Source organism: Diadema antillarum, unplaced genomic scaffold (genome assembly GCF_040938485.1).
Source record: "Diadema antillarum isolate AM-2024a unplaced genomic scaffold, OU_Dant_1.0 seq00001265_RagTag, whole genome shotgun sequence".
In the NCBI taxonomy this organism is placed as follows: Eukaryota; Metazoa; Echinodermata; class Echinoidea; order Diadematoida; family Diadematidae; genus Diadema; species Diadema antillarum.
Genome location: NW_027272047.1, coordinates 1529548 through 1673726, shown reverse-complemented (window position 1 = coordinate 1673726; position 144179 = coordinate 1529548). Strand labels below are relative to the sequence as shown.

Genomic DNA, 144179 nt, shown 5'->3' with positions numbered 1-144179 from the left:
CTTTAAAATGTGTGAAGACCAAGAAGCCGTACACCCTCTGTACTTCCTAGGAAGAAAATCATGCGAGTGAGTGGATGAAACAACCGTCCGCTCACAAGACACAAATTCAAAGAAAAAACAAACACACTAAAACAAAGTGCTGTAGAGCGATTGGTGTGCTATACTATCACCAAACATTTGCCGAACCTGCGAAGTTATACGCAGAACGCACACCACCAAGGTCCCGCCGGATGTTTGGAACAGCCAGGAACGGATGGCCGAATTCTATTTCATATTATATTACACTTGTTCCGTCCTCTATTTGCAAGAACCTAATTAAATGCATTGCGAAACTTTATTGACGTCATAAAAGTGTTAAGTGGATTGGATGATTGATAGTTGTCGCCAAAACACACACCGCTCATATTACAGAAAGTGGTAGGTATCTCAAGCATGAATAAATTTTTTCATACTAAAACATAATATGCAACTCGTTAAAAATTGGTGGTGTGAAAAGACAATGGCTAAATAGAAAATTGATGGAATAATATTCTTCATTGAAGAATCCATAATTCGCTGCATGGGCAAATGAAAATTACTCTAATGACAAAAATTTATTTAGAGTTTTCAACCTTCGAAGATGAAGCTGTCGTATAGAAGAACAGAAGAAAAACAACTTGCTGTGAAAAGAGATCAAAATTCGTAATGAGGAAATACTTTGAATGAATTTTTAGAGGGAGATGAATTGAAGAAACTCACACCTGAAGGAGATGTTTTGTTTGAAGGCAAGAAAATGTCAGAAGTGATGCAATATAATTCACAAATGGGTATCCAAACACTTGAATCCCATATCAATTCTCAACATTGATATGTTTTGTAATTGCATATAGACGTTTGATTTGAATAAGTAATTCTCTAACAGTTACAACATCAGCAGGGGTGCAACCACATCCCACTGTTGCGAGTGCATTTACTATAATTTGAGACAATGTATTATAAAAGTTTCCGTGATTGGCAACCTCTTGTCCCCCTTTTAAGGCCACTTCGATGAGTGATCATTTGGTAAGTAAAAGTCACATTGCCAAATACACTGAAGGAAGATAACTCCAAAGAGAAATAACTTTTCAATGAATATGAGAGGAGAAACAGGGAACAAATAAAGATAAGAAGTTACACCTCTTCGAATGATGGCTTATCGGAACATCGTATAATGCCCATTTAAATTGTTGTAAATGTCATGTTGTGTACTGGGTAAACACCGTCTTGTAACTTTTCCCTGTTTATAAAACAAATAGCTCTCATGATGCTGCATATGAGAAGCTGACCACCCCTACCCTTCCTATTATTATCTAGCAATTACAAGATGCGCTATATGAATCTTCATCTTGAAGAACCCACGGAAGAGTAGTTACGTGACCATTCATAGCGATGCGTGACGCGAATAGCTTGGACATAGTCAACATTCTTAAATCATGTTTATTTCAAATCTGCACAAAAACAAAAAGGGCAAACAATTTTGCACTATATCGCATAAATGATAAACAGGATGAAAAAAAAAACCAGGGATTTCTGAAATAAAGCCTGATTTCAACGGCGTCCTTGACAAGATGAAGCAAGAAGAAAATAATAATAATAACTCCAAAGAGAAATAACTTTTCAATGAATGTGAGAGGAGAAACAGGGAACAAATAAAGATAAGAAGTTACACCTCTTCGAATGATGGCTTATCGGAACATCGTATAATGCCCATTTAAATTGTTGTAAATGTCATGTTGTGTACTGGGTAAACACCGTCTTGTAACTTTTCCCTGTTTATAAAACAAATAGCTCTCATGATGCTGCATATGAGAAGCTGACCACCCCTACCCTTCCTATTATTATCTAGCAATTACAAGATGCGCTATATGAATCTTCATCTTGAAGAACCCACGGAAGAGTAGTTACGTGACCATTCATAGCGATGCGTGACGCGAATAGCTTGGACATAGTCAACATTCTTAAATCATGTTTATTTCAAATCTGCACAAAAACAAAAAGGGCAAACAATTTTGCACTATATCGCATAAATGATAAACAGGATGAAAAAAAAAAACAGGGATTTCTGAAATAAAGCCTGATTTCAACGGCGTCCTTGACAAGATGAAGCAAGAAGAAAATAATAATGCTATATAATTTGTCACAAGAATATAGATTTAAACTTGAGAAAATTGTAGAGGATTCAATTTGACAGTCTGCTGAACTTTGAGACTAAAACGGGTTTATTGTGAGACATGTTATGGAATAACGTATGAAGGTGGTTGCACGAATGATTATGATGTATGCTGTGGATTCATTACATTTATTTATCGGTGGAATTAAATAGAGGTACCTTAAAAATTGCAATTCATGGTAAAACTATCACTATGCACTTTACTGATAAAAGTAAAATTTGTAAAAGATGTAGGAAGTCTTTCAAATCTAAACTTAAAATCTGAAATTGGATAAAAAAACTACAACCACGTTTTTGATTTATAAATGCGCGTTCAGGCTGAAATGAGTTGATCGATGTATAAGAAATGTTAAAATCTTAAAGAACCCCTTTCGATAAGAACGGGTACCTTAATAATATTGATACCATCTTTTTTGTCTCTCTTCGTTTCGCGGCCTTTTGAATTTAATTGATATTCTATTCAGAATAAAGCTGAAGTTGAAATTACGCTGTCTGTGTTGAACACAAAGTAGTTTCGGCTTTTACCGAAATGACAGTAGGGGCGCTGTGGCATAGTGGATAAGACTCCCGACTCTCGATCGAAGGACCCGAGCTCATTTCCCGCCCTGTGCTTACGTCCTTGGACAAGATGTTGTACTCACCATGTCCCTGTCGACCCAGGTGTATAAATGGGTACCTGGCAACGCTGGGGTAATAATAATGGCAGGTCCCTCTGGTAGAGCAGTGGCAACGCTGAAGAGGCTACCCTGGGTAAATGAGACATTATTATTATCATTACTGTCTCTATCTTCACAAGATATCTCTTGGAGATCAATATCACGTCAAGTTCCATCCTTGAACCTTAGACTTCTATAGTACTTTTCTCAGGATTCGCGCCGTCCCCAGCAATGCTGCTTTTTGGAGCGTGTTGCACTCGATCGGGCACACCCACATCGTCCAAGTGCCGTCGCAGCTGCTTTTGCGTTGTTCCGAATGTTCCAATGACAATAGGGATCACCGTCGTTTTTATATTCCACAGGCGGCGAAATTCTTTGGCAAGGTCCTGGTACTTTTATCTTTTCCTTCCCCTTCTCGGCTACTCTGCTGTCTTCCGGTACCGCGACATCGACGATCGAACACATCTGTCGAGTCCTTTCTACGACGATGATATCCGGACGCCTATGCTGGATGATATTGCCAGTTGGAACATCGAAATCCCACAGGATTTTAACTTGGTGATTTTCAGAAACTTTCTGTGGTACGTGCATATACCATTAATTTGCTCTCACATGGTATTTTATGTTTTCTGCAAAGCTCCCAGTGAACGACTTGTGCCAGTTTGTCATGTCGTCTTTTGTACTCTTTTTTTTTTTCGCCAGTTTACTACAGCCACATACAATATGTTGCACTGTCTCGTCCCTTTCTCGGCATATCCAGCATGCGGCATCCACATCTCTCTTCTGTACCTCGGCTTTAAGAGCATTCGTTGACAGTGCTTGCTCTTGGGCAGCGATGATCAGTCCTTCTGTCTCCTTCTTCAGTTCTCCTTTCTTCAGCCATAACCATGTGTCATTACTGCTGATGTTCTCCGTCTCTCTGTAAAACTGCCCGTATAGCTGCTTTTCTCTCCGTTTTGCGGATCTTTCTGTTCGTTTCTGGCTTTTGAAAGTAAGTGGATCAATGACGTTTTCATTATTTCCACCTTTAACCGGAATGGCTCGAAGGAGTTTTTCCTCACTGCTGTTGATGTAATTGTTGAGGCTGATTTGCTCCATTTCGACGCAATCTGATGCACTCACGAGCCCTCGGCCTCCTTCTTTCCTTGGCAGGTACAACCTGTCGACATCGGCACTCATCTGGTGGGTTGTGTAGATCGAGAACATCTTTCTTGTCTTCCAATCCATAGCAGCCAGTTCCGCCTTCGTCCATTCCACCTCTCCTGTGTATCTCAAAACTGCTACCGCCCAGGTGTTTAGAGCTGTGATCATTATGTCCACCATTTAAGTGTGATTTTAATATACTTTTTTCTCGTGAGAAGTACTCCTTTGTCACAGACACTTTAATAGCATTGTTCGAGACAGCATCAGACTCCAACACACTGAGGTATTTGTAATTCTCTCCTTCCTCCAAACTCTGTAGCATTCTTCCATCAGAAAGTGATATTCCTGCACTCTTCGTTCGTCTCCCTCTCTTCATAACCAGGGTAGCGCACTTGTTGATACCGAAGTCCATGCCGATGTCTTTGCTGACCAGACGAACCGTTTGAACTAGCTTGTCGCACTGCTTCTCGTCTTTGCAGAAGAGCTTAAGGGCGTCCATGAACAGCAGATGATTGAGAGAGCCATGATTTTCTCCGAGGTCACAACCGGCTGGATGCATTTCGCAAAACACGTGTAAGTGGGATGAGTGATTATTATTATCATTATTATTATTATTATTATCATCACTGTTATTATTATTACTACTTCTACTACTTTTATTATTATTATTATCATTGTTATCATTATTATCATCATCATTATTATCATTATACTGCTCGTCCATTGTCGAGCAAAACAATTAAGCGAAGCCATTACCTCTTTCCTAATGTGATTACAAAACTTCACCTGATGATATTCAAATTAAAGCCACCAGATGGGGCGAGAAATACGTAGAGCCACTTACTGTGAGTGCGTAGTACATTTATCGAATTGTCGCAGTGTCGCTTTTCAATGAACGGCGACTATGACGGCCAGTCTTTTTTCTTTTCTCGTTTTAACTTATAGACAAAATGATAGAGTTATTAGATGATCATAGGGTATAGGGGCATGCGTGTATAAAACTAATGAATTACCTGTGTCATTGAAAATATCAATATCATTAACTTTATTAAGGTTATTAATCTATTTTGTTTCCCGACGTAAGCACGGAGCGCAAGAAAGCATGAAGCTTTTTTGTAGATTAATTTGGAACTTTCGCCTGAGTGTGATCAAGAAGTGTTCGTTTTTAATGCCTCCATCCCCAAAGGTGCCTGAGGCGTTACATCTTGTATATCATCGGGTTATTGGTCCGTCCGTCCTTCAGTCTCACTTCTCGTTTAGCTTTATATGTATGTATGTATATATATATGAAGAGTTTGTTTGCAAAAACCGATAAGTCCATATTTGCCAAATGGAGATATTTACGATTAAAGGTCAAGAAAAATAAGGAGAATAATAAGAACATTTTTGCTTCTTTTGACCATAACTTCAAAAATATACCTTTATATGTAGTGACCAATATATCATTTAAAAGGTATTATTTTATACTTTATGACAGAGGCCGTACTTCAAAATCTTCAAAAATGGACTTATCGGTTTTTGCAAACAAACTCTTCATATATTATACATGTATATATATATATATATATATATATACATGTATATATATATATATATATACATATATATATATATATATATATATATATGTTAATATATATATACCTGGTTCAGGTATGCTACATGAAGGGTAGGAGCGCCGAGTAAACTTTAGGGGAAATCCCTATACCGTCAGTGAACTATAGCTTAAGAAAATTGCATACTCAGCTATAACTTTATCGAGTAATAACCTGTGGTGACATGAATGGAAGGAGGAGTAGAAAGACATAATAATTATACAATCGTTAAATTCAACGAAATGATAGTGGAAATAGATTATGATTATCTCACTTCAGTGACCCGTCATTTATATGCTTTAGCACTGTTAAGACTTTGATCAACGGGATAGTAACTATGTGTGTTACTATAAATGGATGCAGTCAGCGCTATGAAACACCCAATCTTCATCTCTTGCTGCCGGTATTTTAATGTGTAGTACCGTTTTATTTGATTGTGTGTGTGTGTTTTTTAATGTTTCATAGATGGGGAAACATTTGAGAACGTGAAAAAATGGCGAACTCCGATATCACTCATTTTGATAAGGACTTATTAGTCGAATTAATAAGATGTACAATTACTTGGATTAAGCCTACTTTCCTTGAAGATAACGTTTTGGTACCTCAAAAGTTTCTTTGAGTTCCTTTCGTATAACTAACACTGTGAGACTTACTCGCCCCAAAGTGCTCTCATGTCTTAGTAATCATGCAATAATTCAATGGTTTCGTATAATACGTGTATATTGATTGTCGCGGTACCGCGTCGAGTCAAACTAACGGCTCGTTCAAATTTTTCAGAGCCCGCTCTGCTCTGGTACGAAACCATTATTGTATGATTACTAAGACATGAGAGCTCTTTGGGGCGAGTAAGTCTCACAGTGTTAGTTATGATATGAAAGATAATTTAACTTGAAACACAAACTAAGACAAAGAAACTCAGGGAAACTTTTGAGGTACCAAAACTTTATAAATGGATCTTTAAAGAAGAAGAGAGATATCGGTAAAGCTCTATGGTACTATTTTACAGCCAAGTCTCAATTCACATTATTCTGTTAATGCACGTTAAGTAACGATCTAAATTCTATTTTGAAATTTCAAGTTGATAAGTGATAACAACAGCAACAAAATGCAAATCCCTCTTCACCTTCATGTTTTATCTAAAAAGTTACACGTACTCCCGCCGACCTGACAAAGGAAATGTTGACCTTACCAACTCCACGAACTGATGAAATGCTTATGAGAAGTAGCCTTGGATGGCGCCTAACAATCAGGCAGAAAATAACTGTCAATATGAATATTATGATGTGGTTGCTGTACCGGCACGCCAAGATACATTAGTAAAACGGACCCAAGCTTCCGGCGGGCAGCTAATGGCATCGTATGCCTTTAAGGTACTTAAACGATCAGTGCTGAAAGAAGAAGAAGAAAAAAAAAAAAACGTTGATGAGGGCACTCAAGTCGGCTCGATTTTTCACTTAATCTGTCCCACCCCACCCCCTCTCCCACAAAATATCCGTTAGATAATCACTACTAGTAGGCCTACTATTTTAGAATCTATATGCTTCAAAATGCGCAATGACTTGTGTTAACCAATGATACTTTCAACATCACTTATGGGGCGAAACGTCACGAGTTTCACCACGCATAACTTGTTTCCTTGTAACGTATATAATGGCTAACAAAAGACAATGCAGGGAAAAGTGTAAAGAAATAATTCACGCACCTGTTGTTGTCAGAAGCGTTACAATAACATTTTAAACAAATGTCTAAATGTGTTCCTGCTTTGATCTCACTATCACCGCAGCTATAGCTAGCTTGGATAAAATCATGGAACTTATATACAAGGACATTCATCGTACCGTTAATTAATCAATGCACCTATACATCTCAAAAGCACCACAAAGACATTTTAGCATGCTTCACTGCTTTGATCCCATCACTGTCGCCGCCAGCAAGCCGGAAACTCTCGACTTTCCAAGATCACGTGAAATACCGCTTTTTCGAGATCGGTGTGTTCAACGAAGCGTGGAAGAGCGCTGTGGCCGTTGCTTTGCGTTTAGTCCATGGGCCAAGACCCGAAAAATGGGTTGTTGGTACCACCTGAGGTGGCACAACCTTTTTGGTGTCAGTTTGTTTGTCGGGCATAGATATGCTTATCAAGCTATGATAGCATTTCCAACTGAGTAGCTTAGTCATAATAAATGACTTTTTTTAAACCAATTTGGTCTCGTTTTTATATCCCTACACTTCTGAATCGAAACTAACCGCTATACAAAGAAGAGCACTGTCTTCCGTATGTCCACAGGTGTTCTGTTGTAAACGCGGTGCGCTTAGTCTTTATTCAAGGCAGCGAAGGTAATATCCAAAGGGTTATGATGTCCACAGCTGTCACGCGGTGCGCTTAGTCTTTATCTAGACCAATGTACCGTTATCATATCTAAAGTTCCTCATAAAAGGGATTATCTATACTGTTTTTATACTACCCTATCAACAAATACATCAGTTTTAAACAAAAATCACTCTGTTCATTTACAATATTATTCATTATAATGTATCGTAGTGTACCAGTACATTGTTTGTGCATTATCTTATATTGTTGGATGGAAATAAAGCGACATTGGCGTGGTATTAGCGTTTTCACCGTAGCATTTTCGCCGGAAAATGATAAATAATTGAAAAATACGGTAAAATTCACGAGGAATTGCTTTTGTTGTTGTTGTTGTTTTTAAATAAAAGGATATACACTGTATCATACGCTTTGGATATTCCCTTCGCCGTCTAGAATAAAGACTAAGCGCTGTGGACGTCATAACCTTTGGATATTCCCTTCGCTGCCTTGACTAAAGACTAAGCGTACCGCGTTTACAACAGAACACCCGTGAACATACCACAGAGCTGCATTTTACAGCTCTATGGAGTATACAGAAGACAGTGCTCTTCTTTGTATAGCGGTTAGTTTCGATTCAGAAGTATAGGGATATAACAACGAGACCAAATTGGTTAAAAATTCATTTATTATGACTAAGCTACTCATTTGGACATGCTATCATAGCTTGATAAGCATATCTATGCCCGACAAACAAAATGACACCAAAATGGTTTTGCCACCTCAGATGGTACCAATATCTGGCCTGGCCCATGGACTAGTTCTCTTCTCAGCCGTTTTCGTTTTCAGAAATGCTCGTAAGCCAGTCCAAGTTGCAAGTAGTCCATGGGCCAAGACCCGAAAAATGGGTTGTTGGTACCATCTGATGTGGCACAACCTTTTTGGTGTCAGTTTGTTTGTCGGGCATCGATATGCTTATCAAGCTATGATAGCATTTCCAAATGAGTAGCTTAGTCATAATAAATGAATTTTAACTAATTTGGTCTCGTTTTTATATCCCTATACTTCTGAATTGAAACTAAACCGCTATACAAAGAAGAGCACTGCCTTCTGTATGTCCACAGGTGTTCTGTTGTAAACGCGGTGCGCTTAGTCTTTATTCAAGGCAGCGAAGGTAATATCCAAAGGGTTATGATGTCCACAGCTGTCACGCGGTGCGCTTAGTCTTTATCTAGACCAATGTACCGTTATCATATCTAAAGTTCCTCACAAAAGGGATTACGAAGTATCTATACTGTTTTTATACTACCCTATCAACAAATACATCAGTTTTAAACAAAAATCACTCTGTTCATTTACAATATTATTCATTATAATGTATCGTATGCGTACCGGTACATTGTTTTTGCATTATCTTATATTGTTGGAGGGAAATAAAGCGACATTGGCGTGGTATCAGCGTTTTCACTGTAGCGTTTTCGCCGGAAAATGATAAATAATTGAAAGATACGGTAAAATTCACGAGGAATTGCTTTTGTTGTTGTTGTTTTTAGATAAAAGGATATGCACTGTATCATACGCTTTGGATATTCCCTTCGCCGTCTAGAATAAAGACTAAGCGCTGTGGACGTCATAACCTTTGGATATTGTCACAAATGTACACACTAGTAGTTATGTACATGTATGATGTACTGTATGCATGGTTGTTTTAATGTGTATGTACACAGGTTGACCAGATTAATGGAGAACATTCTATGTGGTATAGATATAGTACATACAGGCTGACCAGATAAGTGGAGAATTTTCTAGGTGGTATACAATGTAGCTATAGAGTACATGCATGTAGCAGGAAATACATTATAGCTCACTCAATCTAGAATGATTTCACCCATTCCAGAAAGTTCTGGGAAGTGCTTACATGTTTGGCTGAGTGAGGCACTGTCCCTGTAGCCCAATGTGATTGGTAGTTATTCTTGGTAATGATGTTTTGTACATAGTTAGGCAGTGAGTCATCCAGGTTTCCTGGAACTTGGACTGGCTAGTAGGTTGGAGAGAGTTATAGAATGTGCTAGAAGGGGGTGAATGGATAGTATATAAGCCAGAGAAATTCTGCAGTAGGCAGAGTACCCAACACCTCTGCTCTGAGAGTTACGTCACTTCTGGCTCTGAAGCGACTTGTTATAGTCAGTCCTGTGTTACCTGCTGACCTGTTATGTTTGTGGAGATACTTGGCCTGGGAGACATTTTGCCTGCAGAGAATTAATGTGCCTTCATTGGACTCCATATTTTAATGTCAACGGACATTGCTACGGCAAAGCTGTGACGGGCTGGATTCCTAGGTGGACAATATTAAGTGAATCATCATTCAACGCATCAACTGGACGTGGTCGTCACAACATTTGGACTCTGCACGTTTCGCCGTGGACGTATATCGTGGATTTTACCCCGGATCTATACCGTGGACTATCGTAACCTGTGCCTCTGGAGTTACGTCAGAGGAATCATTCATCGGTGCATCGCGGATCATTCGTTTGTGCATCGAGCATCGTATTTGGACATTTCCAGGGATATTGCGTGTAATGCGTACGTAAGTGATTCCATTACTGACTTATATTTATTTCTATTGATCATTATTGTACTGATGTGAAACCGATTACCAGTCTGTACCTACAATATCACTGTTAATAAACCGCCTGAACATCAGTTGATTGTTTCTTTTGTGCGATCATTCTCGGAGTGATTTTGGTCGTAACAAAATTGGGGGCTTGTGTCCGAGAAGTGAATTTAAAGCCAAAAGTTAGAATTTGGAACGTTCCGGAATCCAGAATATTGGTACAGACAAAATACCAGTTGATTTGATTGTTCAATTGCATATTGTGTGTAATACATGAGACAATGTCAATCAGTACAATGGATGTTCAGGCATTTGTTCAGAGGACAGATTTGTCCCTCAAAGATTTGCAAAGGTTACGCAAATGTGATTTGACTGCTATTGCACAGCATTTGAACGTTGATGTTCCATAAGGTGCAAGAAAGGCATAGATTCTTGACTTAGTAGCTGGTCACATGGAGCTCAAAGAAGAAATTGACACTCCAGATCTAGCTCAAATTTCAAATCAAACACGGCTTGAGCTTGCTAAAGTGGAAATAAAGGAGAGAGAAAGAGCAAGGGAATTAGAACTGGAGAAAGAGAAGATGAGATTAGAAATGGAAATGAAGGAAAGGGAAAGGGCTAGAGAAGTGGAGAAAGAAATCGAAATGAAGAAACTTGAAGTGGAGCAACAATTGAAATTGCGTGAGATGGAATTGACTCATGCACAGACTGTTGGAAATCGTGAAAGGGCTCCCTCTGAATTTGATTTGGCCAAGAACATTCGATTGGTGCCAAAGTTTGAAGAAAACAGAGTTGATGCATATTTTGTGTCATTTGAGAAGGTGGCTGACAGTTTGAACTGGCCACAGGAATTTTGGCCCATGCTCCTTCAAAGTGTGTTTGTCGGCAAAGCAGCCGATGTGTACTCATCTCTCTCAAAAGAGCAATCACGTGACTATGCTACAGTCAAGAAAGCAGTGTTGAATGCTTATGAGTTGGTGCCAGAGGCGTACAGACACAAGTTCAGAAATTCGTACCGCAAACCAGGCCAGACACATGTTGAGTTTGCTCGTGAAAAAGAAATGATGTTTGATAGGTGGTACAGATCCCTGAAAGTGGATCAGGATTTTGATAACCTACGTGAGGTTGTTCTCTTGGAAGAATTCAAAAAGAGTGTTGCTTTCAGTGTGAGGTCACATTTGGATGATCACAAAGTGACAAGTTTGCATAAAGCAGCCTTGATGGCTGATGAGTATGAGCTGACCCACAGAAATGACAACAGACCACCTTTCAGGAATTTCTCTGGAAATAAGAGAGACAAAAATCAGTCGAGCAGTCCAAAGAATGCTGGTTCTGAAAAAGGCACGAGTTCTGAAACTTCATCGACACCAAAGCCTCAATCTGACAAAGGGTCCAGTACAAGTGCAAATGTCATCAAATGTTTTCACTGTAACAAGACAGGGCATGTAAAGTCACAGTGTTGGAAGTTGCAAAACAAAACAAAGAAGGACTTGGGATTTGTCATGTCAAAAAGTGTCCTACCCAAAAACAGTGTCCCGTTCAGTGAAACACAGGCCATTGAAAGTCAATCTCCCAAATTCAAAGATAGGATGAAGCAGGTGGATGAGAGCTATCGTAGCTTTTTGTTTGATGGTGAGGTGACCCCATGTACCTCTGGTGAGGCAGGTAAGCCAGTGGTCATCCTGCGGGATACGGGGGCCTTTCAGTCGTTGATGGTGGATGGTGGTATGACTTTTCCACCAGATAGTGCAGTGAATGCAAAAGTCTTGATTCAGACGGTTGATGGCAGTTATATGTCAGTGCCACTGTATAGAGTGGATTTGAAGTGTGACCTAGTTTCTGGTCCTGTTACTGTTGGAGTTGTTCCTGAGTTGCCCATGGCAGGCATTGACTTCCTGTTGGGGAATGACTTGGCTGGGGACAAGGTGGTTGCGTCTCCAGTTGTTTCGGATAAACCAGTGGTGGTTGCTGAAACTGAGCAGTTGCAGGAGGAGTTTCCTGGGATTTTCCCAGATTGTGTTGTGACTAGGTCTCAGGCTCGTAGAGCTGTTCAAGATGATGCGGATTCTATTGATGTGGAGGAGAATTCCGGTGTTTGGTTGGCAGAAACCTTTTTCAAGGATTTGAATGATGGGGTTGCTGTATTAGGCTCCAAGGCTAACAGTGATGGGCTGTTTAGCAAGTCTTCCTTGGTTGAAGCACAGCAGGCAGACTCTGTGTTGAAAGGCTTGTCTCAGACGGCGTGTTCTGAGGCTGAGGCTGAAAAGGTCCCTGAGTGCTATTATGTCAAAGATGGCATTTTGATGAGGAAGTGGAGACCTCCCCATAGGCCAGCTGATGAGGATTGGACGGTGGTCCGTCAAGTTGTTGTCCCTCCTAGTTACCGCGGTGAGATCTTGAGGATTGCTCACGAGTTACCTGTTGGCGGCCATTTAGGCGTCAGAAAGACAAAGGATCGGATCATGAGGCATTTCTATTGGCCAGGGTTGAATGTGGATGTGGCTGAGTTTTGCAAGACTTGTCACACATGTCAGGTGGCTGGTAAACCACAGCATTCAGTGAAGCCGGCGCCATTGATTCCGATACCTGCGTTTGAAGAACCATTCAGTCGGGTTCTAGTTGACTGTGTTGGACCTTTGCCTAGGACAAGGTCAGGTCACAAGTACCTCTTGACAATCATGGACATGTCTACACGGTTTCCAGAGGCTATCCCATTGCGAAATATCACTGCTAAGACTGTGGTAGATGCTCTAGTGCAGTTTTTCACTAGGTATGGGTTGCCCAAGGAAGTGCAGTCTGACCAAGGGTCAAATTTCATGTCAGGCATATTTCAAGAGGTGATGTATCGTTTGGGTGTGAAGCAGCTGAAGTCGTCAGCTTATCATCCCCAATCCCAAGGTGCGTTGGAGCGCTACCACCAGACCCTAAAGACAATGATTAGGGCATTTTGCGAGGAGTATCCCGAGGATTGGGATAAGGGCATCCCTTTCCTGCTGTTCGCAACGAGGGACTCCCCAAATGAGTCGACGGGTTTCAGCCCATTTGAGTTGGTGTATGGTCATGAAGTTAGGGGCCCACTGAAGCTCATCAAAGAGAAATTTATGACTGAGGATGATGAGGTCCACCTACTTGACTACGTGTCAAAGTTTCGTGAAAGGCTTTCAAAGGCTTGTGAGGTAGCTAGGGAACACTTGAAAGTGTCACAAGACTCCATGAAGAGAAAGGCAGACAAAAATGCCAAAGCCCGAACTTTCAACCCAGGTGACAAAGTTCTTGTACTGCTGCCCATACAAGGTGAACCACTGAAAGCCAAGTTCAGTGGCCCGTACTGTGTCAAAAAGAAACTTAATGATGTGAACTATGTGATCAGTACGCCAGACAGACGAAAAGATCAGAGGGTGTGTCATGTAAACATGCTGAAAGAGTACTATGAGAGAAAGGCTAGTCAGCCGGTAGGCGTAGCTCAGGTGGTAGAAGAGGAAGTAGAGGAAGAAGGGGAAGCTCAAGATGAGCATGGAAGTGAGCCCTCTAGTGCCAGGTTGTCTAACTCAGAGATGTTAGGGAAAGTAGATGAGGCACTGAACTACCTACCTGAAAATCAGAGGAAAGATATGACTAGTCTGTTACATGAGTACAAAGAACTGTGTAAAGACAAACCAGGCTGCACCCCTCTGGCTGTACATGATGTTGATGTAGGAGATGCTGACCCTATCAAGCAAAACCCTTACAGACTAAACCCAAGCAAACTGCAAAAAGTAAGGGAAGAGGTTCAATACATGCTAGACAATGACATAATAGAACCTAGTAAAAGCAGTTGGAGCTCCCCAATTGTCATGGTGCCCAAACCGGATGGGTCTCAGAGATTCTGCATAGATTACCGAAAGGTGAATGCCGTGACGAAAACAGATTCTTTCCCCATTCCCAGACTAGAAGACTGCATTGACAGGGTCGGAAATTCTGCATATGTCAGTAAAATAGACCTTCTAAAGGGATACTGGCAGGTGCCCTTGACCGACAAAGCCAGAGAGATTTCTGCCTTTGCTACACCAGATGGCTTGTTCCAATGCAAAGTAATGCCATTCGGCATGAAAAATGCTCCAGCCACCTTCCAACGGCTGACAAACCAAATCATTGCCGGACTTGACCACTGTGTAGTATACATTGATGACATCCTTGTGTATAGTGACACGTGGGAGGAGCACATTACACACTTGCGGCAACTTTTCGACAGACTCAAGGAGGCCGGATTGGTGATTAATCTGGCAAAGAGTGAATTTGCGAAGGCCAAAGTGGTGTATCTCGGGCATGTAGTCGGTCAGGGACAAGTATTACCAAGAGAAGCCAAGGTAGAGGCTATACTAGGTTTTCCCATCCCCCAATCCAAGAAGGAGTTGCTCAGATTTCTGGGCATGGCTGGTTTCTACAGGAAATTTGTACCGAATTTCAGCACTGCAGTCACCCCCCTAACAAACCTGCTGAAGGGCAAGGCAAAGTACACCTGGACTGATGAGTGTCAAAGAGCCTTCGAGAAACTAAAGGCAGTCCTTGCTAATGAGCCTGTTTTGGCAGCTCCTGACTTCGCAAAGCCATTCAAGGTGGCAATAGATGCTAGCGATGTAGGAGTGGGAGCGGTTTTGCTCCAAGAAGATGAAGAAGGCACTGAACGACCAGTTAGCTACTTCTCCAAAAAACTGAATACATACCAGAAGAAGTACTCCACAATCGAGAAGGAGGCTCTGAGTCTCATCCTTGCTCTCCAGCAATACGAAGTGTACTTGACAAATAGCAAAGGGGAGATCACGGTCTATACTGACCACAACCCCTTGGTCTTTTTAGACCGGTTCAAAATGAAGAACAACAGGTTGTTCAGATGGAGCATGATGACGCAGCCATATGCACTCAAAATCAAACATGTGGCAGGCAAAAACAATGTAATTGCCGACGCTCTGTCAAGAGTGTAACATGAAGAGAGTATCAAAGGTGAAAAGTTTTCACCGCATATCATTTCCAGTGTATGTGTTTAGCATATTCATTAATGTGTGCAAAACAGTTTGATATGATTGTATAAGCTCTGAGAATCCAAGCAATATCATTGTAAATGGTATCCATGAAAAGAGAACATGGAATGAATACAGCTATCCAAAAGACATGTGATAGTATGTGATTATTGTAGCTTGACTTGGATTTTACCTCACATTCACTATAAATAATAATGAGAAATTGTGAAGGTAAAAGAAACCCTTGCTATGGCAAGGCTTTCTTTTTCCCATGGGGGATGGTGTCACAAATGTACACACTAGTAGTTATGTACATGTATGATGTACTGTATGCATGGTTGTTTTAATGTGTATGTACACAGGTTGACCAGATTAATGGAGAACATTCTATGTGGTATAGATATAGTACATACAGGCTGACCAGATAAGTGGAGAATTTTCTAGGTGGTATACAATGTAGCTATAGAGTACATGCATGTAGCAGGAAATACATTATAGCTCACTCAATCTAGAATGATTTCACCCATTCCAGAAAGTTCTGGGAAGTGCTTACATGTTTGGCTGAGTGAGGCACTGTCCCTGTAGCCCAATGTGATTGGTAGTTATTCTTGGTAATGATGTTTTGTACATAGTTAGGCAGTGAGTCATCCAGGTTTCCTGGAACTTGGACTGGCTAGTAGGTTGGAGAGAGTTATAGAATGTGCTAGAAGGGGGTGAATGGATAGTATATAAGCCAGAGAAATTCTGCAGTAGGCAGAGTACCCAACACCTCTGCTCTGAGAGTTACGTCACTTCTGGCTCTGAAGCGACTTGTTATAGTCAGTCCTGTGTTACCTGCTGACCTGTTATGTTTGTGGAGATACTTGGCCTGGGAGACATTTTGCCTGCAGAGAATTAATGTGCCTTCATTGGACTCCATATTTTAATGTCAACGGACATTGCTACGGCAAAGCTGTGACGGGCTGGATTCCTAGGTGGACAATATTAAGTGAATCATCATTCAACGCATCAACTGGACGTGGTCGTCACAACATTTGGACTCTGCACGTTTCGCCGTGGACGTATATCGTGGATTTTACCCCGGATCTATACCGTGGACTATCGTAACCTGTGCCTCTGGAGTTACGTCAGAGGAATCATTCATCGGTGCATCGCGGATCATTCGTTTGTGCATCGAGCATCGTATTTGGACATTTCCAGGGATATTGCGTGTAATGCGTACGTAAGTGATTCCATTACTGACTTATATTTATTTCTATTGATCATTATTGTACTGATGTGAAACCGATTACCAGTCTGTACCTACAATATCACTGTTAATAAACCGCCTGAACATCAGTTGATTGTTTCTTTTGTGCGATCATTCTCGGAGTGATTTTGGTCGTAACAATATTCCCTTCGCTGCCTTGAATAAAGACTAAGCGCACCGCGTTTACAACAGAACACCTGTGAACATACCATAGAGCTGCATTTTACAGCTCTATGGAACATACAGAAGACAGTGCTCTTCTTTATAGCGGTTAGTTTCGATTCAGAAGTATAGGGATATAACAACGAGACCAAATTAGTTAAAAATTCATTTACTATGACTAAGCTACTCATTTGGAAATGCTATCATAGCTTGATAAGCATATCTATGCCCGACAAACAAAATGACATCAAAAAGGTTTTGCCACCTCAGATGGTACCAATATCTGGCCTGGCCCATGGACTAAAGTGCGAGTGTTTTTATGTGTGTATGCACCGTTTACAGTATACTTGCGCAATACACCTGTCAAATCAATCTTGATCCATTGATGAGTCGTATTGTAGATACTAATGTCATCACAATAATAAATTGATATCAATAGCAGTTACAATGTATGCGGGCTAACCTGGGGGGCATTTCATGAAGCATTTTTATCCGACAACTTGTCGGACAAATTTGCTCTCAGCCAATCAGATGCAAGGATTTCAGTAGCTTTTAACATTTTGTCAGACGAAATATCTGACAAAACGCTTCATGAAACACCCCCCTGAACATGATAGTTGTATAGGAAAGTACGCAAACAAAAACTAAACAAAACAAAACAAAACAAAACAAAACAAAACAAAACAAAACAAAACCCCGATTGCTCCAAGAATTCCGAGTGGCTGAATACAAATATCTAATGGGAAAAAATGACGGACCAAATTGCAACTAGCTTGTAAAGTTTAGTATAGTACGAAATAGCTATGTGCATGGATAAAGGGATAGCAATTAAATTCAGATCTCAGGATAAAAAAACCCCATAAAAACATGATTAATTTGGGGAAATAAAGGAAGGAAACTGGGATTCCAGTAAAATGTCTTGAAACAATGTCGAAAAGAAAACAAGTCAGACATGGCCACTTTATCTTAATAAATCTTTTTTTTTAAAGGACCATAATACATTATTCAAGTTGACTGCCACAATTACGTGTGAAGAATCGTCTTTCCGATATGCCAATCGGATATGCAATAGCGTTATTTCTGAATCACATAATTTACTAGGCAGAGTACCAAAACAGGAAGAAAAAAAAGTGTTTCTGTGTAAACGACTTTTGACGTCTATGAATTTAGGTTCACATCTTTTTTCTTTGTTTTTTTTTAATATGGTGCTGGTCTTGCCCACAAGATTACCATGGTTATACATATACATCGGTCTCGTTAACCAAAGCGTGGAATGCGACATTGAGAAACCTCGGCACTATCTGGTAGGCAAAACAACAAAAACAACAACAAAACAGAAACAAAAAACCGAACAAAACAAAAAACAGAAAAACAACGACAATTACAACAACAATATCAACAACAACAAAACAGAAACAAAAAAAAACGAACAAAACAAAAAACAGAAAAACAGCAATTACAACAACAATATCAACAACAAAAACATCAACATCGAGTCCTTTCGACTTAATGGTAAAGTAAGACGTATTTTCATATTGAAAAGAAAAACAAACTTTTAACCTCATCAACTTTACGCGCTCATACAAGAGAAATGAGAAGTGTCTGGCTTCTGTCAGGTCGAAGTAAACTTCAAATATTACGGCCAACAAAGAAATGGCTATCGCAACGGCACACACACATGCATTATTCAAAAGAAAAGAGAGAAGGAAAAAAATGCCAGGCTAAAATTTTCGGGGGCAGCTCATAGCATCATATGCATTTATATCCTTGCCTGGAGGTTTTGCCTTCAGTGTAAGGAGAAATCGTGGATGACCCCAAACAGCTCAAAGGTAAGTTTTCTTGCTGAAAACATCACCTCCCTGCTGAAAAGAAAGAAATAAGAATCAGCAAGGAAACTTTACGTTAGATTTCCAGTTCACCATTTGCTAGAAAATTGGCCTGAAGTATAGGGAAGGATAATTTATTTTTCTCATGATATTATTGCTCTAAAAACTGGTAAATGACTACAATGATTCCATATTGTGATATCTTTGAAATAAGACCTTGAAAGGCAATTATTTATATGTATACTTGTAAATTTGTAGATCACTTATCCCACGAAGCATGCATGTATTTAAAAGTTCAGGGCAACGATAGGAATAATGATGTTGATAATCATGATAATAGTAACAAAATACTGTAGTAGCAGTAGTAATTGTAAGAATGATACCAATAATAATAACAATATTAATAATGATAAATTTATTACGAGATTCAAGCGTACGCTATTTAAAGGATTCAATGACTTGCGTGACGTCTGAACAAGCTCAAGATGTTTTTTTTTTCTTTATCCAATCCCAAGATATACACGGCAAAGGATGATCCTGGAGGTACCATCAGCTAGATTCACACAAACTTGAGTTCACGTGATGTTGATGTTTATTTACTTAAACCAAAAGTTCCCTTAGATGCGTTTGACAAACGCCATTTTGAACTTCACTTATTTTTTTGAACAAAATTCATCCCATGTTAGCTTAACGAACTTTATGATATTTCGCTCTTTACCCGTTTACATTTGTCCCAAGAAAACAAGAGCTGTGCCTTAATGCCAGAGCTGTTATAAGGTTACACCAAATGCTAATAGATTCATTATGGGTTGATTTGGTCTTTGTGTTCTTAAAGTCTTTAGTCAAAAGATCGCAAAAAGTTTCCTATTCTACAGTAGCCTACGTAGTTTTTCGCAAAACTTTGCTTCTCAATTCAGAAATCGCCATAAATTGCAATAAAATGAGTAAACATCAAACTGGTAGTGAAATATCAAAAATTCAACATTTAATTAGATTTCATTGTTATCTTTGATTCAGTGCAATATTACCGCAAGTTTCATATAATTTACTCGCGCAATCGCGGTATGATTTCTGAAAAGTTTATCAATTTGTATTTACACAGTTTGCCTTGGAATCTTACGAGCAGTCTCAACATGAGAATCAAAATCTACCTTGCCATGTTCTGTATCGCAGGTGAGTTCCTAGCTCCCATCCCGGCCTCTCCTTACCCATTTCCTCTGAACCCAGTTGTTTAAAAGTTAGTCCTCCTTGAAACACAAACACACAGAGATGCCGCCACCTCCTCCCCCCCCCGAAAATGTCTGTATTTACGATTGCCTCGTAAGTACAAGAAAAATAACTTCTAGGCATTTGTACGAACTTGCTGGACGAGCTGTAAAGACAATAATTATATAGAGTAGAGAGAATTCGCCTGATAATGTGGTATTTTCGTCAAGTAGGTTACCCTTTACTATTATCATTGAATTGTTGGTTTATGCCTATATCATATTGTAATGCAAGTGTATCCTTACACACATATTGACAAAGGTTAGTGTCGAGATGCATAAAAATATCTGTACTAGTTATAATAAAGTGATAATTTCAATTCAGTTCAATTCAAATTTTATTTCATTTTTCGAAAAGAACATAGACTTTTCACTTTCTTTGGTACCAGAGAATAAGGTTGCATAATCAAAACAAAGTAAACTGAGAAATATATAATTGTTGAACCTTGGAGTAACAATACGTTGTCATGAGAATTGAAGTGATAAAGACGAAATAACAATACGCAAACTTCGAAAAATGGAGAGACCCACCAAAAAAACAAAGCTTGTAGAATGTGGGTCCCTCAGGAACAGAGTGTCAAATAGAAAAATAAACTGATGCACAAAGGAAAAATGGCTGGGGAAAAAAGGTCTGAAAAAAGTCTGGAAGCCCACTAAGAAGACAGAGTAACAAACAGACACACATACACACGCGAATAAACATTAAACGAGACTGGGACAGCGAAACTAATAAAGGGAGACTAAGAGACAAGACAGAATGAGACAAGACTAACATAACAGGAAGACAATACAACGGACAGAAAGGCATAACAGATCCAGCGATCCTCGACAGATGTGTATGGAAAAAATAATGGGATGCGTGAAAAGGACACGGAAATATAGAGAAGTAAATGCAGAAGTATAATATCATACCTTCGAAGAGCACTACGGGGTGACGTATCAAATTTAGATTTATCTTGAAGCTTGGGTGAGGTGAAAGCGTCCTGGCGGATTTCATTAATTGTTTGTTAAATTGATTGTTTGTTTGCTTTTCACCCCTAAATCAAACACAAATTTGGGCCCCTCAGTGGGTGCTGTGCGGTATCTCGTTGCGGATTCTGTCTCATGTCAACATTTAATCTGCGGGGACGGTTGTGAGTTTGAGCCCGTTGTACTTCGGACGAATCGCCTGCCTTTTCGTCGACTCGTCACTTGTCAGCCCAGACGGAAAAAGCCGGCAGGTATTAAAACAACATACTATAACATAATGATGGAAGACGGAACATGACTTTGAAGAACAGGATATAACTAAATTGAATTCACATTTATTTCGCTTAAAAAAACGAGGTAAAATATTACAGAGATTTTTTTTTTTTTTTTTTTTTTTTTTTGGGGGGGGGGGGGGTAACACTTATAAGAAGCGAACGCTTGTCGGGTAAGGTGCACCCTATTGCAATTGTACATTATAATAATAACAATTATAATTATGTACATGAATATGATTTTATTATGTTTATGATGTATTATTCTATAATATAATCTTTGTAATATATTGATTTATAATATTATTGTCTTTATGACATAATTATATATATATATATATATGTCATATAAAATCATAAAGTATGTACAAATTTAACACATAAACCTATGGACAGGGAATGAATATCGCACACAATTTTCAGCGCATTGTTATTAACAAACTCCTTTATTCCTGCTTATGTGCACGACGGTTTGACAGTACCAATCAAACACACTCTTCATTCGAAACCATCCGGTTATTCGAGACAAGTTTTAGTAGGAATGCCTACTTACCGTTTCTCGTTCCCGTTCTGGAAATAACACTATTTTACTCTATGAAGAATATACCATTATTTACAGCTGGGAACCTCAAAGGATTGGCCGAAACAATTCGGGATTTTCTGTAAAGTAGATGATTATAATCTGTTGAAGCTGATATAATGAGGTGAAAATTATTCCAAGAGCCACCGCGATAATAAAATACAATGAGTTATGGACCAGTTCAAGAAATGGAAGATGGATTTAAGAATCTGAGACGCTGTCAAAACAATTTATGTTACAAGATAAGACTCGAATAAAAGAACACTATTATATGAATTAACGTATCCCTATCTGTTAATCATGCTCTTTGAAGCGTAACAAAGTTTCAGAACAACAAGCTTCAGCAGTTTTGTCTGTCTTAATACAAATTAAAAAAAAGAGTCATATGCCGTTCCTTTCTCTGCCACACAGAGAGTGCATTTGACACTTTCTGATTCTTGTTCGCTACTTTAGCAAGAAATGAATATAACCTAATGTTTGCAACATGAATTTGTGATCTGAATGCTTTCTGACAAGATCTTTAGGGGAATGATTTTTTTTTTTCGGTCGGTCAAAATGTTTATTTGAATTGAATCAAAATCTACATAGTCCATTAAAATTGCTGAACATTACATTAGATAATTGCCCTTCCCAAACTGTCTCATCAAGATGAGTTGCAGGACTCTCAGTGAAACTGATAAACATTACTTGCCTCCTTCACTTATATTTCAACCACACCTTCTACGTTGCCCTGCATGTGCCTTCTTGTCTGTTTCGCTTTTAGAAGACACCATTTTATTGGCTGATGACCGGAACATTTATATGGCGAAAGGAACAAATGCAAAAGTAAATTTCACAATCTATCGTACAATTCCTGAGAGAGTGAAAGATTTCACGTACGATCGCCGGGATCAAGTAATCTATTGGACGACCTACGACGGAACCCGTATCCGCCGGGCTGGACTTTTCGATGGAAGTCCTGAAACTGTGTATCGTGAGTTCGACTTTCAATTCTTGTCACGTGGTCAATATTATTATTGAAACAGTCAAATGTTTTTTTAATGTCTAATAATATACATAACACGAGGGGGGGGGGGGTGGGGGGGGGACCGTCAAAAAACGTCGTGCACCAAAATACTCTCCCGGACAGAAGAGAAAAATAATTAATTGTCCTTATGAATGACCCGATGTCTTTTTGATCAGAGCTCAATTCAACATTTCATTTATGATTGATAATGATTTATGTTACTGTTTGGAGTCTGAATTAGCTGGGTTAAATCGAAAAACTGAACACTCTTGCATTTTATTCGAGTTTTTTTTTTTTAATCAACATGTAAATTGCCTATAAGAAGGGAATGACCTAAAAAGAATACCATCACTCTGAAGTGAATTACAAATCAATCATTTTTTCTGTCTGTCTGTCCGTCTGTTTCTCCCTCTCTCTCTCTCTCTCTCTCTCCGTGTGTCTCTTTTTTTTTTTCCAGAGGATGATAGCTGCTTCCATCTTGCTCTTTCTGACTCAAAGCGCGCCCTCTTCGTTTCTTCTCGCGCAAGTGAAAGTTTGGCCGCTGCTGATATCAATATCGTTTCTCTTCTGGACTTCACCCTAGTGGAACGATTTGTTGCGGGCCGTGGTATCATAGAGAGCATTGTAGTTGACGACGTTAATGGGTGAGATTTTAGCCTTCATGTCGTCACATGAAAATAGTGAATAATAATCTTATCAGTAAAGTTATTCTAGAAACATTTTTAATAAAAAAACAAACTTTTTTTTAACATATTAAAGCTACTATCAGCAAGTTAACTCTGTTGTTACTCTCTACTGCAAAAGAAAATTTCATACAATGTAAACATAAATTTGACTTTCCTAAAGTGAAACATATCTTTTAATGCAGAAACGTTTTGAGGTTTGTCCAATGATTTCATTATGTGCGATATCTGATTGTCTTTGCATATGAGTACAATATGCGCCGCTGTTAGCGCATACCAAGGTGTTTAATGTTAAAATTCTCTTCCTCATCACTTCACCTTTGAAACAATTAAACAACACACTTTTGTTTATTAAGTACATGTTTACCTTTCATTTGTTTGAGAAAGCATTCCTATAGAAAATGGGAAAACTAGTATGCAAAGCGTCTCAATCAAAGGATTCCGGACATCTTCCACTGATTTCATTATTTTAACCAGCTTTCGATATCATACATTATTTTGATACTAGTGCTGATACTTCTAAAAAAGCAGAAAAACTCCATACCATGCATGGCCATGACATTTAATTTCGGTAGTATTTCATATCTCCTTTCTGCTGTCCTAAAATACGTAATTGACCCTGAGAAAGAAGCACATGACCAATGATATCTCCGGCTGTAAATGTCATATTATTACTAAATTACGATCGCATTGAAGAAATCCACACTGTTCATACCATATGTCCCCCCCCCCCAAAAAAAAAAAAAAAAAAATTACAACGGGACCCTCCGCAATGATAACTTTAAAAACAGTGAATCGATCCCAATACAATTTCAGGGTATGAAACTATAACTTATTGCCCACATCTTAAAGAAAACCGCATCTGATTTGCTTCAGTGGTCAGAGAGATATGAGGAGTTTTGCAGAGCATGTCAGGAATCCCTTCCCTCCATTTAAGTTCTCTCCATTGTGTTCACAGTAACTGTTTATGCAGCTTCAATAGCATCCAGGTGCTAAACTTGGAAGAATGAGACCCATGAGCTGTACAAAGATTCACACTTCTCGGTGAATTGAATAGGGTTTTCTGCAAAATATAGGTAATATTTTATATTTCAAGACCCTGGAGTAGCATTTAGACGGCAATCATATTAGAAGTTATCAATGCAAAAATCCGATTGTATTTTTTTTTTGTCCCCGCCGAACGAGTTCGAGCAGGGGACTATGAAACGGGCTCCGTACGTGTGTGTGTCCGTGTGTCCGTCTGTCCGTCTGTCTGTCCGTCTGTCCGTCCGTCCGTCTGTGCGTCCGTGTGTGATCAAAATGTTCAATTTGCTACTTCTCTGTCATTTATGAGCCAATTTTGATTCTGTTTGCTTTATATGATAGCACTACATGGGAGCTTTGAAACTTCTACACAGAATTTCAGTTGTGACCTTTGACCTTGACCTTTGACCTATATTGTACATTTTGCTTCAAAATGCTACTCCTTCGCCATTTCTAACCCGATTTCGATTCCGTTTGTTTTGTGTGATGGCACTAGGTGAGGGCTTCAAAACTTCTACACAGAATTTTGACCTTTGACTTCTTTGACCTTTGACCTTGATTTTTGACCTATATTGTACATTGGCTACAAAATGCTACTCCTTCGCCATTTCTAACCCGATTTCGATTCCGTTTGCTTTACGTGATGGCACTAGGTGAGGGCTTCAAAACTTCTACACAGAATTTTGACCTTTGACTTCTTTGACCTTTGACCTTGATTTTTTTTTACCTATATTGTACATTTTGCTACAAAATGCTACTCCTTTGCCATTTCTAACCCGATTTTGATTCCATTTGCTTTATGTGATGGCACTAGGTGAGGGCTTCAAAACTTCTACACAGAATTTTGACCTTTGACTTCTTTGACCTTGTTGTACATTTTGCTACAAAATGCTACTCCTTCGCCATTTCTAACCCGATTTCGATTCTGTTTGCTTTATGTGATGGCACTAGGTGAGGGCTTCAAAACTTCTACACAGAATTTTGACCTTTGACTTCTTTGACCTTTGACCTTGATTTTTGACCTGTACTGTACATTTTGCTACAAAATGCTACTCCTTCGCCATTTCTAACCCAACTTCACTTCCGTTTGCTTTATGTGATGGCACTAGGTGAGGGCTTCAAAATTTCTACACAGAATTTTGACCTTTGACTTCTTTGACCTCTGACCTTGATTTGTGACCTATACTGTACATTGGCTACAAAATGCTACTCCTTCGCCATTTCTAACCCGATTTCGATTCTGTTTGCTTTATGTGATGGCACTAGGTGAGGGCTTCAAAACTTCTACACAGAATTTTGACCTTTGACCTTGATTGTTTACCTACTTCCGGCGGGGACATATATTACGCACCGCGTAATTTCTACCTTTCCTTGTTTTCTTTTTTTTTTTGGGGGGGGGGGGAGAGATATATACCTGTACAGGGAGTATGGTTCTGTAGTTTGTGTACCGCACGTGAAATCATTATTAGGGCTTTAGCCCTGGCACTGCACTTTGATTTTTCTTTGCAGATGAACGCACAGACATGCGTTGGTAGTTTGATCTTTTCGCAGTGTTGGATCCAGGGGGAGCGCACCGGGCGCGCGCCCCCTTTATTTCTATTTTTTGCTAAAACAAAAGAAATAAAGAGAACATATGGGATGGGGTGCTTGCGCCCCCCCCCCCCTTTAATTTAGGAAAGGCGCCCCCTCTTTACGGAATTCCTGGATCCGCCCCTGTTTTCGTGCTGTTGAACTATACTGGCGGAACGTCTGTTCTCCTTCACCATTTGTTTTTCTTACAGGTTTCTCTACTGGTCAATACATTATCAGGGCATTTTTCGTCAAGCTATCCACACAATCTCACCCAAGCGATTCGTAATACGTAATCCCAGGAAGAAGTTTCCATATACAAGCCTCGCCATTGACAGTACAGGTATGAAATACGCAGTGTTAATGTAAAAATCAAATATAATGCTCAATGCTACTTAGAATCCCACAACAAATTCCATAAGTGCTATTAGAAAGCATTTACGGAACACACAGTTCTACAGACGTTTATCAATCTGAATGTCAGGGGCATTGTCCGTCGAACACGATATCCATTGAGAATGGGAATAACTTTAAGAACGTAAAGATATCAAAATGTGTTTATAAACTTCTTTGATTTAAGAGAATTTCGAAAGATTCTGCTTTAATATGATTAACCTTTTCATTTGTAGAAGCGACACTACTAACAAAACCTACATACGAAAAGTTTCATTTCTTGATTATTTATTTGTGTTGCTAAAAACCCACACAAACAGTGATAAACGTATTTGATTTCATCTATGATCTTCTACATAATGATATTTCAGTGTGTGAGACTCTTTAGAAACTCAATACTTCAAATTCGATAATTTCTTCTGACATTTGCGGCTGTGAAGTTTTACCTTTGACCCTCGCTGTTAACCCTGTTTTGTTGATCTCCGAACGTTTTCCTCCAAAATGATTCTCCAGGTTTCCAGGTCACACAAGTCACTTGGTATCATAAAAATTTGCTTGTTGGAAGGCTAGTTAGAATACCACAACAAGTTTGCTTCTTTGAAGGCTTCCGTGGTGGTAGAACGTGGGGTCCCGGTAGAAGGCTTATAAACGGTGCGCCACTTTTTTTTTTTAAAGAATACGTGGCGCACCGTTATGCCTTCCACCCAACGTTCTACCGTCACGGCAACCTTCAAAGATTTCACACCCCTACGGGGAGCAGACGTTGGAGGACACAAGAAGACTACAGCGAGGCAAGATCAAGGAAGCCAGACTTGTCAGCAATCTCACCTTCCTCGAAAGGTGCGGATAATACGCAGTGGCGGATCCAGGGGGCGGGGGGTGGGGGCACCCCCTCTTTATTTGTTGTTAAAACAAAAGAAATATAAAGAAAAGAAAATTAGATGAAACTAGGAAGTAGCACCAGAAATATTGTTTGCGCCCCCCTTTTTTTACGGAATTCCTGGATCCGCCCATGATACGGGGGTCATCTCCCGTATATCTGGTGGTTCATGCACCTGCTTGGTCCAGACTGGCAGCAACTATACTTTCGAGAGAACCACATTCGCGAATGGATTGGATGGGATACACTCATTGCCAGCTCAGACAACTCAAGCTCGACATTCTGGCGACTCGAGACTCCCTCAAGTCTACACTCTCCGAGGAAGACTTGTGCAAGGTTGATCGTTTCAAGGAATCTTCCAGTGAATTTTTTCGGAACCTCAGCACTGGACAAAGTGAGGAAATTCAAGAAACTGATCCCTCGTTACCCCACTACGACCAAACCGACACGTAACGTGCAGCCCAGATCTAAGACTTGTTAATCTATAGGTCCTATAAAGCTGTAAGTCGACGTCCGTTGACTGAAGATGAGCATCAGGTTTTTTTTTTGCCCTTGGATTGAATTTTGCTTTGGCTCCCAAGCAAGGTAACCGGAAAGACTTCTTCCAGCCAGCGCATTGAGCCTGGTCTCAAACACCTCAGCCGATCGCAGGCGGATTCGGTTCGCATCCAAATCACCCAGGCAGTGATGATTTCGGTTAATCCAACTCGGCCTAACCTCAGTAAAGCCAAGAAGTCTGGCATCTCCAGTCTAGCAAAAGATAATTCCATCTATACATCCTCAAAGCAGACAAGGGGAATGCAACTGTGATGATGGATAAAGAGAATTCTGCTGGATACCAACACTTTAGTACCAGAAACTATACCCAGAGATCCCACACTAGCTCTCGAACGAAGGGAAAATGACAAGCTCCTTTCGCTACAGCGGAAAGACGCTTATTGTCCCAAACCCTGTACTGGAAACTACGCAGCTCATCGAGCATGTGCTCGATACTCTCTGGGCATGCAACCAAAGATCCACAACCCGGACATTCCACTCAGACATAATAGATTATCGTTTTCACCAGGGGCTCCCCCACGTACGCCCTGGCTCAACACCTGGCAGCTATCTTACAGCCTCTTGTTGGCCAGAATGTACATCACGTGAAGAACTTCAGACATTTCATATGACCCATCGGGTCCGTCAGATGACAGTCTCAAGTATAGCATCCTCCTCGTCAGTTTTGACGTTGAATCGCCAGTTATGGATACGTGCGCTATAACATCCTAGAGAGACCTAGATCTGACGTAACTCTATCGGACGGGACCAAACTTTCTCCGTCAGAAATCTATGATTTGCTTCGGATGTGCCTCAATTCCACCTCTTTCAGATGGACAGACACTTTCTACCAGCAATAGGCCATGGGCCAAGAGCCGAAAAATGGGTTGTTGGTACCACCCGAGGTGGCAAAACCTTTTTGGTGTCAGTTTGTTTGTCGGACATAGATATGCTTATCAATCTATGATAGCATTTCCAAATGAATAGCTTAGTCATAATAAATGAATTTTTAACCAATTTGGTCTCGTTTTTATATCCCTATACTTCTGAATCGAAACTAACCGCTGTACAAATACGAGCACTGCCTTCTGTATGTCCACAGGTGTTCTGTTGTAAACGCGTTGCGCTTAGTCTTCATTCAAGGCAGCGAAGGGAATATTCAAAGGGTTATGATGTCCACAGCTGTCACGCGGTGAACTTAGTCTTTATCTAGAACAATGTACCGTTATCATATCTAAAGTTCCTAATAAAAGAGATTATCTATACTGTTTTTATACCACCCTCTCAACAAATACATCAGTTTTAAACAAAAATCACTCTGTTCATTTACAACATTATTAATTATAATGTATTGTAGTGTACCGGTACATTGTTTTTGCATAATCTTTCATTGTTGGATGGAAATAAAGCGACATTGGCGTGGTATCAGCGTTTTCAACCCAGTGTTTTCACCGGAAAATGATAAATAATTGAAAAAGACGCTAAAATCCACGAGAAATTGCTTTGTTGTTGTTGTTGTTTTTAGATAAAGGGATATACTAGGTGTTTCAAAAAACATTTTCCACTTTTGATCATCAATAGACCAAAAACTATTCATCCGATAAAACTGTCATTGATATGAGTAATAGCTGAATAATGTACAATTTTGTTGGGCGTGATTTTAATGTGAAAGCATAAATTAGTTTTATCAAATTTAAGATTGATTTTGAAGTTAGGTTTCAGATTTTGGTCAAATTCAAAAATTGAACTTTGCACAGGAACCAATGATGTGTATGTGAGTGTGTGCTGGCAATGGCCCTGAACAATGGACATGCCTGAACCACCTGTCGACTAGGCGTCAGTCTCGCGCTCCCAGGCACATGAATGCTTAATCAATAATTCATATGGATTGCCCGGGGCACTGCTAGTCTGAATTCATGCACGGTAAAGGGTAAAATGCATGCACATGGAAAAAGGGAGCACACGTTTCCATGTGCCTGCAAACACCACAATCCATTCCAGCTGGCAATCATTTTCAATTTTTGCTTCACATATCACTACATTTGGGATATAAATAAGCATAAATGATCTAAAGTTCCTCATTTTAATTTAACTGTCTAATTAAATAGTCTGACAAATTTTTCGCTTTTTGATAAAAAGAAATCATGGTAAGAGTTCAGCAGCATTTAGGGGCGATATGTTTCACAGTAGATTTATTTAAGGCTCCATTTACACAAGTGTATACTCTAATTGATTTTCTTTGCTTCCTGTCACCATGTTTACGATAGAACAGAAGGTATTCATTGTAATTTCGTTTTTCAGAAGTATATAGGGAGAGCACTGTCGAGACCCAACGACAGTATCGGCAGGCGTTTGACTTTACACAGATACTGCCAGAGGCTGAATAAAGACTAGTTGGGATAGTGGAATTTCTCATTAATAAATAATGAAGCATTCAAACCCTGGCCATTGTTCAGGACCATTGTCAGGGTGTTAACCACACACTCCCATATACACAACCATTGACCCCTGTGCAAAATGAAAGTTTTGTACAGAGGGTTGAAAATAGAGCAAAATCTGGAACCTAAATGTGAAATTAATCATGGATTTCATGAAACTGATTTATGCTTTCATATTTAAACCACCTTCAACAAAATTGTACACTATTCAGCTATCACTCATATCAATGACAGTGTTATCTGATATATAGTTTTTGAATTATTAAGATTCAAAAGTGGGAAATGTTTTTTGAAACACCTAGTACAATGTATCATAAGCTTTGGATTTTCCCTTCGCCGTCTTGAATATCAGACTAAGCGCTGTGGATATCATAACCCTTGGATATTCCCTTCGCTGCCTTGAATAAAGACTAAGCGCACCGCGTTTACAAAGAGAACAAGAAGGTTTTCTAAAAGACTTATATAAGTCTTCTAGAGTTATACAGATAATTATCTTTTGAGTTTTATTTAATTTAGATTTGCACACTGCACAACCGGATGTTTGCTTATTACATAATGAAAAAAAAAATGAATTATTGTAAATTATATGTTTATTTAATGGAACGTATATATGAAATAATATTATAATTTTGATGTTTATATATCGCATTCGGGAGTCTGCTTGTGCACCATATATGCGTTGGGAAGAGGGTCTTGAGTGCGGCAAATGAGGGATCTAGGTCTGTGTGCGCGACCGAGAAGCCTGCTCAATGTAACGAGTCGGGCTGGTCAGAGTTTGCCATCAGCATGCACCAGAACTTATTTGTCCCAACCGTATAACAGTAGACACATAGCGCGCATAAAAATGATAGTAAAAAGTTGTAATTTTTTATTGATTTATTATATGTAAAATAATTATATTATAAAGATAAAGGGGTAAATATTCATATTTGAATGACGCGCCTCAAATACAAAAAAAAAACCAACAACAACAGAACACCTGTGAACATACAGAAGACAGTGCTCTTCTTTGTATAGCGGTTGGTCTCGATTCAGAAGTACAGGAATATAACAACGAAATCAAATTGGTTTAAAATTCATTTACTATGACTAAGCTACTCATTTGGAAATGCTATCATAGCTTGATAAGCATATCTATGCCCGACAAACAAAATGACACCAAAAAGGTATTGCCACCTCAGATGGTACCAATATCTGGCCTGGCCCATGGACTACAAGCAGAAGGACCAGCGATGGGGTCTCCATTGCCCCCTATTATCTCAAATCTGTTCATGGAAAACTGTGATTATGACTCATGGGGATTGGTCTCATGGGATGTCGCCGTTTTCCTAAGCACCACATTCTCCTATTGTTTTTGTTTGTGTTTTTGTTTTTGTTTTTGTTTATGATTTAAAGATATTACAGCAATAGGATTAAAAGAAAGAGGAGTGTGCCTTCCATTTTGTAATTCAGCGCCATCTGTTTATAGAAGAAAAAAAAAACCCCGAAGTGCTGAGATCGCGATCTCTCTCTCTCTCTACCTATGCACATTGTATATAATATGCTATTATATAATTAATAATGTATATGAGTAAACAAATACAAAAATGTACATGAAATCTAAATGTATTTGTGTGTGTGTATGTACATTATTGTATACATATCGTATTGTACGCATTGGCTGTGATAAGTCCATTGTTTGTTACGTGCACTTATTAACTGTGTTTTCATTTTCGTTCTGCTCATGATTTCCGAATATGACACCGTACAAAAGAGAGCGTCATCCTCTACTTGGAAGGCCACAACATGTGGAAGTGGCATATCAAACTGACCGAGGGAGCAGCACGTGGATCTTTCAACAATAACCGTACCGACCTGGCTGTGTCGTGCCACTCGCTTTTCGTGGTCAGTGTCCTGGAGAGTGGGCTGAAGGTGTACATTTATGACGGCTATACGACTCTAGGTCTATATGAAACGGACGATTTCGAGGGCGTCACTTTGTCCGTAGCAACTGGCGTCGCGACCACCTCTGCTCACATACTCGCCTCGTTAAATGATTGCTAAATGTACTGTCCTAAAAGTTAGGCTAGTATATAGATTCTGACTGGCGGGGGAGGGAACATACCGAATGTTCCACGCGAAGAGTTTGAATGCTATTGAGGGAGGTTATAAGTCTCGAGACGGAGTCAAGGGACTTATAACCTCCCGAAATAGAATTTCAAACCCTGATAGTGGAACATTTGGTACATGCTCCCGACAACAAATCTTCAATAAAACATAGATAAAAAAGTCATCATCTGTTATATGGGTGATTCAAATTTTACTTTCGTACGCATTACAATAATCGATCATCTGCTTTTTCACATTGTTTGGATGGAATCGGCAAATCTATCCTATCGATTGCGCGAAATTATGATCGTTCAATCGGTTGGCATCGTTTGCCATTTGTTACGGGGAATTTTTTTCCCTCGAGAGAACATTACAAAAAGGTTCTGCCCATGGACGAACATAACCAATGTGCCTCCATCACGTGACTGTGTTTAGCCAATCACTAACCGGTATTTGACAAACCCATTCGATATAATACATTGCAATACCCTCTGATTCATATCACATGGCAAAAAAAAAAAATATATAGATAAATCAGAGTGAATGAAAAGAATATAGATCTCTCTTTTTTTAAGCATTCAACCTGTAATTCAAGGATCATAATTATTTCACAGGCCAAGAACAGATAACTCATAAAATTTGGAATCACGTGGAGATCATCAAAGTTGTGTAATTTACATTATACCTAGATAACACCACGTAGTGTCTATTTACAATGGTCACATTGTTTTGTCATTATGAATTTGGAAAACAGAGGTTTGAGCGTGTCCATAAGATGAGTCATGCTAAATATTTGTGATATCAACGCTGTTCTAGGTATTCACTATAGAACTACCATGTCTATCATTGCCCTGGTTGATGTATTTAGATACCTTCTGACACATTTCCTTCGACAATTTACTTATTTTTGCCTCTGAACAATTGCCGGTCGCAGGAGGCCGGGGAGGGGGAGTGTTACGGCACATTTTGATAAATCGGCACATTTTGGTAAATTTAACAAAATGTGCCGATAGTACCTGACGGGATCAACTGTTACCAAAATGTGCAGTTAAAAGTGGATTTGCCCGCACAATGTACAATCTGCACATTTTGGTAACTGAACTGAAAACCAATGGATGGGCTTGAGAGTAACGACAGACAAGACACTTACCACCCGAGCCGAAGGCTCGAGTGAGTTATTGCGATTGCTTTTCGTCCGTCGTCCGTCGTCCGTCGTCCGTCGTGCATAAACTTTTTACATTTTCATCTTCTCTTACACAACTGGTGGGCAGATTTCAAACAAACTTGTTGGGAATCATCCTTCGTGGGTAAGGACCCATAGTCGTTCATGCATAGTATGTGGCACCCGGGGGCCCAGGGGGAAGGTTCCTAAGGAAAAGGGGATACATTTTAAAGATCTTCTTCTCCAAACCCAAAAGCAGTACAGTCTAGATAATATTTTATGTTGTATGTAGATACTTTTATGTTGGAAGAATGTAGTTTGTTTACGGCAAGACCCAAAATGCCCCCTTGAGTCCCAGAGGGGTGAAAATTTGAGGGGGGGGGGGGGGCAAGGGGGAAACATACATATTTATCTTTTCCTTCAGAACCAGACTTGGTGTGGCACCCAAAGTTGTTCATGTGTAAGGAGTAAACTTTAAAAATATTCTTTCCAGACCCAAGAGCAATACACGCTAGGTGTGTTGTAGGTAGATTGTGAAGAATACAGTTTGTTCATGGCAAGACCCAAGATGGCCCCCTTGGGCCGCTAGAGGGGGATGAACGTTTGAGGGGTGGGGGACAAGGGGGGGGGGGAGGATGCACATTTTCATCTTCTTCTTCAGAACCAGTGGGCGAATTTCAATCAAACTTGGTGGGGATCATCCTTAGGGGGTTGGGTCCTGAGGTTGTTCATGTAGGGCATGTGGCTCCCATGGTGATCCCCCCCCCCCCCCGGGGGGGGGGGGGGGAAGTAGATAGAAATTTGTGCTCCAGACCAAAAAAGCATCACACTCAAGTAATGTTGTACGTGGATATCTTAATAGCTGAAGACCATAAGTTGTTTATGGGAATACTTGGGGTATCTCCCTTGAAGAAGGGGGGGGGGGGAGGGGGAAAACACATTCTCATCTTCTTCAGAACCAGTTGGCGGATTTCAACCAAAATTGATATCGTCCTTTTAGTAGAAGGACCCAAAGTTCTTCGTATGTTGGGGGGGGGGGGGGGATGGGTCTCCTAGCGAAAGGGAGAATGGACTCTAATTTACAGGGAAATTGAGTCAAGTGTATTGACTGCGATACTCGGGTTAGCGGCCAGCCCCCGGGCCTTATATTATTACAGATATGATGATTAGTGTGTTGCCATGGTAACAATATATCGTCGCAACAAACTATGACAAAAACCTTGCAGATCAAATTGCTTCCTAAATTTTTGCCAAATGCTAACGATAGTTGTGTAGAATGAAGCCTCCACTGGCTTGTTAAAGGGACACTGCTAATGTATAATCGGCCAGTAAAAGGAAGGGGGGCGGGGTAACGAACCGTTCCTGAGATACAAACTCCGGATTTCTTTCTTTTTTATTTAGGATGCATTCGCAGGAGATTTAGCATTCCAGGAGTAAGAATTGAGGTGATCAATAATCATTCCTGGCAGGACTAGTGTTCAGGGCTAGTAATTTTGTGAAGGGGGGGGGGGGGCATTTTTCTGGCATAGATACAGTATGTCAATGTATTGAGTCCCTGTGCTGCCATGGCACTTTCATATGTCTGGGTCATGGGTGACCGCGGCCCCCTAAAATTTTTAGATCACCTGAACTGCGGCTTAAGTGAGCTCATACCAATTAAAAAAATAATAATTGTGAAATAGAAATAAAATGAAATTATAATAAATTTGCACAAATTGCATAATTAATGCATTTCTGAATTCTGTTTTGAACTCTGGTTGTCCCAATCAAGCCTTGTCAGATTAAACAAGCAGAATCGAAATGCACTGTTAAATGTAGAAGAAGTATTTTTGTTAAAAACTGAAAATTGCATACATTTGCATAAAGTTGCATAATAAATGATTTGCAGAATTCTGTGTTGAGGTTTGGTAGTCCCATCCAAGTCCTATCAGATAAAACAATCAGAATAAAAATTCACTGTAGAATGTAGAAGTAGCATTTTCGCCTATTTTTGAAAAAATGCAAAAATGTGCATACGTTTGCATAAACTTGCGTGATTTATAAATTTTAGAACTCTTTATTGAACTTTGGTAGTCCCAACCAAGCCCTATCAGATAAAACAAGAAGAATCAAAACCCATTTTTTAATGTAGGAGAAGTGGCATTTTCGTTAATTTCAATTCTGGAAAAAAACAACAACCAAGAAACCCGGGGGTAGCTTTGAGAGCTGGGGGAATTGTGTCATTTTGCCTATTTCATCACACAGGTGAAATACCTGCCAAGTACAACAAATTGAGATCTTAACCCCCTGGCGTGCTACCTGTCAAGTTTGGTGAATATTCATCAAGGGGTTTCAATGATTATGATTACATCACCATTTGGACCCATCCCAACCCACTCCCTTGGGTCCCAAAGGGGAGGGGACACCCCTGATTCTGCCATTAACAAACTTGAAACAACAGTCATTGATATACTGACTCATTGTCTGTTTGTTTGTTCGTTTGTTTGTTTGATTTATTTTTCTTCCAACACAATTTCATACATAAATCAAGATTCTTTTCAGTAATATCACATGGAATATCAGTAAGCAGATTACAAAGTTCATGACTCGAAGAAGGACAATCGATGTGTAAATTAATTTCATTAAGAAATTATAAATCGTATTACCAAGTTTCCAAATAATTATTTGTGAAATTATGCGGAAGGACTGCCACTATAAGCAAAAGCTTGAACACGTGGCAGCCCAGGGACCTATCTACATAATACACACACACACACACACACACACACACACAAAAAAAAAAATGATATTGTTTGCTCTGAAAAGTCGCCGCTACCGCTCCAGTGTGAACGGTTGTACATGGACAACACGTGAGTGATTTTTGCGGCACACCGCTACCGCTGCCGCTGCCGCAAAACCGCTCCAGTGTGAACGGCCCTTTAGGCTACCGAACTCATTCCGGGGGGCCAAAAACCATCTGCACTTTTATGATTTGTTCTTATGACGACTGCGCAGGCGCAGAAAGTTACCAAAATGTGCCGTAACATGTCACGGCACATTTTGGTAACTGCACGTTTTGGTAATTTACCAAAATGTGCAATTTACCAAAATGTGCCGTAACAGGGAGTCACGGACATTCCTTGAAACAAGAAAAAATAGTTTTGTAACGTGAGATTTTTTTTCCTCTAGTAAAGTCACTTCACGATCCACGTATTTGCACACTCTCAGCTAAAAAAGAAAAAAAATAACGAAAAAAAAAACAAAGCTTCTTAAAGGTCCCAAATTCTATAATTTTGAAATCGTTTTGAACTTGATGGTAGATATGCTCGTATACATGTGTACCTATGTGTAAGGCTTGTTTTTATAGTTATTGTGCCATTTCTTTTGTTTTTCTCCTTTCTCTTTCCCTTTCCTTTGACTTGAATTCCTATTATCCTGAGTTTCTTGCTATTTCTATCATGTACATAGTTATGTCATCAGTACTTTGTGTCCTGTCTCCATTGCAAAACGTATCACATTGGTTTGCATTGGGTTACAAGCTTTCGTCTTGTGGTTCCTTCCCATTCACATCGTATTGAGATTAGCCTTTTATGTAGATATCATACGATGACGCACTTCCTAGTCATGATCCACAAATGTAGGTTTTTTCATTCATTTTCAAACTTTTCTTCATCCAATTTCACAAATTTTTACTTCAATTTTGTCGCGGGATGTCGGGAATAGGCCACTCGTACTTTCAAATTCGTCTTTCGTCATTCATTTTCAAATAAAGTCCTTTCAATTTAGTCATTTGGCATACATTTTCGTCATTTACAGTTCAAATTCGTCAGTCTCACTCGCAGCATTCAAAACAGCAGGATTGATTTCGTCTGTTGTCAATCATTTTCGTTAAATTTTTATTCATATTCGTCTCAAATCTCTATCCGGTGTGGTTTCCCAGTCATTCATATATATATATTTTTTTTTTCTGTAACAGTTCACATTTTACATTCAGAAATTAACATACACACAAGTGCCCCCCCCCCACACACACTTGTATACACAGAACCACAGATACAGACACACACACAAGCAATCCGAGTACACACTGATACAAACAGACGTACCGTCTCGCATACGAAAACACTGACAAACGATTTCTAGGCAAACATGATTAAAGACAAAATTTTAAGTGTAGAATTGTAGCCTGTTTAATGTCAAAGAATGGGTAACATAATTTTGTTTGCTGCTTTCCAGGTTAGGGAATAATGTGTAACGATACAATTTACGAGAGAAAGTAGAAAATTGCAATTGTAATATGTCGGCTTAAAGTTAGTTCACCCTCAAAATAAAGAATCGACAACACCTGGCTAATATGAATGAAAAGTTAATGAAATTGTGTGAACAAAAACGAATTTGATCTTCACATTCTGCGATCCGTCAGCGGGAGGGATGAATTTGAATGACAATTGACGATTTTGAATGCTATGTCTTCGAAAATGTTTGACGAAAAACGCATTGCAATGACAATTGACGAAATTGAAGTTAGGATTTGCGTTCCACGTGCTTCTCGGGACTAAATTGAATAATAAGTCTTTGAAATTGAATGACAAAAGTGCGAAAATGGATGGGAAACCTATATATATGTTCATATTATATATGTATATATATATATATATATATATATATATATATATATATAGATATACATATAATATAAACCCTTCAAAAAAAGTTTGTAAATCTGAGTTTGATTAATCATTTCTCATCTTTCCTTAGAAATCATTTATTTGTGCTCAGTATCACACAAAGATTGTTCAATTCTCTTTAAAATGATATCATACTTGTTATGATTATCGTAGACATGGAGGTGCAGTGCTTACAAATATGAGGTAAAGTCAGAATTGAAAAGCTGCAAAATGGCCCAATTTTTGACGTCCGTAATGCAGTTTCCTCATGATGAGTGAGTTCCCCATTTTTTCTTTGGTGTTCATTTACTGTAACATCAGCATTTTTATGGAGTGAAACATGTATGCGTTCAACCGAACAGATAAACACACACACAGACACACACACACACACACACACAGACACACAGACACACAGACACATGCACAGCATTACACACACATACCACACACACACGCACACACACAAACGATCATGACTCAAACCATTTCATCTCACAGAACCTCGCCACATTAACCGCAATAAAGACATAAAGAGGTGAAACGGCATGGTCTTGATGTTATTGGAGTTTCATCTTTATTGTCTTCATTTTGTCATTATTATGTGTTTACTTTATGTTTACTTTGTCTTTATATTGTCAATGAACATGATCGAGGTTCAGCATCTGGTGGACGAGCCATGTGCTTGCACCACCGCCTGGCACCGTGTCCTCATGCTGTTGATTAGCGTCAATCAGTATCTGACGGAGTCCTGCCTATGTCGTTGCATTTGTGACCCTCTTCCCTACAGCTCAACCATGTTGATCCCAAAAATGTTCTATGGGGTTGAGGTCGGGGCTGCATGAAGGCCAGTCCATTTCTAATGATGCTCTCTCTCCCTCGAAAGTTGCCCACATGTCTCGCTTTATGTGGTTTTGCGTTGTCGTCTTTTTGAAGCATCTCAACTTCAATTTGCGCTATGGCGCGGGCTTTTTTGACATTGCTTACAAGTGGCATGATGCACAACCATAAAACTTGTTGAACTATCAAAATTGCCTGGCATGGCACCACTGAAAACTTGAATATGAAGTTAAGATGTCCATTGAAATTTGCCTTCATGGCTGACCAGTTGAGAACAAAAGACACAACACAAAAGAACATGTTCTTTACGTACTCTTCACGACCATTCTCATTCATAAGGACAGTTCTTGTTCATTTTGCAGCTTTTCTATGCAGACCTTATCAGACACTTTTGAGCACGGTTCTTTATTTGAAGAGTTTGTTCGCAAAAACCGATAAGTCCATTTTTGAATATTTTGAAGTACGGTCTCTGTCATAAAGTACAAAAATATAATACCTTTTAAATGATATATTGGTCACTACATATAAAGGTACATTTTTGAAGTTATGGTCAAAAGAAGCAAAAATTTTGTAATTATTCTTTTTATTTTTCTTGACCTTTAATCGCAAATATCTCCATTTGGCAAATATGGACTTATCGGTTTTTGCGAAGAAACTCTTCATTTGATAGCATAATCATAATGAGTGGGATATCATTTTAAAGACAATTGTACACTCTTTCCCTTGCTATCAAGCATGTATTGTATAGTGCTTACAAACTGGAGAAATTTACAACTGAAGTCAGATTTCCAAACTTTCTTTTGAAGGGTTTATATACATACGTATGTAATACATATACACAAATATATTTGTACCTTGCCTGTTTGTATTTTCTCTTTTTTTGGCTTAGTGTACAATGTACGGATATTTAATGTCACGTGAAATGTGAAAATAAACGTGTTGGAACTTTCATTGTGCCTCGAGTGTAGGCCTGGTGCTGTTTCAGTAATTCAATTCAATTAAAAAAAAATGTCTCGAAGAGGATGTGATGACTGTTTAGGGCACTTCATTTTCGAGTTGCAATGCAACTAAATTTCTCCACTTATTATTTTGGGGTCTTTTGGGAATAGATTTCTACTTTACATTATCCTCGTTAGATACATGGCGGATCATTTTGAAGTGTGCCCTTGCTTTTCCTCTTATTTCAGCATTCTCACATTTTGAATTCGTTTTGAACTTGATGGTAGATATGCTCGGCTTGTTTTATTAGTTATTGTGCCTTTTATTTGTTTTTCTTCTTTCTCTTTCCTTCGACTTGAATTTCTTATACCCTATAAGTACCTTGCTTTTTTGGCTTTGACATAGTTATTTCAGCGTACTTTGTTTGTAAACGTATTAACATTGGTACTTTTTCCTGGAACCTGGGGTTACAAGCTTTTGTTTTGTGGTTCCTTCGCATTCACATCGTATTGAGAATAGCCTTTTATGTAGATATCATAATTACGATAACGCACTTCGTAGTTATGATCCACTATTTATTATTTTTTATTGTTATTATCATCATTATATATATATATATATATATATATATATATATATATATGAAGAGTTTGTTTGCAAAAACCGATAAGTTCATATTTGCCAAATGGAGATATTTGCGATTAAAGGTCAAGAAAAATAAAGAGAATAATAAGAAATTGTTTGCTTCTTTAGACCATAACTTCAAAACTGTACTTTTCTATGTAGTGACCAATATATCATTTAAAAGGTATCATTTTGTACTTTATGACAAAGATCTTACTTCAAAATCTTCAAAAAATGGACTTATCGGTTTTTGCAAACAAACTCTTCATATATATATATTATATATATATATATATATATATATATATATATATTTGTATCTTGCTTGTTTGCATTTTTTTTTTTTTTGGCTTGGCTTACAATGTTCGGGTACACTAATGTCAAGTGAAATATGAAAATAATTGTGTGGGAACTTTTCAGTTTCAGCCTCAGTTTTTTCAGTAAGTTGTATTTCTCCACTCGTACATAACAGAATAAAAGTATAGCTATGTCAAACATATTTTTAACGAATCGTGAAAATAAAAACAAGATTTCTCATCACAAGTATATGATTATGTGAAATAATACATAAATTTCTTGAATTTCATTACAGATCTTTAAGTGTACAGGTAGGGGAGAAATAGAGTGATTCGATATCATTCACGTCCTTGATAGCTATTCGTTTTCATAGCAATTATTACCTATAAGAAACAAATTTTGATTCAGAAAGGAAAGAAGCAATACTGGCCTCTACGATCTTAATGAAAAGGACGCACATACACGTCCCTAAACTAAATGAATTCAGGACTTATTTCGTCGCCAGCTTGAGATGAATTTGAATGTTCTTTGCTGCAATGCGTGCTCCTCTCTTAAATTTAAATGCGCCGATATTGAATGTAAATGTTCCGATGGTGAATTTGAATGCTCCGCTAGTGAATTCGAATAAACAGATTTTGAATTTGATTGCTGATTGAATGACAAATGTATGAAGTTAACCAAGAAAGCCTATGCAAAAAATAGTCATTTAGGCTCCAAACTTCTGGAATATCCATTGCTATGTTAGAAGTGAGGTTTTACTGGAAAGGTTTTATTTTTCTCTTGATATCTGGTGATGGACATACCTTGAAAGGTTTAAAAATAGCACTTAGCTTATTTTGCAATGAAACTTTTCAAGTGCTCACCGCATTTCCTGTTCATGCTGTTGGAGCATTCGGTTTGCCGAGGCCGCTCGACTGTTTTGTATCCGGAGATAAGCCTTGACAAGATGGATCCGGAGTCCTCCATCAACCATCACCAACCACATCAAACCTACAATAACCATCTCCATTGAAGGCACTCATTTGAAGGCTGTTGATCAGTTCAAGTACCTTGGAAGCATCGTTTCCGCTGACGGTAGTCTGGACAAAGAGATATCCACGTGCATCAGCGAGTCAGTTACGTGACCGTCTTCGCTCACGAGTGCTGAGCGACAATAGTTACGTTCAGACTACAAGCCTTAATAACCTCGAGGTTAGGAAACCTCGAGGTTAAGCTCGTAGTTAGGGACCGTGTAGACGCACTCGTAGTTATCTATTACAAACCTCGAGGTTAGCTCAATGTTAAGAGCCACGAGATATATCAGGGTTAGCGCTCTAACCACGATCCGCTGGGGGTCCCCATTCGTAGTTAAGCACCGTGTGGACACAGAAATCAACGAACTCAAAGGGGCAGGAGTTTAACCTCGAGGTTAAGCTTCGTCGTTAGGGGGCAAGAGCTTAACCAGGAAACCTCGAGGTTAGGGCTTGTCGTCTGAACGTAACTATTATTATAAGCACCGCTGGCGCCACGTTTTCAAACGTGGGGGGGGCCTTCTGAGTTTCATGAGCTAACTAGCAAAAAAAAAAATGGGGCCTTCAGTGCAACTTCTGGTGCTACTTCCGGGTTTCCTCAGCTGACAAGCAAAAACAAAGAAAAGGTCTTCAGCTCATCTTTCTCATTCCACTTCCGGGTTTCTTCAGCTGACAAACAAAAGAAGAAGAAGAAGAAGAAGAAGAAGGAGAAGAAAGTATTCAGCGCAAAAACAAAATCTTACCGTGCTCACACTTCAAGGTCCTACCGCACTTCCGGGGTAAAAAAGTGGTGACACCCTATGTATTTCTTTGTATGGTGCCCTTCCCCCCTCCCCCGGTTCCGCCGGCCATGATAAGAACATGAAGCTGAAAACGAAGATCACGCTGTAGGCTGCCGGACACTTGTCCTATCAACCCTGCTATATGAATGTGAAACTTAGACCCCCTATACAAAAAGCAACTCAGACAGCTTGAACGTTTCCACACTAGAACACTGCGGTCAGTCTTTGGGGTAAAATGGCAGGACACCTATTAGAGGATCCTCAATAAAACACTGTCCTCTCTGCAGCTTTGAGTCCATTATGGTGAAGGCTCAACTTACCTGCAATGGACAGCACGTACGTACACGTGATCCGAATGGATTCTATAACCGCCTTCTCTATACATGGTGTATACTCTACAAAGGAGAACAGGACGACCAAAGAAGAGATACAAAGACTGCATGAAAGACATTCTCATTCCTCTAAAGGAGACACCCCTCCATAAAAGAAGAAAAAAAACCAACAACAACAACATCACCTTGAGGTAATCGCGAGCTGGATATAGGCAGCACAGGCAAGACGTGACTGAAGAGGCCTTGTCTACGTGGGAAGACAAACGCCAGAATCAAATCAACAGTGCGACGACACGGTCGTACGACCAGCATTATTCTATGGAGTGCCTACACTGCATGTGCGTCTAAAGAGTTGGACTTGTCAGCCACATCTGGGCCCAAGAGAGACGTCACGCTATCACAACCAAGAAGACATCATCGACTCGATTGTCTACCAATACAAGTACTGATGCCTCACGTAGCTGCCTTTTCAACTCTACGTTGGGAGGTTAAGAAATAGTGGGCAACTTGTGAGCACTATACCGTCATCATTCCGTCGCGGAATGTAATAATAATTATTATTGCATTGATGAGTGCGCAACAACTTTTAGGTATAGCGCCATCAACGATTCTTTTGAAAAAAATGTAGGGTTTGGCTTTTGGCAGGCTCTATCTGTTTATTGGTGCATGATTTGTCTGGGCAAACGACAGAACGCGACATCATTATAACAATTGTTTTCCCCAAAATGGAAACAACAGCAAAACAAAACACAGAACGATGTTAATGTCTCAAGTATTAAGCATATTGCGCTTTATGCCATGAGCAAAATATGACTTGAATATTACTTTCTACTTTAATAAATTCGTACTATTTGCAGACAGACTTTACTGGAATTTAAACGTCCCTATTTCGTATCCTTTCTTTAAAAGAAAATATCGTTCAGTGTACAAAATAGCTTCGATGAAGAAAATTTAGTACCGTGTCAGGCAAGTTTACGTTAAAGGTATTAGAGTTATTACTGTAATCATTTTGTAAGTGTATTCTTTTATTCAGTCATAGTTCATCGAGTATAAATGTAATGATTTTGCAAGTGTATTCTTTTATTTAGTCATAGTTCATCGAGTACAAAAAGTGTAAAATGCCTTACTTCTCTACTTTCTTTTATTTCAGTTGCTGTACGGAGTTTAGGTAGCCACGAAATGACATGTATAATTATTTTGGCAGTTCTGTCAATATCACCCAGTTCAATATCACCCAGAATAATCCACACACCGGTTTGAGTATTATTGAAACAACCGCTGCAAAGAAATTAACCACTTCAGGAACGTTGAGGGCAGCGTGCAGCTTATGACTTCTACCTTATTTTGATGATGATTGTGCAGTTGAGAAGAACTCAAGGATAAGATGACTAATCACTTACCTTCTACGAGCAGAAGACCTTTACGCGCCATTCGGGACGAAACGTGATGTAGGACAATGTTCTCCACCCCCACCCCCCCCCCCCCCTCCATTGCGTGCAAATTCTTTCTTTCCTTTTTTTTTCATTACAACAAATCAATTGAAAACCCATCTATGGGCTGTAATGTGTATGGGTGTGTGTGTGTGTGTGTGTGTGTGTGTGTGTGTTTCGTAATTAATATAGATACAGGTAAATAAATAAACATAATGTACATGAACACAGGTGTTAATGTTCTTTCGAAGGTAGTGTGAAAAAAAAAATTGCTGTCACTGTAGATGAACTATCTATGGATTATATGCGCAGCAAAATTAAAGGTCCTGCTTACCTTTGGGAGCAGTAATGCTCAAAATATCTTTTTTGATGCATATGTGTAGGTCTTTAGTATCACAAGGCATCCTACCATATAGGCATAATTTTCGCAATAAAGCCTAAAATTTAAGGCGGTATCTCAGTATTTTTCTCGATAAACCATAAATGTAATCGGTTCAGACTGGAAATATATATATTTTTAAATAACTAGTGTTCACACTTTGCACATTTAACAATTCTTAACATTGATTACACTGATTTAAATTTTCACAATGGTTGTTTCTATCCCTAACTCACATTTTAGAACTCTTTTAAAGCACTAATGCAGGGTTTTTGTTTCATCTGCAAATGGTAGATTATGCCTTATAATCTACAGGGTATAACGCAACAGAGGCTGAGTAATGTTTGAGTAAAATAAAATCATGGCACTTTTTCTTACAAATTATTTATCTCGTTTATTTATTTGTACATAAAACGACTGATTAGCAGTACCCAGTAAAGGAATGAAAGGATCAGTATACAAATGAGAATATGAGCAATAATCAAATACATGTACAGCGTATATAGAAGCAATAAGAATAATAACTTTGGAAGCAATATAATGCAATATTCCCTTGCAAGATTTATGGTGTATGCAGGATTCCCTCCCCTCCTTCTCTAGCCTGCATTGTACAGATATAGCATTTATACAGGTGGAATTTAACACTCGACATCCTCGCGGAAGCTATATCTCCCCCCCCCCCCTTCGTGTATGCAGGAATCAATCCCCCCCCCCCCCCCATAGTCTGCATTGCACAGATATATCTTCTTCTAGAGGTGGATTTTAACACTTGACATCCTCGCTGAAGTTATATCCCCCCCCCATGAGATTATTTTGGTGAAGCGCTGTGTTGAGAGAAAATAATTGTCTCGAGGAGATAACATAAATCCCAAGGGACCGTGAAATGTTGCATAACGTCAATAGACTAAGGCAATATTTGTTATATTTATGGTCCTCACCACCATTTCTTTCTAGCCTCGTCGACAGCCTTTCAAATTCTTGAATTATATCACCCGTCGAGGTGACATCATTATAGGCAATATCACTACAGTATAATATACAGAATATTGATCCTGGCTGCATTAGTCACGTGATTACACAATGACCAATCACTGACCAGTATATTTGTAGACCATAATACATTGTATAGGATAGGCCTAATATCATACACATACCTTGAGAAAGTGACAGTGTATTATATTATATATATATATATATATATATATATATATATATATATATATATATATAAACACATTTATCATTTCAATTTATTCAAATACACGGCTGCAAATATTCCTGTGCATTACATGCAAATCAAAAGGCAATTATGACACTAAACTCACAAGATAGGTTTCTATATTCCTATTGTCAGGACATATTGAGGGATTTGTTTCTAGGGGGCCTCCTACAGAGTAGATTAGACTGGGCAGTTTTCCATTATGTACATATTCACATCTATGTAAATGTGTGCTTAACGAGATGGTATAGTAGTGGTGGAGATAGGAGTGGCCTTTCAACTTTGTGCGAGATACCAAAAACCCATATGAAATAATATAGATAATATCACTCTAAGAGGAATTCTAAGATTATGAGATAAAAATCGGTTTTAGAGTGGCCAAGACATCCCCCCAAAACCAACAAAGTAAAGTAAAGCGATCCTAATAAAAGGTGGGTACCACCTTTTACAGCGAGGATTGCTCTGTTTTGGATATCTCAGCCATTTCGAAACCAATTTTCATCAAATAAACGTCGAATGTTGCTTGGAAATACATGCCCTTTCATATTTCGTAAGAGGTTTCTCATTATCTCACAAAAAAGTGTAAGAAACCTGACGTTAGGTCTCAACCAATACTATACGTCGTTATACGATCCCTTTAACATATCAGTGCACAAACTTTTGTAGTTGTAATTGACAGTTGACACATACACTTGTATATTTTGTCAATTTCTCAAAAAGGGAAAAAAAGCAATTTTTCTGTACCAAGGAAAATATGAATTTAAGATACGTTATAATCTTTGGGTCACCCTACTGACTATATTTTGGTTCCGACGACTAATCATCATGTATTGCTGTAAAAGTTCAAGATGAATTTTTTGTTAGGTAAAATATTTTTAGCCTATCGAAAAGTAATAAAAAAATGACCTCTTCGAATTACTTTTGCGGGTGAAAAGTGTGATAAACAAACGCAGTCTGTGAAGAAGCCCCTCTGTAGTAGACTGGGATCTCATACACATAAAATCGACATGTGAAGACTGAGAGGTGTAATGATCTTCAAAACTTTGTAATATTTTGTAGCAGCAGATGTTATGTTGTTATGATTATTCATTCGTTCTGGACCATGCAGAAAGATCTCGATCTATAATACCGAAAGAAATAAAAGTAAGGACTTTTAACAAAGAAACCCAAATCAACAGCAATTGAGGATTAAAATGATTTTTGAAACATATGCGAATTTTTGCAAAATAACCTTCAAACAGTCGATATGAATGTATAATACACACACACAAGTCATGCACACACACACATAAACAGTTATATACTGTATATATCTATACATATCTACATATCTATATCTACATATTATATCATATATTATATATATATATGTATATATATATATATATATATATGTGTGTGTGTGTGTGTGTGTGTGTGTGAGTGTATGTGTGTGTGTGTATGTGTGTAATGTTAAGTTGCCTTGGGCACATCTATGTGTGGGGTACTGCACTATTTAATATCATCATGAGCGATGTAAAGGAAGAGGCAATGGTGATATATTATATATATCATTATAAAATTATAAAAACAGCTACCAAAACAACAAAAGTTCGTATACATCATAAATGTGTTTATTGATATACATATACCAACAGCATAATATATAACTGTAATGTAGTATCCTTTTCACAGTAACCATATAACTGATGTTGATAATATATCTACTGTCTTTTTGTCATATAAATGATACATACTGACAGTGTGGTTAAGAAATATTTACAAAGGGGAATAACAAAACAATTTTCATCTACATATACTTTTTGATAACATTTTTCCATATATATAGTGAATAAATACGTGCCACAAAAACGGACTAGTTCTGTTAATACAGTCCAACACAATTCTCATTTAGAACACTTTTTGCATAGATTTGTATGACATGATCAATTCCTTTCTTTGAAATATTTTACCACTTTAGTCATTTTGTTACATTGAGTACATGTTCTTTGAAGTGACTGCTATACAATACCTATTCTATACAATAAATGTAAGTTACCACATTTTTGGCATTGCTAGCAAAGCTCTTGAAAGTAACAAAAGTCCTTAAAGAACGTAATTCGCAACTATGCCTTGAAATAATTTGGGTAGTTTACAGTTATCGCTTTGAAAAGTTTTATCTTTTTGTGTTTCATAAAGCAAAGCAGTCAGTTTCAATTACTTTTTCATTAAGTAATAAGCAAAGTAGCAAAAGGATTTAAATCACGATTCTTGCATTTTCAGCTGATATAAAACAAGGCAGAAAGCTTTTGTGTCCATGTTTGCAGTTCCCACTTCCTCATTTTTTTTCAAGCTTGGAATTTAAGGTTATTGCACTCTTCTGATTCTAGGCCACACATAGATATCTAACAATAACATCATCACAGCATGCCTTTAGAAGCTACATCTGATTCTTATGAGGCATTCAAAAATAGCCCTGTGTTTAAACCACTGCAGTTTGAATAACATGTACTTATAAACTTCAAATCTCAGTGATAGATGACAGTTGATGGCTGAAATCGAATGTTATGATCTTTATATGAATCAATTACAAACAAGTCATTTTTCTATAGTATAAAATCTCCCTTAGTAAGCCGAAGAGTTAATAAAGTTGCTTAGCAGTAAATGTGGGTCAAGGACAAAAAAAAGTAGTTATACTCCATGGTACAATGAGAGTACAGTGACATTGCTGTTCCCTAATTACCATGCACATCCCATGAAATTGTGAAACAGAAAACCATTCAAGATTACATGTGCTCAAATAAAGCAGCATGCTGTTCTTATGATTTACATCATAATGATATTCCTTTATGCAAAGTCAACGTTCAAATTGTGATAAAATTCTGTATCACTTTCAAGACAGTCAAGTGAACAATAGGGACTTTGCATACATTCCATGGAATGTTCACAACATTTGAATGAATATACAACATAAATATGCCCCTTTCCACATGTACAAGAGTAAAAAATAGATTCAAATGCTCATGGTGGATGATGGTGCATGATCATGGAACATCTTTCACGATTATTCTGGTTTAAACACAAAGAAATGCACATCTACGTACACAAAGTATACTCACAGTTTAACATAACTGGGATGATATACATGTAAGTCACTATAAGGTAGACAACGTTATATGCTGTGAAGAAAATGAAAACCTCAAGCTTTGTGAACAGGTGAAAGGTAATAGCAGTCACTACACCTGCAGATACTCAGCACGCTGATTGTGTAAAGTGGGATCCGACTGATGCAAGAAACATTACTAATAAAGCAATATTTCACAGAATGAAGGTTGCCCAAAAAAAAAAAGACTGATACATAATGATAAAAGAGGTGATACAGTTGAAGTGACTATATTAACATTGACAGTAACACATTTGTATCCTGGTTTTTCAATAATGTTAAGACAAAGAGAGTGATGAAATAATCAAAGTCACAAAACTTCCCACATCTCAAATAAAAGATTGCATGAAAATAAAACATCAGTCTTCTTCTAGAACTAATAGATAAAAGTATGCAAATGCTGCAACCAGAAAATGTGGCAATGCAACATTCAACAGTCAACCGCTGATAAATGCTAACTATAGATATATGATGCATGTATTACACTACTCAGCTGCTGACAAGACATATAATTGCATTGTCAAGTCACAACCATCTTGTGACAAGTCTGTCTCAACAAATCTTTGCATCTCTTCATAGCAAAAGACTCATAACTTGGCACTGATACTCTGCAAAGAAGCTAGAAAGGATTGCAGAAAATAAAAAGATTATAATTATACCCACTGCATTCTTTCCACAAGAAGAGATAGAAATCATTATCAGGCAATGGACCGGTCTACAAACACATTCAAGTTTTATGCATACCTCTATAACAAAGAGTTTCCCTGGCAACCAGCAAACTTGCCCAAGGCTTGACTGACCTAGCAAAAACTAATGTACACATGCAAAGTGCATTTTCAGTTGAGCATTGAAATGCATTGAAAATGTACAGAATAATGGTTAGAATAGCTTGTCACTAAGTCTGTGAAGAAAATTGTGGCTAATCTTTACTACATTTATTTCATTTCATCTTACAGTATCTCATTTCATTACAGAAAGATATTGTTATTTTTTCAAGACATCAGTAAACCAACCTATTTGAAACAGACAGACCAACTGATACAGAGTACAGCCTGAAAGAAATTGTGATTTCTGAAAATTGTGCATGGATATATAAAATGGTGCATATATCATATTGATGGAAATTCTGGCCATGAACATTGTTAAGCACTAACATATTGTGTGGCATTCTGCCTAGATGAAGATTTTTCCCCCTCTTCTTCTGTACTTTAGCCTGATATAGAAGCAATGCCACAAGTATTTGCTGCTATCACATATTTTAGACTAGTACCATATCAGTGAGGGGATGCAAGATATGATTACTCGAAGCATTTCAAGTATTAAGGCTGCCATCCTTTTACATGCACACTCTAGGTATTAGATGTGCAGTACCATTCCTTTAACATGTTGGACTGGGTAATTGCCCTGCACACTTATAGTACATAACATACAAGCACACAGCAAGACATCTACACAGTAATATTGTCTTTTTTTGACAGCCACATATATCAACAAGGAGTTAATATCTATTTGCTCACATGGTGATGTAGAAACTCCAAGGCCTATAGATATGCTGAAACCTTGAAGTCATTGTTAGATATGAACATGTTGTACATCTGACATGCATTTGCAATACTTTAGAATGACAAAAGGACCTGGAGACATTTTTAATGGTAACTGCTGCCATATAATTAAGGTCTGTCGTACCAACCTTGGTTTCATTTACCATTTTGATTTTCCTGTAGGCCTATGTTACATCATTGCTTTTAAGTACACCTCTATATTGTTATATATTTCTCTGTGGTAAAGTATAGTATTGTAACAACTTGACACAGATATGGGATATTGACTGCCTATTCCCTGTGTCACTATTTTGAAAAGTAATCTATGCACTTGCTGGAATATTTTTTGACAGCACAAGGTTTAATACACACAAAAGATGAAAATTAGGAGTTTAAATTCTTAGGAAAAGATGAATAATGTGCATACCTCACAGATAGGAAGGGGAAGAAGACAAACACAATGAAAAAAACTGTTGAATGTCCTGAACAAACATAAAAGAAACACAAATCCCCTTTTCTGCCAATTTACAGATGGTCAAGTTGTGAATTATGAGAGAAACAGAAAGAGAGAAATTCTAAGACTTATTACATTCTCCAAAGTCATCACCTCTATCTCAACATCGTTCATTGTGGAGTTCATAAATTGTATTTTAAAGAAACTAGGCTGTCATCCCCTTACAAGAGAAGTTATCTGTCCCCATCCTCCACCCTTCCCCCCCCCCCCCCCCCCCCCCCGAAAGTAGAAAACCGCTGCCAGGGAGCTTTGCCTCAAGGCATGCATTCATGGACGCCTGCCTCAAATTCAGCAACGTCCTATTGTCATCACAGTTTCCATGGCAACTCGGTACCTCAAATTCTTGACTGAGAATGGAGTGAGACTCGGAAGAACAGAGCCGCGAGATGGGGGAAAATGCCAACGAAAAATAGAACCCTGGAAAGATCCATGCACAGAGTGATCAAGTAGAAGGGGGGGGGGGGTGTGAGAGTGATAGTCAATTCTTCAGAAGAAAAATGCAGCTACGAAAATCCCTTTGCAAATACTCAATTAAAAAAAAAAATGAGACACTGGTTAACAAACCTGCCTGAAGTTGTAAATCAAATACTGCACAAATTGAGAAACAGGCAAAGAGAGAGTAAGAGAGAGAGAAAGATTTGCAGAGCAAAAGGGGGTGGGTGGTAAAACCAATAGCAAATGTAAAGAAGAGGATTATCATTTGAAGTAGCAGAATGTAAACAAGTAGGAATAATTACCACCAATAACACACTAGCCCAGATTTTTGGCCACTTAAACTTAACAATGTCAAACATGTAGCAATAGAAGGGGAGTAAGTGAAGGGGTGGGAAGGGTGACAAACGAAAAATGCTGAACGTGACTTCAAATTCATCACAAAAGGATATGGTGCTAGCTGATGAACTTAGTCCTATATTCAGCTATACTCAAAGCAGTTGGCCAGAATTCATTAGAATTCAAATTTCACAATGGCTAACTTGGATGTGGAGGTGACTGTGTGTACGACTAAGTCATAAAACTAGACAATATTAGTGTAAAAATTGACCCTCTATAGGCCCACAAATATTGCAATAGTTTTGTTTGGGGGAAATTTTAGATGTGAACAAACCATGACAGCCGATGTGCTGATCAGCTGCATTGTTTCAAATGTTTAGATTGAGAATATTGCAAAAACACATTACCATCACAGGCCCACTTTCTTACCCCAAAGAAGGTCCACCACAATTTTGTGTTTCTTCAAATCAGTACAATGCTCGGAGAATGACAGAGAATTTTATAATACTCTGCTGCTGCATTCAGCAAAACATGGACTGTTTGAGATCTAATATATTCAGCAATAAACCAATATCATATGTCTCCTGCTGATGTTGTATATGATTTCCACTTCATTTGTGTCTGTGTTTTATCTATAGCAGACAATGGCAAGGAAAACAAAATTAATATGGAATGCCTCTCTGTAATTGTGATTTATAACTAATGAATTATATGCATACATGCTTTATATATCTTTTACTTTTCTGGGAAGGAAATGCAATGGACTATTAACATTCTTGTGATCTTTAATCTATCCAGTGTTCAACAGACCCTCGAAGATGTCACAGTGGACTAACTGCAGGATCATTACGCCCCTGACTTTCTTGGTGGGCACATTTCACTCCATCGTCGTTGACACGAGGATGGTAAAGAGAGGAGCTGCGGGCATCAATCTCTCGACGGATGATGGTATAAGGCCCCTTGATGACCATGGTGCTGGCGCCTCGACATCTGAGATCCCAATTCTGCCAAGTGTGAAAGGGGCAAAGATTGGGGCAGGAGGCTGTTAGTAGAAGAGGATTTCAATATGATACAGACATTGTAATCGCTTCACAGTCACTCTATTTAGTTACTGTATGTTTCAAAGCTCAACTAAAAAAAAAACACACAAAAAGGCTTCTAGAAGCAACAGAGAAGTGCACAGCAGACAAGGGTGCTGTAAAGACTACTATGTAACACATGGAAGCATTTACAGTGTACATCCTCAAAATATGAATTTATAGTCTTTACACTTGTACTTAAAAATCCTCATCAAAATGCCCCTACCTATCTCAGCAAACTTATTAAGTCATATCAGCCAGATCATACTCTATGTTCAATTCAAAATATCTCCTGAAATATGTGCAAAATTCAAGACATTTGGTTATAGAGCTTGTGGAAAAATGGCACCAGCATTATCGCACATTCTACTCCTAAATATTAAATATATTACAGATTTTGAATCATAAATTTACATATATTTTAAATTTTATATTGTCATTATTTTGTTGATTATATTACTGTCATATACATGCTTACATTTCTATATCATTTTTCCTTTTATCGGGCACACATTTAATGGTATAACACATATCTAAGAACATCATCATTCACTATCATGTATCAATCATTAGAAAAAAAAAATGTATGTTTGAAGATAAAACTTATATTTGTTTGATGTAGGTGGACATGCTTGGGAACTTCAAACAAAAATAGACTATGAGTTTGTTTACTACGGGGTGGTTACAATTTGACAGTTACTGAAAAGATTTGATATCTAATTACAAATTCATCTTCTCTCTCTGTAATACTAGAAGATTAGCAGAGGAAACAGATTGAACATGAGTAACTTTCCGATATCAAAGTTGCCATTATCCTTTGCATCTGCAGCATTTAGGGAAATAGGTAGACATGGATATTTATGTTCTTAATCATTCAGGAATCAGATCAAACATTTGAAGACAAGTGCAGGTACACAAGGTTATCATCTCTCTATTCAAAGTAATAGCAACTTCATTAATGGAGTAATCGTATTATTAGTATATACATAGCTCATAGATACCTTCATATATTGTTAAGTGCAAGTATGTTTGCACACTTTTTGATACCTTGGAGTTAAAATTTGGTTTTATTTCCCTGAAATAAATCAATATCTAGATCTTTATAGATTAATGCATATTCTAAGTGCATATATGTTTGCACACTTATTTGATACCTTAGAGTTTTAATTTGGTTATATTTCCCTGAAATGAATCAATATCTAGATCTTTACAGATCAATGCATATTTCCTCAGGGTTGCATAATTTCAAATCATCAAAAACATTCACCGGTATGTTTATTTGTACAGCAACAAATGGTGAATAATTTCATATCAGTTGAGACAGAGACTTCAGACACAGGTGGTTAAAATGAATCTGCCCTCATTTGCTCCTAACTTGTACATCTTGTAATTACTGCAAATTGTAGTATGAGCACTTTTGTATTCTATAGTTACATTCTGGATTTACTAGCATGTGTCACTGTTAAAAGTCAAAGGAAATTTTATTGCCCAATGATATTGTAAAGTAACATGAATGCAGCTCATAAAAGATTCAAATAAAAAAGTAGCACATAGAGCAAGTAATTATTCAAAATCTCACTAAAAACTGTGCACTCAAAGCTAAAATCATGCATGCTGATATTTATCGATACATGCTGTAGGTATGCAGAGCAATTTTAATTTGGCTTTGATTTTGTAAGAAATCAGACTCATGATATCAATCCTTCCTCTGACAAAATTCTGAACTTATTTGCTTCTCTAGTAAATATAATTCTGTATCTGACACAGGCGCAATGGCATTTAATCATTGGGGGGGGGGGGGTATCCTACTGGTTATGCGTCCTTGAAAGTGTGGACAGCAAGCTTCATGAATATAGATTAGCTTATGAATTTATTGTAGATAATATCTGGAACAAAGGTAAAACCCTTGAATTTGCAAACTCTCGGGCTATCACTTCAGCCTTGTGTTTGGTCTTATCTTTCATTTCACTCTCCCAAAGTGGAAATATGAGTGAGATGGAGTGGTTCTCAAATGAGGAAAGAAAGTAAAGAGAAAACACCAATGAGTTCACAATATACTGGTATACAAGCCACTATTTGCACATCAAAGTGAGCCTGGCGCAAATCAGGTTTTCAGCAGATGGCTCATCGTAAACTAGAAAGTCAACTCATGAAGAAAAATGCTGCAGTGTACATTTACTGAATCATTCACAATCTGGCCAGAGACTTACTAACCTATTCTCCCCTTTGACACAAAAGCAACCCAGAAGGAAAAATGCCCAAAAACATCTGGGGAAAGGCAAAGGAAATGAAATTATGTCACAGAAAGATTCCAAAATCTGTATGCTTTATGAGATCTTGCCTAAATTTCACTCGTTTAAATCAAAGGGACTGTACAGTACGAGTTGAGAATGATTCAGGCTTATAACATTTTTTGTGTGAGATAATTAGAAGTCTCTTATGAAATATGAAAGAACTTGTAATTTCAAGGATTCAACGTTTGATTGATGAAAATTGGCCATGAAATTGCTGAGATATCCATAAAAGCGATCCTAATAAAATTGACAGGCCACAACTTTTATTAGGATCTCTTTGTTTTACCTTGTTTTTAGATATCTAAGTCATTTCAAAACTGATTTTCATGAAATAAACTTTTGATTCCCCCTAGAATTGTATGCTCCGTAACATTTCAGAGTGGTTTCTAAATATCGCGCAAAAAAGTTACAAGCTGAATCCTCACCTCAACCAGTACTGTACAGTCCCTGTAAAGGGATGGTACAGTCTTAGTTGAAATGGGGCTTCACATTTCCAACAATTTTTTTTTTTCAGATAATGAGAAACCTCTGACAAAATATGAAAGAGCATATAATTCTAAGATAATTCTAAGAGAAGTCAAAGCTTATTTGATAAAATTGGTTTCAAAACAGCTGATATATGCAGAATAAACTGATCTTGATAAAAGGTGGGACCCACCATTTATAAGGATTGCTTTGTTTGTCTCTTTTTTCTATATCTCAGCCACTTCTAAACAGATTTTCATCAAATAGACTTTGAATTCCTCTTAGAATAGTGTATGCTCATTAACATTTCTTGAAGTATCTTGCCAAAAAAGGGTAAAAGCTGAATCCTCACCTCAACCTATACTTTATCACCACTTTAAAGCCCAAATTCCACTACGTCCAAACTGACATAGGAGCAAAAATAGGAAGATGGGAAAGAAGAATACTTTTTCTAAAATGATAACATATGTGAGTGGTAAAGGGACATTTGATCCATGTTATCTGCAGAAACGATGCACACAATATTATTGATATCGAAGTTAGATTACCTTATCTGAAAAGCAAGGCAGGGATCACAATGTAATATACTTGTAGTTAGATTATTGCTTATTTATTGATTGGACACCATGATAACGCATTTGATTATATGCATATAGTATAGCATGCATTGAAAAGCTTGCATTTTCTTCCATCTAATGTCATCTAAGTGTTTGAGATTAAATCATCCCTTCAATATATATTTAAACTCTAGCATCATTATAGTATCATGGTGGAAGCATTAAAGGGATGATATAGTGTTGGCTGAGATGGGGATTCAGGTTTTAACTTTTTTAAAGATAATTAGAAACCACTTATATGAAATATGAAAGAGGGTACAATTCTAGGAGGAATTAAAAGTTTGTTAGGTGAAAATTGCATTTGAAATCACTGAGATTCTAGTAACAAGTAAAACAAAGTTGTCCTAATGAAAGGTGGTAACCATTATGTTCAATTCCTCTTAGAACAATGTATGCCTTTAATATTTCCTGTAAGTGGTTTCTCACTATTTTACATAAAGTTAAAATCTGAATCCCCGCATCTCAGCCAAAGATATAACATCAATTTAAGAGACATACATGGCAAAACAAAGCTATTAATGCAGCAACATTGATGGGTATCGAATTTCAAACAGTTCAGGCATGCAGAAGGTAAAGACGTATGATGGGATAATTTGTTTATGACTTGACGCAAGAAAACAGCTTTCACAAACAATAAAAAAAAAAACTGGACAGGGGCTGAAACCATTGTTGCATACATTTTTAATATTTGAATAAAATCATAATACTATCATATTTATGATATCATATGCATTAGCAGTAGAATATGATTAAGTAAAGAGAGGAAAACATCACAGCATATGAAAGTCTAGTATTACCTCTCCCATTCCCTGGCTGCGAAAATATGATAGGCAGTTTAACATAATTATGGCGTGCAATATCATTTTACATCTGCTCAGTTTCTTATTTCACTTTATGTTATCATTGCTTACGATGCAAAGATAATGTTGATTCAGGTAACAGCTATTATGTGATGAAAATAGTACAGATGATACAGAGAAAAGAAAAAGGAATGAAGTGAGTAAATTTGTAATGATAATTATATTTATGGGGAGCAACATCATACAGCGAGTTTGAAAGGGACAGACATATAAAAAGAGGCTGAGTGTATGAAGGGGCATTTTGTGAAAAGATTAAAATATCAAATTAATGCATGCATACAAAACCGATAGACCATATGACCGTCCAACAGCGTGCTTCCCAGCGACTGCATGTGCTTTCCTCTATACTGCGGTGTGTGAGTGTGTGTGTGTGTCTGTCCCTCGCTTTTCTATTGGGCTGCTGCTGTTGTCTGTGCAACACTGTGCGATGCTGTCTGATGAAGAAGATCCTCTCCGCCGTATCTACCCGCTGAGGACGTGTGTGGGCGGGGAAACCACATGCATCTTGTGTTGGTTCTCTCGCAGGAGGGAGACACTATCGCCTAGTCCTTTGCAGTGCTGTAACATGGCAGGAATCTGTGTGGCTGTGTAGGAAGAGAGATGTGTAATGAGCAATGGCACAGGGGAGACATGATCATTTTTCTCCCTATCTCTAATTGAGAGATACAGGTGTTTTGGAGCAATACCACATATTATATTCGTTCTATCTCTCCTTTCGAGTATATGACAATGATTTAAATATGCCTTCTCATGAAAATCATCTTCCAATCTGCCAGGAACATGATTCCTGTACATTAATGAAATACTAAGAGAGAAAAAAAAATGAAACAAAAAGATCTGAACTATCACAACTACGTTAATGTCAATGCATGCCTTCATGTAAGAATGATAATACTGTTACAAAAAGTTTCTAATGAGTATATTTGCATATATATGAGGACAACATTTTCACATAGACAATATACCAGCAGTTTGAGCATATTGTACAATTGAAGATGCAATATCCTTGAAGAAATTAAAAGGCAGTATAAAGAAGGTAAAAAATATTTCTGCAAAATATTTTGAGCTTTTACTCCTTATAGATACAGTAGGATGCTGCGTGTAATGCTGTTCTACATTCTTTGTAACTGAATATATGACTTCATGTTATAAAATGTCTGCTGCATGTCACTGTGTAGGAACAGTCATGAAGCTAAATTTGAAACAAATAATATATGACAAAGAGACTAAAAATTGCTGCTTACTAAAAGGCTCACCAGTTATAGTTTGGCAAAGGTAAAGTTTTCAAAGACATCTTAATTTGTTCTATATGTCTGCATGTTTAATGTTTAATATCATTCAGGAGGATGTTCCATGGGGCTCTTTTGTGGACCTTCACTTGTACATGTACTGCCATATACATGTACAGCAGCCTCTTTCAATGACCAACCACCTAGGGAGTAACAGGGAATTTTATGGAAGACATCTCCAAGAATGGTGTAGCTTATAATGGTCGTTGATAAATTAGATTCCTATACCAACTTCTTATGATTGAACAATTTTTTTCAAATTTAATCAAAGTAAAGTAAGGTATAGCAATCCTTAATGCAACACACTTTAATGATGTCTGGTTGATTTGGCATATGAATGTTTTTTTTTGACGCCAATTCACAGTCTATTCACACACTTTCAAGAACTACTAGAAACATGGCACAGAATTTACTGCATTATCAGGCACTTGATAATTGTGAACCCCAATAAAATTAAAGTTTTTGCTATTCCCTGCATATCATGATTATGTGGAGAGTACTGTACTTACAAGAAGGCATCTAGCACATTACTGTAAACGTGGAAATTTTCGCGGTACATTAATTTTCGCGGATTTCGCGCTACGCTCGGCTAGCGCGAATTCAAAAACGCGCGAATATATCTTCACAATTTTCTACGCACATTTTGAACGGGATGAATTGTGTGCGCTTCATCGATGATACTGCTACGTAGTACAATGTACAGGCATGTTTACGCTACTAGTACTGTGCGAAGAGACGATACCCTAGATTGCTGTGTACTGTAGCATGCATGTGTGCACCGCACGCATCGATGCTACAGTCCCCCGTGACTACGGTACTAGAGCCACAGCTGTACTACGTATTTGAGTGCTTGTACTCGCAGTCGAGCCGCTCGCTACGTCGCTTGTCGTACGCTGGCATAGCAAGCTATGTAGCAGAGGCTTTGGATGAAAGCAGTGAATGTGTACTACAGTAAAGTAACCTGCTGCGGAGCGCGAATTTAAGAACCCGCGAATACGTTTTCGAGCCGCTCAGCGCGAAAAATTAATCGCGCGAAAATATTGACGTTTACAGTATCCATTAACCCACTGAATGCAAAAAGAATGTGAACCATACACAAAATCTAGTAACATAAGGGCTGCCAACACTGGAAACTAGTTGAGAGTGAGACTCCCATATGCCAATGCTATAATCTAGGAGTCAAAATGAGTGAGATCAATAGAAATGCATGCAAATGAAATAAAGTTTTAGAGTGAGAAAGGACCAAAATGTGTGAGTCTCACGCTCAATGTGGAGAGTTGGCAGCCCTGCATTATAGGATGTGGGTTAAGGCAAAACAGAATCCTCATATGCCTGCAGAAACTGTTGAATTTACTTTGAATTGGAGATTGGTGTACATGCATAAGAAATGTGCGAAAGAATTCACTTCACAAAAACACCCAGGTCAGTTGGGTTATGACGAAAATGTGAAATGCTACACTAAAAGGTATGCCGGAAGTATCGCTATCTCAGAGCATATCCAACCTTAATTGGCTGCTACGTAATGTTGCATATTATGATTACATCGATTACAGTATATAGCCATCATGCCAGAGTGAATCACATGCAGCAACTTGTTAGCTACATGCGCTTCGATACTAGTGCTAGGGCACAATTTGATCATCACCTACTGGTAGTGTTCTATCAATCCCCTGCTGAACGGGAAGGGCGCTTCAGACACACAGTCATTTGAGTGCAATCATTTTACAATTCTCATCTTGAAATACTCTTAAACAATTCACTATCCAGGCAAATTGCATCAGTGAGACAAGTTTCTTGGTATATAGGCCCTTTTGACATACATGTATATTATGCAAGCCAACACAATTTTCCAAATGGTAAAAGATGAGTGAATTTTGAGCCCTTCTAGGAATTATTTTTTAGGTTTGGAATTGACTGGAATTAGCAATTGCTCTTGCAAATGAGTGATACAGAGGTCATGATCAGACCAAGCTTGAATATGAACTCCTACGTACGTCTACGTAGATACAGCCACATCCAAATTCTGTCTCTCGCTCTCTCTGTCTCTTTGTGCCCATCTCATGCCATCAGTATTCTGCTCTCATCCATCTCAGAAACTGCATCCATGCAAATTTCGGGACCAATCATGAAAGTTTCATGAACCCTGTTCTATGTGGCATGCGATTCCCTAACGTGCAGTAACTTAATGACCCCTGGCCTGCACAGTATGTCCCATAAGGGTCTCTCCTCCTGAAATAAATGACCCAGTTCCTCTTACATCTTATGACAGATGACACAGTTTCAAAAACTCAGAATCAAATTGTTCGTCTTATTCTCTGGGACATTGCCTAGGATGTAAAAAGACCTAATGGTTGGCTGATGATGCTGTACAAAATTGCTTGGAATAGATGTCTAATTACAGCTCCAATCAAAATGTAATGAACATCTCCAACACTGCTGCTGATTACGCTGTGTATACAATGTACACCAAAATACAGTTGAACCTCTCGTATCCGGACAAGTCGGGACCGGGGCTCATCCGGATAAGGGATTTGGCCGGATACGGGAGACTCAATGCTTTATACATGTACATATACATACACACATGTACTGATGTACATGTAGCCCATTGTAGTACCACATGTAGTAATGTGTATACTGCAACCTTTTCATTGTTACATTTGGGGATGTTTGGGGATGTTAAAACGTCTGAAGGTAAGCAATTTGGAAGGAAATTTGAGGTAATGTATGTTACTCATGTTGGAAGTAATGTGTAATTCATGTGTGTTTGTGTAGGAGTTCTCAAGGAGTTGGGAATCCCCCTTTCCTCCCGTAATTATCAAAACAAAAAATCATGGCGAGATTGCGTCCGTATAATAGAGAGATCCGGATAAAGGGAGGCCGAATAAGAGAGGTTCAACTGTACAAACTGCTCATAAAAACGAAACAGTCCTAATGAACAATGCACTTTGAAGAGCGGTATTAAAAACTGTAATGTTAGCCTCCAACAGGACCTAGCTCATAATATCCCCCAAACCAAAATAACACATATGATACAGTGCACTCCCATTATAACGAAATGCTCGGAACCGGCAGTTTTCTTTCGTTATAACGAAATTTCGTTATAACCGAACAAATACAATATATAACCGAACAAATACAATATATAACGAAAACAAGGAAGCCAAGCATATATGATATACTGTTTGTTGAATACTCGTCATACACTGAAAGTAAAACAAAGTTATTCAATTTCAGATTATTGTATTACAATAACGCAAGTTCCCCTCGAAACTGTGCGTGACACACCAAGCGAAGACACACTGATGTGACGCATTCGCCCATGCAGTGACGCAGCTATAAATGCTTGTTCAGCTACGTATTTTCGAAAGCGATCCTCAGTTTGTTATAACGGAGCACATTTCTTTTGTTTTTCTTTGTCAGTGGTGTTCGGAAAAGACTTCGTTATAACGAAAATTTCGTTATAACCGTGTTCGTTATAAGCAAATTTTGGAACATAGACTTTAATGGCGATAATTTTGGGACCAGAGGTTTTACTTCGCTATAACGAAATTTCGTTATAACCGTGTTCGTTGTAACGGGAGTGCACTGTAGTATTAAAACCCTTTGCTTTGTTAGGTGGGACATCAAAACCTTGCAATATTTTGATAGAAGTCACCTATATATAGCTCTGCACATTTTCTGTCGAAAGATAACACTCACAGATATGGATACATTATTTGATACAATTTAAGTACACCATGTACATGTATGTAGGACCTCATATTTTCATGCTTTACATGACTTTGCATGCATGAAACACTGTCCTGAACGCTTGGAATTTTGTTATTCCTTTGGAAAATGTCATGGCTCTACCAACCACCAACTCCATATGGGAATTGCTCTTTGATGCATTCTTATGATATTTGGCTGCAAACCGTGAGTTTATCTGTAAACACTGCATGTACTCATACCCATGATAACCATTCAAATGACAGAAACCACATTTCTATGATCTAGTGTTGTCTCTCTGCTCAATACATACACTGTACATACTACTACTACTACTACTAATAATAATAATAATAACAATGAAAATAATGATAATAGTAAGTAATGATGATGATAATGATAATAACAATAATAATAATGAAAATAATGATAATAGTAATGATGATGTGAATAATAATGATAATAATAATATCAATAATTTAATATTAATAATAATTTACTAGAGATACTCCGATAAAGCACTTATTCTACCTAAAAAGTTACTCAATACAAACTGTATATCCCATCTCTTTTATAATTTACAATATTCTTAACAGCTTTAGAGATATCTGAAATTAATGTGAATGGAATCAATTTTCTTGTGATCAAACTCTATTTTCATTAAAACTGTTCTTTCTAACCTTTCTCTGATATAAGATATGGAGTGAAATTCACAGGTATCCATTAAAGGAAATGTTCATTTCTGAAGCAAGAATTCTTCTAGAACTTGATGAATTGATGTGCTAGAATCTGAACTTGGTTTTGATGCCTTACATTCATAAGATATTCCAGGTGTTGGGTAATAATCCCAATTTCAGGATATCAAGAGGGCAGCTGCCAAATTCTTGTGTTATTCAGTAGATAAAAATCAACAGTGAAGTTGGATCTCCCAAATCAACCATGAACTTTAAAACTTTGCTTTGGGCTACAATGTATACACCATCAGCTAGTTTGGTTTGTGTGAAGTACAGATATAATCATACAACATTTAAAAAACATGAGATTACAAGAGCTCATGCAGGTACAGATGTGATATACACAATCTATGTACATGTACTGTATATTAGCAAAGCTGTAATTAAGTACTTTTACATACATGCACACTGTATGTAAACCTTATATGTGACCGTGCACCTCAAAACGAACATAAAGTCGCACACACTGATTTTGTGTGAGGACTGAAAATAAGTGAAATGGGTCAACCTAGCCGAACTTAACTTTTTCATATTTTCTAAAAGAGCAGGTCTTCTTTTACATTATGCAAAATTTGGTATCATAAAACGGACAGGAAAGTGTGTTTTTTTAGCAGTTTATCTCGAACATTTTTGGTAGAATAGTGTGATTAGGTGTGTCTGTAGAATCCCTTTTTCATTTCTGAAAAACCTTGTCCACACTCTTCACTTTCAACTCTAATAACTTTTAAAAGGATAGTGCTACTGCTTTGAAAGTTAGCATAAATTATGGACAGAATGTGTTGATGAGGCATGCTTAATTTCAGTTTAATCTGATAATCCCTTCATTGTTGTCACTCTGGTGGTTTACTTCCTGTTTTTTGTCCCATTCATCGCACAGCCAGCACGGTTTGGTAAAGATTAAGCGCTTGAATAGACACTGTACTTCAGAGCCTCTTTTCTCAGTTCACACTTTTCCTGAGTTTGTGCTTTCTTTCCAATATTTAGATAGGTTAGGAGAGTCCATCTGATTTGAGTTATACATCATTTTAAAGCTTAAAGTCTGCTCTTTTAGAATATGGTCTTAACTAAAAATTCATGTCTGGCGAATTTTTGTTCGTTTTGAGGTGCAGGGTCACATATGTATTCAAGGCACATATGCACAGACACATCACAGAAATAGTTATGAATGAATGTGTGTAAATGTAACCACTAAAAAAAAAACCAAATTGCATGCATAGCATGTATTGATTATCAGGTCTTCACATCTTACAATATATATTATGCTTTAATAGGTACTTTATTTATTCATTCTTTTTTGTGAAATATGAATCACATAGAAATAAGATGCAATCAACTAAGGATCACACAGTCAAACTTCATCTCTTTGTAGAACAGTTTTGTCATCCAGACTTGAAATGGGACTTTAAAGGACAAGTCCACCTTCATAAACATAAGGATTGAGAGAATGCAGCAATATTAGTAGAACACATCAGTGAAAGTTTGAGGAAAATTGGACAATCCGTTCAAAAGTTACGAATATTTTAAGTATCTGCGCAGTCACTGCTGGAAGAGAAGACTACAACAGTGTATGATATCACATGCGTACAACTATATAAAGAAAATAAAAAGAGAATTTCACAAAACTTTACTTTTTGAATAAAGTGCACATTTCTTCGACTTGCTACTGACGTATGTAAAGGGTAATATTATTCTCCCTGCCTTATGAAAGAGAGAAGTCAAGTGTTCTTTTGTTATGCGAGAAACATGGAAATATGTTGAATTTTCTTTATTCTTTCTTTATATCGTTGTACTCCTGTGACATCACAAGCTATAGTAGTCTTTTCATCCAGCCGTGACTGAGCAGAAACTTCAAAAATTCATAACTTTTTAACGGATTGTCCGATTTTGCTCAAACTCTCACTGATGTGCTCTACTAATATTGCTGCATTCACTCAACCCACATATTTATGAAGGTGAACTTGTCCTTTAAATGCAGCTGCCTGTGATGGAAATACCTTTGTAGGTGGGATACCACAGAAAAGAGAGAGAGAGAAAAAAAAAACTGTTGATGATCTGCGTAGGAATGTTGTGGGCTTCTGCGGAAGTATAATGGATTGGCCATGTGTCCATTTTTGTGGGTTATTGAGACATGTCAACGCTGATTCCTCACCAATCTATCTGAGATTGGTCGATTTCTCATGAGCTCTTAATAACCAAATCATCACAAAGTCAAAGGTTTGTCAGGGCTGAGCCATGCTGAAGATAACTCAGCACTACACAATATGAAAGAAGGGGTATTATGCACACAAGTTGCAAAAATTACAGTCCGGGACTTTTGGACTACAGTCCAACCTTGATTACCCGACTGTCTCTTGTCCAGACTTCTCTATCATCTACAAATGTTCATTTCAGTAAAGAAAAAAAAAGTGGTTTCAAAGGCATTATTTACCATTTGCAGATGAAACAAAACCCAGCATTAGTGCTTTAAAATAGTTCCATTTTTTTTTTTCGGATAGAAACCACTGTAAAAATTTTAATCCATATAATCACTGTTACGTATTGTGAAATAGACAAAATGTGAAGAATAGTTAAAATAGAAATGTTGCTAGACTAAACCGTCTACAATATGGTTTAATGAGAAAATACTGATATCTCCTTATATTTCAGGCTTTATGGTGAAAATTTTATATGGGAGGATGTTTTTTTAAAACAACAGACCAACACATATATGCATCAAATGTGATAACTTATTTTCTTTTTTTAAATCACTGTTCCCAAAGGTAAACAGGACCTTGTAAACTCACTTTACACACCTACATGTACATCTGCACAAAATTCACACAATATACCTATAATATTCCTAACAGAAATGTGTAATGAATTTGACAATAGAATACTTCAATTTCCATAAACAAAACAGAATATAATTTTAATAGGCTAGCATAAATAAGGCCCTACACCACTGCTACAACGTATGCTACAATGTGTCTACCGAGCTACAAGTACCAGTGGGTCAGCAGCTACACGATTGTACTTGACAATGTTCAAGTAGTACACATTTAAACATTGTTTCTCCCGTATCTGGGCAAAGCATTTAACCGGACAGGTGCTGATCCTGACATGGGCGGATAACAGGGGCAGGACGGCATGTACCATTTTTACAAAGAATTTCAAACATTGATGTACATCTCCTATCCTTGAAAGAAAAGAGGCTACAGTTGTGTGGAGCATAAAGATATAATAGACTCCATGCATGCAGCAGACTGTGGGCTGCAACATGTCTGACTTCACCAAGACGGTTCAATCCTCCTAGCCTAAAGTGAATTGATCCTTCAAAAGATTGCTATGCTGCTCTATTAGCCCAATTTCATTAAGTTTGACAAACATTACATGTATTAATATATTGATCCCAATACTACTACATAACGTTAGTAGAAGTGATATAACACTGTACAGTAGTATTTTAGAATAAATACAATGTATGAATACATATTCCAGATGGAACATTAAAGAAAAAATGATACTGTCTAAACTCAAATTTGCTGCAAAATATTTTATTTCAATTTTGATGTTATTTTAATTTGAAAGAAATAGGAATATTTGAGTACCCAGACAGAACATACAAGAAAAGTTATCAACACTCTTTTCTCACACCGCTAATGTTCTTGGTCTCTTCCCAAAATCCTTAATTTCAATTTTTTTTCTTTATAAATGGTTCATTGAACTGTTTTCACTGTAAAGTATTGTAGAAATTAATATTGTTTTTGTTAACTGCATGCACCATACAGTACCATAGAACTGCATGTGCAGAATCACCAAATCAGGAGAGACACTATTGGCAATTATATAAATATAACAAATATAAATCTACAAAAAAGGTATGTTTATCTATGAAACTGTACTTAATATACCTTCATGATGATGTGAAAATAAAAACCATACTCTGACATTTATCAAATGTGACCCTGCACCTCAAAACAAACAAAAAGTCGCCAGATATAAATTCTTAGTTAAGACCATATTCTGAAAGAGCAGACTTTAAGCTTTAAAATGATGTATAACTCAAATCAAATGGACTCTCCTAACCTATATAAATATTGGAAAGAAAGCACAAACTCAGGAAAAGTGTGAACTGAGAAAAGAGGCTCTGAAGTACAGTGTCTATTCAAGCACTTAATCTTTACCAAACCGTGCTGGCTGTGCGATGAATGGGACAAAAAATAGGAAGTAAACCACCAGAGGAACAACAATGAAGGGATTATCAAATCAAACTGAAATTAAAGATGCCTCATTAACACATTCTGTCCATCATTAATGCCAACTTTCAAAGCAGTAGCACTATCCTTTCAAAAGTTATTAGAGTTAAAATTGAAGAGTGTGGACAAGGTTTTTCAGAAATGAAAAAGGGATTCTAAAGACACACCTAATCACACTATACTACCAAAAATGTTCGAGATAAACTGCTAAAAGACACACTTTCCTGCCCGTTTTATGATACCAAATTTTAGCATAATGTAAAAGAAGACCCGCTCTTTCAGAAAATATGAAAAAGTCAAGTTCGGCTAGGTTGACCCATTTCACTTATTTTCAGTTCTCAAGCAAAATCAGTGTGTGCGACTTTATGTTCGTTTTGAGGTGCACGGTCACAAATGGTCTTTACACCTGTTCATCTCATTCCATTTTTCTTCCATATGGATTTAACAATCTGCCCACCTATTCCTCACACATAATACCTCCTACCATTTGATTGCCATCAAGTACTTCATTTTGTCATTTCTTTTCTTACTGTTGTGCCCACAAGTTCTGGTGGTCTCTGCATCAACTTTCTTTGTACAGCTACCATGTTATACAATAATCATTGAATACTGCCCTTGCCATTTAACTATCATCTTTGTTATCACCATTCCTTACTGTTTCTTTATTTTCATTTTCTATTTCAAATTCTATTCATCAAGTTTTATATACAACCATCTCATCATCTCATTCTGTTGACAAGTTATAAGGCAGTACAATTTTCCTTTCATTTAATACTGGGTACTCTCTAGACATGTACAGTCTGTACACCTACAAACTGGAATTGCATTTTTCTTCCAATAGTAGATTTAACAATCTACCTACCTACATGTATCTAACATAAAACCTCCCACAATTTGATTGTTATCAAGTAGTTAAAAGGGATGGTATGGTTTTTGTTGAGATGATAACTCAGGTTTTAACTTTTTGCCTGATAATTAGAAATCAATGACATGAAATACTGAAGAGCATATAATTCTAAGAGGAATTAAAAGTTTACATGATGAAAACTGGATTTGAATGGTTGAGATATCCAAAAACAAAGAGGTCTTACTGAAAGATTAGACCCACCTTTTATTAGGACCACTTTGTTTTACTTTGTTTTTTAGCATTCAAAACCGACTTTAGTAAAAAACACTTTTATTTCCTCTTAGAACAGTATCCTCTTCAATATTTTGTATTTAAAGTGGTTTCTAATTATCTTGCAAAATGTTAAAATCTGAATCACCACCCTAACAAAAAATATACCATCCCTTTAATTCTGTCATTTCTATCTTTTCTTGTCATAGTACCAACAAGTTCTTATAGTCTTTACAAAAATTTGCGTACAACTACCATGTCATACTATTATTGTTTAATACCATGCTTGTCTTTAATCTGCCATCTTTGCTGCTATCATTATTTAACATTACAGCTTTTTTTTTTTTTCAAATGAAGGTAGTATCATCTTTATAACCATGTACGTGGCATTCTCTCATCACCATAGAAAACACTTAATCTGCCAGCATTGCAGTATCACTCAATTTTCAACCTTTTGTGCCATCTTCAGAGGGTCAATTGACCTATATGCTATTCTATTTGTCCTTCCTTTCTTAATTTTTTCCCTTTCAGAAGTTCCATCTCACATTGTTTTTCAGATGTTTCCCCCTACTCCAGCTCTTATGAGTGTTATGTATATGTATGTCTGAGAAGATAACAGCTGTTGTCATTTCACCATGGCCATCAGATAGGATGAATCAATACTGCCTATACTGTTTGAATTCAGAAATGGAAAAAAAAAAGTTGGTCTGCCTACAATGACTACATGTACACCTAATGGTTATTTTTCAATGTTGGTCAGCAATATACACTGGTGTGTAATAGACTAATCTATGAACCACTGGCACACTAAAATACTAATAATGGATCCATTCTAATTACTATCTGTCTTTGTCAATGGAATCTCATATTTAGCATCACACTTTTATCATATCTGGTGTCATGCCCTCCAATAGTATTATTCAATAGTCAAAACTACTCACAGATTATTTCTTTTTATATCCAAATTTGCACAAATGAACATGATCACTACTGTAAACATCAATATTTTCTCTTGACTAATTTTTCGCGTTGAGCGGCTCAAAGACATATTCGCAGGTTCTTGAATTCACAGTGCGCAATTGTCAATCCAATCAATATGTGCAGAGGAAACTGTGAAGATATTTTTGCGGGTTTTAGAATTCGCGCTATCCAGAAGTAGCGTGAAACACGCAAAAATTAAAAGTACAGCAAAATATCTGGATTTACAGCATAAAGAGGCACAGCAAATTCAATTAAACATGTCCACAACACATCTCATGCAATCATCTAAAAAGTAAGGAATCCAGATTTTGTTCAAGTGTGCTCTAGAGCAAGAAATTTTTGCACCATGAATTTTTTTTCAAATGGCAGCCAATGGTCTTTTCCCAATATGAAATTTGTGCAAATTGCTACTGGCATTCAATGCATATTAATGTAGACACAAATTTTGCAAATCTTGGCTTTTGCGAAGTTAAAATGCATGCAAAAAGGATTTGTTTCAATAGTCAAAATGACATAATCCTAACTAAGTAAACAGAAAACTGACCATTACATCAAAACAAGAAAAAAAAATTTAGGTTATAAAATCAGGTTTTTACATGTTCCTCTGAACACAGATTGTGGTTGCAGTCTTTATGCAAATCATACGAAGAGATGAGATCATGAACTCAAAAGTGTCCTCATCACTTGTACACAAATCTTCACTAAATTGATTTGATATGATTTATTTTTCAATAGTAATAATCATAAATAATTATATATTCATGAAATGACATTACAAAACAGAAATGACGAAAACAAACACACAAAACATATAGCACAGTAGTTCTGAAGCTTCCTTATTTAACCTGAACTGGAGAAGAAATTGGAGCTGGAATTCCTTTTTATTGAAAAAGATTGGAAAGTTGTCAGGCTATGACATCACTCCAAAGTCAAATTTGAATTTGCAAGTGGTAAGTGATATCACTGCTTTTAAGAAATCATGCTAAGCTTCAAATTCTGTAATATTTCTGTGTATGTCTATAATGTTGCTGCAACTTTCACTGTTCTGCCTGCCTTTCCTCCCATCCAATTCAATTCAAAATCTGAGTAGAGTTTCCCTTTAAGATGTCCTTTGCATATGAATGACAAGCAGAGAATACATTCAGACTGTTTGTATTTATAGAAAAACTTCCTTTGATTCACAACTATTATGCACAGAGTAAAACTGCTGCAATAGCTTGCTTTCAAGCCAATTGCAAATGCATGCTCTGTACAGAAATGGACCTCTAAAACTCATTTTTCAATGCAGCATCTGACACAATGCCAGCTGTTATATGTATGCACATGGGCTGAAAATAAGATTCCCTCAAATGCCAAGTGCCTTTGTTCATTAAACCTCTGAGTCATGTCTCCGCCCTCGGTTCCAAAAACCATTGCAGTATTGCCACGGAGACATCAAGCTGTATGCTACGGTTCTACTGACGACTTGTACGAGAAGTGGCTGAACATATGGAACATGCAGAACGCACCCTTTAGGTGAAGCAACACTGCCACATTCTACCTCATTTATTCTAAAATCTCAAGAAGCATTTCCTGGTGTCTTCTTTATTTGAAAGAGCATCAAGATTGCTGTATTTTATAAGTGGGATTTTTTTTTTGTGCGTGTGTGTTGAAATACAAGAAAATTCACAATATAAACATTCTAGAAATAAAATACTTTCACAATTCTAAATGGAGAAGTTATCACATGGACTGTTTCACCCCAAGTTGTTAAAGGCGTAATTTACCATTTGCAGATGAAATGAAAACCCAGCCAGATTTAGTGCTTCAAAATAGTTCCAAAATGTGAGTTAGGGATAGAAACAACCAATGTAAACATGTGTACCAGCATAATTAATGTTAAGTATTGTCAAATATACAAAATGTGAACAATAGTTATAATAAAAATGTTTCTAGATTAAACCATCTACAGTTATGGTTTACTGAGAAAAATAGAGATATCTCCTTTTATTTTGGGCTTTATTGCAAAATTTTTGCAGGGTAGAATGTTTTGTGATACAACTGACCTATACACATAATATGCATTAAATGTGATATGTCGAACATTTTTTGAATCAAAGGTAAACTGTACCTTTCATTCGTGAATGTCATCAGTTTTACAATGCAAGAGGCATGGCAACTTTGGAACACTTAATTGGCTTACATCCCCAAGATACAGAACACAAATATTTTCAGAAAGTGACACTAACAGACCAACATATCATCACATATCTTTATGCATTATGAGTATCGAAGACGATATTCTCCTGGATCATGTAGCACAGCATTAAAAAAAAAAGTGGCTCAAAATCAACTAAATATAACCTTTGGAGAACAACACTGGCCTCCCATGAGGAATATTTCCTACTTAAAACTTAGAACAATTACCTGTATCCAGCCGTAGAAGTCCCACAGTGTAATCTCCCACGTAGTGAACGTTATTCCAAGGATGTGGTGCCCCGTCCAGTTAACTCATGGACTACGGGAGCCTTGCTGATCATATGCAGAGTGTATGGAATTTTTAGAATCTTGTTGGCAGGGGGTTAAGAAGTATGATTACTGTGTGCTGCGTGGAGCTTTAAGGGGTACAGGTCTGATGATGATGGATGCAGTTACATGTATTTCTCTTGGGTGAAACAGAAACCTCCAGTTGCATGTCATGTTAGATGTATGTGATTCTCTGGGTCTTGCTGTTGTCATAGCAACCAAGGTATCCGTTAAAGGGGCCAGGAACGCTGCTTTTGTGGGTGATGATGATTCATCCTCAGTCACCTAGAATAAGAAATATGACAAGAGAAATACAAGAATCAAGGAAGAGTTTGCAAAATGTGTGCATGCTCAGAATGTTTCCATCTCACGAAATCACACCATACAGAATACCACACTGATTTGACACTTGCTTTATATATGACTACTAAAGGCATGTGCTGTCCTTGTTTTAAACTGAAGTGGTAACTACATGCACATCTCTACACATGTACATGTCATCTCACATTAATCTAACATGGCCTCAGATTTCCATACCAACAATTATGGCAAAAATGTTCTTTGTTTTTCACAGTATGTCGATCAGTTCCAGTGACAAACACACATACTTGCACTTCATTATAACAGCTATTATATCAGTGTGAAGATGTGATTAGGTTCCTGTCAACAATTTCAATATGGAATCAGCTTTACGATACTGAAACATAACATTTCATGGACAAAACTGATGATATATTATTACATTCTAATTAAAGATCCGTTTTGCAATACATACAATGATGTATATATACAACATATTTGCATGTATACAAAATTTTCACATAAAGCATATCTTTTCTTCTCTTTTTTTAAATCCTAATACACACATGTGGCTGACAAATCTGTCAGCTACTGCTGGAGATATAATTTCGATGATGAGAGTTAAAGTATTATAGGGCTTCATATTTCTTTGCAGCACTGAGACTTTGAGCAAGGAAAAGGACCAGAATAAATAATAGTTATTATTAACTATCTCCCCAATATCGCCAAAGGCTTTTCTCATGACTATACTGGAACAATTGCATAAGCTATGGTGGAAATCAAAATGACAGCTCGAGAGATGGGTGGGGAGGCCAGATATGAGGACAGAGAATAATGCTATGGTGTAGATCATAACCCCTTGTGTGCTTTGAGTACCGACTGGCCCAGAAAACCCCCATAGCACTACACACACTGTCCAAAGTTCCTGGCAGAGAAAAGGTTAAAGGAAATTGCTCACGAGTGCAATCAAAAGAATGGCGACTGGAGAGGCATCAATATGTTTGCTGAGACGATACACAAACAAAAAAATGAAACGCAAAAAAAAAAAAAACACTCTGCACACACACCACAAAGATCTATGATCACTTTCTTCCCTCAAAAGAGAAGGGTAAAAAAATAATATACACCCAGAAGATATTTTAACGATCTCCAGACATGAGATAGCCACGTCATGACGTTATTGGACAAATTAATGACACTTCCAAGGTCATCTGGAGCCATCAGGTATTGATGATTGGGGGGGGGGGGGGGATGTTCGCGCAATTAAAGGGAGGTGAGAACCTCTTTTTTTTCAGGGCTGGTATCTTGCAGTCACACTGATACATTACACTATGAAATACATGTACATCGGTAGGAGTAATTCTGTTTTCTCTTTAATAGCTGACCAACTTTATAAGAATGGTGATTTTGTTAAGGATACTGAATTATTTTCACACAATCAATTCACTTGCTCATTGTCTATAGAAACAACCATGAGAATTGCTACATACACTGTAAAGATGTCAATGTTGAGAATCAAAAGGTTATTCAATTTGGGATGTCTGGTCAATTTTGTTAATCACAGTTCTCTACTCAGATAAAGTTCTCTCAAACATAGTTACACCAAATCTTTAATAGCTGTAGCATGTGATGAATTGTCTATTAATTCTTACTACCCACAACCATGAGAATTGCTACATAAAAATGTCTATGTTGAGAATCCAAATGTGTATAAAACTTGGGATGTCTGGTCAATTTTGTTAGTCACAGTCCTCTACACAGATCAAGTTCTCTCAAACATAGTTACACCAAATCTTAGCTGTAGCATGTGCTGAAGGAATAGCAAGTGCTAATGTGGGAGGACACTTTTAATGACCCGTGCAAGTATATAGCGTACATGTATGTGTTGCAAATCCAAGTGTTTGGAAGACTTGAGATGTCTATAGTCAATTTATCTCTAACTGTCCTCTGTGTACCCAGGTCAAGTTCTATGTGTATCAAATCTTTGCTGTTATAGCATACGTGCTGAATATGGCAAGTGAAAATCTACCGGCAGACATTTTTAATAACCCAAGTGTAGTGCAAAAGCATGATAATTACTGGCTGCATTTATACATCATCGCACAGTGGAAAGTGACACCCCAGCACTGGGCATTTCTGGATGCTAATGAATGTGCGGCAAGGAAATTGTCTTGCCACCATGTGCGGACACTGTGCGGCTGGGATGAATCATTATAATGCACGCATCTCTTTTAACAGTCCTTGATAACAGAATTTCCCTGGCTGTGGGAGTGCTATATCAAATTGTGGTTAGTGCGATGCCAGCGGTTCTTGAATGATTGCATGGCACATAAAATGACAAAAGCGTCATTAATGGAAATTCATGCAAATTAGACACACACACAAAAAAAGGCTGGTAGCAAAACTTGTTCAGTTTGATAAGCATTAGGACATTTTCAAGATATCTTTTTCATTTAGTGTATTTCAATTTCATGATAAACCTCTACATTTTTGAAATTACATCCAAGGTTTTTCCAGTAAATTGAGGAATTTTCTTCACATCACTGATCAAAAATTCAAAGATGATATAGTTGTTTTTGCATCAATGTACTTTTGTAGAAATACCTTACACAAACAAGTATCGGGGATGTCAACATTGCATTATATAGCACTGCATTTTTAGTGAAATAACAATATTTTTACCTCTCCTGAAATACACTTGTAGTTAATTGTAATTTTGGAAAATTGTATTATCCATAAAACCTGCAGTATCTTTGGCAATAAAAAATACAGCATACAATGTACTGAAAGAAAGAGTAACAACTGGCATCTTTGCAGTATAACTTCATCAAGCCTTATGACTTGACATGTTAAATGTACTTTTAAATTATGTTGAACTTAATCAGTATGAGGGCGACTTATAGTAATGTGTACATAATATTTGCAACTCTTCAATTTGAACTGTCAAATTATCATCTCATGTACAATATAAGTTGAACCCTTTATGATTACTGTCATTCTCCCTTGATTGTACGATATATGCATATGGCACATGCAGACGTAGATCTTGTAATCCGAACTTTAACTCTTTATGTGCCACGTTCGAATGCCCGACTCAGTCGACGGCGTGCCAACTTCGCATATTCTGCTCAAACGCACAAACCCGTTAAAATCGATCGATAAATCACCAAATACAGCGTTACAATGAAAGCGTTTCTCCAGATTCCGTTTGTCTCACAAACTAGCTTGCATTTTGCATAGTGATTGATTGGCAAACGGTGTTCCCTACTGGATTTGGGTGTAAACTCTGTCACTTTTTTGTGTGCAAAAGACATACCTGTACAACGATGTAGCTACTGGTCATTTGAAAGAAAAACATTCATTTATTTGTCATACAATTTACATCACAGAAAACCTTGGCATATTTCCACAACTTTGCCCACTACATGTGAAGCTTAACATAAATCTATATGAAATTTACATAGATTTGAAAAACAAAATGTTTTCCCAAGGCATGACTATGTTGGTGTCTCAGAATAATGTGGCACACAGGGGGTTTCCACCATGGCACATCCCCTTGAATGAGAAGCATACATGTGTTTGTACAAGTTTGTAAGATACAGAAAGAGCTAATTGCACCAAATATACCTAAAAAAAATGTAAGGACACTTTCACTTCTTCAAGACAGCTAAATTCCAAGCTGCAGGTATAACTTGCCTGAATTTCATGTTGTTTGTTTTCATAATGAGTCATCAAAGGTATGGTATTCCCTTAATCCCTCCATGCTTATCACCTGGCTTATAAAAAGAAAATTAAAAAAAGAAGAAAAAAAAGGAATGTAATTTTAGCTTATAATGTGTACACTTGTGGGTAAGCACTAGTTATCTGTTGTAATACATTCCCACATGTCTAGACCTGTACATTGTTATTCTCTTTCACACACATGTACATGTACAGTGAAATTTTTAATCGATTAAATGTGCTAATCATCAGAGTAGGATTCTATCAACCTGTTATAGACTAGCCCCGAGTATACCTGGGTAGGTGTCTATGGGAAAGATGTGCTTACAAAATGTATGATAGCAAAATTAGCTTGTCCTCAATGGGGTAATCTTCATCGGTACTGGCTTGCAATGATGGAGTATGTTCGCACAGCATTTGTTAAAAACTGTTGCCTTTCTACTGTGCGCTTAATAGGATTTCCCCTCACTGCAATAGTTAATATTTTTCAAATATCTTTCATGAATTAAAATAAGTCTGGTGCTTTTACATCACTTTTTGAATATGAATGCAATAATAAGAACAACAACAAAATCAGGTCGAGAAAGAATAGATACAGAATAAAAATAAGATACAATAAGATACAGAGTGTCTGAAGACAATTGATCATGCCTGCAATTATGGATTACTCTCTTTTCAGCACTTGGGGTAATTTTACCTAAAACATGAGACACAATACAGATTTTGATAATTACTTTTATGCTAATAACTTACATGTACTTTTCTGATAATTGTTAAATATGTATTATTAAATCAATGCATTGTTTATACATACACATACATTGTATGCATACAGTAGATCTTTAAAATGATACAGTAATGCAGCATTTGTAAGAAGTGACTATTATGATCAACATTTTCTTGATGAGCAATGTTGGGAAATCTTCTAATGAGTTCGACTCAAGATACAGATTTGTTCTGCTTAATATTCATAAATACCTGTACCACCTCAAGGTTAATTACATGAATATTAAACATTTACCTAGTATGATCAAGCACAAATTATATATTCATTCTTTTGAAATGCCACATTGCAATAACTATGTTAAATATGTGCACATTTTTGGTCATTTTGTAAAACTTGACCATGAAAATGCAAACACTCAAATGTTGTGGTTGTATGTTGTGCTATTTCATAACGGATACTACAGAATTAAAACATGTGATATTTGTTTTATGATCCTAAGTGTGTAACATTACTTACAAGAGTCCATACAAGGAAGAAGGACCAAGCATCAAAGCTTTTGCCTTTGTAATGATATTGCAGAAGGTTTGTTTTCATGCAATTCAACAGATGTAAATCGCTGCCTGATACTACATCTCTACACAAGATTACAGGACAAGTTCACCTTCATAGACATGTGGGTTGAGTGAATGCAGCAATATTAGTAGAACACATCAGTGAGAGTTTGAGGAGAATTGGACAATCCATTCAAAAGTTATGAATTTTGAAGCTTCTGCTCAGTCAATGCTGGATAACAAGATTTCTACAGCTATTGATGTCACATGTGTAGAACAATATTAAGAAAATGTAAAGAAAATTCAACATATTTTCACTTTTCTTACATGATAAAAGAACACTTGACTTGCCTCTTTCAGAAGGCAGGGGGAACAATATTACCCTTAACATACACATACATATGTCAGTGACAAGTCCATTTTTTTAAAAATACAATTTTGTAAAATTCTCTTTATATTTTCCTTATATCATTCTACGTACACGTACATTGTATGCGACATCATACACTGTACATACAAAAGTAGTAGTCTTCTCATCTAGCAGTGACAGCTCAGATATCTAAAAATTCATAACTTTTGAAGGGATTGTCCAATTTTCCCCAAAACTTTCACTAATACATTGTACTAATATTGCCACACTCACTCAATCCACATGTATGTATATGAAGTTGGACTTGTCCTTTAACTCTTCAAGCAGCCCTTCATGCAATTTGACATATCTTTATACATTGTAAATGTGAGACTACCTTGTGCAGCATATGCAGCGAAGCACTGCACAGGTCCACAACAAACACACAAGCAAACACAGATTTTATACATTTCAAATGTCTATTTGTCATATCTTGAACAGTGAGACTGTTAGGGCAAATGTACACAACAGTGATTGAATGCATCAAGTGAGCATTCAAGCACTTGTTATCATAGATCATGTTGATGCCAAATGATTTCAGGCCAATGCCAGACTACCCTCTGCCCAAATTCATCAGAATCTAAAGCTGCTATAAAATTTCTTGAATTGAAAAAAGCCCCCAAACAAAACATGTAATGCACATACATGAACACACACAAACACACACACACACACACAATCAACACATATTTGTTTACATGTGAAGTGTGGGTGCATGTGGAGAGTGTAATACACTGCTGCCTGTCAAATATCATGTGTGTTGTGGTTGATACTGAAACAAAAATGTCATGACCAACAAAACTTTACAGTAAAAAAACTCTTGCACATGCAGACCCATCCGCCCAGTTGCCTGATTAACATCTACCCTCTACCAGCCACTATTTATGTTTACACTGATTATCTATACACCTATCAATGAAATTAAAATTTATCACAAAATAACAAATTCCGTAGAAATACAATACCGTATGGAAGATGACATGGTAAATACAAGCAGGTTCTGCAGCATAACGTAGTGCAGTACAAGTAATCAACATACAACGAACTGTACCGTTATTGAAAAAAAAACAAGGAAAAGTAGAAATTACGCGGTGCGTAATATATGTCCCCGCCAGAAGTAGCATTTTGTAGCAAAATGTACAATACAGGTAAAAAATCAAGGTCGAGGGTCAAAGAAGTCAAAGGTCAAAATTCTGTGTAAGAGTTTTGAAGTCCTCACCTAGTGCCATCACATAAAGCAAACGGAATCGAAATCGGGTTAGAAATGGGGAAGTAGTAGCATTTTGTAGCCAATGTACAATATGGCCCATTCTCAGTAAAAGCGTTCAAATACGGAATTTTGGTGTCGCCGACATTCCATGACAGTTTGCGGTTCCCTGAAACCTATTAGATACTATTTAAATGTTTATAATATATCACGAGGACTTTATTTGTTAAAAATAAACACAATCAAATGCGGTTGTCTGCCTTGTTGTATAAAATTTTGCTGTTAAACTTGGTTAAGACCCCCAAAACGCAGTGTCGCTGGCTATTTCAGAATTATGTGTTATTGCTCCTCTCCGTCCACAAACACACTTTCCAAATATCATTTGCATGGACAATGAGCATATCATATGTGCTAATCACAATACTCAAAAAGTTCCAAAATTTTTATTGACTTCTTTTTTATAGCCTTTTGAAACCTGTCGCCAAGTTCACCGCCAGATACGTTACCAGTTTCTTTAGTGTTACAGCATTGCGAAAATAACAAGACTATGCAATGACCCTGTGTATATGAAACCCTGAGGATATACTTCATACATTGCAAGTACTTCAATTTTTTGTGCAACAGCTCTTTATTGAGAATACGGTACAATGTTTGAAATATCGGTTTTCTACACTTTTATTTGGACATATACATTACATACTTTTCACGCCACCCACTGCGACAGATATTGCAATGTCAGACAAATTGTATATTATACATTACTCCTCGGAATGATGCATTGATTCAACATTAAAGTTTAGTACAAGTGAGAAATATTTGGTAGATATCGCTCTCATAATAATATGATCGACCATATACGTTACCACAGATACATTACCCCAGATTGTACGTGACCGAATTTTGCTCATTAGTCTTGTGCTTTCTGGGGATCAAATCTGGTCAAAATTCATCCCTAAACATTACATGCTTCGTTTCGTTGGACCTCATGATTACATTTTTACACCAAAAGGACAGAGAGGTAAAAAAGAGCAACACTTCCACATGATTTTTCTTTCTGCGTCAGTGTCTCACAACTTAATGCCAAGTTTTCCGACAGATACGTTACAACATAATCAAAATGATGAAAAGAAATTGTTAATGTTTTTACAAACAAATCGTTGTGTGCTCATAAACTCCAAAGTTCTATTCTATAAAACCCAGCCACTTTCATATTCTAAGCAACAACTTTGAACGTTTATTTTACAAGACAAAGCTAAGATTGAGCATACCAGTTTTTTGCTTTTCAGATTTAGCAGATATGTTACGTATAATTCAGGGCACCCACGGTGACAAATAATGTTATGTAAAACAAAGTGTTCATAAAACAATTCTGCATAGAATGATGCTTCCATAAAAAATTAAAGTTATTTTCAAATGAAGAATATTCAGTAGAAATTGCTCTGTAACTTCACCGACAGATTCATTTACGGTACGCCAGATACGTTACTAAACTTTGAAAGAGTAAAAAGTAGTTTATGAAACGCGTCCGCGAAAAGTTTCAGTGTTCTGTTGCATATTTATTCTAGTCTTTTTCAACATATGAAAAACTACTCAAGATTCATTGATAAGTTGAACAATTATTTATTCATTTTCATTAAAAGGGATGAGCCAAATATGTTACCATAGGTCAAACAACTGTTTAGCATATCGAGTTCATAGAGACTGTACCTATTTCCTTCTAAGTGCCTGAAAAAAAAAATTTTAAACCTTGATTGCGTTATCCATCAAAACTTAATGAATATTTATAGTCAGATGGATAAATACATTCAGACGTAAGATGAGAATATTCTGAGAATAAAGAACTCAGCTTTCACATTTAGGGCTCTTTTCCACTACATTTCATAGTTTAAATATTACGTACTATGTTTAAAATGGTTAATTTGGGCTTGCATCATTCATTTTTACATCAATTCATGAGGTAAATGATTAAACAGGTAACATTTATTAGTTCATACACAACTAAAATTATTACTTATATTTTACCAGATATGTTAACAAAGGTGATTCGATGTTTTTCAATAGTTATTTCCCCAGGAAAGCAATTCATATTTGTTTCCTGTGGAAATTCCAGATCGGGTCGTTCCCTTTGCATGATTTGTGGGATTTGAAACTTTATTTGTAAGCAAAATTTGCTAAAATTACAAAGTGAATCTTAAGGTTATATTTCATTTCAGCAAAAAATATATTTCAACCTACCACACAGAAATAATTTCTACCAACTGGCAAGGGATGACAACATCTTTACCTCTTGAAAAACCCCAATATCTTTAGGGGGGACAGATGTCTTTTCCTGAACAGAAATTGGGTCAAAACAATAAATTTAATTCAAAGTTAGGAGTCCATTACAACATGTAAATTTGGGGTAACGTATCTGATTGGTGATCAAAAATCATATATGATGCTCTATTTCAATTCATTTTTACTCAATGAATGGCCATCATTTAGAATGTTCCACTTTTTGTTTCGTATTTGACCAGTTTTGAAGTTACCGAAAACACATCTTTGAATGTATTACTTTGTTGTTGATTTTTCGGTTTTACTCACATGGAATTGAACACTTAATGTGAGAATGGCCCATATAGGTCAAAAATCAAGGTCAAAGGTCAAAGAAGTCAAAGGTCAAAATTCTGTGCAGAAATTTTGCAGCCGTCACCTAGTGCCATCACATAAAGCAAACGGAATCGACATCGGGTTAGAAATGGCGAAGGAGTAGCATTTTGTAGCAAAATGTACAATATAGGTCAAAAATCAAGGTCAAAGATCAAAGAAGTCAAAGGTCAAAATTCTGTGTAGAAGTTTTGAAGCCCTCACCTAGTGCCATCACATAAAGCAAACGGAATCGAAATCGGGTTAGAAATGGCGAAGGAGTAGCATTTTGTAACCAATGTACAATATAGGTAAAAAATCAAGGTCAAAGGTCAAAGAAGTCAAAGGTCAAAATTCTTTGTAGAAGTTTTGAAGCCCTCACCTAGTGCCATCACATAAAGCAAACGGAAGCGAAATCGGGTAATAAAATGGCAAAGGAGTAGCATTTTGCAGCAAAATGTACAATATAGGTCAGAAATCAAGGTCAAAGGTCAAAGAAGTCAAAGGTCAAAATTCTGTGTAGAAGTTTTGAAGCGCTCACCTAGTGCCATCACATAAAGCAAACAGAATCGAAATTGGGTTAAAAATGACGAAGGAGTAGCATTTTGTAGCAAAATGCACAATATAGGTCAAAGGTCAATGTCAAAGGTCACAAATGAAATTCTGTGTCGAAGTTTCAAAGCTCCCATGTAGTGCTATCATATAAAGCAAACAGAATCAAAACTGACTCAAAAATGACAGAGAAGTAGCAAATTGAACATTTTGATCACACACGGACGCACACACGGACGGACACACGGACACACGGACGGACACACGGACACACAGACACACACACGTACAGAGCCCGTTTCATAGTCCCCTGCTCGAACTCGTTCGGCGGGGACAAAAAGTAAATGAGCTATTGCCTGAATTTTGTATAATTTTGGGTGTCAATTTTGTGGAATGCTGCTTTGAGATGAATCCACTTTATTCTGTTGACATTTAATGAGCAATCAAAAAGAGATTTATCATCTGCTTGATTTTAGTGTAATTCATCCCTTTCAAACATGAAAAAGAGTCCAAAGTTGGAGACTTGTGTACACATGATTTTACATGGATGATAATAACATGAATATGATTTTTTTTTAATAGAGATAACTTAAAGCTGCATACTCCTAAAAACAAGCAATTTAACATTGTTCAATAGAGACAGAATTTCAGATTAACAGGGTTTAATACTATTTGGGCATTTTCACAATGAAATCTATATACCAGTAATGACTATCTCCAGTATTCTGTTAAATAAGATTTTATGTATGCTTCCTATCTTATACTGATCAATCACACATAAATCATAATTTATGATGATAACACAATACCTAGTGTTATGTTTAGATATACAGTGTGTAGGCTGGTAAAGTGTCATCTAAGGAAAGGTAATACTGATTTTATCTTTGAGGTACACGTCATCTTCACATGTTTAATGAAAAGGATATTCAAAATTCCATAAAATTGATGACTCCAGCCTGCTAACACTCAATACAGAGCTTCCAAATTCTGCAGGGATGTATCAAGAACATTACTACTGCATAATACAACAAAGCAAGACAAACAAACAAACAAAGAAAATGTTCTAAAGTAAATATATATATATATATATATATATACTTATAAACAAATATAGATCATGGAATTGATGGACATGCGATTAAAGGTCAAGAAAAATAAAGAGAATAATAAGAAAAAAAAATTCTTCTTTTGACCATAACTTCAAAAATGTACCTTTATATGTAGTGACCAATATATCATTTAAAAGTTTTTTTTTTTCACTTTATGACAGAGACCGGACTTCAAAATCTTCAAAAATGGACTTATCGGTTTTTGCGAACAAACTCTTCATACTCTGTATGACTTTTAAAAAAAAAATATTTGTACCTTAGCCATATCAACTGTGGATGTAAACATTTAAAGTATATTGCATTCAGACAATCATATTTTTGTTTATGGTTGTGTATAACTTATTGTTGGAAATGGAAAATGGAACTTCACAAAGTGTTCTAGAAGACAAACTTCTCAAAAATTTGACAGTGTGTCCAAGAATTACTAAAGACAGGTCTGACAGAAATCAGAAGTGACCTTACTGGGAAGGTGGGTGTATATAGACAGGTGGCTGCTAAAGCAGGTTCATACACTGTATGTAATAGCAAAGAGATTAAAGCTTGCAAATGTTACAAACCCTTGCATTGACATACTAAAATGACAACTAATGATAATTAAAAACAGCAAATATCATTGGAAAAGCCAAAGCATCTACAATAGACTATTGTGAAGAAGGGCAAACAGATGTAGAATATTACTCTGCTTTTAATTACACACGGCTTGGCGTTACTCAGCACAAATCTATATCAAAAACAAAATCGAATGTCATGATCATGGAATCAACCCTCAAAGGATCTTGCTACAGACACACACACACACACACAGACAAACAAACAAACACACCACTTTGACACATAACCTTAACATGTTATTTGTTGATGTATTAAATTTCCACTGTCATCGAGCATGCATTGCAAAGGAAAGCCAGAGGAATAGCTCTGTAACCATCATCACAACACAAAATATTGATCAGAAGATCCATTCTCCTGATGTAATTAAAATGTAATCATGTCTAATAAGCAGAGAAAGAGAGAGAGAGAGAGATAGCTAGCGAGAGAGAAAGTGTGCATGTGTGTGTGTGTGAGAGCGAAAGAAGGGACAAAAGTCGAGCAAGGACATTGGAGGCCTCACAGAGGTGCCAGCATGATGACTTTCTTCATCATCCCATCTTAATTCTTTACTTAACCCACTACCATGGCTAGCCATCTACTAAGAAAGCACTTAAAGGGTGTGTACAGTTCTGATCGAGGTGAGGATTTAGCTTTTAAAGTTTTGTGAGATATTCAGAAACCACTCAATGAGATATCAAAGAGCATGCAATTCTAAGGGGTATCAAAAGTTTATTTGATGAAAATCGGTTTTGAAATGGCTGAGATATCTAAAAACAAGGTGAAACAAAGAGATCCTAATAAAAGGTGTGGCCTGTCGCCTTTTACTATTATCACTTTTTTGGATATCTCAGCCATTTGAAAATCAATTTTCATCAAATAAACATTGAATCCTTCTTAAAATTATATGCTCTTTCAAATTTCACAAGAGGTTTCTCGTTATCTCACTTAGGAATGTTCAAAAAATGAATCCCTCACCTCAACCAGTACTGTACAGTCCCTTTAAAGGCATAATTTACCATTGGTAGATGAAACAAACACCCAACATTAGTGCTTTAAAATAGTTTTGAAATGTGAGTTACAGATAGAAACACCCACTGTAAAAATTTGAAGCCATATAATCGATGTTAACCCGTTGAGGACGGTTTGATTTTGCTACAACACGCATTTCCCATAGACACCTGCCCGAGTATACTCGGGACTCGTCCTCAACGGGTTAAGTATTGTTAAATAACCAAAATGTGAACAATTGTTATAATAAAAATGCTTCCCGACTAAACTGCCTACAGTTATGGTTTATTGAGACAAATACTGATATATCCTTATTTTTTAGGCTTTATTGCAAAGAATTTAAATGGCAGGATGTTTTGTGATACAACAGTCCTACACATATACATCAAATGTGATATCTTGAACATGTTTTAAATCACTTTTCCCAAAGGTAAACAGGACCTTTAACCACCAGATGCTAGTAGAATACCTGTGTGTTGTTGAAATGCACAATATGTATTCATAGGGTGTAGTGTGTGAATATTTTTGTTTGCTACTTTGCTTGATTCAGCAAAAAAAAAAAGAAAGTACACACATTTTTTGTTCAAAATTTTCATAGATTTTGATGAAAATCAATGTATTATAGACGATATTAAAGGTAATTTAATTGGCTATCAAACCAGTAGATCAATAAAAAGGGAAACTTTATGCAGGAGTGAACACATTTGTTTTTGTCTTCCAAGGCACAAAAGTAAAAATTGCAAAAATTGACATGTTGTCTTTCATTTGCAAATGCCCTTCAAGATAACAATGATAACAAAAGACCAGTTTAACACAATGAGAAACATTAATGAAATAGCAAAATAAGTTTTTGTTCTCTTTATCTCTTTATAACCTCAAACAAAATAAAAGCTGGAAACTAAAGGGGGAAAATAAGAATTTTCTGCCAAGTCAAACTTCAAATGACATAGGGAGTAAGGGCACAAAGATGATTACATGAACAGAATGTCATTTCACTCTTTTAATTTAGTAATTGAAGAATTCTTGAGACAAATTTGAGAATGAAATATTGTGATTCTTTCTCATTTCAAAAATCAATTTAAATTCTTACCATTTGTGTTTATATTGCTTCTTCTCTCATTTCTTTTGAATTTGTATTTGACAGAAGATTCTTCATTTTCTCTATCATTTTAGCCTTTCTTTGGAGCTTCAAAGATATTATAGAAGTCATAGTTTTATTTTTGCAACTTAATTCATGTTTTTTTATTGGGTTAAATTTGTCCTTTTTTCTTCTTGTTATATGGAAAAGCACTTAATACGAATGGCACGCACGAATAACATGCTACTGTAAAAGTGGATATTTTCACGTGACTAATTTTTTGCACTTGGTGTGGTAAGAAGAGTTTCACGTGTTCTTAATACCGCGGAATCAAGTCATCAACTGCTGGAACATATGGCAAACAAAAATATTTGTGTGATTTTATTTTCGTGCTAGTTTTGGGTTGCGCGAAATGCGCAAAAATTTCAGCACTGCAAAAATTTCCACTTTTACAGTATTTTTTGCAATTTTTACTTTTGTGCCTTTGAAGAGAAAAATGAAGGTGTTCACTCATGCATAAGGTTTACCTTTTTATTGACCTACCAGGTTGATAGCCAATGAAATTAGCTTTCATGTGGTATATAATATATTAACTTTTAGCTAAATATTCAATGAGAAATATGAACTTGAAAAAGTGTTTCATTTCTCTCTTTTTTTTTGCTGAGTTTACCTGTATATCATCCCTTTGTCACCTTTAACCTGATGTTTAATTCCCCCTTGGGTCACTGAATAACCCCTGGTTCAACCCACTGAAGATGATCGAGTCCGATTATACTCGGGCAGGTGTCTATGGAAAATGCTTGTTGAAGGAAAATCAGCCCGTCCTCAATGGGTTAACCCTTTCTCAGCCAGGGACTTTGGACAGTGTGTGCAATCATATGGCATTTTCTGTGCCAATTGGCACTCAATGTATACAAAAGGCTTTTACTGACTCTATGTTTTTATACAGCTTCCAGTAGTGAGAGGAAGCTAATTACAAGAAACCTCCAAGTTTTTAGGGGTAAGGGGATATTCATTGCACTCACAATCAGCATTGCGAGGTCCCAACAGAACAAAATCACCAAAAGGCATGTTAAAAAGCACCCATTAATCATAAAAAATCACCAGATTTGGAAAAGTGTAGTTTAGGTTTCAATTTCAAGACAAAATGATGTCAATAAACCTCTATCAAACACTCTGCATAACTGTACTGCACGCATCTCTGTGCAATTTACTTAAGAGCACGCCATAGTCACACACACTAAAATGCAAAACGTGTACAATGTATATGGATAATACCCAGTATGTATTAGTGTGTGTGTGTGTGTGTGTGTGTGTGTGAGTATGTATGTGTGTGTTGTGTGCTGAGTGACAAGAGATGCACATGTTTTCTACAGGAAATTGCAATGTCTACCGTGTATTAAAGGGAAAAACTTTGGGCAAAATGAATTTTTGTTTTATTTATTCTTCATTGGTCTCAAAATCACCAAAAAGTACCAAAAATCACCAAATTCCGATTTGGTTACCAGGCTAAAATTCTACCTTATTTGGTTACTGAAATCCCCATCTGGCAACATTGCCCATAACGCATTCACTTTCTGCATCTTCATGGGTTTATAATCACGGCAGGTAGATACAACTGTATGTGTGTCAAACACACACATTTTACCTTGTCTGATAACCTGTGCATTGCATACTGTACAGATATGAAATCTCTATAATACTTGTGGATTCATATCATGTTAATTTGTGGATTCATATCATGTTAATTTAACTAAATGTACAGCAGATGATAATAATCATAAAACTATTTGTAAGTGATGAATTCTTTCAGTGATGAATTCAACAAATCAGAGTGTAAGAATGCTGTGAAAACACATAGAGTAAAATATCCCGTTTGCGGCAGTTTAAGCATTGTTAAGGGTTTTTCCAACCTGTAAACAAATCAGGCAAATTTTTTTCAACCATTTCATATATCATAGACAAGATTATTCATTAACGCAATTGTTTTCATAAAAGAAATTTACCATTGACCAACGCAGTTTTCATGATTTACCAGGGCAAAACCCTGCACAATTTTTGCCGATAAGGGCGATATGCGACATAGTATTTCTGCTTGTGGCACGATGTACAATCCCTATGCAATACACGCATGCTCCGCGATCTTTAGCTGAACCCCTTCACATGTCTCGCGAACATTGTGTAAGCGCCAATTCCCATTGCGAAAGCACGTGAAAATAGCGGGCGCACATGCATTGGCCGCAAACAAGATTGCAATTCTGGCGGTGTTGTTGATGTCTTTCTCGTGTTTTTCTGAATTTTTTCGATGGTAACATCCACTTTCCGAACAAAAATGGCGGCCCACATCGGCTCGCGAAAGTTCTATTTTATGTGAGGATATGTTTTCAAAATCCATGAGCAGCGGGAAAAAAAAAAATCAAGTTTCTTGGACCATTATTTCTTAATTGTTATGTTAAGAAGTACCGAAAATTTTATTTTGAATGCGATATGTTGTCATTTAGGTGAGAAAAATTCACTTTTGTCAGAGATTGTGCCCATTTTATCGGTAACTTTCAAGGTATGGAGAAAGTGTAATTTCAGTATCAAATAGAACAATTTTTGCATTTTAACCTGGCCTTTGACCCATTGACCCTAAAATTCCTGAGAGAATCACTGTCAAGTAGAACATGCATAAAATGATACCTTGAGTCACTTTCAAGATATGGAAAACTAGAAATGTCGCTATGGCGACTGATGCCTCCGCCATAATGCATGATTCTCCCAATACATGGCACAATGTCTTCACAATGTGTTATGATAGTTTCACAAAACTGACAAAATATTGCAATGACAGGTTTGTCAGAAATATCTTGAATGTTCACTTTCCTTGACCTAGGTTTGCTATACCGGTAATTGTCTAAGAGTGCAGGTACCTGTATTTGGGGAATTGAGAATTTTTACTTGACTTCTGACCGACCCTTTTATAAGTTAATGCATTGAGTAATTTTCAAGGTATGAAGAAAGAGTGTAATTACAGTATAAAATATATATATATTTTTTTTGCATTTAAACCTGGCCTTTGACCCTTAACCTTTGACCTCCTGGCTGGAAATTTCCCAGAGAATCTCCATTAGGGAATACAATATATCAAGTTTTAGTTTTAAAACAATAATGCAAGCATTCCATATAATAGTATATGAGGGAAATAGTAACATTATGACGAGTTGACCTTGACCTTTGACCCCTGACTATTGACCCATGACCCCTACATTCCCTAGAAAATCCCTGCCAGTCAGTACATGTGTATGTACCAAGTTCCATGAAGATACATTGAACCATTTGCAAGAGAAGTGAAATTGTGACATATTCACCTAACCTTTGACCTTTTGACCTTTGACCTTATGACATGAAACTCTCTCTGGAGAATCTTTATGCAGTAGTACATGTCTACACTAAGTTTCAAGAAAATACCTTCAAGCATTGCATGGATAAGGGGAAACAACAATGTTTTTAGCATTTGATCTAGAACTTTTGACCTTTAACCTCTTGCCAATGTCACTAAAATCTACTCATCAACTAATTGTCCCATCATACATCATCCTTGCACCAAGTTTGGTGAAAGCTGCTTCATTCAGTTTTGAGTTATCACGTAAACAGATAAATATTAGGATTTGACCTTAATCTTTGACCTTTGACCTCTGTCCAATTTCACTCAAAAACTAATGAAGTTATTGTCCTATCATACATCATCCTCAGACAAAGTTTGGTGAAATTTGCTGAATCCAGTCTTGATTATCGCGTACAGATAAAATTTAATGATTTGACCTTGACCTTTGACCTTTGGCCGATTTCACCCAAAATCTAATTGAATAATTGCCTCATCATACTTAATACTTGGACCAAGTTTGGTAAAATTTCGGTCAACATTACTCAAGCTATCGCGTAAACGAATGCGGACGGACGTACATACGGACGGACGGACAACCCGAAAACATGCCTCCAGCACCACTTGACCTTTGGGCAAGAAACATCCCAGAGAATCTCTATTGGGTAATACATATACAAGTACATATATCAAGTTTCAAGAAAAATCTGGCATGCATTGTATATGAGGGAAAAAAGTGAAATTTTGAAGAGTTGATCTTGACCGTTGACCCTGAACTTTGACCCATGACCCCTACATTTCCTAGATAATCACTCTTAGTCAGTACATGCATATACCTTGAACCATTTCCAAGATATGGAGAAAAAAGCGATATTTTAACATTTTAACTTGACCTCTGACCTTTGACCTTTGACCTCATGACTTGAAACTCACTCTGGAGAATCTTTATTTGGTCTTACATGTATAAACCACGTTTCAAGAAAAAAATCTTCTGGCGTTGCATAGATATGGGGAAAATAGTGAAATTTTGAGCATTTGACCTTGATATTTTGACCTTTGACCTTGAGCATAAGCACCCAAATGTTAATAGGCATAACTTTGTCCACTCATGCTCACATACATACCAAGTCTCATTAGAATACCTCAAACGATTTTTCAGTTTCGCTGTCCACAAAATTCATTATGGACAGACGGAAGGGCGGACGGATGGAAGGACGGACAACCCGAAAACATAATGCCTATGGCGACACTTTGTGGCGGAGGCATAAAAAAGAATGCTAGAAAAGCTACATTGTGCAACATTTATACTCATAAATCAGCTTGCCAGACTATGGGACAATAAAAATTTGCTGACATACAGTACATAAACACTTTAGTAGCTAGAATAACTTGCATTGAATGTTTTTGTTTATGTATCTTCTTTAGTTAGTCTTCATTGTTCCAAAGTTTACACTTACATATTGTATGAGCAAATTGTAAACATATCAAGATATAATTGAAAGTGCAAATTGTTGAATGCAACTAATAAGAGAATACAGTGGAACATGAAATTACAATTGAATATATGTGACCCTGCACCTCAAAACAAACAAAAACTCGCCAGACATGAATTTTTAGTTAAGACCATATTCTGAAAGAGCAGACTCTAAGCTTTAAAATGATGTATAACTCAAATCAAATGGACTCTCCTAACCTATCTAAATATTGGAAAGAAAGCACAAGCTCAGGAAAAGTGTGAACTGAGAAAAGAGGCTCTGAAGTACAGTGTCTATTCAAGCGCTTAATCTTTACCAAACCGTGCTGGTTGTGCGATGAATGGGACAAAAAACAGGAAGTAAACCACCAGAGTAACAACAATAAAGGGATTATCAGATTAAACAGAAATTAAGCATGCCTCATTAACACATTCTGTCCATAACCAATGCCAACTTTCAAAGTAGTAGCACTATCCTTTCAAAAGTTATTAGAGATGAAAGTGAAGAGTGTGGACAAGGTTTTTCAGAAATGAAAAAGGGATTCTAAAGACACACCTAGTCACACTATTCTACCAAAAATGTTCGAGATAAACTGCGAAAAAACACACTTTCCTGCCCGTTTTATGATACCAAATTTTAGCATAATGTAAAAGAAGACCCACTCTTTCAGAAAATATGAAAAAGTCAAGTTCGGCTAGGTTGACCCATTTCACTTATTTTCAGTCCTCACGCAAAATCATTGTGTGCGACTTTATGTTCGTTTTGAGGTGCACGGTCACATATGAGAAATCGACATGTAGAAGCATTACTTGTGAAATAAAGTTTGACTGGGTGCTAAATATGGAAAGTTAGTTATAAAACAAATATAATGTTTCTGTAATTTGTGAATTGGCTATGTTCAATATTTCTCTTTGAAGTGACTGGGCTAAAACATATGAATAATAAAACATCTTTTTGAATATATGGTTGAACATCTCTGTAGAATGAACTTAAATTACTATCAATTTTGTTTTGTTTTGTTTTTTGTCCCAAATGATATTTAAGTTCTATCAGCATCAAAATTCAACTTATTAGGTAATGTCCAATTACAGTACCTATGCAACTAAGCTGAATATCATTGTGTTAGGACCTGAATCTTCACAAAATACACTCGTGTTATCTGCAAATAATATATACTTAGAATTATGTGTAATAAGTACAATAAAAATGAAAGGCCCCAAAATCTATGACATAAAATGCTTTAGTTAGATTAATGAAAATAGCACACACCCTTTATCATCTATAGCCCAATTCATCTTATTATCAAGTTGTAATATTGCTGTGTCTATCGAATGACTTTGCCTTTGAGATGAAATCAAAATTACTATAATTTGAAATAATTATATATTATGTTTATCTTTACATTCCTATTATCTTTCATCCATATATTCTGCAGTCTGATATTTTGGAAAAAAGAGGCAATAGTGATGTTGGATAAGAATTGTTTACATCAGTTGTTTTCTCTTTGTGTGAATGAACAGTATTCCTTCTTTCAAGGAAAGTACCAATACATCAACATTTAATGAATAATTGATACATAAATACATGTACATACCATACAAGGATTGCGCATCAAAAGAATTATACATTTTACTGTGTAAATAATATCTATTCAATTACAGAGCTAGATATATGTTTCATACAATCAACTATAGTTTTAATAGTACATAATTTGTTAGTGGCACTGAAAACAAAGTAATGTTATCTTGTATTGTTATGTAATCTGGAAACCAATTGCTATCTACATGTAAATCAAATCTAACATCCAATTCTAATATCAACAAAAAATAATCATGAACTGAATTTACAATATCTTGACCGTTCATTATATCTTATTTCTAGAATAAAGACAATAAATCAGTGTATACAACATTAGTTTATTCATAATGTTTGTTGTTCAATTCATTCTGATACAGAGCTGGAATTAGAAGATATTTGAGGGCCTGTGTAGTCCTTAGAGATAAGTCTACATGCAAAGCATTCAATCAACTTCATTTGTTGTTGAGAAAGTTGTTAAGAAAATTACTGACCCATATCCAACAAAATTTTAAGTGAGTAGTAATAATGCTGACATACTTAATCAAACAGTACACTCCTTTGACTAAAACTTTAAAATATCCCTACAAACACACATGAAAACCACCATCCAAATGTTCTAACATAAATGCCCACAATGAATGATATTGATCAGTACTTATAAATCTATAAAGAATACTGGCAAACAGAAAGTATGGATAAATTTAGCATGATGGTCCCCTTTAAAGTAGAAGTCCCAAAAATTCAATTATGTCAATTTTATACCTTGGTTGTGTTGGTTAAACTGGTCTTTTTTTAATGTTACTGCACAACTGCAAACACTTGCTTAAAGGGGAAAAAAAAAGTATGATGCATGAGGCAGTTCAAGGGTTTTGATCATTTCATGCATTAAAATTATGTTATTTAGATAACTGCTGAATTACCTCTGGAATGCATTTTTTTCCATGCCATTTACCCTCACCGAAAAACAATCCAAGTAGTTATTAATAGCACCAATTGAGACTAATTTTGTGGACAATATCATCTCTGAAATAAAGAGAAAGACTAGAAATGTATGCCTCAGCCATAAAGCATGGTTCTCCTCATAGGTCTATAGTACATCTTGACAATGTGTGATGACAGTTTCACATAATTGGCAAAATATTAAAAAGACATGTTTGTCACAAACATGTTTAATGAATGGCTATATTTCCTAAGAGAGCATGTTTTGCGGATTTGAGGATTTTTACTTGACTTTAGATCTTTTTTTAAGTTTATGCATTGAGAAATTGTCAAGGTATGGGGAGAAAGTATAATTTCTGTTTTAAATAGTAAATTGTTAGCATTTTAACCTGGCCGTTGACCCTATGACCCTAAAATTTCCAAGAGAATCACCGTCAAGCAGAACGTGCATAAATATGTACTACAGTAAGTTTCACGATTTAATTTAGTCACTTCCAAGATATGAAGGAAAAAGTGAAATTCAGCACTTTCACTTGATCGTTAACCTTTTGACCTTTGACCTTTTTGGCAAAATTTCCTAGAGAATCTAAAAAAAAGTCCTACAACTGTACAGGCATTGCACAAATATGAGGGAAAATGGGAAATTTTGAAGAGTTGACCTTGACCTTTTACCCCCTGACCTTTGACCTCATGACCCCAAATTCCCTAGATTATCACTGCCAGTCATTACATGCATATGTAGTATGTTCCATGAAGATTCCTTGAATTGATTTGATTGATTTGATTTGATTTATTCACAAAATGCATATACACACATTATTCACAAATATGCACATAGCTTGTACATGAAACATATTATACATTTTGTCTGGATCATCATTTAAGCTATGAAAAGCTTGACTGGGACGTCCAGTATGGATAACGTACACATATTATGTACATAAACATCATTTAAAAAAATGTATTATGCGCGTTCAATTTGTTCATAGATAGGAAGATGAGAGGAGAGAAAAAGAAAGAAAAGTGAGAGGGAGAGATAAGGAGAGGGATACTCTACATCATGGTAGTTCAAGGTAAAGATTGACAATTCTGATAACAACTAACATAGAAAGACTCGCTGCTATTATGTACGTAGTGTATACGTATGACAAAATAAACCTGTGAACCTGGGGTAAGACAGCAGGCAAGAATCATGTAAATAGTATTGTTTAAACATATTTTCAAAGAAGGGTATTCTTTACTAGTCTTCTAAAAGTATGCTTTGATTGGCACCGTCGCACTTCATGAGAAAGAGAATTCCAGATGTCAGGACCGGCATGTCGTATGGATCGATGGGCAAGGGCAGTTTTTGGATTTTCTAGGTGCACGTTTGTCGAGGTTCTGGTTTAACAACTATGAATAGCCAAATTAAAACGAAACATGTTTAACAGGTTGGTGGGAAGTTCTTGCGAATGGAATCTATACATAAAGACAGCACTTTGGAGGTAATGAATGTCGTAAATGGAGAGTGTACGCAATTTAAAAAACAATGGGTTTGCATGAGACCTGTAATCCGAGTTCGTGCAGATACGAACAGCTTTTTTCTGAAGGAGAATCAGTGAGTTGAGTTTAGTCTTCTGACAAGCCCAAACGATATTGCAGTAAGGAATATAAGGCAGGATAATGAAATTATAAATGGTGAACAACGTAGAGCTTGATATATGTATGGTCTGAGTTTGTACAATATTCCAACTCCGTGTGCTACAGAAGTTACAACATTGGCAATATGCATATTCCAGTTTTTATTTCATTTCCGAGATATGGAGAAATCACCTGAGTATCGCAAGTTTACTTTTCACACAGTCACTAATCTAAATCATTCACAGCTCTACCAAAATTTGACCAGGCATTCTCAAGTAGAAGATGAAAATGTACAATAAGGGCCCAAGTTTTTTAAGATTCCTTAATTTGGGGAGATTGGGGCCCGGGCCCTCTGGGTGGGGCATCGTGCCCATTTTCATAAATTTAGATCATGAGTTCCTAGGGATGCTACCTGCCAAGTCTGACGAAAATACATCATGAGGTTTTCAGGAAGAAGATGAAAATGTACAATTCAGGCCCCCATTTGGACCTTCCCAACCAACCCCCCCCCCCCTGCCCCCAAGAGGGGCACCCCTGGATCTCCTATGAACAAACTTGAAACTACAGTCATTAATGTACTTAGCTCTATAACTTCTGATTCTAGAGAAGATTTTTAAAGATTCCTTCATTTTGAAGGTTTGGGCCCCCCCCCCCCCCCCTTGGGGCCCCCTGGGTGGGGCATGGTGCCCATTTGAACAAATTGAGATCCTAACCCCCTAGGGATGCTACCTGCCAAGTTTGGTGAAAATGGGTCATGGGGTTCTCAAGAAGAAGATAAAAATGTACAATTTAGGCCCTATTAGGACCCCACCTCACCCCCTCCCCTGGGTCCCAAGGGAGGCACCCTGATTCTGCCATGAACAAACTTGAAACTGCAGTCATCAATGTACAAACTCATAGTATTAACTTAGCTCTATCAGTTCTGGTTCTAGAGAAGAAAATTTCGACAGATTCCTTAATTTTGGGGCGTTTGGGCCCCCTGGGGGCCCCCTGGGTGGGGCATGGTGCCCATTTTAACAAATTGAGTTCCTAACCCCCTAGGGATGCTACCTGCCAAGTTTGGTGAAAATGGGTCATGGGATTCTCAAGAAGAAGATGAAAATGTACAATTTAGGCCCCTTTAGAACCCCACCCCACCGCCCTCCCCTGGGTCCCAAGGGGGGCACCCCTGATTCTGCCATGAACAAACTTGAAACTACAATCATCAATGTACTAACCCATAGTACTAACTTAGCTCTATCACTTCTGGTTCTATAGAAGAAGATTTTGACAGATTCCTTAATTTTGGGGGGTTTGGGCCCCCCTGGGGGCCCCCTGGGTGGGGCATGGTGCCCATTTTAACAAATTGAGTTCCTAACCCCCTAGGGATGCTACCTGCCAAGTTTGATGAAAATCAGTCTTGGGGTTTTCAAGAAGAAGATGAAAATGTAAAAAGTTTACGCACGACGCACGACGCACGACGGACAACGGACGACGGACGACGCACGACGCACGACGGACGCCGGACGAAGGGCGATCGCAATAGCTCACTTGAGCCTTTGGCTCAGGTGAGCTAAAAAAGTGATATTTTAACATACGATGTATTCACTTGATCTTTGACCAATGACCTCATGACCCAAAACTCTAAACAGAGAATCTTTATGCGGTTTACATGTATACATTAAGTTTCAAGAAAATACCTTCAGTCATTGCATAGATATGGGGGAAATAGGGAAATTTTGAGCATTTGACCTTGACCTTTGACCTTAAGCACGTGCACTTAAAAGTTGATAGGCACAACTTCATCCACTCATGCATATACCAAGTCTCATTAGGATACCTTAAATGGTATTTTAGTTACGCTGTCCACAAAATTCATTACGGACGGACGTACGGACGTACGGACGGACAACCCGAAAACATAATGCCTTCGGCACCACTTCATGGCGGAGGCATAAAAACACAAAAGCTCTGCTTGTGTTGGTAACACATACATACAGAAATTTTATGCTTCTTTTGACAATAACTTCAGAAATGTACCTTTATAATGTAGTGACCAATATATCATATTAACAAAAAGGTATCATTTTGTACTTTATGACAGAGACCATACTTCAAAATTTTAAAAAATGGACTTATCGGTTTTTGCAAACAAACTCTTCATATGAAGATGGAATAAGTTCCATTATTTTTCTTTATCTCTTCTCTCCATATTGCTGTGCTGTTATTTTCTGTTTCTATGGCTAATGCCAGTTCTGTGAAATGAAGGTCCCTAAAATTGTACTTGGATTTACACGGATGAGCCATTTTCATCATGAGTTATTCTTTACTTTGTAATTCATCAAATTTCTGATTTTCTTGAGAAAACTATTCCTGTAATCTTGAGGAAATTGGCTTTTGGTACGTGCTTATCGCAACTACACGTACAAAACACACAGCTCCACAATCATTACAATTTCCTGTAGACTATTTCCACAGGTATGGTCTTCATTAAAATGCATTGAAGAAAAATTCCCTGAACCCTGACATTTGTATATATGACAAAAAAAGGCAAAATGTATCTTAATGGGTCTTTAAGTATTCAATATTCTTCCACCCGGTGTTGCTATGGTGACAAAAGAGATGACTTTTTTTCTATGAAATTCAACTTTAAATAGGACAGGTTGTGCTTTGACAATTTCCATATTTCTTTTTCAAACTTAACATATTATCGTTAAATTAGACATCTTAAGAGGTACAGTTCATATACTCAAATTGGATAAAGAAATCTTTGCCTTTTTTTTTTATTTATATGTTAATGCCTTTGCATATGAGAATATTTCCCTGCATTTACACGGTTTGTAAATTGTCAATCATAAGCAGTAATTTCATGAATACAAGAAGGTATCAAATTCAAATTCAACAACATACACTGACTATATGAATACCGTAATTTCAATTATTCAATCTCACATTAAACCATTTGACTTCAATGTACCTGTTCTTTTTTCTTCAGCTTTTATGGTGTATGTCTCAGCTTTTACTTTGCAATATTGCCAACCAGCTCTCAGTACAAAATAACTATGTACAGTACATAACACTTGAAGAGTTTGTTTGCAAAAACCGATAAGTCCATATTTGCCAAATGGAGATATTTGCGAATAAAGGGCAAGAAAAATAAAGAGAATAATAAGAAAATTTCTGCATCTTTTGACCATAACTCAAAAAATATACCTTTTTATGTAGTGAACAATATATCATTTTAAAAGGTATTATTTTGTACTTTATGACAGAGATCGTACTTCAAAATCTTCAAAAACGGACTTATCAGTTTTTGCAAACAAACCCTTCACTTGTACATTTAAATGTGGCTTTGCTTATTTGTATCCTTTATTCAATGAGCTTCTGTTAAATGTTTTCTTTTACCTAATCAACAACAATAACAAAAATGACAAGGAAATAAAGTGAATATTGCATTTCAGTACTCAAAGGATGCAAGAGATACAATTGTTTGGACCAACATGACCTCTGTAGCACCAACTGCCATTAATCTGATTACATGATAAATAATGCATTTACTCTTTGTTACAGGGCCTACAGTGTATGTCAGTATCAACACATGTTTGAGCAAAGAACCATCAGTATGATGGCCTGTGTGTTCATATATACTCAGCCAGATATCCTCAATTATAGACACACATCTGGTCACATCCCATTATCCACGATAACTTTTACAGTGTACTAGGATAATATAAACCTTCATTGATTAGATATAAATTGAAAGTTTTAACTAGAAATGTCGCTACAAATGGCTACTGGTACGTCTCTTCCATATCACATTAGTTTCCCTATGTAAGTCTATCACAGTATATAATGCTAATGTGAAACGACAATTTCACAATTGGCAAATAATCATTATCCGGTAATTACACACAGATTTTTCATGACAATACCTTGAGCCTCCTTCAAAATATGGAAAACAGGTGAACTTGTAGCATTTTCACTTGACCTTTGATCCCATAGCCTAAACATTTCCCTACATAATCACTATGGGGTAATGCAAGTGCAAAATTGTATAGAGCAGGTTTAGGTACACTGGTAAGTCTAGACATTCAATTATTTTCATGGTATGGAGAAAATAGTCTAGTGTGTAATTTCAGCACTTTTGAAATTTTGACCTGACCTTTACCTTGACCTCTGACCTAAAACATCCATAGCGAATCAATGTCAGGCACTTTCAAAAGAAGACATGATAAATCAGCAAAAGCTAGAAAAGATGATGAAGCCTTTTTATTTGAAAAGGGTTTGATACAGCAACCCACAAAGAAAGTGGACTGAGGTGGGTTATCTGTGACATTGCAGGTTTTATCTACACTGCAAAATTGTTGTCCAAGGGGAATTTGGCAATGAAACACATCTAAAGAAACAAATGTATATATTGATGTTCCTGTCAACACATAAAAAACCCACATGGATGTTTACATTTAGTACTACTTCACTTGTTTCTTGTTGGAGGAAATGTGACGACACCACCATCAGATTTTGGAAATATGTATGAGGATTGCCATTTAGTGAAATTCAATGAAAACCAAGTATGATTTTTTACCAATGTGCAAGGTCACATTAAATTAAAAGAAAGAGATCATAATGCTATCTATTACCTTTGAGAAAAGATACATGAGAGATGTAAACATGTTTAAGAAAGACTAAAAATGTGATGTAACACCGAGAGCTGAAACAAGAAATAGATTCCAGGCCACAGCGTAAAGGCAGGTACCTGCAGTCTATGAACAAGGATGAAAAATCTGATTCATAGTATTTGTCAATAATAGTATTACATAATTTGATTGCAAGGGAGGCATCACTTTCACTACAGTGTTTCAGTGATTATGCCTAGTCTTGCAGGCTTGGTATTCTGTTTCTGCTTTCTTACTGCAGTAGAAACCCATAAAATGTATCTTTAGATGAATTCACATGTTAGATGATCGGTCATTAAAATTCCTATTGCAGTAAAGTGTGTTCCTGGTCGAAGGCATCACAAAGGTTGGTGAAAAAAGGTGGGTCTTCATCAGCTTGAGCTTGAAGAATACAATGTAGCTCGCTAATGGGGGATCAGAGAAATAAGCCCGAAGTCAGCTGAAATGTACAATCGCGTCTTCACCAGCTCGAGCTTCAGGCACAGTCTTGAGTCAGGTCTATAAAGCGCAATGCTAACACCCTCCCACCCAACTGCCTACACTCCTGCGTGGTGCACAACGCATGCAGTGCCGATGTTTAAGCTCGAGCTGATGAAGACGCGTTAAGATTAGCATGCTATTTTGCAAATAAGTCCAATATTTCTTTGACTGACTTTCCGATAGGAATAGCCGGCTATTTCACTCTTCATTGCAAAATTAGCAGGCTATTTTCTGATCTGGCTAATTCTTTGGATCAGAAATAGCCTGCTATTCTTCAAGCTCGAGCTGATGAAGACCCACCTAGAGAGTGAAGAAAGTTTGATGACCAGGGTACCATCATCTTTTAAATCTGCCAATCTATTACACACCGGCAGCAATCTCAATGGCATGCAGCTCTACATTGGGTTTTTTTTTTCTTTGTGGCAACAACACTAGTGGCAGACAAAAATAGCATTTCATAAAAACAGCAAACATTGACTCAGTGCATATGAAAAATGAATGTCTCCCATGCAGACATGGTTTGGCTTTATGACCCATATACTTGTCATTTGGTAAATCACTGAACACATACAGTCAACCCAGGATCTGAATGTCCTTGCAATGGACAAATGTTTATCCTTTCCTGTGTGGTTAATGATGCTGTGATTACCAAGCGTATGGATTAAAAGAGGTGGGTATCGAATAAAGACATAAATATTCTAAATGGGGTTTTCATACAGGGAGAAATTTTTCCAACTTGAAATTTATAAACAATTTCAACTGATGAATAATATTTCAAATGTTGTCCAATACACTTCTACGGAAGAAAACTGCTACATAAACACTTGTGAAGCAGTGCTACAAAAAAAAAAAATATATATATATATATCAAATTGCAATGTAATCCAGCAAAATTATTACCTACATGCAATAAATGAATGTAGCTATCTTTTAAGTCTAAGACTGTAGGGGACAACCACATGGAAAACATTCACCAACACTATCAATAATGAAATGTCAAATACATGGTACTTAGTATGTGGAACAGTCCTGAGCATTCTAGCTGTTGCCAGGTGGTGTTTATGGCAGCTATAATAATTGTGAACAGCACATGATGTTTAGGAGCATATGTGACCGTGCACCTCAAAACGAACATAAAGTCGCACACACTGATTTTGCGTGAGGACTGAAAATAAGTGAAATGGGTCAACCTAGCCGAACTTGACTTTTTCATATTTTCTCAAAGAGCGGGTCTTCTTTTACATTATGCTAAAATTTGGTATCATAAAACGGGCGGGAAAGTGTGTTTTTTAGCAGTTTATCTCGAACATTTTTTGTAGAATAGTGTGATTAGGTGTGTCTTTAGAATCCCTTTTTCATTTCTGAAAAACCTTGTCCACACTCTTCACTTTCAACTCTAATAACTTTTGAAAGGATAGTGCTACTGCTTTGAAAGTTGGCATTGATTATGGACAAAATGTGTTAATGAGGCATGCTTAATTTCAGTTTAATCTGATAATCTCTTCATTGTTGTCACTCTGGTGGTTTACTCCCTGTTTTTTGTCCCATTCATCGCACAGCCAGCAGGGTTTGGTAAAGATTAAGCGCTTGAATAGACACTGTATGTACTTCAGAGCCTCTTTTCTCAGTTCACACTTTTCCTGAGTTTGTGCTTTCTTTCCAATATTTAGATAGGTTAGGAGAGTCCATTTGATTTGAGTTATACATCATTTTAAAGCTTAAAGTCTGTTCTTTCAGAATATGGTCTTAACTAAAAATTCATGTCTGGCGACTTTTTGTTTGTTTTGAGGTGCAGTGTCACATATGCACACACACACAAAAAAAAAGATCATGGCATCCTAAGCAAACAACCTCTCCCCACACTGGTCATCCACATATTACGTGGCACATGGGACTCCCTGCACCATCCAAGCTCTTTCCTCGATGACATTCGCTGGAATGAGGCTTGCATGTATTTAATTGGGAACACGTCGGGCATTAATGAGAAAATTAAATCTGCGGCCCCGCGAGACCCTCCAATCCTACAAGCCACGAGATTGAACAGCTTTCCCATTCCCACCACATAATTATCTTGATGATAGGGATGTTCCTTAGAAGAGTCGGTATAAAGACCACACCCAATATCTGACAGTGTCTGGGAAGGACTCCCAAGGAAGAAGGCAGTCAAGTGCATCATCTAACTATTGTGAATTTGATATTCTAGCTATTCATTAAAGGTATTGTTTACCATTGGGAGCAGTAATTCAAAAAAATTTGGAGTTACAATGTATGTCATTTGATGCATATGTGTAGGTCAGTTGCATCACAAAACATCCTAACATTTAGAAATTTTGTAATAAAGTTTGAAATATGAGGAAATATCACAATTTTCCCTACTAAACCATAACTTGTAGAGAGTTTAGCCTAGAAACATTTTTATCATAGCTATTGTCCATATTTTGTATATATTTAGCAACACTCAATATTGACCATACTGGTTCAGATTTTTACATTGGTTGTTTCTATCCCTAACTCACATTTTAGAACTATTTTGAAGTACTAAAGCTGGGTTTATGTTTCATCTGGAAATGGTAAATAATGCCTTTAATATTCATCGCGACTGAGTACATACATAACAATAAGTCATTTTTTATTGCTAAATGCAGAGCAGTGCATATATGCGCCTGCCTGACAGAAGGGTCCTAGTATGAAATTTCACACCAACATTGACTTTTGTCGGTTGCATAATTTGACAGAGTTCTAAAAGCTTTTTCATATGATGCCACCATTAAAGTCTTGGTGTTTTTTCGTAGCCCACAAGCATCAGAGCGCTTTTGCAGGGCAGAACTACAAGTATTTCCACTTCCAATGTTTAAGGGAAAAATTCATGTCTCCTAAACAACTTTAAAGCTTTACAACACCCAGAGTTTTGTTTTGTTTTTTATTTCTATTTTTTTAAAACAATATATGCCCATTCTCAAGAAAGCATTGTTTTATGTTTGTTTTTTAACATCACTGTATGGGTTTAGGAATATACATAACCAGTGCACTGTAGGTGTGTGCTGATCAAATTGCAGATCATACTAGAATGGTATGAACCAGGTAAAGAAATACATCAAATTTTGCATGCCAAATTTAGCACACTTCAGACACTCATCCACACACACACACACACACACACACACACACACACACACACACCCACACCCACATGCACACACAAGGAATGCTGTTGAGTGTTCTGTGATTCCCAATGAGAGGCATGGCTGTGGGTGGGTCAGGGATAAAGACTTATTGAAATTCAAGAATGCCTCATCAATGGATCCTCAACTTCCTTCCTAAATACTATGACAAAAGACCTTCAGTTGCTGCTTTTGGTGGGGTTATTTTCAGAAAGATATTATTTTCAAACTCTTGCTTTTCATTAATAAGCAGAGGTCATATGTGACAGTGCACCTCAAAACAAACATAAAGTCGCACACACTGATTTTGCGTGAGGACTGAAAATAAGTGAAATGGGTCAACCTAGCCGATCTTGACTTTTTCATATTTTCTGAAAGAGCGGGTCTTCTTTGACATTATGCTAAAATTTGGTATCATAAAATGGGCAGGAAAGTGTGTTTTTTAGCAGTTATCTTGAACATTTTTGGTAGAATAGTGTGATTACGTGTGTCTTTAGAATCCCTTTTTCATTTCTGAAAAACCTTGTCCACACTCTTCACTTTCAACTCTAATAACTTTTGAAAGGATAGTGCTACTGCTTTGAAAGTTGGCATTAATTATGGACAGAATGTGTTAATGAGGAATGCTTAATTTCAGTTTAATCTGATAATCCCTTCATTGTTGTTACTCTGGTGGTTTACTTCCTGTTTTTTGTCCCATTCATCCCACAGCCAGCACGGTTTAAGCGCTTGAATAGACACTTGTACTTCAGAACCTCTTTTCTCAGTTCACACTTTTCCTGAGTTTGTGCTTTCTTTCCAATATTTAGATAGGTTAGGAGAGTCCATATGATTTGAGTTATACATCATTTTAAAGCTTAAAGTCTGCTCTTTCAGAATATGGTCTTAACTAAAAAATCATGTCTGGCGACTTTTTGTTTGTTTTGAGGTGCAGGGTCACATATATTACAAATTGCCAAAAAAGTTACAAATGGTCTGTTTGGCAATGATACAAACGTAGTTCAACATTTCTATTCCATGATTAAACTTATTCCATGCCTTGTTTGCATGCCCTACCATACTCTTTGCGAGGGCTTGTCAACTTTCCATATTTAGCTCAAAAGTATAATCCTGCACAAACCTACTGATAAAGTGCAATATGCCACACTGTACTGAAAGTACTACAGCTAGGTAACTTTGTTATCAAACTTACATCACAGGAGAGCTTGTTATTCTTTCTTTAATTTGCCTGTGCTAAATTTCAAACGTAAATACTTCTTGAATAAAAGTTAATTTGCTTTAAAAAAAAGGATTGACATCTACAAGTGTTCATGCTTTGCTGTCTATTCAAGAATGATGTGACACGGGGGGGGGGGGGGGGGGGGTTGCATTGTGACAGAAAAAGACCATGGCATTGTATGAATTCTTCTTCCAACCTTAATCAAACATCAAAGCTTTCAAAGCCAATGTTTCATGGTATAATGGAAGAGGTCATCTTATTAAAGGGATGGTATTTTAGTTGATATGGAACTTCCTGTTTCCAACACTTTTGAGAGATAATTAGAGACCTCCCACAAAATATCAAAAAGCATATTATTCAAAGAGGAATTCAAGGTTTATTTGATGAAATTTCGTTTTAGCATGGCTGAGATATCGATGAACAAAGAGGCCCAATAAAAGGTGTGACCAACCATTTATTAAGACCACTTTGTTTTTGTTTTTGATATCTCAGCCATTTCAAAACGGATTTTCATCAAATAAACTTTGAAGTCTCTGTAGAATTGTATCCTACTTTATTTCATAAGTGGTTTCTGATAATTTCATAAAAAATCCCCATCCCAACCAAAACGATACCATCCCTTTAAATTGTTCAAAGAATCTTGCACTTGTTAGCAATGTCTACTGTAGCATATTGCTCAAACAGTGGTTCAAACCGAACTAGACTCATTTTTCATCATTTACTGTTCTAGTATATTTTGCTCCACTTTGTATAGTAATGTTGCTTTTTCTCCTGTTTAACCCCTTGAGGACGGGCTGATTTTGCTACGACATGCATTTCCCGTAGACACCTGCCCAAATATACTCGGGACTTGTCCTCAATGGGTTAAGACTGCTGAATAAACAATTTTTGGCACTTTGCCCCAATATGTACACCAGCTCATAGCTAATATGGATTTATAAGGCGCTCATAGCTAATATGGATTTATTAGGCACTTAATACGGCACTGCAATTTCTTGGTATAAAGCATATGTCGAAAGTATTTCTTTCTTTTTTTTTGGTCGGGGCCATGTGTATTTGCACTATCGGCACTGCTTTGGCAAATTTTTTTTTTTTCACTTTATTCAATTCCAGCAATGACCACACAATTTTCTTACTATTTACACTCTGCTCATTACACAGGAGGCCTGGGAAGGCAAAGTGATTGATGCGTGTACCTTGCTACTCATTTGGGGAGATTAACAATGTGATAAATCTTAAATGCTGGTGCCATTCGCAATTGACTTCATCCTGCTTGGTTAATAAACCTGCCACAGGGGGATTCTCACTTTCATCTTCACACATTACTCTTGCCATTAACATTACGGGTAATCTGATGTTAACCCATTAAGGACGGACTGTTTTGCTACAACATGCATTTCCCATAGACACCTGCCCGAGTATAATCGGGACATGTCCTCAACCAGTTAAGATTACTGGTAATCCGATGTTAACCTGTTGAGGATGGTTTGATTTTATTACAACACGTATTTCCCATAGACACCTGCCATACTCGGGACTCGTCCTCAATGGGTTTAATATTACGGGTAATCTGACACTAACCAACACAGTGCAGAGTAGTGATATCTGATATCATCCTCAATGGGTGAACTCGTCCTCAATGGGTTAATATTACGGGTAATCTGATGATAACTCACACATTGCAGAGTAGTGATATCTGATATCATCTAACACAGAGGATGGAAGGGAGAAAAATAGAAATAAATATTTGATAGTTTATTTCCTTCAATAGCAATGAAAAGTGCAAATTTCTTATTCATTTTTCACAGTACAATTATTAATGTGCAACAAAATGAAAGCTATCTTGAAAACTCATCTTCGATTTGTGCAATATTGGCCCTTACTTGTGCAATATGCCCTGCATAGTATCCCATTCATAGCCATCCAATATGAATATTCAATGAATTAAAACCATAAAATGTTAACATTTTATCTATAATCATTATATGAAGAGTTTGTTTGCAAGAACCGATAAGTCCATATTTGCCAAATGGAGATATTTGCGATTAAAGGTCAAGAAAAATCAGGAGAATAATAAGAAAATTTTTGCTTCTTTTGACCATAACGTCAAAAATATACCTTTATATGTAGTGATCAATGTATCATTTAAAAGGTATTATTTTGTACTTTATGACAGAGATCGTACACGTGTACTTCAAAATCTTCAAAAATGAACTTATCGGTTTTTGCAAACAAACCCTTCATATACTATGTACATGTATCCACAAGAGGCATAAATTGTTAAAGAAAGTACCATACTTCTACTTGACTATGAAGTCAACTCTGCACTGAAAAAGGAGTGGCTTGTATTTGCGTGTGTATCAAAATGTTTGTGCATTCGTGAATTGTAACGAGTTTGCGCACTTTTGGTACAGTAGCAAGCATTCGCGCATTCAGCAAGCACTCATGCACATTACAGATGATACATTCTTGGGTGAATTACTGCACGGCCACTAACATGGTTGTCTATGGGGAATTAATGCATTGGCCTACAGGTGTGTAATGTGTTTCGATTAATACACTCTCGTATTGCAGAGTGAAACTACAGCAAACAAGACTACGTGTTAAATGCATGGCTAAAACATCCCATACAGATGATGGTTATAATTCTTGTATTTGAGAGAATTTGAGATGTCAACTAAAAATTGAGATTTGAATTAAATCTAATACACTCTTGAATTGATTTTATGTTTTTTTTTTTTTATGGTATTATATACCAAGAAAGCATCAATGTAAAATTGATGCACAAGGGTATTTTCCTAGCCAGATAAGTATATTAATTCATACTGGACATTCAATCATAATTTTGAAATAAGACCTGTCTGAGTTTAAATTTATACTGAATATTACATGAACGTGCCGTGCCCAAGAAAAACTACAAATCATATCTTTACTACAGCTGTAAAAGGTCACATATCCCACAAATATCAACTCCAGTTTTTACGAAGTACAATAGGGCCTATTATTGCACGTCAACACTACCCTTACCCATAATCCTAGGATTGTGTTTATTATCTTTAATACTTCCGACACAGGTTATGGTATCTAATCTGATACTGTTATACTTGCAGGCTATATTACCTCTGCCAAGGGAGGAGGTTATGTTTTTGTTACCGTTGGTTTGTTTGTTTGTTTGTTTGTCCGTGTGCAAAATAACTCAAAAAGCAGTTAACGGATTTGGATGAAACTTACAGGAAAGGTTGAAAATGACACATGTAACAAATGACTAAATTTTGGTAGTCATCCGAGAATTTTTTGGGAATTTATGAAGGATTTTTGATATTTTGACAAGTATGTGGTCAATGAACTTGGGAGTTCAAGCTGCACATTTTTGAGGTTTTCAAACACGCACTAAAGTGCGTGGTCTAGTTTCTGCTAGGGCGAGGCGCGCCGCGCAGCTGAGGGTTTATGACGTAACAAAGGCTTCTATTTTGGGAAATCAGGCGATTTTTCAGCATGTACAATGTACCTATGGGTGGAAATCACTGATCTCTATGGAAGAGCCCAAAGAGCTTTTCCCCAGTGGTGGAGAGGAGAAAAATCTCTTTTGGAGGAGCAAGATCATCGGTGGAAAGTAGATGCTTGGCAGAGGTCTGCGCTCTGAGTGTTTTCTAGTTTTATCATATTTTCTAATTCATAATCCAACAAAGTACTTCCAAGGAAAAATTTCATTCAAATATCACTTTTACCTCTTTGACACCAGAATTTATATAAGTAGAATTGAAGCATTCATAGTTTATGAAAATTACAACTGTATTATTGGCAGATTAACATATTCTAATAGAAGTTAAGCACATCACATTTTCATACAGTTCTTTACTGTACAATATGAGATATAAAATCAATACTATGTTTTTACAGGTTCACAGAGAATTTCAATATAATTAAGGTATATGTTTTCACAATAAATTGTAAGTTTATTCGAGGAAAATACAAAGAAAATTGGATTTACACTTGAGGATGGATACCTGGCTGTTAACACTATTGAACTGCATGCAAAACATTGCTATCCTAACAATAATGGAAAAAGTCTTAAGAATCTACTAAATGCTCAAGCTTACTTAATAAATTATTTTCCTTATTATGCAGGGCCACTTTAATGTAGCTATTAAATCTTAATTGTTGCAAATGTACTTGCAGCTCGGTATAAAGTCACTGCACTCCACACGGCACTGTACCACTGCAAAAGAAATTAACAAACAGTGCCAATTATACATTACATGTTATCATGCTGCAGGAATTACTCCCCTAACGACTTTCTCTACAAAGTGGTATACAATTTTGTACATGTACATGTACTTACAACTGTGCTTGTGTCTTTGGCATGTTAAGGATAATGTTAAAGTTGTGCAGCTGAAGCACTTTTTTTTTTATTTATCCACGTTCCAGTGCTCAAAAACAAAAAGAAAATCATCTTAGAAAAAATATAATATGTGCTCAACATGAATACAGAAAATTAAGTTCATATAAACATGGTTATAGATGTAATTCAAACTGGCTGAAAAAACAGCAATTGGCTGAGCTCAGTAACATGGTGAAATAACATCAAATATCACAGTAGTAACCTGCTACATGTTCAGGGCCCTGTTTTATCAAAAAGATATAATCGATTTTAAATGTTCTTAACACAGGCTGCCATAGACTTATGATAGAAATCAACTGTATAATCAATTTTAACTCTTCATAAAACAGGGCCAAGGAATGGTTCCCTTGCTTAGAAAAATGCAATATCTCTCTGTTTATTTCAGGAAATGGTTCTCTCACTTGCATTTATAAGGGATCAATATGTTCTTATACCTATGGCACCTTAACGGGTGGCATGTGTTAGTTTAGGAGGAATCTGTGTTCACAGTTAATGGATATAAGGAGTCATCCAGCACTTTAAACATCAGTACTGAGCTCAACTGATGTCAGATAACATTCTATGCACACACCGAAATTGCTTTCAAGGCCACCGTGACTAATATCCCTTTGGCAACATGCCGATGTGCATGTGAAAATGTCACCAGTATCTTCATGCAATGCATACCGTTTTAACCCGTTGAAGTCCAGTCCTGCATAAGTACTTGGGCAGGTGTCTATTTGAAATGTGTGTTATATCAAGATAAGCTTATCCTGTTTGTTTGTTTGTTTTTATTTCCAAAACTCTGTACAGTAAAATCATATACAAAATAAACAAAGTTGAACTCGACATAATTGAGGCATGAATCAAAGGGGAATTATCAAAATACAATGCAAACAAATTGACGTATGACAATGATAATAATTATGCATATAAAACAAGCTATTAAACAAAGCTTGTCCTCACCGGGTTAATAAACAGCTTTGCCTTATTCTCATGAACTAGTGCTTACAAGATATTCAAGTGATTTGTCCTCTGCTCTTCCTCCCACTATTCTTCCATCACATTCTTCTTCTTCTTCTTCTTCTTCTTCTTCTTTTGATTAAGTCTGCCTCCTTAAATAGGCTGAAGATTCTTGCAGACTGTGTTATTTACATTATAATACAGTTTTAATTTATAGATATCTATAAGCACATAACAAATTTGAAGAAAATGACTAGCCACTGTGATCAACCGTTAGTCGGTTACGGAATGATCCCACAGATGGCGCTGAAACAATTTCAGCTCCTTACAGTTCTTGGAAAGAACGAATGGCCATGTGATTCAATTCTCGAGTATGGTACCTGATAGGAATGTGGTTGCGAGGCTCTCGTCAACTCAGTAACCTGTTTGATACTATAGTCCTGTGCTGAAAGATGAGTAAGATTGTTGTGTATTTTGTACATCATAATTAGCCTGTCATTTTCTCTGCACTGTTCCAGAGTGGTCCAATCAAGTTCTTGTAGCATTTTGGTGACACTTGAGGTGTTATGGTAATGATTCAAAGTGAATCTCGCAGCTCTTCTCTGGACCATTTCCACTTTGTGGATGAGGTTCTTGGAAGATGGGTCCCATACTGTGGAAGCATACTCTACAGTTGGTCGAACCAACATTTTGTAAGCTGTGGCTTTAACATCAGAAGATTTTATGCGAAGATTGCAATTCATCATATGCCTGTTTGTCACCTGAGACAGTATACAGTATGTCCCAAAAAAAAATTACAACGGGGCCCTCCGCAATGATATTATTAAAAATAGTAAATCAATATAAATAAAAATTCAGGGTATGAAAATATAACTCATTGCCCACATCTTACAGAAAATCCCATTCTATTTGCTTCAGTGGTCAAAGAGAAATGAGGAATTTTGTAGAGGATGTCGGGAATCTCTTCTGTCCAAATTCTGTCTATTATTCACACACAAGAGCATTAAATTGCTAAAATTAGAAGAATCCGACTCATGACATGCTTTAGAACAATCCACATTTCTCTGTGACCGCTTTATGACCAAATTGAATGGGGTTTTCTGCAAAATAGAGCTAAGATATTATATTTTAAGACCCTGAAGTAGCACTTCGACAGGTTGATCATATTGGGTGCTATCATATCGAAAATCTGATTGTAATTTTTGGGGCGACTTAATGCAGTATGTCCCCCAAAAAAATTGCAATTAGATTTTCGCACTGATAACGCCCAATATGATTAAATTTCTTAAATGCTAATTCAGGGTCTTAAAATATAACATTTTAGCTCTATTTTGCAGAAATCCTCATTCGATTTGATTAAGCGGTCACAGAGAAATGTGGATTGTTGTAAAGCATGTCATGAATCGGATTCTTCCAAGTTTAGCATTTTGATGATCTTGTGTGTGAATAATAGACAGAACTTGGACAGAAGAGATTCCCGACATCCTCTACAAAATTCCGTATTTCTCTTTGACCACTGAAGCAAATCGAGTGGGGTTTTCTGTAAGATGTGGGTTATGAGTTATAGTTTCATACCCTGAATTTGTATTTAAATTGATTCACTATTTTTAAAGATATCATTGCGGAGGCACCCGTTGTAATTATTTTTGGGACATACTGTATATTTACAGTATGCAGCAGAATACTGATACAGTGGTCACCATCTAATAGGGAGGGTTTGGGAGACAAGTTTCTCTTCCATTTAGGCGGGGTTTCTACTGAAGACGTGGCTGGTATTTGCCTCTGCAAATTACCCAACGTGAAACCCAGTATATCTTATATTTAAATCAAACATTGTACACTTACTGTATTAAACTTACTGAAGAAGAAAATGTAAAAAAAAAAAAAAAATTCATGAAAACTACAAATTCCCTCGACTTGTTTCTAACATACCATATATGAAGGGTGGTATTATTCCCCTGCTTTTTGAAAGTGGCAAGTCATGAGCTTCTTCATTATGATAGAAAAATGTATATGTTGAATTTTTCTTTGCATTTCCTTTTATATCTTTCTTCATACGTGACATCATAGACTGCAGTACCAAGTCTTCTAATACAGTGATGGCCACATCAAAACACTAAAAATTCTTAACTTTTGAATGGATTGTTTGATTTTCCCCAAATCTTCAGTGATGTGTTCTTCTGTATTGCTACACTTACAGAATTTACAAGAAAATTTGCATTTCAGTCCCCTTCAATCCTTCCTATGTCCTGACATTTAGCCTATCACACTTTCAAAGTTTCCGCTTTAAGTTGATGTATACAAACTTCATCTACTTGTAAAGGTAGCACGCTTAATCTGGCAAAGCAATGTGCCTCTTCCCTATAAAAGAAAGGTCATGGCGGCACCATAGGGATTAGGGGGATTAGGTAATCTCTATTTATTGACATTTAATTTTCATACATCTGTTACAATTGGCAAAGAAAACACTCCGCGGCCCCATTTCTCTCTCACACACACACTCACACACACGCACACACACACACACACACACACACACACACACACACAATTGTTTGTAGGATAGTTGGCAACTTCCCACAGCAACAGCCAATCAGGAAGCTGGATTCTTGTCGTTACCATGACAATTGCCTTTCCAGCAAGACAGAGTTGATATCATATCAACTTTTTATGAAATGGGCTCAGCATGCATACCAATTGGCAAATGAAGCATAAGGATTAAACAACTGATTGATGAAACAAACATTTCCTCATGGCATGGGTAGATAGTTGAGCACTGTTTCAACAAATGGACTCCATGGTATTAAGTCATGTAATCTCTTGAAGGGCTGTCAAATTTTATAACCCTTCCTGTGCTATAGACTTTGGACAGTGTATACAATAGTATGTGACCATGCATCACAAAACCAACCAAGCTGCATGCTCTGATTTTACATGAGGACTCAAAATATGTGAAATGGGTTAACCTAGACAATTTTGAGTTTTTGTATATTCTGAAAGAGCAATCCTTCTTTTAGATAATTGTGAAGTTAGAAATCATAAAACAACCTGGAAAATTGTGGTTTTTCCTGCAGATTTTCTAGAACACCTTTTTGGCACAAAAATGTTACTAGGTTTTTTTCATTCTTTTAAAACCTTTACACACTCTTCACTTTCAACTCTAACTTTTGAAAGAATTGTGATACTGCACTGAAAGTCTGTATAGGTCATGGGAAGGACATTAGTATGGAGTGTTAAAAATTGCAGCTTGTTGATAATTTATTCAGTTTTATATCATGTTTTGTCCTATTTACTGCACAGAGCACAGCTTGGTGAGATTAAATACCGGTACTTGAATTGACCGTATACTTCAAAACCTCTTTTCTCAGCAAACACTTTTTTAGGATGTTTCCGTCTTTCCATTATTTAGATTGTATTGTATCATTTATTCATATTGAGTTATACATCATTTTAAAGCATAAAGTCTGCTCTTTCACAATCTGCCCTTTACTTAATTCATTCAAGGCAACTTTTTGGTTTATGCGTGTTGCAGGATCACTTATATGCAGTTTTCCGCCCGGGAGAAACCCAAATCTATATTTTGTTTTATGCCTACTGTACAGAAAAAGCCATTGGAGGAGAGAGTGACTTGCCATCGATACAAACCCAAAGTCAGAATACAAGAGTGGGAAAAGGGGGTGTGAGAATTGAAAAAGAAAATAAATCGTCCACGTCTGCGTGTCGCCCCACTGGGTGGCATTCTTCACAGGCTGATGTGAAATGGACTCCTTGATGTGTGGTGTGAGTTAATAGACCTTTAGTGGCACTGTGAGAATGTAGACGATCATGTTTGCAGCTAAAGATGTCCTTCCTTTGAGGAGTCATGCTACAGTATAGTAGGCCTAGGCATAAAAAAAGTCCCACGCTTTAAGATAGCAGATTGTGAGGGGAGAGAATAATCTTTATACAGTATGTACCTTACCTACTTCAATCTGTTTTCAAAACAAGGGAATAACACATCTGCAGAGAGTAACACATGAATGTATATGCTGATATGCTCTCTAATCAAAATCAAGTGAAAATGTTCACTCTTGAAGGAGTGAATGACAGAAAAGAGTGAATTTTGAGTGAACTCATTTCAGAGTGACCTCAGGGATCACTCGAAGATTTTGGAGTGATCCCTGAGGTCACTCCAAAATTCACGCTTTTCTCTTATTCACTACTTCAAGAGTGAACATTTTCACTCAATATGTTTTAGAGAGTACTAGAATATAACAAGTGCAATCTTTTACACACACACACACACACACACACACTTATTAAAAAAAAGGAAGAGTATGAGTAGAAGAATGAGCAGGAATCAAGGAATCAGAACTGAGCATTACAAATCACAGACAGACAGACAGACACATGGTCTACCAGGAAACCATATTACAGAGCTACCAAGTCTCATGCATTCTGCGTGAGACTCAAGCATTTAGGGGCCATCTCACGATCTCACGCATGGCACCCATTTTTCTCACGCATCGGGCGAAGGCTGCAACTTGGGCATGTAATAATGAGCATAGCTCAAAAGATCAAAGTGATAGTTGCAACTGAAGGTATATTTCCTTTTTGTCTTTCAAAATAAGTAAAAAATAATCACTTAAGTATGCACCTGATCGCACCATTAAGAGCTAACAAGTTAGAATTTAAAAAGGCTCCCTACCGTGGGAGGCCACAGGGGGGAAAGCCCCTCCCACACCCTCGCTCGCACGCACATTCGCGCCCCGAGATGCCGAGTCATGAAAATCTCACTCATAAAATTTTTTTGAACTTGGCATCCCTGATATTATGTTGCCGTATAAATGTTCATGTATTCCACACTTGCATTACTCACAGAAACCATCAGTTCTATGTGTGTTATGGTACATACATGTACATGTACCGGTACATGTACAGTGTAGCCTGAATTAATGGGACGTAAGGACCAATAGTCTTTAATTTATCATTGTAGAATCATTTCATGACATGTCAAAAACAAAACATGCATATATGTTGCAAATGGACATAAACATAAAATAACCTACGTGTATATTGTATTGGAACACTGATCGTTGATTCTTACCAAGCACTCATGGTACCAAAACTGATACTTGTAGCAGGGTACAACATACAAAATGTACAATGTAAATTCTATGCTCTCTAAAATGCTGATTATTTTGTCAGGACTAGAGTCATGTAAAGGCAAAGTAATTACAGCATTGAACTGGCTGTGCATGTGATTGTATCCAAATATAAAAGGATCCCCCCTCCAAGAGCTAATACTCTCCATTTATGCTATAAAATATTCATCTCATCATAATTCAATTCAATTCAATTCATGTCAGTGTTATATTATATTGCTTTGTATTACTGTAAAAGTGGACATTTTTGCGCATAGAGAAACTAGCGCAAAAATAGAAACCCGCGAATATTTTTGCTTGACATATGTCCCAGTAGTTGACATCTTGATTTCGCAGTATTAAAAACATGCGAAACTCTTGTTACCCGGCCAAGCGCAAAAAATTAGTCGCGCAAAAATATCCACTTTTACAGTACTCTATACACGATGGAAATAAAATCATTTGAATTGAATTGAAAGGAATTAAATTGAATTGAATTGAATTGAATAATCTATAAAGCACTCATCGAATGCATGTGAAGTAGGCTGTATCTCTTTCATAGTTCATTTCACAGTCACATTTGGACCAAGACTGGGCTCTCACTACGGTAAAAAGGAAACATTCTGCTATACTGTTTCTTTTCTGAAATAACATGGGCAAGATGTACCATCTGCCAAACATCATCACTGGAAATAGCACAGCAAATACTGTTATGTCACCTTAACCCATTGAGGACTAGCTGAATTTGCTGTAATACACATTTCCAATAGACACCTGTGGAAGTTGTGAGCTTGAGACGAGCCTTTAATAGGTTACAGTATTTGCAAGACATACAAAGTGTGATTCTAAGCTACCATGTAATAACTTTGGATTTTTGTAATTGTAATATTCATTGCATCATTTTGAGTACTGTAAAAAAAAAATGATGTACTGCACTATAGAGCAGATTTTCTTCATTTTTCTGAAAGTCACAAGAAAAGTAATCATATTTCTTAACTTTGAGTAACACATCCAAATGAAAAACATTGCAAAAAAGCCCCCCTCCCCCCCCCCCCCCCCCCCCCGCTATGAAAGGAGGTTGTAGAGCAAACCGATACCCATATATATAGAACATGTCATCTGAGGTGAAAGGTACATTTCAACATGAATGTCACCAGAGCAGCAAGAACTACATTGGCCTGCTTTTTGTGCTGGTATAACAACAAGCTGTGACTCCCTTTTAAACCTCATGTGTCTGCCCAATTACATGATTGTTACAGCATGGGAAAGAAGGTAGACAGAGCAGAATGTACATATAGGCCCTACATGTATACAGTGTAGATTTTTATCTGTTTAAATTTTGTAGTTATGCCTTATGTGATTGTATTACTAAAGGAACTCAACCATTACTTTGCTATCTATCAAAGAGAACCCATCACAGACTAACAACTATTTGTGTGTGTGTACTTTTAAAATAATTTAATAGGGAGAACTGTTGTATTTTAAACGAGTCTGCCCGAATCAGCAAGAAAAAAAGAAAGAATCATGTTCATAGTAATTTCCACCACAGAACAATGTATGATGGGGGGTTGTGTTTCCGGACACTTAAGTTCGTGCGTGAAAACTTACCTATAGATTTTACATAAAATATGCACCCTTTACCTCAAAAGACTTGACATAGACTCCTCATATACTAGACAACATACTCTGAAAACGGCGTGAGAATTAACGTGCTAAATTGTTGGATTTCCCCTTCAAAGTGACTCCATGTAAGCATCCGGTGCCACAACGCTTGGTCATACATGTTGCATTTATTATTATTATTTAAACAGCAAAATATAACAGTGCAGATTTTTTTCTGTTTGTATTTCGTAGTCATGCCGTGTTATGTGATTGTATGCACTTGACTAAATGAACTCAACCAGTATTTCACTATCTACCAAAGATAACCCATCGCAGACTACCCATTATTTATGTGAGTATACTATTTGCTCTTCTTTTAGAATAATTCAATAGGGACAATTGTTGTATTTTAAACATGTCTGCCAAAATCTGCACGAAAAAAAAGGGAAAAAGAAATCATGCACACACAGTAATTTCCACCACAGAAGAATACAGTAGGCTTACATGTTACATGATTGCTGCAGCATGAAAAAAGAAGGTTTAACAGAGTAGAAAGTATACAGTGCAGATTTTTGCTCACAAAGTTTGTATCTTGTAGTCATGCCTTGTTATGTGATTGTAATGACTTAAAGGAACTCAACCAGTATTTCGCTATCTACCAAAGATAACCCATCACAGATTACCCATTATTTGCGTGTGTACTTTCTGCTCTCTTTGTTTTTTTAAGAATGACTCAACAGGATCAATTGTTGCATTAAAAATGTGTCTGCCCAAATCAGAAAAAAAATCATGTGCACAGAGTAATTCCCAAAGACAAAGAGAGAAATCATATATGATGGTAGGATTGCAGTCTCTAAATTTCATACTCTCTATGATATCTCCTATTAAGGGGTGATGCTATGTGATTTCTTTCGGCATGAAAAAGTTCATTTCTTTGAAATACAATGTAAGCATCACATAAACAAATAAATAGAAGCTAAAAAAAACCTCTAATGGCATTATTTATATAAACCTAGATCAAAGAGATCACTAAGTCTGCATGTCACATTTATTATATTTAGTGGAAAAATGAGCAAAGAAAATGGGATTCCATCAGGATTTATTATATTTGATAAAGACTTCAAAACTTTGATGGTGTTCATGTTATCGCAGATACAATGTATCTGCACAGGGACTTCTATGAGTCTGGGTGACATCATGCGTGCACCAGTGAAGGCTAATGATGTATGATCCACCTGTCCAGCAACCCATGACGTGTAATTACATTTTGGGGGTGGTCAACTTTATGACTTGGGCAAGGCTACCAGTCAGGGTGGTAATGCTGGCTGGGAGGGGGGAGGGGAGAGGAGGGGGGGGGGGGTAGTTGGACTCAGCTGAAGCAAGCTGTGCGACAGTATAGGTCTAATTGGCTCATTACTTGCCATCCTTCAAACATGAGACTTCCTTCATAGCCAGACGAGCAGGAGAACGAAATGAAACATATGCACATCTGCTACTATACAGTGTACAGCGAACGTACATAAGTACGTGCTCCCTTACTCTTTTATCTACATTGCAGGTCGCTGAGTAATGAAAACAAAAACATATTATTCCCTGTACTAAAAATGTACGGTTGACAAACAAATTTACAAGGAAAAGACAAACTCCTCCTGTCATGTTCATTTCTATCATTGTTGTTTCAGTGTAGCTGTCAGTGAGACCAACCCTGGTGTAATTCCACTTCTACAGCTCAGTCAAGATCTCAAATTACAATTCATGAATGAATTGAACAAACATTGTACGTTAGCAAGCCATGCACAGTGATTTAAATGTTTCACTGTCGGAAAAGAAAACTATTCAAGGCAAGATACAATGTATTTCGTAGTCATATTCTGACGTCTGGCAGACCTGACAAAAATTGTTCTTCTTTTTTAAATGGCAGATTAATGATAAAAAGCCATGTAATGCCTTTTCACTCAACATGACAATAAATCATCCTAAATTTATACTTTAAAATGAGTTCACATTTCAACAAAAAAGCATGGAGTGAAAGTAACACATGTGTGCAGAACTCCTGTTTTAGGCATATGGCCCAAAACCACTATTTCGGCGCAATTGGTCAAAAATCGTGTCGCTTATGTTCCTTCTCACCTAGGAGAGATAAAAAGCTCTTTCAAAATGCTCCGGTGATTTTATGTGATGCCAAGGGACATATAGACAAAAACTGAAATCATTTCGAAGGCGAGATTGTACCACTAAGCCATCGGTGGAGGGTTCAGTTCGGCCAACAGGCTCAAAAGTGCATGTCGCCAACGATGATTTTTTATGTTTTCTCAACTTTGTGGGAAAATATGAGCATAAAGAAGAAGCTTACTCACAGTTTCAGAAAAGTAGCCGAACGTTCTATGAAAACCTATCACAACTTTATAAGCTTATCATTCTTTAACAACAAACTACCTGATGGAAATGTGTCGCCAGATCTGCTGAAACATACGTTACCATCTTTGTACTGCAAACTTGGTAACGCTATTACAGTGAATGCTACACAATTGTATTGTTTTTCTGACCAAAAGGGGTCTAAGTTTATGTTAAAAAATATTTCATCACTCAGCTTCAAAAGACATGCGACTGCTAATCTCGCAAATATAGATTTTAAAAAGGTAGATTTAAGAGAAGTAACATACATTGTACGTTACCATCTTTGTAAAAAGTACGAAGGTGCATGGCTCTGAATGATTGTTCTAAAGTTGAGACTTATGGAGTAGATTGTCCTCATACCCATGGGTGGCAAAAGATTCATCATTATGTTGCTAACTTATACGATTTAATCCACAAGTGTAACATACGTGATGTAACTTACGTTACCACCAAATGACAGAAAGCTTAATTACACCATTAATTACCACCTAAATGTATATTTCTCGAATCTGTGCCGTCGATTTCAGGCCATGGGATAGCTCAGCAACCTCTTTTACTGGCATCTTGAGCATTGGCAGGGCGCAAAATACCTTTACATGATGTGTTGAAAAACTGAGTAAGTGTTTGATTGTTGGAAATGTGTTGTTGTTTTTCATAGAATCATGCTTTACTTCTGTTTATTGTGGTTTATTAAGTCAGTAGGTTTCACCGTAAAAATCCAGTAATTACTTTGCTGTACAGGCTTATTCTTTTGAAATAAATCACTCAATCTATTAAGTAACGTATGTTTCAAATTTTGGTAACGTAAGTTTCAAGATGTTGTCATGTTAATAACAGACAATCTACGGAAAACCTCATTTAATCTGAGACAATTTAATTGCTGCAGTTATGATGTTGATGAATTTCTACGTCAAAACATATCAAATTCATTTACAGTTGTATGTTCTTGTTTGTTTGGAGGATGCAGTAAAAGGGGACATAATCATAGTATCTTTAAAAAAAAATCGTTTGGTGGGCGTTGATGTTCAACTTGGCTTTAATGATGTCATATTTCAGGTATAAGCAATGAATTTAACATTGTTTTAAGAAAATTCAATGCATAGCTAATAAGATTAGAGATTACAAAGATCTCTAATTCAAATCTAGTGGACCAGGTCCCTGCATTAATGTAGTAACGTAAGTTTCTAGTTTTGGTAACGTAAGTTTCATCAATTCATGTCATTGAAAAAGGATATTTTAGAGAATGTGCGTGGATAAAAATAACATTTAATTGTTCTAGAACTATTGTTGAAGGAATTCTGTAGGGAAATACGTCTTTTCTATTATATTTATCTTTGGTTATCATAAACCAATATGGTGACTTACTCCCTGACTATTTTTAATGGAGAAAATAAACTCAAATTTCTGTCGTAATGTCGTTGATGATCTCAAAGTGAAGAAACACACATTTTGAATGAAGAAAAGGCAACAAAAATACAGTGCATTAGAGAAATGTAATTTCAACTACATTGTATTACTGTTACCATCATAGATCAGGCCTACATGATAATAATAATGATAATGATAATAGTAATTATAGTAATATATGTTTCAGTAAGCTATATGTTTAAGACATTAACATTTTTTGTTCTTCCTTCTCGTTGAAGTTATACAGTTGCAATGGGGAAGAGCAGTGCTAGGATTAAAACCCCATATATAGGGAACGTGTTAGCTGTAATCAGAATGGCAAAAAAGCATATCTCTAAGCAAAGATTCAAGAAAAAAAAACTTATGCCCGTCTCATAGTTAACAAAGAAAAGAAACAAAGTTACACATCTTTTTTTTTACCCTACCACATCAGGGTAATTATAGGGGAGGGGGTTCAGGCTCCCCCGCCCCTTTGCCAGCAGTCAAAATATAAACAAAAGGAAATAAAAAGAAAAAAATGAATCACGGACTCACCCTCCCCCGTTTGAAATAAAAAAACAAACAAACAAACATGAAATTGGGCTTGTACTGGCAGCATCGAATTGAGCTGAAGCCTTTTTTTTTTACATTTCTTCAATTTTCTTTTCTTTCTTTTTTTTTCTTGCTTCTCAGTCGATGAAACCCGGCAAAAGAAATGAAACCAAAAAAAAAAAAAAAAAGGCACGGGAGCTTTTTATTTTTCTGCCCGTCAGGAGATTAATACTGGAAGTGGTCGACTTTTTCTAACTCCTGACCCCATCCCCCACCCCATAAAAATCCTACTTACGGGCCTGCATGCCTATAATCATTATCAGTACCTTTGTTGTGCATGCATAGAAACTTGTCCTTTCACTTTTCTTTTTAAAGATTCAAAACATTTTTCCTGGAGACAATTTCAAGATACGGCAAGAATTATTAATGCAAGACTTGTTATTCTTGTTATCCTTGTGGATTATACTGTTTTATGCATACATAACAAGGAAAATCGAGTACATCATTTTACTAATGACAATTTCATTCATCCTACCCAGTATTGTGCTAATGAAATTGTGTAATTTGACGTTATTTCATGGACCTCATTTTGCCAAAGTCAACTTAGTAAAGTGGTCATTTATTTAGTTAACAAAGAACATTTCTCGGTTCCTTCTTTCCCTATCTCTCCTTTACCGAGTTCAGACATTTTAAATACAAGCAATACGGCGTTATTGTTCATTATGAAGCACTTTAACAGAGTAATCATCTCGTTTCTGCCGTTTCTTGTTTCATACAAGTGTTAAAAATTTTGTGAATACTATTTTATTGCAATTGCTATTTTCAAACTGTTCCTGCATAGAGTAACTGTTGCGACAGCTGATGAGTCTGCAAAGTTATGGATTCGAAACATATCTTTCAACAGCATGAAGATAACAAGTTACAAGACATCAATATGAAGATAACAAGTCACAAGACATCAAGCATACGAAAACTTTCATTATGATAAAATTAAAGTGAAACCTACGTTACCCACCACTCGTTTTATATTACACGTACATCATGACAATATTTTCATCCGTTAAGGCACGAAACAGCATGTTCCCAACTCTTATCATTTCAATGCCATAAATTCATAAGTATGAAGCCAATTGTCTTCAAAATATCAACAGTTACGGATTACTGTTCTACTGAAGAGTTTATACGAGGACATGTTATAAAGTCTTGCAGTTTTACAACTATTTTAATTGTTATTTTTGAGAATTGTATCGCCATAATATTGCGACATCGTGTTATAATATTCGTTCACTTAGAGTTGAAGAGAAATTAGTGTAAGAATATATACAAAAACCAAAAAGAAAATGTTCCAAAATTTGCTGCACATGTAGTAGTATTGTCTTTGTAACTTACGTTACATTAACGTGAAACATACGTTACGTGGAATCTAACGACTATACTTTTGCGCATATAGTTTCACATGTTTCATCGATGATACTCAAGAATTACCTGGCAATTTGGGACTGATAAATGGTGAAAAATATTTTCTGAAGAAAGTCTGATGTCAAATTATCGAGAAAACAAATTAACATTACCTGTCTAAGGTTTAACACAATAGGACATGCTGTGTTCAGTATAGCATACAGGTCATTTGCCATCCTTCCCATCTGCAGGCAGCATTTACAAACATGGCAGCCGATGGTATACTTCACATCTGACGCATAATTATCTCAATCATAGAATGTAGTCACCAATCTTAATGCATTTGAAATAGAATGACATGGTAACGTATGTTACATGATGAAATTTACACCCCATGGAAGAAATTATCACACCTTCAAAATAAAGCAAAACTATGTGTTCATATTTTTCAACTACAAACTTGAATATTTGTCTCGTGGATTGGTATAAAAATGAAACCTATTCTAACAACTTTAATTTTCCCGTTTTGTGATTGTCCAATTGTGCCGAAATAGTGGTTTTGGGCCATATATGCGAGTCATCATTTTAACTGTTGGATATGCAGGCTTCTCAACCACATTGCATGAATTTGTATGAAAACACTAAATTTATAATCTCTACATGATCATACATGTAACCATTAAATCATAAAACTCATATTTGTTCCATAAACAATTAACAGTGAGTTATTGTACTTACAGAATATGATACTCTCCAAATCATTTTTTTAAATAATATTTCTGCAGTTGAATTTCCATTTATCTAATCTAAATGGTTCTAGAAGGATATTCAGGTTTGATGAGTATATGTATGCATGTGATAACAAGGTTAGGATCTCTTTTGGAATGTGACTTCCCTTACTGTAAAACACGATATATTTGCGGCATGAATTTTTCGCGAATTGCAGCTGATGACCTTTTTTGCGACATGAAATTTTCGCAAACTGCCACTGGCATTCAATGCTTATAGTGTAGACAAGAACTTTTGCGTGCATTTTAATTTCACGAATCTTCGCGCTCTCGTAATTCGCGAAATTAAAATGCACGCAAACATTCTTCGTTTTACAGTAATTGTCTTTCATCTGATATCTCTTTGTTGGTTTCTCTTTATGCATGGGTCAAACATGACATGACTTTGCTATTTATATTAAAACTCAAAATCTCTTCAGGTGACATTTCGGCCGTGATTTGGCAAAACAACGTATCTGAAAATTTGTGGTTTTTCAGGTTTTTGGCTTTTTTGATAAATTAAACCATTTCTGAACATCTGTCAAAATTTCAGCTCTCAAAGTGATATCAATTTTTAGAAAAATGCATTTAAATTTCAGCGATTTTCCAAAACAAGTCCAAATAATTTGGCAAAACAACGTAACTTACTTACATTGTTCTGCCAAAACAGTTTCTGTCACAGAATCTCATTTGAGCTTCCGGTTTTTCTGGCAGAATAACGCATCTTCTTTGTGTGACATGGCAGAACAACCTAACTGCAGCATGCAGCTGCCTGCCCGCCCGGTCTTAGCCGCAGCGCAGCTACTGTATCAAACGCAGATACGTTGTTATGCCAAATCACATTCCCTGCGCAGAATGATGCGCAGAGAGGCTGCACGCTGCACATACGTTGTTCGCCTTGCTACTGCCGAGTACCAAAACGCAGATACGTTGTTTTGCCAAATTACATTCCCTGCGCAGAATGATGTGCAGAGAGGCTGCACGCTGCATACGTTGTTCTGCCTTGCTACTGCTCAGTGCGAGGTAAGATACGTTGTTCTGCCATGCTACTGCCGTGGTGCGCAGAACAACTTGCGTTGTTTTGCCTAACCACGCACGTGATCCAATGTTTGGGTGATCTGGCAAAACAACGTATCTACAAAAAGTCTTTGATATTTTGAACAAAAAATCTCGTTTTTACTTAAATTTGAACTTGATACTAGAAGACTGATGTAAGCCATATTTTAAAAAAAGTATCTTGGAAAATTATACGACTGGAGGGAAATGGGAACAATTCTAGTACTTTGTGGCTTCAAAATCTAAAATCGCGAATATCTTGAAAGTATCAAAATGCAGATACGCTGTTTTGCCCAATCACGGCCGATTTGTGCAGCCTACTCATCTTCTCCCATATCAAAGCAGGCAGATATGATATGCCAGTACATTTCAACAGTAAGATTTCTATTTCAGAAAAAAAACCTGTTGACTGAAAAGTAAAGCATTTTGTCATAAACTGAAATACTAATATCACTAAATCATTATCATTTTTTAAACTGATGTCAAAAAGACACAATATCACATTTTCAAAACATTATTTGTGATTAGATGATGTTAAATTACATTTCTGATTAGATGATGTTAAATTACATTTCTGCAGTAAGTTTTGAATTTCAGAAAAAAAAGGGCTTTGTTGACTGAAAAGTACATCTGGTCAAACACTGACACTAGTATTCAATGAAATTATCATCTTTTTAATCTACGTGTATAATGGTAAAGGGTCAAAGTGTCACAACTTTAGAATATTATTTGAATATCATTATCAGCGGTTACAATGTACAGCTGTATCTGAGGGTGTTTGGAGTGGTGACATTTCACTAAAAAGAGACATTGATACATGTTAAAACCTCAAATAAACAGCACAGCAAACATATGTCACCAATATTTACAGCTGTAGTCAAATGCACACAGTGTACATGTTTATAAAGTTCATTTTATAATCAAATCTGTTTCAATGGCAAGCACGTCATAAAGGGAGATAAGAGAAATTTATACTGGTCTTTATAGCATTTGATCTGATAGTTAATCTCTTTTCAAGTTGAATAATGAGTCATTAAATTAATCAGGTAAGGCCTAGATAGCAGATAATGCTGGTTCAATAATGTCCATACTGATATAACCTCATTAAAGCTGATTTTATTGTAGTCAATTTCCTATTTAATTGCCTATTACAGCTGAAGGATTTTACAGCTTTTATGATGCATGAAAATTTACACCTCTCATTTGTTATGCATCCTAATGGGTGAGAAATAGAATAAATAACCTGTATGCTAGTCTTGCTTCCTGAATCATTTGTTGCCTGCTCAAAAGATATTCAATTCTTATATTGAGAATTGAATGAAAGCATAAAGATTGTTGTGTCTTTCTATGAAAATTATAAAAATCATAAATTACATTCTAATCATGGCAATCTCAATATGAAAGCTTCTAAGCGCTTTAAAAAGGGGTATAATACATGTACATACAGTTACTATTCTACAGTAAATGTGATGGTACTAAAATACAATAGATATGTAATGAAATCAGAATGCAGTCAAGAAAATGCTAAAACAACATAAACATAATAAAAATTAGTAATATGCTGCAAATAACTTAAAGAAGGGAAATACTCTGTCAGGGGATTAAACAGGAAAGACAAGACTGGAGGGCTTCAATTAAGGTTGAATTATGGATACTAATTTGCAAACTGTACCAAAATTTTCAAAATCATATTACATTGTATGCACGCATTGAAGTCATGTTAACAAAACTGTGAAAAAGGCACATTTTTAAAGACTATTCCTACATACAATATGCCATTTCAACTTTTTTAAGTAATAAAAAAAGTATATTATGTTAATCTCATTTATCCAAATATGGCTAGACTTGTGCCAGAGGGTGACGAGTCTGGGGTGAAATACTAGAATTTATTTCAACAGCGGTGTCAGGATGCACAGCCGTCATATGCAAACAGCAAAAGAGCAACTAAGCCCGGGAGTATTTTTGCAAGTGAAAGTTGCAGAGCTATCAAATCAAGACAGAGACATTTTTTCAGTCAAAAAGCAGCAAAGTAGATAAGTGCAATTTAAATGGTTGCCATGGCATGATTTACCTTTTGTCTTTTTATTTCATTGTTTGTAATATGCTCTTTTCTTTAAGGTAACATTTTTCAATTTTCCAAAATATTCAATTAAGCTACAAAGTTACATAAAATGTATTGCCATGGGGCCACAACAAAAGTGTACTGACCCTCCTTTGATCGAGACTTTTAGAATTTAACATTCCCAACTGAAATAGACGCATCTGATAGAATGCCGGGACATTTTATCAGAGTAGGAAGCCAATCAACCATCAACTTAAAGAGAAGAAAGACTAAAGGAGCCACTGAAGTTGGTCTCACAAGGCAAAACCCATTGCTCAGCATACTTTAGTCATAAGAAAGTTCACTGACCACATGAACTGCCTGTAGTTTCAATTCAATTATCTTTATGCTCTCCATTTCACAAACTATGACAGTTACACATAAATTGACTTTTCTGATTTCTTTTTTTTGGGGGGGGGGGGTGAACAGTCTATGTTACATGTACACATTATATATATATTTTTTTTTTTTTTGGGGGGGGGAATAAATAGGCTGCAGTTTTGTGATGGAATGTTCTAGATGAAAAAAAAAATGTGGCAAAAAAAGCTGCTGAAAACTGCTTATCCAATGAAGGCCTGCCAATGGAGTAAAATGGAGTCAAAAGGGGCCTGAGCTTTCGATCCTAGCAGAATCTTCATCAGAGACAAAATGACCATTTTGCTTCTGACAAAGATTCTGCTAGGATCGAAAGCTCAGGCCCCTTTTGACTCCCAAAAAAATGTGGAACACAATTGCACTTCTAAATATCAATCGCTTTTTATGAAAATTATGAAGGGTCCAGTGTGGACAGGTTTCAAGTGTAGGTCTCTTGTCATGTGCGGGTTCAGTTGCTGCAATTATCCTACCCTATATGAGACAGTACATTTTTGTTATTTGATACTTTATCATTCTATCATCATTTTTAGGGTTCTTTGAAGTATATCAAAAGGCAGATTAAAGACTTCTCTATAATCTTAGCCATATCTTGGTAATATGGTATTGCTTATTTGAATTGAAATATGTAGTGCCTTTTTATCATAAACTCTCAAGTTGGCATTAAAATGACAGTTGTAAAAATAAAAAAAAATACCTTTACCCAAAAATTGGCAGATATTAAAAAATTTCAAATTTATGCATATTTGATCTACATTTTACCAATCTAAACTAGAATTTGAAAGTTCCTCTGAAGCAAAATTACCCTACAGTTTGAAGGGTTAAAGGGTAAATTTACATTTGGGCATCATTCGAAATTGCCATGACAAATTGACAATTATTTATTCTGAATGTTTCTACTACAGGTAACCCTTTAAAAATCATCCTTGTAAGGAAAATAGAGATAAAAGGTATCACATTTCAGTTGTGAACATATCAATCTTCATGATATAGCTCACTCTTTACTTTTGAACTTGGATTTTTAAATCAAACTATATAGTCACAAAAGAAAACAAAGCCTTAACCCGTTGAGGACGAGTCCCGAGTATACTCGGGCAGGTGTCTATGGGAAACGCGTGTTGTAGCAAAATCAGTCCGTCCTCAACGGGTTAACAATAATTCAAATTCCTACATATAAGATTTACAGAATGGTTCTTAGACTGAATTAAAATGTGTAACAGTTGAAGATGGTTTCTGGGAGGGATTTTGTGCAATTTTCTTAGAGCTGCACTTTACTATTCATTCAAACAGTACATAAGATATGTCAAGAAATTGCAGAAATAGATAAATATCAAAAATATTTTTTAAATGAATGTTTTACATAACATGACATCATTAAGCAATGTTGATTTCCACTAACAACTCATTTAGGAAAGCTGTCTGTGTTACAATAAAAAAATCAACCGTTTTATGATTAACAGAGGTAGTAAAAATTGAGTGTTTCATATCTTCATCTGATAGTAATTGGTCTTGAAGAGGTAGAGAACTTTCTTTTCTTTTAAACTATGAGGTAATTATGTAAATGCAAATGCTTTGTCAGTTCTTTTTAACATTCAACTAAAACAAATCTTGCTACCTCAAATGATTGAGGACTTTGTACAGTGTATGTTAACTGTTGGGCTTTAAACTGGAAAAAAATCATTGTTTTTATGCATTCTAATGCACGTTAGAGGAGAAATCATAGTGATTCTCAGGGTGCTTTTGACATTTTTGCAGGAAAAAAATGACAATGCTAATCGCACAATGATAAACTCCTATCAGATACATCTAGCTGGAACTGAAGTAACATCAATGTATGAATATCACTTCACTTTTAACTGAAGTCATCCCGCTCAGATAGCCTGAATTGCCAAATAGCTGTAATGTCTAAGAATTCTTAGGAAGTTGATTCACTTGGCTATAATTTTATATAAGTGACATCAATAGTGACTTAAAAACAGCATCCAACCAGTCCTTAACCCGGTGAGGATGGACTTATTTTGCTACAACACATATTTCCCATAGACACCTGCCTGAGTATACTCGGGACTCGTCCTCAACGGCCAGAGTTAAAGGATTTTTTAAATATAGAGTTTCTTGGGTATTTCAGGGTGCAGATGGCAACATTTCATTGTAATTAAATGTGTGATGATCCAAAACTGACAAGGCTCCCTTTCCAAGGTTTATAGGAAAGGTCGGCTACATCTTCCATTATGCTTGATTTGTAATTTTTGTAATGCGATACAGTTGTAAGGGAGTTTAGATTATAAACACAAGCATGTGTAAGTCTGTCTGTCTGTGTATGTATGTAACTCCCTTCCTGCGGATTTCAAAACATCCTATTATCAATGTGAATTCTGCAGCAGACCTGCCTTCCTTTAATAGGTTCCACTCCTATCTCTCACTGCACACATTTATGAATGGGAATATATGTGTGTTTGTGTGTGTGTGTGTGTTTGTACATTCACTGTATGTACAGTCGCAGGGGCTGCAAGCAGAATAGGGACACCATACACACACTCATGGCTCCTTAAAAAGAAAAAACAAATCAGGATTATTAAAAAAAAATCATCACAAAACCCATCAGTGTTCTAGCCAGAAATAATTATTGTTGAAGTGGGGATGGGGAAACCATGGACAACTGACACCTCTACCACACACACACACACACACACAAACACACACACATAATAAAAATATTCCATGGCCCCTCAACAATATCTAATGAAAATTGGAACCCACTGGAAGCTAGTAAACATTATACAGTATTAATCAGCATTTTGTAATAATTGATGTAAAGACATCAAAGATTGTGGTATAGTTGTAATCACTCAATTATGTACTCTCTCTCTCTCTCTCCTTGATATTCTATGTATTGCTATTGCTGAATGAGCAAAGAAAAGCTTCATATGTAGATCCTAATATCTACATGGAGGTGAAGTGTGACACTTGAAAATGTAGTCATTCATATTAAATTAAAATGCAAAGCCAAATTTCACAAGCAAACCAGTAGTGATGGACGTAAGTGTAAAGACAGTTGAGACAAATCAGAAGAAGATGCGCACACACACACACACACACACACACACAAACACAACATCCACATGAAGAACATGATTTCACTTCCATACAATGCTGCAATGGTCGCAACATTATATATTGCACTCATACTGGTCATCTTAATGTTATTGCTATGATTATAATCATTATCATCACATTCTAATCCTGAAACTTTGAAAACAGAAAGGGAAGTGTTTTCATGTACCAATTTTTCAGCAATATCAGGTCAGGTGAAGTAATTTCAGCAAAGAAATTTGACCCATTGAGGACAGACTGATGTTGCTACAACAGGCATTATCCATAGACACCTGCCCGAGTATACTCGGGACTGAGGGGATCCTCAATGGGTTAAAAATAGTGTACCCTAAAAGTCATATATTACAGGAGTTTCAGCATCTGATATGCAGTAAAATGCTTCTGAAAAGATTTCAACAGAACAGGTCCACAAGCACAAGAACATTCACACACACACACATAACATTTACTGCATATACAGAGTAAACCAACAGAAATTGCCAATGTGATGCTTCCAAAAAATGTGAGGACAAGGAATTCAAACAGCATGACAAGAAATATGTTAAACTCACCCATTTGTTAGAATATCAATATCTAAAAGGAGCTGTGTGTTGTGAGTACACACATACAATAGTACAACACATAGCTCTACAAGCAGGGCAGGGTGTAGGGAGGGTGTTTACTCATTACATTGATTCACGCTTTACTGTAAAAGCCACTATTTTCACATTCAGATAGTGTGCAAATGGGGATTTCACAGGCATTTTGCGAGATGCTGTTTTTGCGACCTGACGCTGAGACTATCATAAGTGCACTAATCCATGTCCATTCATAATATTTTTGCATGTTGTTGAATTTGTGGCCCAACAATAATTTGCAAAATTCACAAAATCAACAGCTTTTACAGTAGTCAGCTATGAGCACACAGATGTATTATCAGGGTAAGATATGAAAACAGTATCTGCAAATTGTTGCATATTTGGATTTGTTTGACTCAAACAACATATGAGTCTAATTCATCATATTGCTGCGTCTAAAGAATTTCCATGCAAAAACTAATATATCCATTTCTCTTGACTTGGGTTAATTGAGATTGAAGCTGCTGCAAAACAAGGACAATAATATGTGGTAACTTCAATATCTTCAACAAGAATTGTTGTGGAACCAGTGCAGTATCATTGAAAAGATTTTTTTTTTCTCTATTTGATGATGACATAAGTAAACACACACACACACACACACACACACACACATACACACACACACACACACACATACCAAAAAAAAAAAACCCTCCGAAAATGGCAGTTATCTGTCTTGGCATGCATTTTCCCCTTCTTAGCTTCATGCATTATTCATTATGGTGAAACAAGTTTTAGAAATAAAGCAAACAGGAGGTGCAGAAGTTGGAAAGGAATCTATTGCTAAAATTATCATTTTCATTACTTATTATTACTAAACATATTGTATGATATTTATATATTATCATAGAAATAAAAGATGAAATGATTACAAAAATCAAAGTGGGTTAAAAAAATCAAATATTTTTTTACCTCATTCTCTGTTACACTCGTCCAACGGTCCCCTTTTGGTGAAGTTGGAAGAGTCCTGCTGAGGCATGAGATTTGCATTTAGGCATGAGCGCAGCTGGGATATTCCAAATGATTTCAGGTAAAGTCTTAAGAATCCTGGGTAGAGGGACCGGCAGGGTATCACTGTCAACAGGCAAGGAACAAGTGCTGAAGAAGTTGAGGAAAATCCTTGCAAAGTAGATTTTCTTCCTCTTGGTTGCAGTGCATCAGCAAGTTCTTGCTCAAACACAGAATTGCTATGTCAGGTCCTGGGGGATTTCCCCTTTGGTGGTAACCTGGCAACAAGCCCCCCTGCAGAGAAGATGATGTCATCTTCCTCAATTGTTTACTCTTTCGCCCTTACAGGAAAGGGGGAGGAGTGGTTGAATATGTTCAATTTTTTTTTTGTCACTCTGAAAGCCGTAAGGTGTCTCAAGGTGTGAATGAAATGAACTATGGCAGAGAACGAGAAGCAGCATTCATGCCACGTAGCTGCTTAGGTGATGCTCTGTTCGAGAAAAGATTCCGGGAAACACAGACGTTGCAGGGTGGCTGATGGTGTGAAGTAGCTTTCCAGGAAAACCCAGTCTCTGGCAGTAGAAGCATGTAGGCTAACCCTAACCTCAAGGGATTGCACAATTCTTTTTTTTTTTCTATTCATGTAAATTTCCAAGGCTCCTTGAGTTAAGCAGTTTTCAGGCTTAGAGGCATCCAGAAGTAGATTACAATGTCAGATATCCTACACAGGTGAATTGATTGTTGAAACTCCTTCAGTGGCAGCAGACAGAACGGGCAATTAAAAATTCACAAAGGCTTGCAAGTTTTGCCTAATCTTGTTTCTTTACATCACTTTTTTATCTTCTGTACAGTGAAGGAAGGAGTCTTTGCGAAAGGTGGTGATATCATCTGCAATTTTCTTATCTAAAAAAGTAAAATAGTTTCCATATGACGACTCTTAAGCAGCATATCTATATCAGTAAATATATTCCATATTATTCTTCTTTCCACTTTGGACAGGAAGAGACACTGAATGTAACGTACATCAATAGTTTCATTGATATCTGAAGAAAGGTTTGGAGAGTGACATCATTGTAGCTATACAAACAAGAAAAAGTATACTAAAAAACTAAAAAAACAAATCAAGTTTTCTGGTGTATGTTTGATCATTACTGATTTTACAGTGGTGGCATAAGAAATCCCTTTGTGCACAGAAATGAAACAAACTTTGATAATAAAAAAACCCCTCAAATAATATAACATGCATTCAACTCACAAACATCACAAGTTGATTTGTTCAACTAATCAGGACAAGAAGTAATAGAATAAGCTTTAGTCATTGCATGCCCCTTGTTTTTCAGCCAATCAACGAAACACTGATGATTAAAATTTTCAAATGTATGCAATTTGAAGAAAATGTGACTTATTCTATGGAGTCTTTGTTCATTCTTTTGTGGGTGAAAGTTCCTGAACACAAGCATACATGGAAGAAGGCTTCAGGAATTAATTTGTTGCATTTTTTTCCTGCTGATGCTGGAATCCACATTCAGTTTTATTGTTTGTCCAGAAAAAATACAACAAACAATCACACATTCAAAATCAATGTAGCATTTGTCTGGGCTAATTGTGGCAGCAATGTATGCCCCATCACAGAGCCCTATACCTAATAAAGATGGGCATTTGTTAGAACATATATGTTAATGTAATTTTCCAGCTCTGCCGGGGATCACGTCATCATGTCATTGCCCATTTAGTGTCACGGCCGACGCATTCTGCTGTTTGGAATGCTGGAGCGATGGTCGCGGCTCCCCCGGGGTCTGGCGTCTTTCTGCGCTCGCCGTGCCCGCTTGACTCATTCCCATTAGCAAAATACCTAGCTTCAAAAAGACTGTAGCAAAGCATGTGCAGAGTAGACTACAGTGTATGTGAGGGATTTTTTTTTTCTTTGCTACTCATCCTCCTCCTCCTCCATCTCAGCCCCCCCCCCCAATTTGAATGGATCTTCCCAACTGTGGCTCCACATGTACAAATATCACATGCAATTGTGGCTTGCTGGCCTGATATATTGGTTCTCCTGGGCCCGTTCTAGGTGGGTGAATAGGGATGTTAGAGGGAGAAGGGAGGAGGAGGAGAGAGAGAGGGGATAGGAAAAAAAACCCAGAAGAACACAGGGGCTGTGAAGTGTATGTTGTATAACCTGAGACAGATGAGCACGCTAGAATATGCAATGCCTGAATCATTTATGCTGGGGAAATTGGCTTCTATTGAGAGCTGTTGAATGTATTTTACCAGCCCCTGAGTAGGTGTGTGTGTGTGTGGGGGGGGGGGGGAACCAGATATGGGGGGGGGGAGAGAGATGGGCAACAGATAGCACTTTTGATGTCAAACAGATGGTATTATGTCTCTTTCTAGAAGATTCTCTCACTATTTTGTGACATTGATCAGCTATACTAATAAACATCTATTTCATGACATGAAGTCCATGAAACCATAATAAAAAATATCATCCGATTTTGCTATTTAGTTTTGAGCTGTATAGTTGCTGATAGCTTTTGTAGCTATGTTGTAAATGAATTGTTTGCCTTGCTTGGCAAAAGTCACATACTTTAGAAAAAATTTACAGAAAGAAACTATATCAACCCAGGCACAACCATGTAAGAATTCTTGCATAAAATTATAATTTTCAAGAATCATGTATTTTATTCATGTGGATGGGGGGGGGGGGCATCCAAAAAATTTGCTACATTATGGAACACGGCTATTTCACAGTCATGTTCCAGAGAATGCTATACACTTGTAGGTATCAAACAGCAGTCAATATAGGTATCAAACAGCAGTCAATACATTTCTGTCATTCTGTTAGACATTATGCCCTATGCAAGCACTTTCAGAATGAATTATGACTTTGTGGTGGCAATAAAAACAAGATTATGAATTATCAATGCTGATTATGAAGCAAGGGCATAATCCATAGTAATGATATGGCTTGTGTATGTCAGATAATTTATGAATGTGCATTTGTGGTTAATGAGAGAGAGAGGGAGAGAGTATTATATATATGTATGGGGCTGGGGTACTAGTGGCGATTTTATTTTATCACGATCAAACAGCATACAGAGTATTAATGCCATTGGCTGCTTTCCAAGAATTACAAATCCACTACTCACAACGACAAAAAAGAAATCTCCTTTAATCCCCTAGAGCTTTTTTATGCAGACTGTTAAAACACGCAAAAATTGCCCACCATGAAGCCCATCCGCAGGGGGTGAAATTTCTCACCGAAATGTCGTTAAGCAGAATTTAAAGTGGTTTATGCATGCAGGAGTACAAGTATACGACAACACGCACTTTGCAGCTATCACGTCATATGTGCTGTGACATATCTCAGAGTCAATCCATATTTGCCTTACAATTTTTCGCATTTGTCTCCTTGTTCTGGAGTGGTTGCCACGGTAATTTCTCTCCAGGCTGACTAGAGTAAATGTGCGGCTTTATGCAAATCATGCGAAAATGACAAATTGAAGCACCTTTGAGACTCACTATAAAACAAAGTCTAGTAAATGAGTTTTGTTTCCTGACCCTCTTAACGAAGTGCAAATACAAAGAAAAATGAAAGAAGGGGATTCTAAGATTCAAATCGATTGCATGGGGAATCAATTTCAAATGCAAAAAAAAAAATCCCCAGGAAGAAGAGGCATCATTTAAATCAAGTTTGGCAGAGTTCGACGGGAGCAGAACGGTGTCACCTAGTTTGGTCAGTTGCTTGACAACGGGGGGAAAATTCACAGTTATAATCTGATATTAGCAGGAGGCTGGAACAACTCGCGAATGGCACAGTCACTCGGATAGCACAGTAGAAGATGCTGCGTTTACCTTCCACTGATTACAAATCGCTCAAAATCCTTTCCATCCACGTAATGTTCACAGATAGAGGTGACAGCATGCATTTTGTTTTATAATATTTTTCCTGTAAAGTCTCCATTAAGACTGGTGAATATACATCATTGGCTGGTTTGCACTGGATTACATGTCAACATAGCTTTCACGGAATTGCATCTTTGGAAAGGTTCATAAAAATGTCTAGTGATTCTTTTTCTTTTCTTTTCATTTTTTTTTTTTTGGGGGGGGGGGTTGCTGTTGTGAAGATGACATGCCCATAGATGAAAGTTGTGACATGAAACATGTAGAATCATGTCATGACTTGATGAAAGTTTCAAATGATGGCGCCTGTAGAAAATAATTGCTACGGTTTATTGGTCCCTCTGACATTCCACTGGCTGCAGAACTGACTCTGAGTTGAGTGACCGAGTTGAATCAACCGTCCCGTATATTATAGCAGAGTTTACAGCTTTGACGATCAAAGTTTTCACAGCAGTAAGCAGAATAATGCTACTCATGTAGGAAAGGAAGTATGTTAATCTTCCTGACTTCTATCCACAGATAGAGAGAGGTTTCGGTTCTTCAGTTCTCATTTTCCATCCCAAAACTGCGCCGCAACACATCACCACCTCACAAAAAATTCAGTAGAAGTGCACATTAGTTTACATCGCTGGGATGAGAACTAGGCTCATTGCAAAGTGTGGAAGCTTTCTGGGCGACGGTCCTCGTAGCGAAAAAAGAAAGGAAACACAAAACAAAAACTGGCACGGCAGCACAAATCCATGCAGCGGCAGATGTCCATTTATGTCTCCATTTCAACTTCCTCCCTGCACTTTCTTCCTCGCCGACGAGATAAATCGCTTCGAGACGAGGTTATCTATGGTAGAAGGGGGCTTCTCCGCCTGACTCTGGCGGTGGGGTCCATGGGATGCGCGATTTGCGAAGGCTCATTTTTCGAGACGAGAGAGGATATTGCCGTCAGAAACAGGAAATTAATAGCGTGGCTTTTTCACATGGGATCTTCTCCATTTTCGACCACACGACAGATAGATAAATAATTCAGAAAAGAGACAGAACAGGCATAGAGAGATGAAGACGAGGGTCAATTTTTTGTGACCAGAGTCAGAATAGGGAAAAGAAGAGAAAATAGAAATATCAGCATATTGAGGTGCATAAGAAAGACACACACATGTTTGTGCTGAAGGAAAGGACAAAAGAAGTAAAATGTGGGCGGATGAGAAGTCTCCCGAGATCTGTCACTCAGTGGCAAGAGCTTTACATAACACATCTTGTGGTGGCTTACAACATACACAACATGTGGTAGCTGTTACCTCTGTTGGTTTACATTGATAATCAGTGGATCTGTCCTCACATCTATCTTGTAACACACACTTCCTACAACATAATGACTATACCATACATATGTGAGAGAAAAGGAGAGGTTCTTTAATCACCGTGGCTATAAATAACACCAACAAATTGAAACAATACCACGGAATCTGTTGGAAACCAGTTACGGCCTATCACTTTTGCGCAGCGGCTGTGGTATTACACATGAACACTGATGACAATTCAAATCTTGAACGTCAGATAAAGAGACCAAGCACACGTGACCTATGACCTTTTCAATGCATATATCAGCGTATGAAAGAACCAATTTCTCTGTATGGTGAAAATGATGGCGAAAACACTCAAGCAGCAGTCAGCTGGTATCAGAGAAAAGAATTCTAATTGATCTTGTACTCCGCTGGGGGAAACTCCCCATGGTTCACCTTTACACATATTTTTGGCTGCTGCACCAGAGTAGACGTAATACTTTGCGAGTTTGATCCATACAAGTACAGCGTTATCATGGGAAACAAACTCGCACGTTTGTTCTATGCACAGATATTCTGAGACACTTTCCATGTTGTTTTATGCACAGATATTCTGAGACACTTTCCATACACACCTACAAACCGAGTACATGTTGCTGCATGTACTCAATCAACATTTCATGTCTGTCAAGCACTAAAGGTAGCGACACATTGGAGGAGGGGATTTAAAATAAATGCAGTCACAGTAGCCAATAAAAGTCTTTAAAAGTGAAGTCACTTGCACTCAAGCATTCACCTTGGTTTGGATCTACTACACTGACTGATAATTGGACACCAATATACACACTATACTCGGGAGGTATCCATGCTACTGGTTCAGAGACAGCAGAAAATACAATTTCCTAGTTGCTGTTATTTCTCCAACACACGTTCTGATCAAAGGTCATGCTACATAATATTTCTTTCAAGAAACAACAACAAATGGGTGCTCATGACAAAAAAATTTTTGAAATTATACATATGTATGAAGCTATTCAATGACAACTTGGAACTTCACGTTCAATCAAAAAGAAATAATGCCTAAGTTTCTGTCTACAATTTTGAACAAAGTATGTATTGTGAGAATGCCAAGGTTAGTGTACAACATCCACGGCTTCTATCATCGAGAAAGGGCAAGGCGTCAAATTGTCCTGCGGCCGACTTCGGATTAACCTCATGGCGACAATTTGATTTTGCAATAGTGTCTGTTGTCTGTAGACTCACTCCCCATAGAGAACTATAGATGGGTTAAACAATGAGTGATTGCAGCAAAATGAGGCTCCATCCACAGTGGGCACGGGTAGAGACATCCAACATTTTATGAGCGATGGCCTTGTAGTGCACGGGGTGTCCTTCTTGAAGGAGATTGTGTTCCATGCTGCATTTTCACAAATTTATAACAACTCTCCTCCAAATTCTTCAGATAATATACAAATGTAGTATGAATGTAATCTTATCAATCCAAATATCTTTCATACTGTCACACTGAATCGTAATTGTAGCTTCTGGTATTCCTTTACATTGCACTGAATTAAGCTTCACAAATTCTTTTAAGGATTGGTATCTATTAAAGGTTTAACCATCAAATGCATACCTGATCAATTAACTAGCAGACAGCTCAATGACAAGGAAGAGCTTTGAAGGTTACAGTGTTTGTGACTGCTATCATCATGGTTACTCTTTGTGTGCTTTGAGAAGGGACTGGCACAAAAAAAGGGCCATAGCTCCGTACACACAATCCAAACCGGCACAGAAAGGGTTAACATGATAGCTACCTTTAAAGCCTACAGGACACACTTATAGTTATCCTACATTGCATGTTTACTTTCTCGGTAGTGTATAATCTGCTGACTGAGTGCAGGAACATGCTGTTGTCAAAGCATGGGTCAACAGGTCGTATAGAGCCATCGGCTCTTGTCTCACACACCCAAAATGGCCTGTCCTTGCATCAGACGCCGTTCGACCACCATCCCTCATGTTACCCGACTTACGCGCTTCAGTGATTTTTGCATGCACCAACCAGCCTGATGATCCAAAGGCGTCCAGAACTTTAGCCTTTTAATCCAGGCTTCTTGTTTCTCTTTGGATGGGATTAAGCATTTGTTTTAAATTATTACCTTCCTTTTCCATTTGCATTTTTAGAATATTTTGGCTTGCTACGCTTACAACAGTAGCAACAAGTGCAACACATGCCATTTTTTGTTCCTTTTTGGTGAAATGACCAGGCAACTAAATCTTTATTTCGCACTGTTTGGACAAATTCTTTTGGACTGGGGACAAATTCACACAAATTTTGTCTTGTGGTTGTTTACAACAGCCCAGCCAGACTTTCCTTATTTAATTTCTGTAGATATAGAAGGGCATTTTTCTTTTAAAAAAATATTGGGCCTTCCATTGTTAGTATACTAGCAAACGGTCCACTGCAACGCTGTGTGTTAGTGTGTGCTGCAGCCACTATCAGTGGAATCATAAAATCCATCTAGATAATATGAAGGAAAAAAAAACAGAAAAAATGAAAAAAAGAGAAAATTATGAGACATTAAAATCAAAACAGATCAATGGCATAAGATGTTGCAACTTTTAAGGTATAATACAAATATGGATATATAAATATAGACAAATATTGATAAATATGGCATATAGTGTGCATGTCTTGCAACATGTGCTAAAAATGAAGTGTATAGTCGGGCAAGCATGAGGCAAGCGGTAATACAGACAGGAGAGTATATGTTAATGGTATAGCATGACCTTTGAACCTTGAACGTGCGACATACAGGCTACTGCAAATAATATCTACAGCTAAGAAAGCATTAAAGTCCCTCAGGTATATATAGCAAGACAAAGATTTAGATATTACCTTAACTGGCTTATATTTGGCTTTAATATGTCGCAATCTCTTTCTCTCTCTCTCTTTCTCTCTCTCTCCCTCTAGCTTTCAATCCATCTATCACTTTCTCTCTATACCTCTCTTTTATATTAACATCAAGTTGGTAAAATTGTGAAAACCAACCCAATCCCTCCCCCCCCCCCCCCAAAAAAAAAGCATGCAAAACTGTATAAATTCTTTTCATTGTGTAAGTTCCTTACTGCAAGCTATGAGAAATATCTGTATACATTTATGAAACCAATCATTTACTAAGTATATCTATAGGCACTATGCGTCTATATTAATATTTAAAAAAGGATCAAAGCTTATACCCCAAAAGTTACGTGAAGTGGCTTATCCTGCAATATATAAGAGAGAAAAAGTATCACAGTCAAAATGGAAATAGGCAAATATTCACAATGACAGTGTGCGCCTGTAGAATTGAAACAAAATACAAATAAAACACATGTAAAATCATATTCTTTATTGACGAGCCAAAATGGGTGGTATATGAAATTTTCATGCAGTCACACTGGGCACATTCTAAAGCTCAAAAGATATACATAGTTATTAAGCCAGCAAACGCAAATTAATCATCAGCGCATCAGAGTTCAGGAAAACCAAAAAATTAAAGAAATTAACACAAGGCACTAATCAGAGTAAGAATACTATCTAGTTAGATTATATCATCTCTTTAGTAGAATGCATTTATCTGAAATATCATTTAAAATCATTGATTGTACTTGTGTCTGTACACTTTGAGAGCTAATTTGATTTTAATAATGACAGACAGCTGTGACACTATGCTGGAAAAGGTAATGCTTTTGTCTTGCTGAATTCAAACATTTTCTGTAGGTAATATCACTGCATTTTTAGGAGAGGTATATTTTTTTTTTTTCCCCAGGCTACTGTAGGCATGTTTGATGCAATGGAGTATAATAACCCCTTGAGATACCTATCAGATGAATTGTGATAGATAACATCTACACAGCAGACAAAAAAAAAAAATCAATGATATTTCCAGAATGCCAAACTTTGAAGGGTTGCAATAAATGGCCACAAACCAATTAGGACATGGATATAAAAGTTCACATTCCAAATATTGTAGAAATCTTTTTGCAGAAATTCTCCCAGTTTTATTCCTCATGTGTATTATTTTGCAACGAGAATCTGTATTTTTCTTGACATCGTAATCTGACACTATTTGATTGTGTATAAGCACAGTTCAAGACTTAGATATAAAATATTATCCCCCCCCCCCAGCTACTGTAAGAGTGCAAAGATGCTTTAACAAATGTGTACATACTGTAGGTGCAACTGTGCATGGTGTGTGCAATGATCCATGCCACCGTTTTTCCTTTTTTGTTTGTGTTTTTTTTTTTACACGTGCTTTTCGGATGCACTGTACCCCACTGCTGGGGTAAATGTAATGAAGCTGACATTGTATAGTTTGGCCCAAATTCTCTTGTAAGATTTCTGCCCAACTATTTTGTTTTCTGACCAATAATTCCACTGTGGCCACAAGACACTTAAGACACTTTATCCAAACACTCTAACGATTCCCTGTACCTTTATCATCACATACTTTTAAGAGACCCTGATAACATTCTGACCTCACAAGAATGTTTCACACCTGTATGTGTGATGTCAACATGTTCTACCAAATTCACAGTTACGAAACAGACTGCTGCAGATGATATTATTTCATTTTGTGAAATAAGAAACTTTGTATTTTGAATTGTGTGTTTATGAGTTACTTGACTTAACTGACCTGAGATGGACTTTTCCCTTTTCATACTTTGCAAATGCTTGAGACTAAATTCTATATCCCTCAGACTTGGACCCTATTTTGATTCTTATTCCCATGAATGCTCAATCTATAGAAGTTTTAACAAGACATTTTTTCCCCATGTTTGTACAAACACAAGAACAATCAAAATCTGGGATATTTTTGTTTTACTGTAGTCTCTATGGTGCAAAGTTTGGCATGTGAATACAAGATAATTGGCACTGTGCAACATAGCAATAATTTTTTTCTTCCAAGAATGCCTTGTATTTCATTGTTACTCTTTCTCTTGGTTTTTTTTTTTTTTTTTGGTAATATGGATCACTTGGACAAAAGTAACAAAAGGAAATTGACACAAACACATAAACAATGAATGCAAAGAAAAGGCCATTTTGATGTGTTTTTCTTTTCAAATAAAAAAACGGCCAGCAACGCCCGCACGCATTCTAAAAGTACTCCAGTGCCAGCGACAACGGGGTGCATTCCACCTATTACACATTACATTTGACTTTTTATACTGTGTCTCAGAATAACTGTGATTTACAAATAAAACAATTTTTTAACACTTTCCACCACAATGTTATTTTGTCCCATCTTCAGTGGCAGATACAGTACACAAAATAGAAGTGACAAAAATAGCAGACTACATGTTATATCTACATTGAGTTCTTCTGGAACATTTCTACAAGATATAATCATTGCAACAGATGAAGCATGATAAAGAAGTGTGATTTACAAACAAATGCTGTGTCATACAATGTTTACAAAGAATTCAAGGCAAAGGAAATACAGCAAGTTGAGATTCCTTTTGCTTGTCAAGAAGGACCTACTTACAAATACCATTTCCTTTTTTTTTTTTCTGGAATGAACCATCTATGTACTTGTACTAGAGACAGAAGAGGCTCAGAGTGCTTTACATTTGCATGGCCTTCAACTATCACAGTGCTTGCTGGGCCTCACATTTTCTTCCATGGCAGTGGATGGGTTAAGATTCTATTAACATTCCTCCACTCTACTTGCTGCAGCTAATGTATCCAACAATCAGCATCCAAACAGCTAGACTGGTGCATGTTCCCCTCTCGGGCCGCTGTGTCTCATGGAGCGCCGCACTGCCACCCCGTGTAAGGAGAGAAGCAGGTGTGGCCTGGCACCAGTCTGTAGTAGGGTTGTGAACTCGTCGCAGGCAGCTGGAGCGGTAATTAGGGTTGACTTGCTGTGAAGGAGGGTAGTTAGCTCGGCAAAGCTTTCGCTGCGTGGCACGGAGTTGAGGCCCCATCGAACACTGCTATTAATACATCACATATGAGGGAGCCTAATACAAACAGCTAGCTGCTCCATGCAGCAAGCTCCCAATGGGGGCGGCCTGCATGTAGTAAAGGTTACGCAGCAACACTGAAGTTCTATAACAACTCTCATGGCTTATTACTGAAACTATTTCAAATTAAGTGCAAGGAGCTTGGGGGGGGGGGGTAGGGAGTAGGGAGATGGCCATGTTATGAAGAGCACGACCCCACACAGGATAAATTCACTCATCGAGAGACCCCAATCTAGGCGTAACAGGAGTGTCACAAGTGGTTGTATTGACAGAAACCTCAAAGAACTGTATTAATCTTCAACTAGATATATAACATATTATATACAAGACGTCTACATGTATAAGAGATAAAGCATGATCTACCATTGCTTGGTACAACATATGGCATTGTTTACTCCCTCCCTGCTATCCCGAAATAGACGCTTCAGGCATTTTAAAAGACATACTTTGTCCACTTCAATCTAATTTTCAGGAAACTAACACATTCTTATTATATGGGCCCATGAGTCTCATTAAATCCTTTAACTGGTTTTGTAATCTCTGTTGGGCTTAGTGTTGTTACAATTACTGTCAAAAGGCTATTTTTCTTCAAATAGAAATTGGACAAAATCGATTCTGTGGTGGCAAATACACACTGTGCAAAACAAATTGAATATTTTGGGTTTTTTTTTTTTCTTTTTGCTCTTTTTCCACTCTATAGCAACTCATCAGTTAAGAGCCATCCAGTTAGAGGCTAAGCAGTTTATACCATGTTTACCATAGGGTACAAAATATGTTGATTCTTGATAAGAATATTGCAACACAGATATGTGATTCTCACAGGCCATGGATAAACATTCATACCATCAATGTTCTTTTTCCATCACTCAATAACATTTTACCTGCAGCATTATCATGAGATATACAATTGTAGCCTGCCCTTCCCCTAGTATACATTGCAGGCACACTTTATAAAGCCAGGAGACGGTGTGAGAGGTACAACATGTACACGCATTTTTCTCCTTTTTTATTTTAGCACATTGCACCATTCTTTGCGGAGTATGCCCAGTTTCACAATGACAAACGATTTCAGGCATTGTACGTGCACATACAATAATGTATTGATATCCATTCCAACGTTGCTTACGTCATACAGTAACAAACAACATTTCTCTTTTCTTTTGGGGGGGGGGGGGGGGGAGTAGGGTGAAAAATTTCCCCCCTCATTTTCTTCTTTAAACAGCTAGTATTCTCGAGCATTTAAGTTGTTTTTATGCATGTGCTATTCAACGCAAATTGCCACAGGATCATTTACCAGTATTCATATATTTCTTTCTTCTTTGCTCTCCATCTATCTACACACATCTATAGCACATGGTATCCCTATTTCTGGTCAAACCTGCAACATGCATCCCACATGTTATAGTAAGAAACCCAACTGTGATGAAAACGTGACAGAGATTAGCAGCAATGGACTCATCCAAAGAGAGAGAGAGCTGGCTGCACTTACCTACGATATGCATACTGCCAGTGACGCACAGTATGTCCGTGTGATACCAACGGCCGATAATAAATCAGGCGGCCGAGCTACTGCACATGAAGGGGATTGGCGGCACTAAATGTTAACAGCATTGAAAATACTGCTCTTTCCATTTGTAAACGACAAAAAAATGTTCCCATTATGTGATGCAGGTACATAACTCATTTTTATGAGCTTTACATCAAATGCTCCCTGTCTTTCACATACAGAAGCTACCAGAGTATGGTGCATAGGGTGTATCATTGTAGCAGTTCCAATCATCACTGAACAAAAACAAAAAACAAAAACAAATCTTTGGCCTTCACATTTCAAATCATTACTCTGTTAATATCTAAGCAAGATAAACAAGCTTTTTAAAGGCACCTGGCAAACACAGATG

General features: G+C 37.0%; 1 long non-coding RNA gene across 1 annotated transcript; it reads right to left on the bottom strand.

Moving 5' to 3' along the window:
* Positions 1–57663: 57663 nt before the first annotated feature.
* LOC139745441 (uncharacterized) lies at positions 57664–131751 on the bottom strand. Its single transcript, XR_011711892.1, has 3 exons — positions 131066–131751; positions 71855–72238; positions 57664–57965 (listed from the first exon to the last, which is right to left on the bottom strand). It is a non-coding gene; the product is annotated as an uncharacterized lncRNA (long non-coding RNA).
* Positions 131752–144179: the final 12428 nt, after the last annotated feature.